Below are 110,558 nucleotides of genomic sequence, written 5' to 3'. Positions count from 1 at the left end.
TTGTAGTGTAGATAGAAAAGGGGTTTTGAGGAAGGAATTTCTATAAGAGTCAAGAAAAAGGCAAACTTTTATAAGAGAACAGTTTGGTCTAGTAGTTAAAGCACCAGGCTAGAAAATAAAAGAATGTGGGTTCAGTCCTGCCTTAGCCATGAAAGCCAGCTTGATGGCTTGGGGAGTCATTCTCTTTCAGCCCTAGAAAGGTGGTATTTTTGCTCTCCCAGCCACTATTGGCTAATCTGCTATGCTGCTTCCAAGGCAAACTTCCATTTCAGCCTTTAATAGTAATCTCATCACCTGCCTTGCACAGAAAATGCTAGCAATGTTGGCTCCAAGCAGGCCAGTTTAAAAAAAAACACCTAAAGGTAATATGACTTTTAACCTTTTACCTATGTTTTACCTTTACAAATAGGTCATGAGAGCACGGTTACATGTGGAATTACAGCAAAGGAGGCAAATATTTCAGATTCTGGTAAGCTATGGTACACATTTCCTCCCCATGAGATTTGCCTGCACCTTGTGGCAACAGGGCTGAGGCCCAAAGGAAATGACTTACCAGATTGTGAGGTTGCAAACAGCCCAAACCAGTTATAACACTGATCTTTTTTTTTAAATCTCTTCCACAGCCTATCTGATCATGGGTCGTTAAAGGAGTTGGAATCTCCATCACTTTGAAATCAAGCCAACCTCAACTCCAATCCATGATTTGTTGACCATCCCCCAATCTATGCCTAACAGAGAACCTTCCCCCAAGTGAAGCTTTGCATTCCTCATGTGTGGAAAGAATATACTTTCTTGTTTGTGAACGCAGCTGAGAGAGCTACAGGAACAGACCTGAAAAATGTCCAATACCAACATGGAACCTGAATGGCACTCAGTAACATTGGCAGTGCAATGTATAGAACACGGTGAGTGTTAATAGAGCCCTGGTTCCCCCAAAATAATGGCCAATGTTTGTTAAAGATACAGGGTGGCCTTCTCTGTGGGAGCGCCTTCCGTCTGGAATGAGCTGCCCCTGGAGGTTCGCATAATTCCCAACCTCCGTTCCTTCCAATGCGCCCAAAAAAGTTGGCTTTTCCAGCAACTGGCCTGAACAGAATAAAATAAATCATTAATTTAATTGTTAATTTTAATCTAATTTTTAAATTTTTATTTTTAAATTTTAATTGGGTTTGTTTTTGGATACTATATTGAATTTCCTTTTTAACTTTTGCAATATGTGGTTTTTTTTTTAATGTTGTACGCCACCCTGAGTCCTTTGGGAGAAGGGCGGCATATAAATCCAATAAACAAACAAACAAACAAACAACACATTTTTTCTTATCTCTTTCCCAAAGAAGTGGAAAAAGAGTTCTCTTTTGAAAATCTTATATGTTTTTACTCAAATGCATCTTCCTGTCTGTTATTTGTCAATGTTGCAAGGAAACTGGCAAAACAGGGAGAAGCCACTCCAGTAGGTAATTTAATCAATCCTTAACTTTAGCTAGCTGGGTTCAATTAATTCCAGGGTAATTACCTGTTGTTATTATCAGATGTGCTAGTCAAGAGGAAGAAACTGCAAGCTTACAGCCAGAGACTTTCTCTAGCTTTCCATTGTTTGAGGTCACCTAGGATTTAGAGACTCCCCATTTGCACCAAATCTACAAATGTTTATGTGCAATTTTTATAAATCTTTCCTGAGGTTTGGAAAAGTCTGAGGAAAAGCTGGAGCCCTCTTGCATAAGAAGACTCAAAAGAAGCAATTAAAAATAGCTGCTGCAAGGAATATTAAAGGTAATATTAACCAATTCTACTTTTATATTTGAAAACCTATTGTAAGCAATGAGTAGTGTACATAGATAGGAAAAGCTGCCATGCTTACAAATTGTTTTATAATGGTATAGGCTTTGCTTGTAAGAAAATTAATATTGTAGTGTAGATAGAAAAGGGGTTTTGAGGAAGGAATTTCTATAAGAGTCAAGAAAAAGGCAAACTTTTATAAGAGAACAGTTTGGTCTAGTAGTTAAAGCACCAGGCTAGAAAATAAAAGAATGTGGGTTCAGTCCTGCCTTAGCCATGAAAGCCAGCTTGATGGCTTGGGGAGTCATTCTCTTTCAGCCCTAGAAAGGTGGCATTTTTGCTCTCCCAGCCACTATTGGCTAATCTGCTATGCTGCTTCCAAGGCAAACTTCCATTTCAGCCTTTAATAGTAATCTCATCACCTGCCTTGCACAGAAAATTCCAACAATGTTGGCTCCATGCAGGCCAGTTTTAAAAAAAACACCTAAAGGTAATATGACTTTTAACCTTTTACCTATGTTTTACCTTTACAAATAGGTCATGAGGGCACGGTTACATGTGGAATTACAGCAAAGGAGGCAAATATTTCAGATTCTGGTAAGCTATGGTACACATTTCCTCCCCATGAGATTTGCCTGCACCTTGTGGCAACAGGGCTGTGGCCCAAAGCAGATGACTTACCAGATTGTGAGCTTGCAAAAAGCCCAAACCAGTTGTAACACTGATCTTTTTTTAAAAATCTCTTCCACAGCTAATCTGCCTCCTATCTGATCATGGGTCATTAAAGGAGTTGGAATCTCCATCACTTTGAAATCAAGCCAACCTCAACTCCAATCCATGATTTGTTGACCATCCCGCAATCTATGCCTAACAGAGAACCTTCCCCCAAGTGAAGCTTTGCATTCCTCATGTGTGGAAAGAATATACTTTCTTCTTTGTGAACGCAGCTGAGAGAGCTACAGGAACAGACCTGAAAAATGTCCAATATCAACATGGAACCTGAATGGCACTCAGTAACATTGGCAGTACAATGTATCGAACACAGTGAGTGTTAATAGAGGCCTGGTTCCCCCAAAATAATGGCCAATGTTTGTTTTTTGGTTCTGTAGATTTCAATAGAAATGTATCAGGAGACATTGCAGTTATTCCAGAAAGAGTTCTCTGAGCTAGAGAAAACTGGACGTGGTTAACCTCCACCAAACAAACGGCCTCCCTCATCTGATTACCACAGATGCTCAGACCATAACTGAACAACTGAATTCATACTGGGACTCACTCTATGTTAAGTTAAAGATACAGGGTGGTGGTGAAAAAGGGGGTATTCATCTGTATATTTCTAATTATTGGTATGTTTTAATATGTACATTTATTCTAGATGTACCATGTATCCACAATGCATATGGTCAAAACAAGATGTTAGTGAATTTCATCAGGTGAAATTCCAAGGAATACTTTGTGGAAATGTATGGGGAAGATTGTGAGGATTATAACTTGTTGGGATAACTGGGCTTGTATTTACCCTTTTTACCTTTTATGAGAAAAATATTTTTTTCCTACAATATTTACTACACAGAACAAAGATTGCATAGCTTGAATCATGCTACTAACCACTGCACAATGTTTTGCTTCTAACAATGTTAATCAATTATCCCCTCTTCCTAAGTATGTTTTCCTTATAATGTTACAAATAGAAGAAAGGTATGGTTATAAGTGACAACTGTAAATAGTATAGAAATATACATAGTTTCCAGTTGCAAAAGTTTCCTGGAAAAGCTGGTAAGTGATCATATCAAAATCATAAGAATTAAACATTTCAAATTGTATACACACACAAGCAAACACAAAAATACAAAGCACCAACACAAAACAATATGATCCATATTTGATCCCACACACAAGCAAACACAAACTCAATTTATACAACATAAACATAATTATAATGCCCACAATTCAAATGAAGAGATCCAAACTACATTGTTACTCCGAGTCAAAATGTATGCAAACTTACACCCCTCAAGTATCACACACTAGAATCAATATATACCTCAAACCCACACCAAGTACCAGTCTAACTATAAAACAAACCATCTATGCCCTATTTTCTCTGTAACTATCCCCACACAGGCAAACCTCTTTGCTTTGGAAAATAAATAAATATTTATTCATTTGGGAATAAATACATATTTAATCCAAATTATTCTTCTGATATTTTAAATCAAATCCAGACAAAATTTGTTCTATGATTTTGTAACAGATGCTTAAAGCATATAGACTTAAGCTTGTGATCTTATTTTAAACATATTACACCATGAAAACTCTTTTGCAATGTTACAAAATGAAGTATTTTTATTGAATCTTAAATTAAGCATGAGATGAAATATATTTAAATATTTTATGTAGGAGGTGGATGCAAAAATAGAAAGCAAGACTTACCAGATTCTAAACTAATGGCCAGTTAACAAATAACTTTCTTTTTTATTTCTTCTTGGTCCATACTTTCAAGAAATACAGATATTAAAATAAAAGAAGTTTGCTTATGTATTTATAAAATATTATTTACTTTTAAAAATACTTCTCATACTTGCAGTATGGTAATGACTGGTATAAAGTTAATAAATATTAAATTGATTCAGTGTAATTCTTATTTTTAATATTATATTACCGAAAGTTTACATATCCTTGTGCCAAATGCTATATTCTATGCTCCTTCTAAGTCCAACTTTCACATCCATAGTGAGAGTATGGTCTGCACATTTCTGATTGTTTCGATATACACATCTTTTCTCAGGACTTCATGGCGATTATAGCAAAAGCTAGTCTAAGGAGTATTTCTTGGCTGCTGGTTCCTTTAATGTTGTGAAACAATCCTAAAAGTGAGATGTTGTCACCCTTAATATTTTTCCTGCAATATGCAGTATGTTCCACAGATCAGTTCAATAAATAAGGAAAGGATACACAATTTTTATTCACTCCTTTGCCAACCTGGAGGCAGTGTGCTTCATCATGTTATCTCCAGACTGTGGGTTCCCAACCAGATTTGCTGCGGCTAGCAAGTACAGAAGATACTATTCACATTCTTATATTAAGCAAGATAGCCCAAATTTCTAAGAATAATCACCAACATTAAACATCTGCTTTGAGTCAGGTTCTGCATTCCAGCTCTCTTTGTTTATTACTCCCGGCTGGCTAAACTGAGCACTTTGTATCTTGACAGCTGTATTTGTAGGATGACTTCAAGAATTTTTTCGCCATCATCTTCCCAATGAAGTGATAGACCAAGAAGCTTCCTTTCTGACCATACAATTACATACTTCAGATTTTAAATGTACATCTAGAGCTTGAAAACTAACACTTGCATTTTGGAGGAGGTAAAGAGATACGAAAGACAAGCTTTAAAACAGTTATTGTTTCCAGTGAAAAGGAACAGTTGCTGATATCTGTTGAATGTCATTAATAAAGTTTCAATAACCAATGGGCATTGAGTCATTTCTATGAATATACAGTTTAAAAATGTTTAATGCCTTTAAAGGAGAGATGTTTGGAGTCACAACCTGTTGTGACATTAAAAGTGAATCAGAGTTAAATGTCTGGAGGAGAGGAATTTATCTGTCTGTCTATCTATCCTTTATAATACCACATACATAGAACAGAACAACCTGACAATAATGTATACAAACCGCTTAACCTTTTCTAAAACATTATAAAAAGAAATACTTTTCTGAAAGAGCACAGCCATATTTGCTGTACGTTTATTTTATATATTTTAGTTGGAGAAATTTGCTGAGTGTATTTATTTATTAATCACATTATTTATTACTGTATACTAGTATGTAGGTGCATGACAAACTTGCATGCTATTTACTTCTCATTTATAACCCAATCTTCCTTTCGCTACCCACTGAGGTACACACAATTAGCTCTCCCCAGTTACTATTTAAAATGACCAGGAACATTTGAGATAGCTGGAGATTTGATCTTAGACTAGGGTTCTGTGTCCCTGCAGGTTGGGAATGTATGCATCTGTCCTTTGGAGATAGTTTCATAGCTATTGCATGTATATTTCTCTGAATGTTAATGTTTTGGCTAGGGGGCGCTAAAACAAAGCAAAGAAAATTTAGAAGACAGCAGGAAATGGAAATCAGCAAGGGCAATTTCTTTGTAAAAAGCCAGGTCCCTGCTCTTTGTTTCCATTTTTTTCTAGCTTAACAAACTTGTCTCACAGTTGCTTCCTCTTCCCTTTGCATCTATCTGGGTCTACCGCCAAAGTTCTTCTAATTTCCCTCCATGAATTGGATGTTACTCCTTGTTTTGTGTAGCATTTATCCACTACATCATGCAAATGTTTGTATCTCCACATTTTGTCAGCAAGGCAACCTAACTCCTCCATTTAGTTGTATGAATGTGCCTTGCCTTCCACCTACCTTCCAATGCCGTGGAGCCTGGAGTGTCTCCAGGTTTTTATGGTCCGTCCATATCTCGAATGGCAGTTTACTGGCCTCCAGGATGTATGGTTTTAAGTTCTGAGGTAAATGACGAAACGGCTACTGCAACGGTTAACTGTTTATTAACATCAGTACAACAGAACGAGAACATACCGTACTGACAGCTATTTATACCCACAGCTGTCAGACCGGCAACCAATAGGAACACTAGGATCGTCCTGCCTTGGAGATTGCTCGGTTGAGCCAATCAGGGGTGAGCTACTGGTCGAGCTACCGAGCGCCACCTGCTGGTGGACGCTCTTGGTACATAACATATGGTCCAGTCCCGGTAGTCACAGAAGAGCTGTGCCACCCCTATCCCGTCCTTACTCCTGGCTCACGTCCATGGGCGGCTGTCCCTGCAGCAGCTGTGTGTTGCCTCACCCCTCACACTACTTTGGATGGACGTCTGGCAGTGCTGGCTCCCCACCTTGCTCCAGCATGAGGACCATCTCCCCTTCCTGCTCCTCTACCGCACCCACAGGAGGTGCTGGAACCGTCCCCTCTGCCATCCTCCCCCCACTCTCCTACCTTTTAGGAGAAAGCAGCAGGCAAATGAAATTAGGGAAGTGCTGACTTCCTCTCAAAAGTCTGAGCTCCAGATCTAAACCAGTATTAAGATGCCAGTCACTTGGAGGCTAACTGGCTTTATTTAGCCGGACTCTGGGACACAATGAATTCTAGCATAGATATAGGTTATCATAAGGATTTAAGAACAATCCCACCATCCTTGGTCAATACCTGGCTAAGGATCTGTATAAGCCAACATGGATCAAGGAATACTTGGTTTTGCAGTATGGGCATGATTTGTTTTCGGGTGCTGATATGAGAGACAAATGTATAGAGGGGACCATATTACTCTTGAACTGGCTGGCAACTTGTGGCTATAAGGTGTCTAAAACATAAGCCCAACTGGTACAACAGGAGGTTAAATATTTGGGGTATGGCATCTCTGAGGCATAGCAAAGTCTGTTAGTGCCAAGGAGAGAAGCTATCTGTCAATTAAAGCCCTCAGTCAACAGAAAACCCTAAGGAGGGTTTCTGGCAATGGCCAGCTTTGGCAGAATTTGGATTCCCAGTTTTGGACTAATTGTTAAATCCCTTTATCAAGCAGTCAAGGTAGGGGATAAGGAAATATTTGAACGTACTAGAGCAGCGATGGCGAACCTTTTTTGGCTCGTGTGTTATAAGTGGGGGGAGCACAGGGGGGTCGTGTGTGGGTGTGCTGCACCCATAATGCAATGTGCTCCCCCCAGTGTGCATGGGCATGCTACAGCCGTGACCCACCCCCATTTTACATGCTTTTTTCGCCCTCCCCAGGCTCCAGAGGCTTTATAGGAACCTGGGGAGGGCAAAGACAGCCTCACCTGCCCCCCCCCCCCGGAAACCCTCCAGAGGCTTCAGGGACCTTCAGGATGCTTCCCTGAAGCCTCCGGAGGAGGCAAAATAAACCTCCGAGCAAACCGGAAGTCCGTTCCTGAATTTCCGGTTTGCCCGTAGGACTGGTTTTTTGCACTCCGGAGGCTTCAGGGAAGCTCATGAAGCCTCCGGACGGCCTCAGGAGGAGCGGGGAGGCTTTTTTCGCCCTCCCCAGGCTTCTATAAAGCCTCTGGAGCCTGGGGAGGGCAAAAAATGGCTTTAAAAAAGGGTGAACTCAGCTGGCCAGCGTTCGCATGTATGCTGCCCAGCTGACAGGGCAGCACCTCACGTGCTCTGACAAACGGCTCTGCGTGCCACCTGTGGCACGCGTGCCATAGTTTCGCCATCACTGTACTAGAGAATGCCAACAGGCATTTACCAGGTTAAAAAGGAACATATTAAAGCACCAGGTTTGGGACTTTCAGACCCCACTAGACTCTTTACACTTTTCTTACATGAATGGAAAGGTATTGGAACAGGAGTTCTCACTCAAAAATGGCTCATGGCCGAGACCCATGGCATATTTTATGGGGGTAGAAAGACAATTTTGGATGACCAGGGGCTATCAAGCGAAATACCAAACTCTCCTGCTTGACTCCTCTGCTGTACAATTGGAAGTGTGCAATACACTTAATCTGACCACACTTTTACCCCAGATAGACATTGATGTCCACCATGATTGTGTATAGGTTGTAAATTCAGTCTATGCCAATAGACCAGAGGTGGTATTTAGCTGGTTCGGACAGGTTTGGGAGAACCGGTAGTGGAAATTGTAACTGGTTGTCTGAACCAGCAAATGCCACCTCTGGCTGGCCCTGCCCCTGCCCGCTTGCCTGGCACTCACCCCTCCCGCTGGCTCACCACTTGCCCTACCTGCTCACCACACCCACCTGCTTGCTCCACCTGCCCCCTCGCCATTTGCTCCACCCCGCCACCCCTTCTGCCCCATATATGTGTCCTTCACAATGCGGCCTCGCCTCCGTGCCTCGCCCACTTGCCTCGCTTCTGTGTCTCACCCACTCTGCTCACCAAAGGTAGATGTCAATGCCTAAAGCGTTTCCATGACTACTATCAACTTGGGAAGTGGGGGGGAGAATGCCATGCATACTTTTGGCCAGAGTAAAAGTCTCATATTTCTGTACTGGGATGTGAATGTGCATGTCCAGAACCCTGCCATAATGTCCTGTTGGAGAATGTGATTGATGACCTCAGCCAGAGGGGAGGGGAGACAGGGGTAAAGTTCAGATGCCATTAAGTGGGATTTAGTTTCAGCTACACAGAAGTCCGTGTCAAGATGTTAGTCCTAATAAATGAATGGGAGTTTTTTTAACCTTGTCTTGGGGCTCATAAATTAATTAGAGCAATTGTTGGAAACTTCACAGATAGCTGAAACTAACTTTTAAAATAATTTTTTTCCGGGTTTCCTGAAGCCCGGGCGCTGTGAGTACCCCTCTCCCCAATGTTTGGGTTGCTTGGAGGGAAAATCAGGCAGCAGGAGATTGATTGCAGCTGGAGGTATGCGGCAAAACTCAGAAGCAGAAGCAAGAGAAGATAAGTACTGTTGGAATTTCTCTTGCCCAAGTCCACAGTTACAGGGAAGGGTCTCAAGCCAGCTGGCAAGAGTGGACTGGAGGTGGGACTGGAAACAAGCCAGGCTCCCAAAACTGCAGATGGAATCCTGATGGAGAGCAAAAGGGCAACAGGGGAAGTAACTTTCTAGCTGACGCCCTCTCTCGCATGGGAAAGACCCCTTGAGGGTAGGGCTGAAGAATTTGTGCAGTATCTGCAGGATAAAATCATTCAGATCCGGACAGCCTTGGACTCTGACTGGGTAGATTCGGACAAGTCGATGGAGATGAATCTTGTGGAGACTATCTGGGATGAGTTTGAACCTGTAACCCCCGAGGGCGTGGACAGGATTATGGGGAGACTCAGTGCTGCCACCTCTGGTTAGTTTCGGCTTCCCGGGAGGTGACACGAGGCTGGCTCCAGGCGATTACCAATGCTTCATTGAGACAGGGGTTCTTTCCCAGTGCTTTGAAGGAGACGGTGGTGAGGCCCCTCTTTAAGAAGCCTTCTCTGGACCTAGCTTCTTTAGCCAACTATTGTCCAGTCTCCAACCTTCGCTTTGTAGGAAGAAGCTTTGTAGTGAAGGTTGTCGAGAGTGTGGTAACACATCAGCTTCCCCAGTACCTGGATGAAGCTGCCTACCTGGATCCATTTCAGTTGGGTTTCAAGCCCGGGTACAGCACAGAGACTGCATTGGTCGCATTGGTTGATGATCTCTGGCAGGCTCGGGACAGGGGCTGCTCCTCTGTCCTGGTCCTATTAGATCTCTCGATGGCTTTTGATACCATCGACCATGGTATCCTACTGTGACGATTCGGTGGGTTGGGAGTGGGGGCACAGTTTTATGGTGGTTCTACCTGTTGGATTAGTTGCAATTCATGTTGACTGGAGGACAGGGATCGACCCCGAGGTGCATCACTTGTGGGGTGCCCCAGGGGACGGTTCACCCACCCCTCCTGTTCAACATATATATGAAACCACTGGGCAAGATCATCCGTGGTTCTGGGATATGCTATCATCAATATGCTGATGATACCCAACTTTTCATCTCTACCCCAAACCACCCAAACGATGCCCTCGACCCGATGTCCCGATGCCTGGAGACTGTGCGGATCCTGGATGAGGAGGAATAGCCTCAAGCTCAATCCCTCCAAGACTGAGTGGCTGTGGTTTCCGTCATCCTGATTTGTGCATCTTGTCCCATCTTTGATGATAGGGGGAGACATTTTAGCCCCCTCAGAGAGAGCCCGCAATATGGGAGTCCTCCTGGATATGCGGCTTAGTTTAGAAGAACACCTGACAGCCGTGACTAGGGGGGCCTTTTACCAGGTTCACCTGGTTCGTCAGTTGCACCCCTTCCTGGATCTGGAAGTTCTGTGCACAGTCATTCATGCCCTCATCCTTTCTCTTCTGGACTACTGCAATGCTCTCTACATGGGGCTGCCCTTGAACAGCACCCGGAGGCTTCAGCTGGTCCAGAATGTAGCCTCATGGGTTATCATGGGGGTACCTAGGTGCTCCCATGTTACACCCCTTTTAGGGGGCCTGCACTGGTTGCCAGTTGTTTTCCGGATGTGATTCAAGGTACTAATTATGACCTTTAAAGCGCTCCATGGCTTAGGCCCAGGGTATCTGCGAGACCACCTACTGCCACCAGTAGCCTCCCACCGTCCAGTATGATCCCACAGACTTGGCCTCCTCAGGGTGCCGTTGGCCAGACAGTATTGGCTAGCGACCCCCAGGGGGAGCCTTCTCTGTGGGAGCACCTTCCGTCTGGAATGAGCTGCCCCTGGAGGTTCGCATAATTCCCGACCTCCGTGTCAGGGGAAGATTTCACCCTGAACTAATGAGGCTTAGACCGACAGCTTTTCCAAACAGGCATATTCTTCAAGAATCGAAAAAATAAATAAAACCCGATAACATGTTCTGATGAAAACAAACTTTAATACGAAAATAGCAAAATAGAAATAAAACAAATCTATCTAATTGTTACATTTTGGCAAGAACAAATGTTGTCCGTCTTCTTGAAGATGAACAAATATCAAAAGGAAAGAAGTCTCTGGAATGTGTGATGTATATAAACATGTTAAGCATGCGCAATAAATCATTGCTGATAAATCTTATTACCTGCGCAATAACTCTTTCAGTTCAGCTCGGCTAGCAAACTAATTAACGCAGTGACACTCCGTTCCTTCCAATGCGCCCTAAAAAGTTGGCTTTTCCAGCAAGCTGGCCTGAACAGAATAAAATAAATGATTAATTTAATTGTTAATTTTAATCTAATTTTTAAATTTTTATTTTTAATATTAATTGGGTTTGTTTTTGGATACTTTATTGAATTTCCTTTTTAACTTTTGTAATATGTGGGGTTTTTTTTAATGTTGTACGCCGCCCTGAGTCCTTTGGGAGAAGGGCGGCATATAAATCCAATAAACAAACAAACAAACAAACAAACAAACAAACAACACCTTTTTTCTTATCTCTTTCCCAAAGAAGTGGAACAAGAGTTCTCTTTTGAAAATCTTATATGTTTTTACTCAAATGCATCTTCCTGTCTGTTATTTGTCAATGTTGCAAGGAAACTGGCAAAACAGGGAGAAGCCACTCCAGTAGGTAATTTAATCAATCCTTAACTTTAGCTAGCTGGGTTCAATTAATTCCAGGGTAATTACCTGTTATTATTATCAGATGTGCTAGTCAAGAGGAAGAAACTGCAAGCTTACAGCCAGAGACTTTCTCTAGCTTTCCATTGTTTGAGGTCACCTAGGATTTAGAGACTCCCTATTTGCACCAAATCTACAAATGTTTATGTGCAATTTTTATAAATCTTTCCTGAGGTTTGGAAAAGTCTGAGGAAAAGCTGGAGCCCTCTTGCATAAGAAGACTCAAAAGAAGCAATTAAAAATAGCTGCTGCAAGGAATATTAAAGGTAATATTAACCAATTCTACTTTTATATTTGAAAACCTATTGTAAGCAATGAGTAATGTACATAGATAGGAAAAGCTGCCATGCTTACAAATTGTTTTATAATGGTATAGGCTTTGCTTGTAAGAAAATTAATATTGTAGTGTAGATAGAAAAGGGGTTTTGAGGAAGGAATTTCTATAAGAGTCAAGAAAAAGGCAAACTTTTATAAGAGAACAGTTTGGTCTAGTAGTTAAAGCACCAGGCTAGAAAATAAAAGAATGTGGGTTCAGTCCTGCCTTAGCCATGAAAGCCAGCTTGATGGCTTGGGGAGTCATTCTCTTTCAGCCCTAGAAAGGTGGCATTTTTGCTCTCCCAGCCACTATAAGCTAATCTACTATGCTGCTTCCAAGGCAAACTTCCATTTCAGCCTTTAATAGTAATCTCATCACCTGCCTTGCACAGAAAATGCTAGCAATGTTGGCTCCATGCAGGCCAGTTTTAAAAAAAACACCTAAAGGTAATATGACTTTTAACCTTTTACCTATGTTTTACCTTTACAAATAGGTCATGAGAGCACGGTTACATGTGGAATTACAGCAAAGGAGGCAAATATTTCAGATTCTGGTAAGCTATGGTACACATTTCCTCCCCATGAGATTTGCCTGCACCTTGTGGCAACAGGGCTGTGGCCCAAAGCAGATGACTTACCAGATTGTGAGGTTGCAAACAGCCCAAACCAGTTATAACACTGATCTTTTTTTTAAAATCTCTTCCACAGCCTATCTGATCATGGGTCATTAAAGGAGTTGGAATCTCCATCACTTTGAAATCAAGCCAACCTCAACTCCAATCCATGATTTGTTGACCATCCCCCAATCTATGCCTAACAGAGAACCTTCCCCCAAGTGAAGCTTTGCATTCCTCATGTGTGGAAAGAATATACTTTCTTGTTTGTGAACGCAGCTGAGAGAGCTACAGGAACAGACCTGAAAAATGTCCAATACCAACATGGAACCTGAATGGCACTCAGTAACATTGGCAGTGCAATGTATAGAACACGGTGAGTGTTAATAGAGCCCTGGTTCCCCCAAAATAATGGCCAATGTTTGTTTTTTGGTTCTGTAGATTTCAATAGAAATTTATCAGGAGACATTGCAGTTACTCGAGAAAGATTTCTCTGAGCTAGAGAAAACTGGACGTGGTTAACCTCCACCAAACAAACGGCCTCCCTCATCTGATTACCACAGATGCCCAGACCATAACTGAACAACTGAATTCATACTGGGACTCACTCTATGTTAAGTTAAAGATACAGGGTGGTGGTGAAAAAGGGGGTATTCATCTGTATATTTCTAATTATTGGTATTTTTTAATATGTACATTTATTCTAGATGTACCATGTATCCACAATGTGTATGGTCATCAGGTGAAATTCCAAGGAATACTTTGTGGAAATGTGGAAATGTATGGGGCAGATTGTGAGGATTATAACTTGTTGGGATAACTGGGCTTGTATTTACCCTTTTTACCTTTTATGAGAAAAATATTTTTTTCCTACAATATTTACTACACAGAACAAAGATTGCATAGCTTGAATCATGCTACTAACCACTGCACAATGTTTTGCTTCTAACAGTGTTAATCAATTATCCCCTCTTCCTAAGTATGTTTTCCTTATAATGTTACAAATAGAAGAAAGGTATGGTTATAAGTGACAACTGTAAATAGTATAGAAATATACATAGTTTCCAGTTGCAAAAGTTTCCTGGAAAAGCTGGTAAGTGATCATATCAAAATCATAAGAATTAAACATTTCGAATTGTAAACACACACAAGCAAACACAAAAATACAAAGCACCAACACAAAACAAGATGATCCATATTTGATCCCACACACAAGCAAACACAAACTCAATTTATACAATATAAACATAATTATAATGCCCACAATTCAAATGAAGAGATCCAAACTACATTGTTACTCCGAGTCAACATGTATGCAAACTTACACCCCTCAAGTATCACACACTAGAATCAATATATACCTCAAACCCACACCAAGTACCAGTCTAACTATAAAACAAACCCTCTATGCCCTATTTTCTCTGTAACTATCCCCACACAGGCAAAACTCTTTGCTTTGGAAAATAAATAAATATTTATTCATTTGGGAATAAATACATATTTATTCCAAATTATTCTTCTGATATTTTAAATCAAATCTAGACAAAATTTGTTCTATGATTTTGTAACAGATGCTTAAAGCATATAGACTTAAGCTTGTGAACTTTTTAAACATATTACACCATGAAAACACTTTTGCAATGTTACTAAATGAAATATTTTTATTGAATCTTAAATTATGCATGAGATGAAATATATTTAAATATTTTATGTAGGAGGTGGATGCAAAAATAGAAAGCAAGACTTACCAGATTCTAAACTAATGGCCAGTTAACAAATAACTTTCTTTTTTATTTCTTCTTGGTCCATACTTTCAAGAAATACAGATATTAAAATAAAAGAAGTTTGCTTATGTATTTATAAAATATTATTTACTTTTAAAAATACTTCTCCTACTTGCAGTATGGTAACGACTGGTATAATGTTAATAAATATTAAATTGATTCAGTGTAATTCTTATTTTTAATATATTACTGAAAGTTTAGATATCCTTGTGCCAAATGCTATATTCTATGCAGCTTTCTGATCATTCTGTTTGACAGATACAATGAAACACCACTAATCTTTATAATATATAAACAATGGGTGGTGGGGATATTGTAGGACAGAGGTTTAATAATACTGACTGTACTGAGCAATTGAAACACTCCAATGGTTCGAGTCCAGCTCCCATCTCTTTTCCCTAGCTCCTGCCCAACTATTCACCTAGCATTTAGAAAGTATTGCTTGCGAGTAGATAGATAGGAACCGCCATTACCAGAAAATGCTGGATGCATTCTGTGTGGGAAGCTTGAAACTGTGTTGGATTTCCTGGACATGATCGGCAGAAGATCAGTGGAAGAAAACCCCTGGATGAGCCAACTTCCTTTGAGAAAGCTGCAGGCCATCAGGTGTGAAACTAGTTAACTCCCTTGTGGTGCACAGGTGTAACAAACTTACATTGTAGCATCTGTCTTCCACTCTTGAAAGCAGCCATATGTTTACCCAGGATTAAGCAGCTATATTATCAGAAGATATATAAAATTTAATGAATGAATACCCCTGTAGCCTTTTTATACTATTAAATATTGTGCCCTAAATAATACCACTATACTTTTTAATGTAGTGTATCTGTCATGCTGTAAAGTTGTTTTTGGAGGTGTTTCTAGTGAACATTTTATGTCATCAAGATGATGTTAAGTGAGTATAAATTATATAGGTTATGGGTATCTAGTAATCCTATTAATGCTTCAACTTTGATTCTATGGTCAGTTTTTAATACATTTGTATAACAACTAATAATTGCAATGCTGCTGATATGAAGGGAGAGTGGTGAATATGTTGTGGAGTTTCAATGTTATAAGCCATCCAGAGTCCCCTGTTGGGCACCATATACATTTGTATAATAAATAAAATAAACTTGGGACCACTTATCCACAAATTGCCGTGGTTTTGTGCTGATGGATATGATTTGTTATTTAACTGGTGGATGCCAGTTGAAATTGTGATGCTCCAAGACCAAAGCCTCCTTGCTTTCCTAATTGTAATACTACTATAACATCCAAACCCACATGCTCTCTAGTAAGAACGATGCTTGCCTGTTCTGCAGAGATAGACTGCCTATCATCTGACAGAATTTAAAATTAAGAGGATTAGGCTTGTCAATTCCTGACTGAAACCACCTAGTCCTAAGAGAAATGTTTTTTCAACTTGGGCAACTACACGTAGTTTGGCAGATCGAATCTCACCAGGCTGAAGACTGGCTCAGTCTTCCACCCTTCCAAGGTGGGTAAAATGAGGACCCAGATTGCTGGGGGCAATATGCTGACTCTGTAAACCGCTTAGGGAGGGCTGTAAATCACAATGAAGTGGTATATAAGTCTAAGTGCTATTCCTATATGAACTTCAACTCCCAGAATCCCTCAGCAGCCTGCGTTATTTGCAGAATTCTGGGAGTTGGAGTCCTTCAATCTTAAAGTTAGGCAGGTTGAAAAACGTTCTCATGTGGACAAAATAAGGGTCGCAGTTAAACCCTAGCCCTCATTCAGGGCACTAAAACCGAGAGCACGGCATCCGTAACCTGTGGCTCTACATGGGCTGCGGAGAAACTTTGAAAGCCTTCTCCCCACCCCTCCGCCTTTTTGGTCTCGCCAAAGAGGGCTGGGCCGCCAGCAGGCGCTTCCTCCTCGCCTTCCTTTCGCGTTAGTTTAAATGTAGCGCAGAAGTGCAGAGAGGAGGAGAAGAAAGGGAGGAGTCGTTTGCTTCCTCTTTAGCCGAACTTGAAGAGACGCGCCGAAAGGCCTCGGAGAAGACTGACGGGAGCCGTGAGGGCAAGACATAAGGTGAGGGGAGCCTATTGAACAGCTCAGCGGGGTCTGACCTGAACCTGGGTGGGGGTGAGAAGCGCCAAACCGCGAGCGGGACTGCGAGTGGGGAAAGACTTCGGCGTAGTCCCCCCTGTCTTCGGCCCTAGTTCTCCAGGGCCCTTTGGCTGAAGGAGGGTCGTTATTACTCCGCTTTTCTTTCTGACCTCGCCTTAACTTTCGCACTCCACCCCACCAGTTTCTGAGGGACTGGACCTGGTAGAGCGTCTTCGGTTTGTTGGCAACAAAATACGCTTTGCACGAAGTCTCAGCACAGCACAGCAAAACGCTGAGCGTTGTTGAATATAAACAAATTAAATAAATAAAAACTTAACTCTCCCATTGGCAATATTTACCATGGAAGAACTAACTATAAAGGACTCGCGACTAGGAGTTCGGGCACAGCTTGCCTTAAAAATATGAATTCTTCCCCTATGGAGTAGAGTGGTAGTTTTTTTTTTTTAATGAATAAATAAATAATGCAAGGAATTTGAGTTCTCCCCCACCCCATCCCAAGAGCCTTTCCTGGGCTCCGCAATCAAAATTATTTCCCAGCCTGTGTTGAAAAATACAGTTGTATTAAAATCCCATTGAACTTTCAGAAGTGGCAGCAAATGTGGGCTCAGTTTTAATGTTTAAAATGGCAAATATCAGTGTATGCAAACCAAAGCTCTTTCGGAACTTTTCAGGATTTTTAACAGTAGGAAAGGGATCCTGAGAGAAAAAAACGTTTAAGAAACTTTGTTCTGAACTGAGATCAATTGGGATAATACTGAGATCGTGTTTTACAATATGAGGCAATACAAATGTGGTTCTTTCAATCCTAAACCAGGATTAGAATAACATAACAGAGTTTGGAAGGGAGTTTGGAGGTCATCTAGTCCAACCCCCTGCTCACGCTGGAGACATATACTGGGGATTCGAACCACCGACCTTTCTGATCAACAAGCTCAGCGTCTTAGTCACTGAACCACCTAGCCAGGATGGGCAATTAAAAGAATCTGTCTGGAAGGCACAAAGTGGAGGAGCTTTAAATGAGCCCAGTCTCAGCAGAGATTATAGGTTTTTTGTGTTTTTCACCACTTTACATTGTAATAATTTGGCAAAATAAATTTAGCTGTAACACCACAGGTACATTTCCTAATTCTCCTGGATAAGCACACCTGAACTCTCAATACACCATGATAAGCAGCAGTGAAACTGGGCAGGGCTATTGAGGGCATAACTGGTAAACAAAGGGCATAAAGAGAATTGGGACAAAGGTTTCTTCATGCTCAAATGCAATATATTGCGAAAACACTATGGCACATCCTTAATTTGAGCATGTAGCACATGACTTGGAGACAAAAGCCATAATGTGCACATTCTTACTCTACAGTAATTACAACTTACAGATTCATAAAATAGCAATACTTTGTGCCCCAGTTAAGGATATAATATATAAAAGCGATATGGTTATATTGATTATTTGATACAGATTTTTATGAATTGCAGCATTTTAATAGTTAAAGCTACTCTGAATAAAGGTAAATGCTTTAAGTTTAAAACATAATGTTTGTATTTGACCAAGATGCAGTATTCTTAGAAGAATGCTTTTTTTCCAGTAACTGCTCCTAGCATTTATAGATATTTTTTCTTAATTTCTGGGTTATAGAAAATTCTGAAATTTTGGATTACAAAAACAATATAAAATTTGACATATGCTCCAGGTTTGAAATTAGGAAGAAAATAAGAGAAAATGAATAGTGGGAATTTAGTAGTTTTAAACCAGCAAGACATAAAGCCTAACTTGGAGGATGCAGAGAATCTGAAATTGTATAATAGAGAAGAGCAGGAGCAGAGCAATAATGAAAAAAGCAATTATAGTAAGCCTTTTCCACATGAAAAAATTAGTATAAATACTTCAAAAGGAGTAATTTTATTATAGTTGCTAGCCAATTTTTTCTAGTAGTTTTTATAACTCAACATTTACATTAATAGTAAGAAAATATATATATATATATATGCAAAAAATAAATGGAAAAATGAACTTCAAAGACACATGAAAATGTATTATCAAAAAACTATGTTATTCTGTAATTAAATTGCATCTTTATGTAAGTTTATACAAAAATAGATAAAAAAATAATAATGGCACACACAGTTTAAATGGTTAAATATTTTCCAGTTAAGACCTGTAATGATAAAATGCTTGTTTAAATATTTTTTTGAACTATTGTTCCTATTAATCAAATATATATTTGCAGACCTGATGAAATGTGATCTATCATATGTCAGAATGTGTGACTTTGAACTTTTAACTATACCAGCAGAATTAATATTGATTTCTAGTTTTTGAAAAGAAAAGCTGTTTGATTTGCTAACTTGCAGAAGAGGAAACTTGTGGTCTTGTAAACTTTTAAAGAATTGCACCAAGTATTGTCTGCTTTCTTGAAGCTGCTAATTGTAGATGTAGAGGTCTGATCCCACACAGCACTCTTAAAGATGATGATTAATTATGATGATTATGTGTAATCAAGTAATTTTTTTACTCCTAGTGACTGCAGGTAGTCCTTGAGTTACGAATGTAATAGAGCCTGTCCATTCCATCTGTAACTTGAGAATTCATGGGAGTGAATCTTGTATCTTGAACGACTTTACTCCCTGTTTTCACCCATTGAATGTGTGGGCCAATGTGTGGCTCATTAAATGTACATGAGATATCTTGGAGTGGGGAAGACTTAGGGGGCCTAGTGAGGGAACAGGCCACTACTTCAAACAACCCAAGGCCTCCCTGACCTACAGATACCTCATTCTCCCTCCCTGGGGTCCCCACAATTGTTCCCCCCCATTTTGTCACGCCGGGTGACTTATGAAGATCTGTCTCCTCTCCAGCTTGTCTCTTTGCCTGCTCCCTCCTTTCTCATCAGCAAAGGGCTTGACGAGGCCTCTGGCGCTGAGAAAGCAGCCCTGTAAGGCCACATATGGACTTTTGGGGCTGCTTTCTTGGTGCCAGAGGCCTTGTCAAGCTGATTTCCAGCGAGAAAGCAGCCGCAGAATGCCGCAAGCAGCCTTTCAGGGCTGCTTCCTCATTGGCAAAGCATATGAGGATTGCATCCCTGTATGCTTCAGCGGTCCTTTGGGAAAAGCCTTTGCCGATAAGAACAGGGTGTTGTGGTCTGCTGGCAGCTTGCAGAGCTGCAGCAAAATCGGGACAGTGAGGAGGTTGAGGAGGATCATGGGCCTGTCCTGGAGTATGGGGAAGGCACGGACAAGGGCTTTGCGTCAGAGGCAGAGAGGGGATTAGAGCCATCTGGGAGTTATCTGCTACCTCCAGAGCTGGACATCAGCGAGGCAGAGGAACGGGTGGAACCTGTTCCTAGTACGTGCATGTGCAGAGCTGCCAGAAAGCAAGAACAGTTAAGACAAAAGGAGTGACTTGGGAATAAGGCTTGAAGATGATTGGCCCCTCCCATAAGACATCAAGGAGGAGCAAAGGCACGCGAGCCTTTGCAGGAAGCAACTTTGTTTGTTCTGTTCGGTTTAAAATCCGAAGCTCCATTTTGACTCTGTGCTGCATGTGGCTTGGCAATTAGCTCATTACGGGCTGTGAATGAACATAATTTACAGGCGTTGAAATTAAAAGAGGGTTTTTGGGACTAAATGTGTGCTTTTTACTGTCTCAGGAAGCCTAGGTCAGAACACAGGGCTTTGGAGGGCTCCTCCCAACCTCTACTGGTTCCAACAAAGGCTTTTTGCAAAGGGCTGCCAAAGCCTGCAGGAATACAATCTCCTGCAGGCTTTGACAAGAAAACGGCAAACAGAGAGAAGGCCTGAAGGACCGAAGCCTTACATCCATTTGCAAATGTTCTGGTCTCAATTGTCAGAGAATAGAGGCCTAAAGTGCGAGATTACACGAGATAAGTGTCATGAGATCTCATGGTATGTTAGGCCTCTGTTCTATGCCAATGCAGACAAAGAAACTGCGACAGAGAAGATCTTTGCAAGATAAGTGAGACTCTACAGGCGAAGTTCCTGTGAAAAGCCGGGGAATAGGTGGGATGAATGTTGCAGAGCCTTGTAAGGTGCTGCAATATTCATAATTTCGGGATTTGTTCGTAAATGCTAGGGGGCACTTATCAAGTAACTTGGAACATTACTAAGGGAATGCTCGTAACCCGAGGATTAAATGTTCATAATTAGATTTTCTCAAAGATGATCTATCCCTTACCTGTTTTTTCAAGTCTACCAACAAGGCATTCATTGTCACTGTAATTGAGTCCATATTAAATACTAGTAGAAATAAAGCAAAATGTAACTATTGTATAAAAAGCTGACCAGATGGAGTGAGTGAGTGAGTGTGTGTGTGTTACAGAATAATCAGAATTGTTTAAACTATGTTTCCCTGTGCATGGAAGCTATGTAAACATAAACTAATTTTTCTTCCTGTTTTCCTTTACATCATATACATGATGTAAAGATTAAAAGATAAGCAAATTGCAGTAATACAAATGTCAAAATGAAAAATATTATTACTTGCCATAGATCAACATAATGGAAAACCAGTTAACTGATTCTTCTGAAGAAAGTACATTTCAATATCAGAGTTCCTTGCCTTCACTGCCAGTTCCTCCTCTTGATGAATCCCTAACGAAATATCTTGATGCAGGTATGTACGTTATGCTTTCATTGACTTGAAAATTGCGTTTGATTCTATCTCTAGAATATGGCTGGGATGGAAACTAGCAATCATTTCTATAGATCTGTGCCTTCTGTGGCTGATAATAATATATGAGACCACTTTCATGTTTCTTAACTGTACCATCACAGGAAATCCCACTGCCTTATCCCTGTATTGAAGGATATACAGGAATGTATTTTTGCACAATTTTTATTTTTATATATACTCTGCAGTTAGAAATGCTATTGAAAAGTGAGTTTCACCTCACTTTTATTAATATTAATATTCATAATATTAGATAACAATCATCTCATTCTCTTTATAATGAGAAACTTTATTTATTTAGCTTTTTAAACAAATGTTTTACTATTTTTGTAAGTAACTCAATAAAGTGAACATTTCTAATAGTCTTTCCTCCTCCTATTTTCCCTACAACAGCAGCAGCCCTGTGAGGTGAGCGAGAGTGACTAGCCCAAAGTCACCCAGCTGGTTTTCAGGCTTAAAAAAGAGACTAGACCTCATAGTCTCCTGGTTTCTAGTCTGGGGCTTTAACTACTAGACCAAATTGGCCCTGAATGAAGTCATTTTGTCACAGTCTAAGTTTTGCAATGGCAAAGCCTGTGAATCCTTGCAACAGGTTGTTATGAAAAGCTGGACCTAAGATGTTTTTCATTTCTAACTGTTGTAGCAATTGTCGTAAATGGAAAATTGATGGACTAAAATTTTAATTTTACCAAACACAATTTTATTCCAGCTGTTGCTAAAAGCTGTTAATCTAAAAAGACATGAATGCTCTATAAGCAATCCTCTTCAAATTTCTAAGAACTGTTTTGTAATGCATGTCTGATACATTCTTTCCTTTGGAATTTGGCCTCGTGTCTGTAGAGTCCTGTATGGGAAATTGCCAATTGAATGCTGGATAAAATGCTGGATAAAATTTTCTGGGACATGTTTCTATTTCAGTTTTAGTAACATTCAGTTCTTAAGGAGATAACTGACATACATGTTCAGGTTGCAATGTTTATTTTACCAGTTAAAAAAGAAAAAGCTACAACAGGCAAATATGATGATTCAGCGGTTAAAGATGCTGAGCTTGTCAGTTGGAAACCTGGGTTCAAGACCTGAGCACCACACGATGGGTGAGCTCCAGAGGTGGGTTGCTTCCGGTTCGGCCCAGATCGGGCGAACCGGTAGTAGCGGTGGTGGGAGGCTCCACCCACCTACCTGGACACTTCTGCGCATGTACAGAAGTGTCTCACGCGTGTGCGGGAGTGCACCCAAACCAGTAGTAAAAAAATTGGCAACCCACCACTGGTTAGCTCCTATTACTTGCCCCAGTCTAGCAGTTCAAAAGCATTCAAATGCAAGTAGATAAATAAGTACCACTTCAATGGGATGGTAACGCTGTTCCGTGCACCTTTGGTGTACATTCATGCTGGCCACATGACCGTGGAAGCATCTTCGGACAATGCTGGCTGCCTTGGCTAAGAAATGGAGATAAGCACCATCCTCTAGAGCCATGATGGCGAACCTATGGCAGGCGTGCCAGAGGTGGTACACAAATCCCTCTCTGTGGGCACACATATCCTGCTCAGCTCGATTGCATTTCTCTGACATGTTTCTTGCCATCGTTTGCAGGGAAACTAAAGTTTGAGGGACTAAAAAAAAGTGTGAAGTAGTATTACACTCCGTTTGCGATACATTTACTGTTACTGCCTCCATGGCCTGCCCTATACTCTTACAGCGCTTGCGCAGCACAGTGAAATTTAGCGCAGGTTCGTTCTGGCCTCCTGGATGTCAGTTTCTTTTCCTGCCGAGCTGCTAGTGTTGGGATGCCCTACCTCCCCACCAGCCAGTTGAGCTTCAGCGCGCTGCTCCCAGGCTTGTCGGCCTCCAGACATCAGATTTCCACCACCCAGGACCAGTTCAGGGGTTCCTACCCACCCACTGGGAAAGGAGAGAGAAAAAGAGGAGGGGAAGAGAGAGAGAGGAAGGGAAAGGTGGGGGGAACGCACACAGAGAGAAACAGATTGAGAGAGGGAGGGAGAGAGAGAAACACAGAGAAAGAGGGGGGAAGAGAGGAAAGGAAAGAGAGAAGGGAGGAGAGAGCGAGGGAAAGAGAAATATTACAAAAGTTTTTCTTTTTTATTGTTGCTTAATGTAATATTTCAAAAGCAGAAAAAAAATGAAGGGGCATAAAAGTGCATTTATCACATCTTTCTTAGGACAATTAGCTGAACTCTGCCTTATTTATCATTATTTTAGATAGCAAAACCTCATTACTCAGGTTAAATTGCCATGTTGGCACTTTGCGATAAATAAGTGGGTTTTGGGTTGCAGTTTGGGCAGTCGGTCTCTAAAAGGTTTGCCATCATTGCCTTAGAGTCAGATATGATTGGACGGGGGAAAGCTTTACCTATATGACCTGTATCTATTTCTGTTTGAGAGCTAGAAATAAATTCCAAATGATATGCGATCTCTAGAAATTTTGTTTATTTGAAACTTGCTTTATAATAAAGATGAAGCCTTAATGCCGCTTGAAGTAGAGAAGTAAATGTGTTTAAAACATATTTTCAATCATTTATATTGTGCAGTGAAACCTTTCCTAGACCAAGAAGAGTATCAAAGAACTCGAGACATAGTCAGAAGATTTGAGAATGGCATTGGAAAGGAGCTGCATAAAAAATTACTTGAAAGGGCTACAGTGAAGAGAAATTGGGTATGCTTTTAAGAAAGCCATTTTTCCCAGTCACGATGTATAGAAATAAGAATATATTGACAGTTACACATTATATAATGTGGGCTTGTTGGTTTGACATAACATGTTTGTGAACTTGCAATTGACATGTGTAAGCCATGTTTTATTTATTATAATTCAGCCACTGTAGTTATTGTAATATTTCAGCAAGCCTTGTTTGAGTAGAATCCTGTCTCGGTTCTAGTTCTTATGATACTGAATGTCAGAGGGAAAAAAACCACATTAGCAGAATCTAATTCACTAGCAAACTTTGCTGTTCAAAAGAGCAAATCTCACTAGAAATATTTTTCTTTGAACAGATCTGAAATCAGGTTTTATCTGTTATGTAGTGTAGGATGAAGGGTTGCTGTTTGAACATCATATATGTAACATTTCTTTGTTATACCAAATCCTTGCGCTTTGCTTTTAATGTTAACCATGGGATAGAACCTGAACTTAACAAATAACCATATTAAGGATTCCTTTTGCTGTTAATTGCTTTTTCTTTTCAGTTGGAAGAATGGTGGCTGAATACGGCCTATCTTGAAACCCGTTTACCAACACAAATCTATCACAATTTTGGAGGACCAGGTTCTTACATTGAACATTATTGGCCAATTAAAGAAGGGACTCAGATAGAAAGAACATGCATAAGTGTTTGGCACACCTTAAAATTCTGGGAACAAATGAGAAAGTAAGAAATATAAAATCCCAATGTAATCATTGTAGTTATGTACGGTCACTTGTTATGTTATTATGACTTAGTATTGCTAATATTTATAAGTTTAGAGTGGAATTTTATATCTGGTTAATTGGTACAACTCTCCAAAAACTCACATTTATTTTTAACATGTATAAAATCAAACCATTGGAACTCTAATAAGGAAAAAAGCTAAGCACATTACGGTCTTCTTTCAAATTAAAGCTTCTGAAATAAGTGCCATTGTTTTTAATTAAGCATAAGCATAATAGCCTGAGAAAATAGTGGACATTTCTGTAGTGCTTTAAAAAGAATAAATAATTGTGACTTAGATGTCTATGGAGATTCTCAGACATCCAGGTCATGGTTGTCTCAAAAGTGCTTTTTCAAGAGGCAACTGAACTTTCTGGTTTTCCTTTGAAGATGTTTCGTTTCTCATCCAAGAGGTTTGTGATTTGAGTGCCTATGTCATATTATATGGAAAGATATCATAGGCCTTTCAGAATATATAGTATTGAAACATATTAAAGTATAGTATTTGCTTAGTTCCTGGTTATAAATTTATGCTTATCCATGCAGCTTCAATAACTTACATATTAATTTCCTTATAGGGAAAGGTTGGCTGTACATATGTCTGGCCTTAAGCCCCTGGACATGGATCAGTTTCGAATGCTTTTTTGCACTTGCAAGGTGCCAGGCATTGTTAAAGATTCCATTACTAATTATTTCAAAACAGGTAAATGATTTTTTTTTCTGAATGAAAGAAAGTGATTTCAATGTAGTATATATAATATTTATCCATACATATGGATGGTCAACTGGTATATTTAGTTTGCAGTCTAAACCACATACTTGGGAATAAAACCTAGTAGAGCAGGGATGTCAAACTCAAGGCCCGGCAATCGGATTCAGCCCATGGGGTGCTTAGCTCTGGCTTGCGGGGCCCTGGAAACAGCAAAGGACTGGCCCGCGGTACCTCTGCCAGTGAAAACGGAGCTCGGGAGGGCCATGTTTTCAGACTCCGTTTTCGGCTGCAACAGCCTCCTGCAGGTTGTAGCAGCCGAAAATGGAGCTTTTCAGGTGCTCTCATGACACAGGTGCTCCCATGACACAAATGATGTCAAACTGGCCACGCCCACCCTGGTCCCCTGGGGTCAAGCACAACTCTGATGTGGCTTTCAATGAAATTGAGTTTGACACCCCTGTAGTAGAGCTTAGAAACCTTACTAGCAATAGCATTTTGACTTATATACCACTTCATACAATAGGCATTGTAAACAAATATAAAATAGTTTATTGAAAGTAATTGCTGTCATTACAGTATAGACAGTATAGACAGTATAGTTTGAGCCAGGATTTAGTATGTAGTATGAATACCTGGAAACAAACAAATAGTCTGCTTCCTTAACTAGTTTGGTTGCAAAAAATACTAAAAGGGCTGAAGATTTTTTCACGCTTTCCTTCAATAAAAAAATGCACAGCAGGTCAATAATATTTGCGGGTCACTAGGCAAGTTGCTTTTACACATTTTACTCTAATCTGTAATGTGGTCCAAAAGTGTGTTGGCTTAATCTGTTCTGTTTCATTCAAGGTGCTATGGAGAGCATTTAAAATGATGATCTTGCTGGCAGTCTTTTTAACAATCTTGCCACTCCATTCCCACAATGACTACTGTTCAGTAGAGTAGTGAGTGCCTAGACCTTTTAACAAGTGGCAGTTGCTAATATCCATTCTTGATTTCATGTCATAGGTATTAGCTTCCAGAAGTGTTGTCGGACATGATTGCAACTGACCCTATGCATAATCACCAGCACCATGGCAACTAATGCCTCTAACACTGTGGTGAAGAGATTCAGGCAGTGAAGGAACAATGAGTCTGTAACAATAATAATGGGGTTCTCTAACAAATTAAAAATAATGTAAAAGCATGTCCCCTTGTTGGTAGAAGCAGTGGACAAAATATACTGCTAAAAATATTGTATTCCTGGTGAATTTAACCTGTGTAGAAAATTAGTCTTAATCTTATTTAATTTTTTAAGTCCTTAAAGGTATAATTGGAACCTCTCTGACTGAGGACTGAAAGAAACTCATCTAATCCAGAAAGTGTGCTAATCCAAAGGTTTAACTGAAAAGTAGTCCACAAGAGGTTTCAAAAAATGATTAGAAAAGGAAATATGCAAATCCAGTGTACTAAAGGTGCTGATCAGAGTTTGAGCATAATGGTTATTTTCTCATAGAGCTTTCAACCCACCAGAGACTTGTGCTGTCTTGTGATCTCACAAGGGAGCTGCTGTCTAGAGCACTTGTGGGTGATCTCAAGGCCTTTCTATATGTAATGGAGAATTACTTAGAGCCAGTCTGCATGCTGGCTCTTCACTCTGCTGTGGTTGTTGGTTCCACAAACAGTTTGCTATTTCTTCCCAGAAGCCTCTGATCATATGTTTTCAAAGAGGTCTGTAATTATGTATTAATATAAAACCTGACTTGCAGTTCAAAAAGTGCCAGTCAGTTGTTACACAAGCAGTTCTGTGAAGAATCCAGGTATCGTGTTAGTTCAACATCACAAAACAAAATAGCAATGGAGGACAATGCTGAGTGTATGAACGGCAAATGCAATGTATGCTGCAGCCAATAGGAGTTGGGTATAAATCTAACGTGTAGCAAAGTTTTTATTGGAATAAGATGGGAATACCACTTTATATCAGGATAACTAAGTACAAATTTAGGAAGCCTAAATTATTGGATATGGATAAAAGACATAATTAGATGGACAATTCCTAAAATTGTTAACAAAGCATCTGCCATTAGGAAGATGTGGATAATCACAGAGAAAGATATCTGACATTCCCCTCCCCCCCCGCCCCGGTTAAAATCTCAGCTGCACTGGCACAGAACTTCTTAGGCCTTTTCTTTGAGACCCATCCCTCTTTTTACATCTGAAATTTTTCACAGCATTAACTCTGAAAAATGTATATATGTATTTATATATGCCCACTATTTGCATAAATGGAGCTGCGAGCACCCACCACTTATGCAAGTGGAGCTGCACTCGTGCGTTTCTCAATTTATACAGAAGTGCACAAAATGTAAACCAAGCCATTAGCTACTGCATAAATTGTGATACATTCATCTATATAGGCTGCTATAATTCTAATAATTGTAAAACATTTGGGGAATGTGTACTAAAAAGTGGTATATAAATGTAATAAATAATGTTACTTATCCTTGCCCAGAAAAACCAAAACTTGAAGATGATTATCCTAACCATGCTATTTCTGTTTAATTGAATTTAATTTTTAAATTAATTTAAATTTTAAATTGGCATATAAAGCATTAAATTGTATAATGACGCTTTTTCTGTGTTTTGCTCAAAACAAGTGTTGAACTTTCAGTACTGCCTTCTAAGTATAAAAGTAATTTTATACCATCCTGAACTTTCAACTGCACTTTCATTTGACCCAGATTGTTGGAGGCAATATGCTGACTCTGTAAACCACCTAGAGAGGGCTGTAAAGCACTGTGAAGCAGTTTATAAATCTAAGTGCTATTGCTATTTGTACTTATATTCAATAATACCATGTTTCCCCGAAAATATGACAGGGTCTTATTTTCTTTTTACCTACAAAATATGGCTTGTGCTTTATTATGGGGGGAGGGTTTGTTGTTTTGGAGTTGCCAGGCAGCTGCTCTCTTGCGAGTGGGCTCCCAAAGAGCCAGGCACAGCTTCAGGAACGAACGGCTGTGTTGTGCTGTCGTAGCAGCGCAACACAACAGCTATGAGGTGACCACGCTCATGAGCAATCACCCGACAAATGCCCTTTGCAGCCAGGCACAGCGCCATTCACTGACCTATAGGTATCTCCAATCCGCATGAGCGCCTGTTCGCCGCTGCCTGGCTCCTGCGGCTTGGCGCCTTCCAAATGCCAGTGAATGGCGCTCTGCAAGGCTGGAGAGGGGGATTGCGCGAGCGGCTGTTCCGCTCTTGCTCACCCACCTCCCAATGCATGGCCCAGCTCTCATTATGGAGCCAGGGCACCTCCGCTGCTGCCATCCCAGCCTGGCTTTTTTCCGCGGCTTCCAACCTGAGTCTTTCGGCAGTGGCCGCTCTGGGTGCACGCTCTATGGTTGTGGGCCAGCTGCCTGCAAAGTGTACAACCATAGAGCGTGTGCTGCAGTCATAAGTGCGAACCCATTCTTCCAAATGACCATTTTTGCTGGGAACCTGAAAAAACGGCTGCAAATTGCAGCTATGTGACATTGGTACCCAGCAAACCCAGTTGTAAAGGTGAGCCAGTTGCCAAGCTCCTGAACTACAGTCGCATGACCATGGTTTGTCTCTGTGTGTCACATTTTACAACAATCAGAAATGCTTTATGGACTACAAAACATCTGTCCCATTACACAACTAGTCTTAAGTAGAGGACTACCTGTAAAACTATTTCATATGCTTGCAGATAATTACCATCCTGCTTTTAAACAATGAAGATGCAGTATAATTAAACTTTTTCTTCCAGAGACTGAAGGTGAATGCCCATCTCACTTGATAGTGTTGTGTGAAGGCAGAATTTTTGAATTTGATAGTTTACATGATGGTCAAATGCTGAGCCCACCAGAAATTTTTAGGTATGTTTAGAATACGTTCTAAAAGCAACCTGCTAGTCTATGGATTTTTCTATAGAAATTTTACATTAAATGTAATTATACTGATATTTCAAATATGCTCTATAGAAAGAAGTAGTCAATGAAGATTGATGGAATTTAAGGGCTTCTGTAAAAAACCAGAGATGGAGATGCTATATATTCAGTTTTGAATTAATATTTAAGATTACTTCCATTTATATTTAAATATAATTGGCTTAGTGGCTAAGACTCCTGCCTAAGATATATACAGCCCGGGTTCAAATCCCAGTAAGGGTATGGCTAGCTGATGAGAGCTAATTAGCTCGAAATAGATCTATAGTAGTCTCCCTTTATTTATTTATCAGTACAAATACAACACACACACACACACACACAAACACATTATATATATATATATATATATATATATATATATATATATATATATATATATATATATATATATATATATATATATATATATATATATATATATATATATATATATATATATATATATATATATATATATATATATATATTCATTTTGTGGTGAATACAGATTGCATTCTTGCTACATTACTATAATTCAATGTTTTCTTTTTAGGTCTAATTTACAGTGTTTTATAGCTTCATTTTATTAAATACAGTTAAATGTCAACTATCCTTTTTAAAATAGTTTTATGTGTCTTCAAAAGTTCATTTCTAGAGTGCCTTTTTCCTTTCATTGCCTCCCACTCAGTGTATGAGGGGGAAATGATAAAACTCAGCTGAGAATTTTGTTTCCCAACTTAAAAATGAAAGGAATATAATACTTATAATTCCCACCTTCCTAAAATAATTCTATGCTGTATTAAACAAGGATACATCTTAAAATCAAGATACTGCTTCGTGATTGTTAAACATATTTATTGAATTGAAATAATCTAAATATGAAAATGAATGGGAGAGGGAATGCTCCATTGTTTGCTGAAACATCATTTTAATTTCAATTCATTGGTGACTGGACTTGAACCTCCAACATGGCAAGTACTTGTTTCCCCTTCCTTTCAAATTCACCCTGTTAAGGAAAAATGAAGAAAAATAGTTGTCTAATGAAGAAAAATAGTTGTCTACTTGGAGAAATTGTATTGTAGTTAATAAGCTCTTTCATCTTTCTTTCATGTATAGTATATATGCACACCTCCAACTTTTTTTTTTATTTCTATAGTCTGAGTGTTCTCTGCATAAAATCTCTATCAAAGAAGATCACTATAGCTAATAAAGGACACTAATTTTATATGTAGTACTTCTAATATTTGATAAATAACTTACAGAAGAGGTGAATGTTTAATTTAATTAGGACATGGAAACTTGATTTATTTCCAGTCTTTATTACCTGAAATGCTAGGTTAAATCCCCCCCCCCTCCCAATATTTGTCTTACATGATAGTTTTCATTGGAAACGAGAAGTATTTTTGACTGGGTATTTATATTATTTGCAGACAACTTTCCTATATTAAGAATAAATGTGAGAATGAACCTGAAGGGCCAGGATTGGCTGCCTTAACATCTGAAGAAAGAACCTCATGGGCAAAGGTTTGGACTTTTAAAAAAAAGACATTTGGTGCAGATTGATATGTTTTATTTTAATAATTATTTTGTTTCCCTCTTAGACACGTGATCATCTTATCAGACTTCATCCAAAGAACCTATCTCTGTTGGAAAAAATACAGCGTAGCTTATTTATAATATGTCTAGATAATTCAAAGCCTGAAGCTACACCTGAAGATTATACAGAGGTACTTAAAGAATTGAAATCCATGCCATTCCTACTAGTCTGCTCATTTTTAAGAAAATGATTATATTTAACTGACCTTAATTAGCCTTGTTATATTATAAAGGAAAAGGAATTGGATTGATCAAACGGCATAGATTAATTACACCATGTATCTGGTTTATTCAAAATCTAAATTACAGTGTGTCACAGACAGAATGTGGGAATTATACAGCTCCAATGAAAGCATAGCAACATTCCTCCCCAGGCCGCTCTAAAACTTTAATGAACACTTATTTCTGATACATAAACAGGCAAGATAAACACGAGATAAGGTGGTTTAATCATACATTATTTAGTCAATAGTAAACACTATGTTTACAAATACCTCCCCCAATTACATATACATTGGATTGCAATTGAGTAGAAGTAATTTTGCTTTTTTTATTTTTGGTTTTTTGAGTCTATTTTTTTTTTACAATGATTATTAAGGTAGTGTAGATTTTAGAGATCAAATCTAAAGCACAACAAAGCCCTACTACCTATGTAGAATAAAGTTCCTATAAGTAGTTAAAAGTAGCAAGAGAAAGAAATCATTAATTCATTATTGGAGAATAAACTGTAATCTTTTAATTGTAATTTGCTGAGATCACGTTAGCGTTTTTTAGGTCCAATTTATAATTTTAAAGACAAAGTATACTACTTTATCCTATGCGTACATTAAGTATGATAGAAAACAAAAGCTTCCTTTGTATGGAGCTTGACTTCTTATGTATAGATATGGCTATGTCACTTCCTTGGCAACAGCATAAAGTAGTTGCAGGCAGTCCTTCCTTAACAACTGTTCATTTAGCAAATGTTCAAAATTACAGCACTGCAGAACAAAGGGACTTGAAGATTTATATCCATTGCAGGGTATATGGGCATTTCAGCATCACTGCAGTCACATGATGAAAATTCAGGCATGCACTTAAAAATTAGGCATGCACTCAGTCTGCCTGCACTTAAAACTGCAGGGGTGATTTAGTTCCCCTCCACCAATCTCAGCTGCTCCTCCCTCCAAGTCTACCCGCACATGCAAAATCCCCATGGCCTTGGAGACTTTGGCCTGTTCCTAGCCTGTCAGGCTTGCCTTCTGTCAAGAGGCTTAGGCCTGTTTCTATACCACCATATCTGGAAGCCCCAATCTTCTTCCTAACCCATTATATCCAAGAGGTCCAGGCTCTTTATGCCACCAGATTCAGGAAGCTTTGGCCACTAGTGCACCCAATTTGCCCCATTTATCTTTCCAGTTTTTTGCACCTGCTGACAGGCATGTCATTCTATGCAAGGCCTGGTCTTTCTGTTAATGCTGCCTCGTGCAACGAGGCTCCGTTTGTTTCCCAATTGTTTGGAAATCGTGGGTGGTTTGCTACAGGGCCCTTTGGGGTGTGGAAACCTGCTATAGCCTGAGCCTGAAGCTCAGCTGATTAGAGGCCAGACCTGCTTTTCACGCAACATGCCTCGGAGGCTTTGGCTAGTCATAGGACTCAACACTTACTTGGAGGAGCTTTCTGAACTATAATGAGAACGGTGCCTGCTTGCTGAATGCCTTGAGACAGTCTTGGTAGGAAGTTCATGCTTTCCAGAAACTGCAGAAAAACTGCAAAGTAAGTGGGTCAGTTTGCATGTGCTGGTCAGCCCTGTAACCAGCTGCAGCCTTCGGAGCCTGGTGGAGGAACAGGCCCCAGGCTTCTTCATTTCCAGCAGTTTCTACACACCAGTAGTCTTAAAATTGGCCAAGGCTTCCTGGACTGTGGTAGGTTTCTCCTATGCTGATAGGCTCGGTAACATGTGCCAAGCTACCTAGCACCTCCCTCCATCTGCATTGAACCCCCCAATCTTTACCTCAGACTCCATCTGCTTAATGACACACAAGATTGCTTAACAACCACAACTTGAGTGTAGTCATTGAAGAAAGTGTCATGTGATATCTCACTTAATGCTTGCTTTGCTCAACAACCAAGATTCTACTCTTTGTTGTAATCATAAGCCAAGGATTACAAGGAATCGCAGTCAGCGTCTGTAAGATTTTTGTTTTACTTCTCAGTCTTGCCTATAGCCTGGTATTCCCCAGTGGTCTCCCATCTAATTATCAATTCCAACCCTCCTTTGGCTTTTCACATTAGCCAAAGTAATTTGAATGCTATCTCCCTGATGGTTATATTGGAACAACATATTGGGAAAGCCCTGGGTGCACCAAGAAACTATTCCATGTAACTAAGTCCATCTGGACAATTATTTCGATGGGTTATGAATATTTGGTTATTAAATTAGCAATGCATATCATTCCAGAAATCCAAATAATTCTTGTTTTCTGAGTCTTCTAGATTGGACAGCTTGACATCTGTTTAAAATCTACTGAAATTTATTGACGCTTTCCCTTTTAAAGATATATAAGATTGCAGTTTTATATCAGTCTTGCATCCATAATTTACTAAGTGCAGCATAATAAATATGGGTGAAGCCTGAGCAGTCTGAAGGACACTAGATTCTTGAGGTTTTGAAAATTAAAATATGTGCCTTCAAAGTTTATTCATTTTCCTCTTAGAATTTTCTAAAGTGCTCCCCTCCCCTCTCAAAAAAAACCCAGCCTCGGTATTCTAAATGGCCACCTAGAGCATTAAGAGGGTACTGTTGGCTGCCAGGCTGCAATGTTGCATCCCTAGTTGGTATCTAGAGACAGCAATTTTAAAAGCAGCGATCAAATTGAGGATGCTGTAGGAAGTAGTATAGGAGGTGAACCCCAATGGTAGGTGGAGATCTTGCTCTCACACTTCGCCCTGCAGTGATGCCAGAAGACATTAGAAGTAGAGTATCCGAGTGAGCATTTTTCCGTCTTTGAAAGGCAATTTTTTTCTTTCAGAACTAATAATGCCAATTTTTTCTTTCAGAACTAATAATGTCAATTCTTGATTTAGGTCACCAGATTGTCACTCGCAGGGAACCCAACATTGCGGTGGGGAGACAAATCCTATAACTTCATTGCCTTCTCAAATGGTTGTTTTGCATCAAACTGTGATGTGAGTTTGTATCTTTCGCGTTTCTCTTGTGTGTGTGTGTGTGTGTGTGTGTTTATACAAAAACATTACAACCAGCAATCTTAAGAAATATCTGCTTGTTATAATACATTTATAAATAGCAACCTAAAAAGAACTTGTTCATTTTATTACTGTGCTGCACTTTTAATTACTAGATAAGAAATATCATTGACCTAACAAAATTATGAGCAACCCTTCTAGAAAAAGATAATTGAAAACAGATAGGCAACATGTGACATGCTGCTGGATTACAGCCCAACCCAGCTTGACTAGCAGTATTATAAATTATCTATGGTTGTAATAGAAAAATAAATAAAATATTGATTAAAATGTTTATTGCTCCATGGAGTAATGTTTATTTTATACATATCTTCCAGCATGCTCCTTTTGACGCCATGGTTTTGGTGTCCCTCTGTTCTTACATTGATTCCAAGGTTTTTGAAACAGAAGGGAAATGGAAGGTATGCTGTTAATTGTAGTTCCATCTTTTTCCAGTTGATAAAACTTCCCTCCTGTGTCATATAAATTAAATGTTTCTCTCTCTTTTTATTTCATACAAAACAGGGATCGGACAAAGTACGCAATATCCCTTTGCCAGGGGAGCTTATGTTTCATTTCGATCAGAAGGTGCTAAATGATATTGCTTCTGCAAAGGACAAATATTACAAGCAGGTATGCATGCAAATTTTTGAAAGTCATATATGTGTGCTTAGTGCATTCCTTTTGTTTCCATCATATGATGTGAATGAGGATGAAGCAAAAGAGAACTCTTTTTATGCACTTGTTAATTTGGTTTGCCGTCTGCTTGCACTGCAGCCCAGATCGATCCTGAGAGATTTTGTATCAGTTTTTCAAATGTTGGACACGGAGGCAGAACTATTCAAAACGTAAAATTTCCCTCCATTGGTTCTCTGAAATTTCATTTTTTTTTCTCTTCTCAGATATCTGACTTACAGCTTGTGAATTATGCTTTTACAACTTTTGGGAAAGCACTGATTAAGAAACACCATCTTCATCCTGATACATTTGTCCAGATTGCTCTCCAATTAACCTATTACAGATATCACGGATAGTAAGAATAGTTTTTAAACATTATTATATATTTTTAATTGTATTAAATACATATCGAGTATAATTTATGGAGCCTTTGCAAGTTTACAAATAGATGGAAATTATTTTCTCATCTGTAAGCACACTTTATATATTCCTTAGAATTATCAAATCAATGCTTTTTATGTTTCTTCCCTTCTCCTTTATACATTATTTTGTCAGTCAGACTTAATCCAAAAATCTAATTTGTTCATTTCCTATCTGTTTGCACGACTTAAACGTACTATTCTTCATGTTTGTATTTGTTTCATCAATTTTCTTTTTTAAAAAAAGCATTTTAATAATGTATCTTATGAAGGCCAGATGAAGTAAATCATCGTTTTTCTACGTAAGGCTCAAAAACTGGAGCAGAATGACTTTGTTTCACATACTTTTTGGTAAAAGTAATTTGCTATATTCAACAGACAGTAGGGCCTTTACATACCTAATCTTTGAGCAGTTAAAACATTTAAGAGATAAACCTACCATTTGTTTTCTAGCCCTGGTTGCTGTTATGAAACTGCAACAACCAGACAATTTTATCATGGCCGGACAGAAACTATGAGACCATGTACCACTGAAGTAGTTGAATGGTGTAAATCCATGGTAGACCCTACAGTCACTGTGAGTATTCTAGTCAGATTTTTAAAAATTGTGACCTTATTTTGTGTTCAGTACTAAGACCTATACAACCCCACAAATTCTTTATTCATAGGGTAAAGTAGGGTAATTACTCATAGGGTAAAAGTAGGAGCATTCATAAGCACACCAGCATGCCTAACGTCCCTGTCCTGCTGTCCCCCATTTATTTGTACCCATTTCCTGTGTTCTTATTCATGTTTACTCTTATTCTTGTTATCTTGTACATGAGTGACAAACTAAAAAAATAAAATAAAATAAATATAATAGGTGAAAATCTAATGAAGATAAGTTCCATCTTTCTTTGATAATAATACATTTCATAAACTGAATTCATAATTGTCAGCATGGGAGAAAGTTCAAATACTAGAGGGATCATGTTCTGTATGAGATGAAACTTGCAGGATGTTCCTTTTGAAATAAATAAATCCCATCCTCATGGATATTTTAATTCCTGTTTAAAAGCAGTTATATTTTACCATGTTACTTTTTGTTAAATTTTTTACTTGGGGGAAATAATGTATTTGCATTATTTCTTGATTCACATTGATTGTGCAAGTATAAATTAGGTACATTATATTTGGCAAAAAGTGGTTGCTTCCCTTTTCACGGTTTCTAGAAATGTACAACACAATTTTAGATGGATATTTGGGACATGATCACACTACATACTTCTGGATCATCCTTCACGTTTCAAGAGCAGCTTTCCCTAATCTGATGAGGGGTGTCAACTCCCAACAAGAAAGGCCTACCCACAGATGGGGTTATTCAGCTGACCCCAGCCACCCTCCTCATTTTCTTGGCAAACAGATGGGAGAGAGTCCGATAGATAATAATTGAAGCATAGAAGGAGCCAAATGGTAGCTGATTCATCTTGGCTCTTTTTCCTTTTTCTACTGTCTTTTGCTATTTTCTGAAGAAATGTTTAGATATAAGCAGTTTGGGTGGAATAATTATGTTTTTCTTATGTTCTGCAGCAAGGCCAAAGAAAACACCTAATGTTAAAGGCATTTGCAAGACATAATAAACTGATGAAAGAGTGTGAGAATGGAAGAGGTACTTTTCATTTAATATTGCAGAAGCCGAGAGATACATTCTACAGTCTCAAAATAGCAAAATAATCTTTCATGTAATAGGAGAGGAATTTTTAAATTTACCTGTTGAGAGTAATACTATTGTTTAGTTTTAATTATATTTAAATGACAAGTAAGTTTTTTTTCCAACCCAACCTCCTCCTTTAAAAGTTTGGACATGGGTAAACCTTGATCTAGGCCTAAGTAGTTGTGAATCCTGGCATTAATATCTGTTTTCTTCATAAGCTGTGATTTGTTTTCTTACCTCTCCAGCTCTTATTATAACAGTGCTGAGTAGAATCATAGATCTAATGTACACAATAAGCCCCCAACTGGCATAACCTTCCCTCCAGCACAATTCTCAAACCATCCTTTCCACTGTTCTCAGAAGTTCAACAGGCTGAATAGAATAAACTCTGTCCAAGTTATAAAACATTTTGTCACAATTTATATTTCTCAAAACAGGTTTTGATCGTCATCTCTTAGGGCTCCAAATCCTGGCCAGAGAGCACGGCCTTCCAGTGCCAGAACTCTTCTTAGATCCTGCTTTCACCAGAAGGTATTGAAAAATACTAAATTTAGATTTATCTTTGGAATTAAATCATTCTATACCAACCGTACATAAGGTTTTACAGATAGTCAACCTGTAAAATTAGCAACACAATTGGAACAAATAACTGTTATTAAATGAAGCACTCGCTAAACAGTGGCTGGATCTTACTTCAGCTTTCCTGTGCTTTATAGACAAAGTTGTAAAAGGTGGGATTGGTATAAAGCTGTTTTTTCATCATCATGTGAATAGTTGCTAAATGATGTAATCACTGAACAGGGATATTGGAGTTGAAAAGACAAGTAATTATTTAGTGATGGGACAAATGTTCATTGGTCCAGCAGCTTCCAGTAATTAGGAAGTTGCACTTCTTTTAAATTATTATTGTGGAATAAGTAATTCACTTTTTTCCATTAATAAGAGCATGCCAGAAGTCTTTATAATATAGTGTCAGTTTGAGCATTGAACCCCATTCATTTATTTCAGTGAAATTCCTTAATCATAGCAGGGAAAGCAATTATATTTGTTCACCCTGGTCCTGAGTTGTATCTACAGGTCTTATTTTTTTTTACATGCCTTCTTTTCTTTTAATTTGCAGTGGGGGAGGTGGAAATTTTGTTCTTTCAACTAGCCTGGTAGGGTACACAAGAATTGCAGGAGCTGTTGTTCCAATGGTAAAGCATGGTTATGGCTTATTCTACAGAATTAGAGATGACAGGTAAGAATGTCATTAATATTATTCCAAGTAAAAAAATTGAAACGTGTTTTCTTTGAGTTATGTGTCAGTGTTGGAGAGATCACTACTATATTATTTTAGTAATGAAAACTTGACTTCACTGTTGGCCTTGTAGGCACTCTTAACTTTCTTCTGTGTAGTTTTAAATATGATTGTTCTTTCTCCTGAAATATCTTATTAATTCTGTCAATTATGTGATCTACTCTATCTATGCCTTCACATAACTAATTTAAACTGGTAATTTTCTGTTGTACGAATGTAGCAGGGTGATCAGTTCACTGTTTCATTAGGATATTGTGAATTCAGACAGTAGGGTTAACTCCATAAACCATCATTCATATAAATTGACCCATATTTTAGTTTAAAAATTCAGCTTCCTAGCCAGGTTTATATATTCCATAGTGCTAATTTCTTGTCTTTTTCTTTATTTCTGGTGCTTATATTAGGAATAACATGCTGGGTAATGTTTTAGGAGTATAATATAACCAAACTTTCTGTGAAATACTGGTGGATAAGACAAAGTACTTCACCTTATGACATTTTAAGGCTTTTTTCTCCAATTTGAAGGTAGTTATTTTTTCATGTTGTTGAAGTTCAACATGAAACACATCTTGAAGAGATTATTCATTCCCATTTTATAGCATAAATCCATATGCCCATGATTAGCATATATAGTAATTGCATCTTGTAACGTTGTGATTACTTAAGTGCCCAGGACTTTGTGTACCCAACTGAAATTCTGTGCTGATTTTTTAAAAAATGGCATTTATCTAAACCGTTGTGTTTCATCTTTCCTCTGGTAGGATTGTTGTTGCCTGCAGTGCCTGGAAGTCCTGTCCAGACACAGATGCCGAAAACTTATCTAAGGAATTGTTCCAGTCTTTTCAAGACATAATACAAATGATGTCCACCGCCCAGATGTAGAAAAAGTATTGGAGCTCCAGTGCCTTTTTTTTTTTTTACAGTACTGTATCTATTGAAAATTTGAATATGAAAGTCTAACTTAAAAGGAATGATTTAAGTGGACATGGTATTTGACAGTTATATATATATATATGCTAGGCATAAATTATGCAAAATTGTACTGCAATAACAATGCAATTTTCTTTGAATAATCTGCAGCTGCAATGCAAAATATGATTAGAACTATGCAATGATAAACTAAACTTCTAAAATGCATGATTTATTGAATTTTTCTATAGAAAAAAGTTAATTATGTAATCTTACTAGCAATAAAGAATGCAAAATCATATTCAAATGAATTCAGTGTTTTCAGAAGTACACTGGGAGAAACTTGCTTTTGTTTACTACAATGGAAAGTTGTATTTTGAGCAACCATTGCAGCAATCATGTTTTCTTTCTACATGAAATTCATATCATTGCTTTTTCTTGCCTTCAAAAATAATCAAGGAAAAAGTATTATACTTTTGAATTTATTTCAGGTAACTTGGGGCTGTTTTTGTGTTTCATACAATGAGATTGAATTGATAATGAAAGATACTGTATTTTCTTGCCATTTCAAATGTATAACTCAGTATGATTCTCAGGACAATGTGCATTCTTTGTATCATAAATGAGAAACTCTATGAATAATGCAATTTATTCTTGAAATAAAGCCATTCCAAAGAGCAAAAAATGTGAATATTATTCATCTATGCTTACTTCCATTGTTTCATTATGATGGGAGGGCAGGTGTATTCTTAATTATTCTACAATGCAAGATAGTTAACAAGCATTCAAAAGTTTTTGAAAGAATAAACACTGAATTAAACTGAAGATAAGTGTAATATTACCTAAATTAATGTAACTGACAAGTTTGGCAATCCTTAATGTTACATATTAGCCTGCATACTGGATTCCAGGGTGCTGACCTTTTCAGCTAATGTGGAGCTCCCTTTTCTTCTTTCCTTGTGGAGGGATGAATTGTGATAGGAGAGGATAGCCTTTATTGTCACTGTATATCATGTATACAATGAAATTGGTTAAATGGTTATATTTATTTATTTATTTATTTATATTTGGTGCTTCTAGACCGCCCCCTCTCCCAGGTTGTATTTAAAAGGTACCGTATAATATGTATACTAGTACACATGGAAATTATAGCATAGTATATTATAGTATAATATGAAAACATTTTAGAAAAGGCAAATTGCTTATCATTCTCTGGTAGATTAAAGTCTATGGAGCAAAGTGCATGAGCCAGAAATGTTCTAATTTTAACCATTACACAATAGTGATAGGTAATGAGAAACAGCTATGAGAACTCTCCTTGCAATAGGTTGTGTGTGGCTGGATCATAATGTAGTGGAATACACAAGATTTATTTTCACATCTAATTTCTAACCCTTACTAAATTTTAGAAATTTTAAATCATCAGATTTGTACTCATGTCACTTGTACCTAACCACGTTTAAGAAGATATGACAAAAGACAGATACGGGGGCAGTTAATGGCACTTTTCTTTCACTGGCCATGATAATTATTACTGGGTTTAATTACAAATAGCTGTTAACCAGCAGAAACTGATATAATTATATAAAATGCAGAAACCAATTCTAGGCCTAGATTCACTGTGGCAGTGCGAGTTCAGTGTGATAATACACCATTTTATCTCTAATTTGGAGCATGTTGTTAAGGCAGCCCTCAACTTAAAACAATTTAGTGACTGTTCAAAGTTACAACGGCCCTGAAAAGTGACTAATGATTATTTTTCACATGACTATTGTAGCATCCCCACAGTCACATGATCAAAGTTCAGGTGCTTGGCATCGGACTCATATTTATGACAGTTGCAGTGTCTTGGGGTCATGTGATCTCAAGCAGAGTCAATGGGGAGGCGGCATTCACTTAACTGTGTTACTAACTTAACAACTGAGTGGATTAACCACTGAAGAAGTGTGGGGAAAGACGAGGCTTGACACAAAGAGGAACGTCCAACTCTGTTTATTAACAAGAAGCAATGTCAAGTAATACAGGAGAGAAGCGCGCGTTCTGTAGCCTGACAGCTATTTAAGGGAAAGCTGTCAGGCCGAAGAACCAATCAGCAGGCCAGATCAGCCCGCCTCAGCCATGCCGCGCCTGATTGGCTAAGGCGCAGCATGGCTGTTGCTGGCTGACAACAGGGGGAATTCCCCGGTCGTAGGTCGGGGAGGAAAGGATACAATACTCCTTCCCCCCCAGCGAGTACGCATGCGTAGCCGTGGAGCATGCGTAGTCGCGAAGATAGGCTGGGCGGCGACGGACACGCCCAGAACGCCTCAGAACTGGGCAGACCGTCGGAGAAGGAGGTGGTGTCCGTGGGAGCTCCTCCCTGGAGGGAGTGGAGCTCCGGGCGCCATCTTGAAGGCCTACCCCAGCCGGAGGAGGAGGAGGCGGAGACTCTGGAACAGGTAGGCAGGGCCGGGGTGGCGCGGCCGCTGACGGGCTTGAGTCAGGGAACTTTGAATTGTTGCGAGGGACAGGCTGGCCTGATTGAGGGAAGGCCAAAGTCGGTTGCAACGGCGGAGCTGGTAGCCCAACGGGGGCTGAAACGATGGAGGGCTGTGGAAGGCGGAAGGCGCCTGGAACAGTCTCTGGCGAAACTTCTTGCGGCCTGGGCAACTGCCACGGCTGGGGAAACGGGTGCGGCGCCAACCCCAGGGCCTCGGGTGGAATTGGCGAGGCCGACTCTGCGGGGTTGTTGTGTGGATCCAAAAGTTCGCGGCGCCTTAATTGATCCACGTGGCGGCGCCAGTCTGCACCGTCGGCGGTCCGGACCCTGTAAGAGCAGGGGCCGGTTACAAAAGTGACGGTGGCAGGCACCCACTTAAAATCCCCGGAGAAAGCCCTAGCCCATACTGGGTCGCCCTCACGGAAGGAACGGGGAGGGGGCCCCAGGTTGCTCGGCTGTGCCTCAGAATAGGTTGGGTGCAACCTATCTAAGGTGGTCCGCAGGCGCCGGCCCATCAGCAGCTCAGCTGGGGTTTTGCCGGACAAGGGACACGGGGTGGAATGCTGAACCAGGAGGTAAGCAGCCACCCTCGTGGGCCAGTCGCCCTTGTCCATTCGGCCAAGGGCGTCTTTGGCCGAGCGGACAGCGCGTTCCGCCCGGCCATTGCTGGCCGGATGATAGGGAGCGACGAGGGCATGCCTGATGCCTTGGGAGGCCAGGAAACCCTGGAACACGGTGGACGCAAACTGAGGACCATTGTCCGACACAACGACGTCTGGCAAGCCGTGGGTGGCAAACAGGCGCGTCAGTGCTCGGACAGTGGCCTCGGCTGTGGTGGAGGTCATGATGATGAGCTCCACCCAGCGCGAGTAAGCGTCCACCACAACCAGGAAAACCTGACCTCGGAAAGGCCCGGCGAAGTCTAGGTGGAGGCGTGACCATGGGCCGCGGGGAATCTCCCACTCCCGCGGCGGGGCCGCCGGAGGCGCTGGACGGGAGACCTGACAGGTCGAGCACCTGGCAACCCAGGTAGCTATCTCGTCGTCCAGGCGGGGCCACCAGACATAGCTGCGCGCCAATGCCTTCATGCGCGCTATGCCAGGGTGGCCCTCATGGAGGCGAGACAGCACCTGGTCACGCAGAGTGGGTGGAATGATCACCCTGTCCCCCCACAGGAGGCACCCACTGTGAAGGGACAGCTCTAATTGCCTGGCCTTGTAGGGGCGGTGGCCGTCGGGCACCGGCCCCCCAGGCCACCCCCGCAGAACCCAGGTCATCACCTGGGAGAGGGTGGGGTCGGCCAGAGACGCTGCTGCCACATCGCCCGCAGAGAGCGGCAAGGCGAGGTCTGCAATGGCCAAAACAGACATGCAAGGCACTGTCTGAGGGTTGGAGACGGGCAAGGGGCAGCGGCTGAGGGCATCAGCATGCCCTAGCTGCTTGCCAGGGCGGTAGACCAGGGCATAAGAGTATGCCGCTAGGAACTCCACCCAGCGTGTCATCCGGGGTGACAGAATGGGAGGGGTCGGACGGTCACCGGCCAGAAGCCCAAGGAGCGGCTTGTGGTCAGTGAAGAGCGTGAAATGCCGTCCGTAGAGGTATTCGTGGAACTTTTTAACCCCGGACACGGCAGCCAGAGCCTCCTTGTCGATCTGGCTGTAGTTCCTCTCCGCTGGAGAGAGTGTCCGGGAATAAAAAGCTATGGGGGCTTCTGAGCCGTTGGGAAGGACGTGGCTCAGGACAGCCCCCAAACCCACGGGGGAGGCGTCACACGCTAGAGTCAGGGGCATCCTGTCACTATATTGGACTAGGACTGCCTCTGACGTCAGCATGTCTTTGACAGCCGCGAACGCATGCGCTTCGCGGCTGCCCCAGCGCCAGGCTGCCGATCGGTCGAGCAACCGATGCAGCGGCTCGGCTAGTGACGCCTTGTGTGGCAAAAATGGCGCGTAGAAATTTAAAAGCCCCAAGAACGACTGCAGCTCCGCCTTAGTGGCGGGGGTGGGGGCGTTCTTGATGGCTGCGACTTTTGCAGGGGTGGGGTGGATTCCGTGGGCATCTATGGAGAAGCCGAGGAAATCCACTTTAGGCACAGCAAATGAACATTTGCTGCGCTTTAATTTGAGACCCGCGCCCCTAAAACGGTCGAGGACCTTCCCCAGTACTTCGAGGAGTCCTGAGCGGCTGGATGCAGCGATCAGGACGTCGTCGAAATAGGGTACAACGCCAGGGAGCCCATGGAGCAAACGCTCCATGAGGCTCTGGAAGATCCCCGGGGCCACGGAAACGCCGAATTGGAGGCGGCGGCAACGGAAAGCCCCTCGGTGGGTGACGATAGTCTGCGCGGCCGCCGCTTCGTCATCCACCGGGAGCTGCTGGTAGGCCTGCGCCATATCCAGTTTCGCGAAAATACAGCCCTGCCCCAGGGAGTGGAGCAGGTGCTGTACTACAGGGACTGGATAGGGGTTTGCCTGAAGGGCCAAATTGATGGTGGATTTAAAATCGGCGCAGAGGCGTATTGAGCCGTCGGCCTTCACTGGGACCACTATAGGGGTCTCCCAACGTGAGTAGTCTACAGGCTCCAGTACGCCCTGCGCCAGCAAGCGGTCAATCTCCTCATCAACTTTGGCCCTTAAGGCAAAAGGCACCCTGCGGGCCTTCAGCCTAATGGGAGCAACCTGGGGATCTAAGTTAAGAGAGATGGGGGTGCCCTTGTATAGTCCCAGCTGGCCGTCAAAGACGTCCGCGTAGGCGGAGATGACAGCCGCTACGTCAGGGGGCGTGTCTGAGATGGAGTGCACCCCCTGCACGGATAGACCAAGGGCGGGGAACCAATCTAGACCCAATAGAGCGGGGAGGGGCTTTTCCACCACTAGGATTGACAGGCACCCCGAAAACCCCCCGTATTCCACCCTGACTGTATGGCAGCCCAGGGTTGGGATAAGTGACCCCTGATAGTCCCTTAAGGCCACGGGGCTAGCAGACAGCTGGCGTTTAAGGACGCCGGGGCATAGTTTTTGAAAGTCTGCCCAGGCAATCAAGGAGCGGGACGAGCCGGAGTCCACCTCCATCACGCAAGGCGCGCCCTCAATGAGGACTGACGCCTTGATTCTGTCCGCACCTGCGGAGGCCTGGTAGATCGCCTCAGCAGGGGCAGCTGCTGGGCCTGGCTCCACTGTGTAACAATTGGCCTTCGAGCGCGGCTGGCGGCGGGGCTGCTGCTGCGGTCCGGCTGTCATCTGCTGGCCTGTGGCTCCCTGGGATGGTGATGGTGGTAGCACAGCACGGCAAACTTGGGCCAGGTGCCCTTTTTTCGAGCACCGGCGGCAGATGGATGCCCGGAATGGGCAGGCTGACCGGTCGTGGCTGCCACCGCAGCCAAGGCAGGCTGTCACAGTCTGGCGCGGAGGTCGCGGATTGCGGCGCCTTTGCAGTTCTGCCAGGCGAGCCACGAGTTCTTCCTCTTCCTCAGCCGGGCTCGGAATGGGCACCAGCTGATCGATGAGGCAGGTTTGCGCTGGGGAAGATTGGAACGGGTGGCGGTCCATCTCAGCAACAGATTGCTCCGACAACTCCGCCGCCCGTGCATCAGCGACCGCCTCTGACAGGGTGATTTCTGGTCGGGCCAGGAGACGCCTCCTCAGCCGTCGGTCCCTGATGCCGCTGACAAATTGTTCAACCAGATTGTCCTCCAAGTCAGGGAACTCGCAGGGAATGGCTGTGGTCCGCAAGGACTGGAGGAACTGGCTGACGTCTTCGTGCGGCTTCTGGACGCACTGACGGAAAGCGTATCGCCGGGTGATCTTCGATGGGGTCGGGGCGTAATGTCCCTTCAGCTTGGCCATCAGCGTGTCCCAGTCTAGGTCGTGGACTGGCACAGGGGCTGCCAACGCCCGGGCGGCGTTGAACATAGGGGTTCCGCAGCTACTGAGGAAGAAGCTGCACTTCTCCTCCATCGGAATACCCCGCTTCCCGTTGGCTCGCAGGAAGCATTCAAAACGCTCCAAAAACCCCGTCCATCCCTCTCCGTCGGTGCCGAAAGGAGCGAACGGGGGAAGCGAAGACATAGCGGCTTGGAGTTGTGCGGCTCGGGAAGCTAAACTCAAGCGGCTGAGTAACAGAGGTCGGGTTCCGTCAGGGTCGTCGCCTCAGCAGGATCCCACCTTCGTCGCCAGTGAAGAAGTGTGGGGAAAGACGAGGCTTGACACAAAGAGGAACGTCCAACTCTGTTTATTAACAAGAAGCAATGTCAAGTAATACAGGAGAGAAGCGCGCGTTCTGTAGCCTGACAGCTATTTAAGGGAAAGCAGTCAGGCCGAAGAACCAATCAGCAGGCCAGATCAGCCCGCCTCAGCCATGCCGCGCCTGATTGGCTAAGGCGCAGCATGGCTGTTGCTGGCTGACAACAGGGGGAATTCCCCGGTCGTAGGTCGGGGAGGAAAGGATACAATAACCACTGTGACAAGAAAGGTTGCAAAATTGAACAAAACTCACTTTACCAGCTTAATAATGGACATACCAACAAGGACTACCTGTACTTTTCTATAATTTATAATGACCAAATTGACTATTTAGAAACACAAGAAAAAAACACGACCCAATTCTGACCCCAAGGAGCAATGGTAATGCTCTCAAAATGGCTATCCTCTAGAAGTGGAATTATGAAGTCTATAAAATGGCACAGCTAGACTTCATTAAGCTTATCATTAGCAGATGTAACAATATTTCTTGCAAAATAAACTCAGACCAAGATTTCTTATACTGAATATAACCTCATAAATGCAAAATCGTGCTTTATCCAATTATTTTATTTTGTTAATAATGAATTAATCTGTCATTGTCACCATGTTTAACTTGTCGTTTAGTATCCCACTCTCATTTATTAAATATTGTTTTTGCCAGCAATAATCACTGTGTGTGTGTGTGTGTGTGTATTATAGTGCTATTCTGTCAGAATTACGTTCCACACATGTCTGATGGAGCAGACAGTGATCACAAAGGGTTATGCTATTATAAATGTTTTGAGACTTTAAAGTACCACAAGACTGTCATTGGAATGAGGAGTCTAAAATACAGGTGGAAACAGGTTATGTATTAAGATACAAAATGTATTGTAAACAAGTACAATCAATGTCATAATAATTAAAATGAAATTGTTACAGATTAAGTTTTAGGCCCAAATATTAACATTAATAACATAGTTTTGAAAATACCATGAACTACTTGAAGGTGAAGTGTTTAAGGAAATTCTACATTCCATATTTCTGGATCATTTCATTTGCTTTAGCAATATAGGCTTTCATAGCATCATCTTTTGATGTACCTGGAATGGAAAATTAGCAGTTACTACATGTCTTAATTTTTATCAGGGGGAAAAAACTATCCTAGTATTATTTACAGTGAAACTAACCTTTCTTCAGATTCCAAGCCTCCCATTTGGCTCTGCCTTTCAAATCCAACATCCCAGGGCACTCTGTTGAAGGAGAAAATATGATCATTAAACTCGTATTCTTGAAAAGGGCTCTTATACTCAATTTTTCCTAAATATATTTATTAAGTACCAGTATTGATGTCTCCTACAGTGGCCTGTTTGTAGAGTCCATACAGTTCCTTTAATTCATCATCAGTGGGCTTGGATTTTAATTTTTTAACATTTGTTGCAGCAGCCTCAAAGTCACTCTGATGAAAAAATAAAACAAGACAATCATTAAAAGAAATATACTATTGCTTCATGAATCAATGTGATGTGTTTATTCCTACAATTTTTTATTGAATGCTTCATTTCTGACGTATGGTAAATGTATGGTAAAATACTCCTGTTTTTCTAGTGCTATGCTAGCTCATACCCCTATACCATTTTTTTTTCTTTTTTTGCCAGTGTAAAAATTCTCTCCAGTGTTTGAGCTAGAGGCCATGCATACAAAACAGGTTTGTACGTGGGAAGAATTGCTGTTCCCGATAAAGAAACTTTCATTACTGAACAGCAACTGGGGAGGAGCAAACTCTAAGTTTGGGATAACAATCCAACATTCATTTATTAGTTGATTTTATAATCCAACTTCTTTTTGCCTTGACTTAATCAAGATTGAGAGTCAGTTTGGTTAAGGCACCAGGCTAGAACCCAGACTAAAAAGCAAGAGACTATCAATTCAAACTCCTGCCTTAATCATGAAAGGCAGCTGGGTGACTTGGCCAGTCATTCTCAGCCCAACTCACCCTATAGCCGTGATGACGAACCTATGGCACGCGTGCCACAAGTGGCACGCGGAGCCATTTGTCAGGGCACGCGAGGCGCTGCTCTGTTAGCTGGCCAGCGCGCATGCGCGCGCTGGCCACCTGAGTTCACCTTTTTAAAAGCTATTTTTCGCCTTCCCCAGGTGCCAGAGGCTTTATAGGAGCCTGGGGAGGGCGAAAAGAGCCTCCCCCTCCCCCCCGGAGGCTTCAGGGACCATCCCTGAAGCCTTCGGAACGCTTAAAACCACCCTCCGAGCAAACCGGAAGTGACTTCCAGGTTGCTCGGAGGGTCGTTTTAAGCGTTCCGAAGGCTTCAGGGACCATCCGAGGCTTCCCTGATGCCTTCAGAGCGCTTAAAACGACCCTCCGAACAACCCGGAACTTCCGGGTTGCTCGGAGGGTGGTTTTAAGTGCTCCGAAGGCTTCAGGGACCGTCCGAGGCTTCCCTGATGGCTTCGGAGCGCTTAAAACGACCTTCCAAGCAACCCAGAAGTCACTTCCGGTTTGGTCGGAGGGTGGTTTTAAGCGCTCCAAAGGCTTCAGGGAAGCCTCCGGACAGTCCCTGAAGCCTCCGGAGGGCCTCCAGGGTGTCGGGGGAGGCTCTTTTCGCCCTCCCCAGGCTCCTATAAAGCCTCTGGAGCCTGGGGAGGGCGAAAAAAACATGTAAAAATGGGGGGTGTCGCGCGTTGTGCACGCATGCGCACTGGGGGTGTCGTGCGTTGCATTATGGGTGCGGCACGCCCGCACTCGACCCCCATGCGCTCCCCCCACTTGTGGCACGCGAGCCAAAAAAGGTTCACCATCACTGCCCTATAGGGTTGTGGGGAAGAATGGGATGAAGGTGTGTTGAATATATTACTGCCTTGAGTTATTTGTAAAAATAATAAAGGCAGGATACAAGTAAATAAATAAAATTTAAGAAAATACTTTTAAATAATATTTAGGATTCTGCTAAAAACAACCTGGTTCTATTTCATACAACACAAATTTTAAATGATATTGCATATCACAACTCCATTATGCAAAAGGGCTTTAAAGCATGTCATCCTTCTCCACATATTCCACTGTTCCTTAAAACATATTACAATCACAGATACACTTCTATGAAAACAGAAGCATGTACTTTTATCCAATTCTGTAAAGCTTCACTCAGTTCTGTATGCTACTGATTTGCTTTTCTCTATCTTGTATTATATAAAAAAATAAATAAATGTATTTTCCCAACATACTTAGCATTCATTTAAATATTCTGTACTATTGTTTATTACTTGACAAAACCAAGTAAATTGAAAAGCGACCAACTGCAATAATTTTTGCTGGTTAAATTAAACCAACCTTTCTCAAGCTGGGCCCTCACCCAAAATTTCTACTAGATTCTTAAGCAGCAGGCTCAGGAAGACAATATGAGAAGGCCCCAAGACAACTTATGTTTGACATAAGCCAAAAAATGACTTTTCTCTAAATATGTGATTCTCTCCTACACACAGAAAATTCATTAAACCTCTAACAAGTATTCTTTAAATAATAAACAATATTGATGACAGACCTGCAAAGAAAGCAAAAAATAACAATTGAAATGAACACAAGAAAAACTCTTATATAATTGATTAAAGTAATTCATGCAATTAAAATGTAGAAATAAATCTGATACATTCATGTGCATACACAAGAATGAAAGCTGCATGCAATTAGCAACTTTCCAGATTAAATATATGCTTCCTCGGCAGTGTATCTCTCTTTTAGCCTTGAGAACATTTTATGATTTTTGACTAATTTTGCTCTACTCAAACCAAGATCATTAGTATGATATAATGATCTCATATGATGTACAGCTGGCTCTTGAAAGCACATTTTTAGTATTATGTCCAGCAGAATTTTATATCTACTTGCTCAGAACTGAATCCTACAATATTCTGAATTTTTTTGATACATTCTATAAATTAGTTCACCCTTGGTTCAAAAATTGTTGTCCTATGGTGTACTGTTTTGCCCAGTTAAACATGGAGAACAAGAGTTTTGGTAGTACCTATATATAAAAAATTCATTTATCCCAAAAGACAGGGTTTTTTTCTTTTTTTATATTGTAAAATTTTTATTGGTTTTTACAAATGTTTAAGGAAAAGGATAAATAGGTATAGAAAATTTTGACAGCTACATCATGCGGAAGGTAGAAATCCCCCCAAATCTCACAACTTTTACAAAAAAGAAAAAGGAAACATCAAAATTTGAATAAACATTGGCAGCTTTTTTTGTTTTTACATTCAATCATCAATATATTCAATCATTTTTTGTATCACTTCCAAGAATTACGTTATAACAACAATTGCAATAATGTTTCAACTCATTTTTGTGACCTGAGTCTTCTGAGTGTTGCATCCTCCCCCGTCTGCTGGCAGAGCCGCGGCCCCTCCCTCCTTCATATCTTGTGTACTGTCCCCCGTTTCATCTAGGAGGGCACTATGTTTCTTAATGAAGGCCTCCGCCTCCACAACTGTGTTGATTCTAATTCTACTGCCCTCCCAGAAAATCAGCATTCCTTCTGGCAATAACCATCTGAACCAGATTCCATTATTATATAATTTCTTTGCTAAAAAGGAATATTTCTTCCTCTTCTCTCTTACTTTCTTTGGAATCTGTTTAAGAATGGTTATTTCTTTGTCTTTATATTTTAGTGGTCCCACCCTTTGAGCTCCTAAGACCTCATCTCTTGTAGTCTTTCTAAGAAATTTAACATGTATTTCCCTTGGCACGTTGTGTGTTCTAGCGTATGCTGAATTAATCCTATAAATCAGATCAATATCCCACCATAGCTGTTGTTTATCTCTTTTAATATATTCTGCTAAGATTGTGGTCATGATCTCCTTGAGATCTTCATTCTCTGTTTCTGGCAAGTTTTGAAATCTAGGAAAAAAAGACATTCTCTCAAATTCCACCTTTATCATATGATTTTCAAATTCTACATTCCCCTTCTGGATTGTCTTAACCTCTTCCCTCAGCCCAGTCGCGCCCTCCTCCAGCACACCTATTCTCTGTTTATTTTGTGCTGTTTGTTGTTGCGTTTCTCTGAGCTGATCACTTAAATCTGCCAGTTGTTTTTTCAGTTCGTCCTGTCCCTTTATAATAGTTTGAAACATTTGATCAACAGATAGTTCCTTTGAGCTCTCTTCAGTCGCTTTAGGTTGTAAAAATGAAGCCAATGGTGTCCTTTGGGTGACCGGGCTGGACGTAGAAGATGTTGGGGCTGAAGACGGCTTACCAGGCGGTAATTTTTTAGGACCCATATTAAGTTCAGAGATAGCTATAAGTCTGCACAAAGAAATGGCGTCTGTGGAAAGACACAACCGGGAGAAGTCATAAGGCAAGCAAGTCCAGAGGAGAGCATTGGTCTCTATAAAAGCTCCAAGCCAGGTGATATCAATCAAGTGTTCCAAATCCAAGGGAGATACGTGCAAGGAGAGGCTCCTGGAGATCTCTAGGGTGTGATATAGTACAAAGCCAGAAATTCTTTCAAAAGGGAAACTTCATTCATAAGTGCAAGAAGAAGGAGGAAGTTGGCCATCTTGGCTCCGCCTTCACAGGAGTTCAGAAAGCAACGTCCAAAGTTTCCATAAGATGGTTTAAAAGAATCAACTCAGCAGTCCTCCTTTGCAATTGTAGCAAAAAATCACCCTCCCATTGCTTAAAGGAAGAGAAAATAACTTTTAACTCTCTCTCTTCCGAGAGAGAGGGATTTTCCAATTGCCGCTTTTCTGAGGGGGGGGGTGAAACCCCGCCTCCAGTCTTAACACTTCAAAAGATTGAAACCTCAGTTTAAGAAAGGCTGCTGTTCATCAATGAAGTAGTTAAAAAGGAGATTGAGGGAAGCTTCCCACCTCACCGCACTTCAGCTGTAACGTCCGATTAGTTGTTTTCTTCCAGGCTCCGCCTGGCGAAGGCGCGCTGCTGGGCACCCCCCACCCACGCTCCCCGGCTCCTGGGGCAAAGCTGGAGACCCCCCTGCGGCTGCCGCTGATCCAGGGGGTCCCAACAAGCCGCCCCATGGCAGGGAGCCCCTCCAAGGTTCCCTGTGCTCCCCCTAAGCTTAAAGGGAGCCCACCGGGAAGACGAGCAGCGGACGTGAACGTCCATCGCCTTCAGGGACCGGAAGTCATCTCCAGACGTTTTTTTTCTTTTTTTCATTACCACCAGGGCTCACTAATTTCTTGCAGTCCTAATTTCTTACTATTATTAAAATTTCAAAAATGTACCAGTTCAGCATCTTTTATATTCAATCAACATATAATCTTGGTTCATTTTTTCAGCTACCTGGGCTGTGTGGATAAATTCTCAAAATCTGTAGGTTTCCAGGTCCAGTAGTTTTAATAGGAATGCAATGCATAATGTTTTTGTGCATTAAAGGAAATAAAATACAAGTAATTTTAATATATAAATAATAAAAGACACTGGGTCGGATTCATATTTGAGTGCAATTGTCGTGATCTTTTCTTAGGCTAAAAAGAAAGTGAGGCTCCATGATTTAATCCCTCATCCAGCTGGGCTGCTCTACATCCTCTGCTAAAGCACATGCACCATACACACAAACACCCACACACACCAAAGAATGTCCTGACAATTCCAGTTCTGGCTGAGATGGATTGAAGTAAAATATAAATTGAGTTGCCCGGTAGTACTAATGTGAACCTGGTCTTGATAATCAAAAATTATGTACGAGACATCAAGCAAAAGATTTTCCAGATGAGTAGGCAAACAGTAGTAAAATCCAGATTCTAATCTAGTGTACCATGATAAAGAAATCTATTGTGATAATTTACAGAAATAATACATTTAAAAATGGAACTCTCTGATGAAGTAAAATGCTGTTAATATTAATTATTCATTTGCATAATTTATATCCATTATTTATATCTTCAATTTGTTTTGTCCCAGAGATGCAAAAAGCAAGAAAATCAACTAATCAGTTGTGGAGGAAATCATATTACAGAAATACTGCCTCCAAAAAGTCATAAAAAGCTGCTCTGGTTAAGTGATTCACAATCAAAGATTCTGTGCATCAGAACTAAAGGCTGGCTCCAACAACAGCTTCTGAGGTTATCTTATAAAGTTCCCAGGCCCAACCAGCTGAACTGGTATTCATGATATTTCCATTTTCCAGGGAGGTGCTTTTTTCTGGGGGAACCTCACCCTGCAATCCTCAGCCATTCAACCTTTCGTTCTCTACTAAGTAGCAGTAGCACTTTGAAGGGGATAAAAATCAGCAACTGGAGTTGCAGGATCAGTAGATGTTGCAAGGACCTGCTTAGAATCAGATGCCAAATTTAAATTGCTTTGACATGATTACATGTTTACAGGGTATTAGAATGAAATTATAATAAAACTGCCATTGGCTAAAGTCATATTATCTTCAATCCAGCCTTATCCTCGGGGTTACTAGTCAACAAAACCTTTGTACATTTCACAACAACTGTGATGAAATCTCATAGTCCAACAATTTGTGGAAGATGTTAAAGGTTATGTTCTATTGCTTTTGGAGGGGGGAGGCTTCAGGTCTGTGTTGATTCCTGGTGCCGGCCTGGACATGTCCTTGGAGATTTTTTGGGCAAGATTTTGGGAATGGTTTGTCATTGCCTTCTTTCTAGAGCTGAGAAAAAATGACTGGTTGAGGGTCATCCAACTGGCTTTGTGCCTAGTTGCAGGGCAAGAACATTGGTTTCTTGCTCAATGTCTTTAACCACTACACAAACTGCCTCTTCCATTGCCACAGTATTTAATAACCACTGGATGAAGGTGTTACAGCAGCCTTCCCACCATAAATAAAATCCTGGATTGAGTTTCACTCTTGGGGAATTGGGTATTACCCTGCAATTTATTTGATAACAATTACAAAAATGGTTTAATACTACCTTCTTCAGGGATTTTTTTTAAAAAAACTTTCCAGTCCACCTTATATTACTTTTACGTGGTCTCCCATCTTAGAATGCTTAGCTACAAATGTTGCCCCCTCCGAAGAACATTGCTCTGTGTCTAATTTTATTCCCCATACTACTTTTTTTTTAAAAACAAAGTTTTATTGGTTTTTTTAAAAATATCAAGGAAAAGGGGTGGTGGAACAAGTTACAAATTTTGGCAGTTACAATATGTAGGAAGTGTTCCCTCCCCCCGTACTCATAGTTTTCATTTGTACATAGATTAGTTTAATACTACATAATAATATTTTGTCAGCATATAAACTTTTGTCTTCAAGTATTTTCAATCAATTTATGTCAGGCAGATTTTCTTACTCATTTTTGTGATCTGAGTTTTCTTGGTATTGCCCCTTCTCCCCCTGCCAGCAGAGCTCCGGCCCCTCCCGTGTCCTGTAAATCTGGTATAGGATCATCAGGTTTATCTAGGAGTTCTTTATTTTTTTTCCATAAAGGCCTGGGCCTCTATGGTTGTGTTAATTCTAACTCTTGTGTCCTCCCAGAATATTAGCATGCCCTCAGGCATCAGCCATCGAAACCAGATCCCTTTCTGGTATAACTTCTTCGCTAATTGCGAGTAGTTTTTTCTTTTCTCTCTCTCTTTCTTAGGGATCTGTTTCAAGATGGTTATTTCTCTATCCTGGTATTTTAAAACGTGCCCCCTTTGTACACTCAGAATCTCATCTCTTGTAGTCTTTCTGAGAAATTTAATATGTACCTCCCTTGGAACATTGTGTGTTCTAGCGTATGCAGAATTTACTCTATAAACCAGATCCAAGTCCCACCCCACCTGTTGTTTTTCTTTTTCTTTTTTTTTGAACAAAATTTTATTGGTTTTTTTAAGACGAAAAAGGAAAGGGGTGGTGGAATGGGTTACAAATTTTGGCAGCTACAATATGTAGAAGGTGTCCCCTCCCCCCGTACTCATAGTATTCATTTAAACATAGACTTTAGTACTAAATAACAATATTTTGTCAGCATATAAATTCAAATAATAATTTTTATCAAGCAGATTTTCTTGTTCATTTTTGTGATCTGAGTTTTCTTGGTATTGCCCCTTCTCCCCCCGCCAGCAGAGCTCCGGCCCCTCCCGTGTCCTGTAGATCTGGTGTAGGATCGTCAGTTTTATCTAGGAGTGCTTTATTTTTTTCCATAAAGGCCTGTGCCTCTGTGGTTGTATTAATTCTAAATCTAGCATCCTCCCAGAAAATTAACATACCTTCAGGCATCAACCATCTGAACCACACACCCTTCTGGTAAAGCTTCTTCGCTAATTGCGAATAATTTTTTCTTTTCTCTCTCACTTTCTTAGGGATCTGTTTCAGAATGGTTATTTCTCTATCTTGATATTTCAAAACTTGCCCCCTTTGTGCACTCAGAATCTCATCTCTTGTAGTCTTTCTAAGAAATTTAATGTGTACCTCCCTAGGGACATTATGTGTTCTAGCATATGCTGAGTTTACTCTATAAACCAGATCCAGTTCCCACCCCATCTGTTGTTTTTCTTTTTGAATGTATTCAGCCAAAATGTTTGTCATGATGTCCCTTAAATCCTCATCATCTGCCTCAACCACATTTTGGAACCTAAGGAAAAAAGACATTCTTTCAAATTCTGTTTTCATCTGGTGGGTCTCAAGCTCTTGGTTCCCCTTCTGCACCCCTTTCATCTTTCCCCTCATCTCAGCCGTCCCCCCCTCCGAAAGATCCAGTCTCTGTGAGTTTTTACTCGTCTGGTCCTGGTTCTCTTTAAGCTCTTCTTTCATCTCCTTTAATTGACTTTTTATATCCTCCTGTCCCTTTAAAATTTGTTGAAACATCTGTTGAAAATCCGTCTCTGAAGGCTTAGGCTGCATCAGGGATGTTAGAGTCTGTTGTCCACTAGGACTGGATACTGTAGATGTCGGGGCGGAGACAGCAAAGCCCGGCTTCCCCGGGGGTGGTCTTTTAGGTGGCATTATATTGAGCAGAAAGAGTTCAAAGTCAATAAAGGGAGGAAGCAATTAGGGAGGGAAACCGCCAAGAGAGATCAGGAGGCAAGGAGTCCAAGTAGAAGGAAGTTTTTTCTAATTGCAGCTTCTGGCAATAGAGTAATACAATCCTTTGTTCCAAGGGAATCCAATACAAACAAGAGATTTATCTGAGTGTCATGGAGACAAAGACAGGAAGCCTGAAGTTCTATGGGTGGAGTCAAATTTCAATGTTTATAAAGACAACGGAAGCATGCCACCTTGCCCCGCCAGCTTCGGAGTTGAAGTGCATAACAAAAGATTTTCAAAGTTCCCAAAGTTTTCAGATCATCACCTCATTTGTAGAATTACAATCCAAAATCCGCCTTCGTTATGAGCGTGAAATCATTGCTGGCTCTCTCCTTTCCTCCTCCTCTAGAGCCGAGAGCAGAATCGTTTATAGCCGCTGTTAGATTTGGGCAACGAGAGAACAGACTCCGGACACGTAGTGACTCAACAGCTCTTTATTAGTAGTAGTAGTGATCCAGCTTGCTCTGTGGTATGAGGGTTCCCCGTTTATAGGGATCGGGTACGCCTCTCGACCAATCAGAATGATACCTGGTTCCCGCCCCAGCGGCGGACCTGAGTGGAGACTTTCTGCGATATATGTTAATATCTAACACCCCTCCCTTCTTAGATGGAGTGTTCCTGTTAGTAACAAAGTCTTTTAAGTATGTTGGTTTTTGTCTTACACGGGTGGATCGTCGTAGTTCGGGTTGAACTGGAGTGGTTTCGGAATCGGCTTGTTCTGCTCTCCCTGTTTCGCAGTCGGGGGTCTGAAGGCTTTCCTTGTTCGGGCGCTGTTCCAATTCGCCATCAGCCGCTGGTTCTACCCTGGGTTCCAAGGTGTTGTGCCCTTCTGTGTTTGGGCTCTCGGGTTGCTGACTTTGCGCTGGCAAATAGTCCTCGTTTTCGGATCGTAGTTCTGAGTGTGCAAGGCGACCCCGGAGTTGATCTATGTGCCTTTTCCAGTTCCTTCCATCTTCTAGCTCCAGCAAATATGATCGTGGACCCGTGATACCAATTACCGTTGCCGGCATCCACAATGTTCCCCCTGCATAGTTGTGGGCGTATACTGAATCCCCTATGCTAAAACTCCGAATTTTGCTTGTAGAGTCTGGGGGCGATGTGGCAGAGTAATTTGGGTGAAGACGGTCCAGGTGAGACCGTAGACGGCTGCCCATGAGAAATTCAGCGGGGCTCCTACCCGTCGTTGCGCTGGGGGTAATGTGCTGAATTAAGAGATAATGATTAATGCGTGTTTGCCAATCACCTGGACCCATCCTAGCGAGGGCCTCTTTTGCAGATCGCACCATTCTCTCTGCCTGTCCGTTCGATGCTGGATGGAATGGCGCGATGAGGGCATGCCGAATTCCCTGACTTGCTAAATATGTTTCAAATTGCATGGCCGTGAACTGAGGCCCGTTATCGGAAACCAGGAGGTCGGGCAGGCCATGAGTGGCGAAAATTCACTGTAGTACCTTAATGACTGCCTCTGCCGTGATTGAAGTCATTAGGACTACTTCTAGCCATTTGGAGTATGCATCCACAACTATAAGAAATGTTTGTCCCTGGACTGGCCCTGCGAAATCAATGTGTATTCGCGACCAGGGTGCTTTTGGCTTCTCCCATTCTGTGGCGGGTGCTTCAGGGGGTGCTGGCCTAGACTCTTGGCACGGATCACAAGTGGCCACCCATTCCTCTATCTCTTTGTCCATATTTGGCCACCAAACATAACTCCTTGCTAACGCCTTCATCCTAACGATTCCCGGATGCCCAACATGTAATGCTTCTAACACATTTCTTCTCAAAGCATATGGAATAACAACTCGATCTCCCCACAATAAACAACCTTGTAACACTGATAGCTCATCATGTTTCGCCCAAAACAGTTTAAATTCCGGCCCCACGTTTCCCTTGGGCCACCCCCTCCAAACCCAAGTTTGAACTTGTTTTATTACATTGTCCCTAGAAGAGAATCTGGCAACATCGCAGGAAGAAACAGGTCCTGAGTCTAAACAGTCAATTAATAAAACCGGTACCTCGGGAGTGGGGTCTGGCAAAAGTTCTGGAAGTGGGCAACGGCTGAGTGCGTCTGCATGCCCTAGAGTGGAGCCCGGTCGATGTATCAGTTTGTAGGAATACGCAGCCAGGAAAACAGTCCACCTGGTCATGCGTGGAGAGAGTGAGACTGGTGTGGGGCGGTTTCCCGCCAAAAGTCCCAACAGCGGTTTATGGTCTGTGATGAGTTCGAAATCGCGGCCGTAGAGGTACTCGTGGAAACGTTTGACTCCAGCCACAGCGGCTAACGCTTCTCTGTCCATCTGGCTGTAGTTTCTCTCGGCCGATGAAAGGGTCCTTGAATAGAAGGAGATGGGTGCTTCATTCCCGTTTGGCATGCGGTGGCTGAGAACTGCGCCGACACCGAATGGTGATGCATCGCAGGTCAATACCAGTGGTAGCGTCTGGCTGTATTGTACTAGTAGCGAGTCGGTGGTGAGCAGGCGCTTGACTGTGGCAAAAGCGGCAGCCTCGGAACGTCCCCATCTCCATGTTGCGTTCTTGGCGAGGAGTCGATGTAGTGGTTCAGCAACGGTCGCTTTCTGTCTCAGAAAAACGCTGTAGAAGTTAAGTAGTCCGAGGAAGGCCTGCAACTCGGTCTGATTTCGTGGTGTGGGGGCGTCCTGGATCGCCTTAATTTTCTTCGATGTGGGGTGTATGCCCAGACTATCGATTCTATATCCCAGGAATTCTACGCTAGGCACGTTAATTTGGCATTTCTTTTTTGAGGCGGAGACCCTTTTCTCCGATTCTGGCCAAAACAGTTCTGACTCTTTTTAATAGTTGCTCCTCGTTTGCAGCGGACACCAAAATGTCGTCAAAATATGGGACGACTCCTGGTATCCCTTGCAATAACCGTTCCATGACGCTCTGGAACAGACCGGGGGCAATACTCACACCGAATTGTAACCAGTTACATTTGAATGCGTCTCTGTGCGTCACTATAGTCTGGGCTTCCGCTGTGGCGCTATCCACAGGCAGCTGCTGATACGCTTGTGCCATGTCTAATTTTGCAAATATCTTTCCTGGCCCCAACGAGTGCAATAAGTGTTGGACTACTGGCACAGGATATGCGCTTTGTTGTAGCGCGACATTAATTGTGCATTTATAGTCCGCACAGATGCGGACTGACCCGTCTGGTTTAACTGGGGTCACGATGGGGGTTTCCCAGCGCGCGTGATCCACCGGTTCAAGGATCCCTTGTTCTACTAGTTTGTCGATTTCTTTGTCTATTTTGGGGCGGAGCGCAAAAGGCACTCTTCTTGGTTTAAGTCGGATTGGCGCCACGTTTGGGTCTAGATTGAATGAGATAGGTTTACCCACATACTTACCAAGACCGGGGCTGAACACATCCTCAAACTCCTTAAAAATCTGTTCAGCGCTGCTGTTCTCCACGGCGTTGATTCCGGTGACTTCCAACCCCAGGGCTCCAAACCAATCCAATCCCAGAAGGTTCTGTAGTGGCGCGCTTGCGACGGTTACTGGCAGCTGGGCTACGATGTCCTTGAACTGTACCCGGAACGTGCCTTGGCCCACGATGGGGACCCTGTTCCCCTGGTAGTCTCGTAGCAGGATGTCTGGTGTGCGTAGTTGGCTCTTTTTGAGGCTAGGGATAGCCTTTTTTATGGCTGACCATGAAATGATCGTTAGGGACGATCCTGTGTCAACTTCCAGCTCGCAAGGAGAGTCCTCCAGGAGGACTGTGACTTTCAGCTTTTTAGGCCGCTTGGTGCGGACCTGACCTATCGTGGTGAGATAGGTTCGCAATTGCTCTCTCTGGGTCAACTCTATATCAGCATCGGTATCCTGGGAATACTCTCGCTCAGCGTTCTGATAATACGCTTGCTCAGCTCTTTGTGTGTAATCTCTCTGGGAATATCCCCCTTCAGCTCTCTTTGAATAATCTCTCTGGGTAAACTCTCTTGGGTTCCTCTCTGGGCGCCCTTTTTGCCTTTGCCAAGCCCCTGGGTTGGGCTTCTGTTGGCGGTACATGGGAGGCTGCCGTTGCGAGGCAGGGACTTTGCTCCGGCACACTCTTGCGATGTGCCCCAGTTTGTCGCAGTGCGAGCAAACAACGTTCCTGATTTGCTCGTCCAGATCCCTGAACTCGCAGTGAGTCGCTGCTTTCCGTAATGCTGCAACATATTGGTTGATTGACTCTCCCGCCTTCTGGTTCCTCGTGTTGAACTCTTGTCGGCAAACATGGCGGGAAGGTTTTGGCGCGTAGTGTGTTTGCAAAGTCTGTTGTAGCGCCGCCCATGATACCGCTTGAATCGGTGTTGGCTCAGAAAGGTCTCTGGCCGTCTCGGAGACCTCTCGCCCACAGTAGCTAAGAAAGATGTTTTTCTTACGGGAGTCTGGTATTCCCGTGTATTCGTTCGCTTCGAGAAAACACTCGAACCGGATCATGTAGGACTCCCAAAGGTCGCTCATTGGGTCGAATGGAGCAGGAGTGTGCATCGCCATCTTCTCTGCGTTGAATTTCCCGTGCTGCGATGGTGTGAGATGGCTGCCGGAATTTCTGCCGAATTCCTGGGCTGGATCGAATCCTGGGATTCTGGAGGTAGCTTCGTCCTATCTGTCTCTCGATCCCATCCTCGTCGCCAATGTTAGATTTGGGCAACGAGAGAACAGACTCCGGACACGTAGTGACTCAACAGCTCTTTATTAGTAGTAGTAGTGATCCAGCTCTCTCTGTGGTATGAGGGTTCCCCGTTTATAGGGATCGGGTACGCCTCTCGACCAATCAGAATGATACCTGGTTCCCGCCCCAGCGGCGGACCTGAGTGGAGACTTTCTGCGATATATGTTAATATCTAACAGCCGCCTGTCCGGGGGGGGGGGGGAAATCCACCTCCTTCCAGTCACGCTTCTCCGAGCCGGGTTGAAAACAGCTCTAAAAACAGCTGGCAATTTCTCTTTTTTTTTTAAACAAGCAAGGGAACGGAGGGAAGTTTCCACCTCACCACACAGCAGCCGCGTCCTTCAGATAGTATGTTCTTCCAGCTGCCTCCTCACGAAGACGCCGCAGCGCCTCCCCATCATGCCTCCCGGTGCCTAGGGTGATGCGGGGGGCCCCCCGGCCGCCGCCGGCTCAGGGGATCCCCCGCTATGCCGCCCCTTCGGCAGGAACCTCTACAGGGCATCCTGTGCCCTCCAAGCGGTGGGGGGCCCACCAGAAGAACGCGGGGCGAGCAGAGCCTGCCCATCACGATCAGCAGCCGGAACCAGAACCCTGTTGTTTTTCTTTTTGAATGTATTCAGCCAGTATGTTTGTCATGATGTCCCTTAAATCTTCATCATCAGCCTCTACCACATTTTGAAACCTAAGGAAAAAGACATTCTTTCAAATTTTGTTTTCATCTGGTGGGTCTCAAGCTCTTGGTTCCCCTTCCGCACCCCCCTATCTCCCCCCTCATCTCAGCCGTCCCCTCCTCCAAAAGATCCAGTCTCTGTGAGTTTTTATTCGTCTTGTCTTGGTTCTCTTTAAGCTGCTGATTCATCTCCTTAAATTGAATTTTTAAGTCCTCCTGTCCCTTTAAAATCTGTTGAAACATCTGCTGGAAGTCCACCTCAGAAGGTTTGGGCTGAAGTAGGGAGGTTAAAGTCTGTTGTCCGCTGGGGCTGGACGCTGATGAGGTCGGGGCGGAGACAGCGAAGCCCAGCTTCCCCGGGGGTGGTCTTTTAGGTGACATTATGGTGAGCAGAAAGAGGACAAAGTCAATACAGAACGGAAACAATTAGAGAGAAAAACAGCTAAGAGAGGTTGGGAGGCAAGGAGTCCAAGCAGAGGGGGACTTTTTCTGGTTTGAACTTCTGGCAATAAAGTAATAAAGTCCTTTGTTCCAAGAGGAGTCCAAACAACAAGAGATTTATCTGAGTGTCACCGAGACAAAGAAAGTATGCCCGAGGCTCTTATGGGTGGAGTCAGATTTCAATGTTTATAAAGACAACGGAAGTATGCCATCTTGCCCTGCCAGCTTCGGAATCAGAAGGCATAACGAAAAGTTTTCAAAAGTTTCAAAGTTTTCAGATCACCTCATTAGCAACGTTACACTCCAACATCCGTCCTTATTATGAGCGTAATCTCATTAATTCGCTCTCTCCCTCCCACCTCCTCTAGGGCAGAGAGCAAAATCTTTTGAAGCCGCCTGTCTGAGGGGGGGAATCCCCCTCCCTCCAGTCACGCTTCTCCAGCCAGGTTGAAAGGCTCTAGAAACAGCTGGCAAGTTTTTTTTTTATCGAGCAAGGGAACGGGAGGAAGTTTCACCTCACCACACAGCAGCTGCGTCCTTCAAATCCTGCGTTCTTCCAGATGCCTCCTCACGAAGACGCCGCAGCGCCTCCCCATCATGCCTCCCGGTGCCTAGGGCGATGCAGGGAGCCCCCCCGGCCGCCACCGACTCAGGAGGTCCCCCGCTACACCGCCCCTTCAGCAGGAGCCCCTCCGAGGCATCCTGTGCCCCCCCAGATAGTGGGGAGCCCACCAGAAGAGCGAGGGGCGAGCAGAGCCTGCCCGTCGCGATCAGCAGCCAGAACCGGAAGTCATTCCCCATACTACTTAAGTAGTCTACCAGGGAAAGTCAATTTGCAAAGTAAGAGCAAGTATCATATGCAGTTAGATCAAAAGCAAGACCTGGTGGAAAGAAGTGCAATTGGGAACCACCTCTGATTTTCTAGAAGCAAGTGAAATACTGTTTATCTACAACTTTGCCAGGTTCAATTAAGGGAAAAATCCATGCCAGCAATGCAGAAGCTTGCACTAAGAAACCAGCATAAGTTAGGCGGTTTGAAAATGGAACCACAGCAAACAAGATGCTATATGGGAAAGTGACAATGCTGGTGGCTATTTAGCTAAGAAAAAAATGAATATATAAAATCTGCATACAAATACACATGATGTGGAGCAGAGGAATGGAACTTTTCTTCCTTTAGACAATACACAATACTAGATGCTGTGTGAATCAGGAAACAATACTGTTTCACAGAGCATTTAATTAAACAATGCAACTGATGTTCACAAGAGGCAGTGATGGCCATCACCCTCAATAATTGGGGAAAAATTACATCAACATAAAGACAGCACAGTTATTAGTAGCTATTAATCACAAAAGAGATGTGTGGCCCTTGCAATAACAAACACACTGCCTCTCTTGTAAGGAGTAGGAATAGAAGAGTGTTATTGTCCAATTTCCAATTTTCCCATTAGCAGCTGCCTGGTTGGATTTAAAAGCTTTTGGTTTGATACTTAACATGGAGTTTTCTTATATTCCTTTATACATGAACCTAAAAGTGAATTGCAATGATCTTAGGATCACCCACATTCCTAATTTCATTTAAAACTAGACCTCTAATCCAGCTAGAAGGTAAACCCTTGCTTTTTGTAGCAAATTCAAACTCTTCACAGCAATCATGCTTAAATAAACACTTTTTACTATCAAACTTTGTGGCCTATTCTCCACGAGACTCATTACAGCACACATATTATTCTCAATGGATAGCACAGCCTCCTGGAGAACATCAACCAGATTCTCTGCAGTCAAGCTGCCTGAAGAAATTATAAGGTCACAAGTACTTAAACCTTTCCAAAGACCGTATCTATGCTGTGCACAGAAAAAGTATGAAGTCCCATTTCTGTGCTCAGTAGGAGATGGAAAGGAAAAAGGGGGTGGGGAGTGAAAGAGCAATCAAGCCTTTTCCTTCTCAACCAAGAAAGAAAAGACACTCCTACACCCAGAAACAAAGCCCTGCATTGTTTCCGCTCCAGTAATGGGTTCGCAGCCTAATTAAACAAGCGGAGAGTTCAGCAGTCTTTGCCGAGTGCCAAGAGACTTTCCCCCAATACAGAATTGGAGTATCAACTTTTCTCAAAGTAGACATCTAACTTTTATCCACACGAATCTCTTCTACGGTTAATTAGAATCCCCGCTTCACTAACTCAACTAAATTAACCCGGTTCGCACATCCACACGGGAACTAGTAACTGTCCACTTTGCAACACAGGTCAGCTCTGTGCATCAACGTCCCGAGCCAAGGCGGCGACGCAGATAAAAGGAAAAGTGGAATTTTACAGGACTAACCGAAGCTAAGCCGATTTCCAGCAAGTCAGCAATCCTCCCCGCACCCGCTCATGATCTAGTTTTTCGTGTGCAATTAAGCCCAGAAGTCACAAATGTAAAACCAGTTATTCTCCTTCTTTCTCCTCATCCCCTTTTTGCATTTCATTACCTGGAGTGTCATGTTGCTCCGTGCACCGAACACCTGCGCTCTTGCCAACGGGTAGCAGATCCGGCACTAGGCGCGCGCTTTCCCCGCAGTCTTTTTTTTTTATGAGCCCGGGCTGGCCACAGCCTTGTGGCTAGAGCGGGGCTTTGTGACGTCACTACTCCAAGGGCTGTCCTACTCAGTGCGAAAGCAAACTAGGGATGATGAGGTGGGCTCCGTCTTCCTCAAACCCGGGAAATGCAAAGCAAGCCTCAGGGGCAGAGGAGGAGCGGTTGCAAAGGCGGAGCAGCAGTGGAACCTCGCCTTCGGTCAGAGGTATTGTTTTGCAACCGCAAGCTTTCTCTCCAAGCTAGAGAAAGAGGGTCAGATTTCAGCGCATTGGGATTGCTGCAAGATAGAGGCACAACCTCCTTGCAGTGCGCAGCGTCGCGGGAGCCGCGGTTGGCTCTTTTGGGCTGCCCTCCGTCGGATAGCCGTCGTCAGCACAATAAGATTTGATTGTCACAGTAGATAACTTCGTATATTCCGTGGCACCGAAAGGACGGACATCTAGTAAAGTGCTTGGGACTAAATCTGTCAAGGGAAGAGAAAAGACCCTTTCCAGTCTAGTGTCTACTAAATTGTGTCAATTCAGCTGGTGTCGTTAGTTGAGGGTTGCTTTACTTTATTTATTGGTATCCCGCCTTTATTATTTTTTAAATAATTTACGGAAGCGAACATGTCCAGCACATCTTTTTTCTCCTATTTTTCCCACGACATCCCTCTTAAGTGAGTTAGGCTGAGAGAAAAAGCTGCCTTATGCAACTTTATCCACAAATGCCGAAATCAGAAAAGTATGTAAGTGCAGCCTTGGAACCAGGGAGCAATACTTGCGGGGAAGGGGGTGTCCAGCAACCGTCAGTTTTTGTTGCTTGACAGCTAGAAAAATTGCGCCTAGAAACAAAAAAATGCTTTCCCCTGAATTTTTTCTAACCCAGAATTAAAATGAAGTAGAATAGATTATACTATAGTGGGGCATTTCAGTCCTCCCCTTTTCCAGTTTTTCTTTTCCATGTTATTAATCTGAAAACAATAAATATTAATCTGAAAAGAAAACAACTTAAGAATAGTTGAAAATATAACCATTCTTTTTCAAAAGACTATGAGAAAAATTCATTAACATAAGGCAACATTCATTTTAAAAGTAAATTATTTTCAGAAATTGTATTTCAGGTAAATGCATTAATCAATATTCTATTGATCAACCTCTGCTGGACTATTTTTTATTGGTTTGGGAGATTTAGCTGCTGGTCATTTTCTGAACGATTATTTTATACTCAGAACTAATAAGGACATCCCTTGTTTTTAAGCAGCCTTGCCTACAGTTCTCTATTGATTATATAAACTAGATGAATTAGAATGAAGCACTTCAATTTCTGTATCCTATTGATTTCAATTGTAGAAAGTCAACTCTGAAAATGTATTTGTGTGCATGTGGCATGGTTATAGAATTCTTATAAAATTTAAATAATTAAACAACGTACAATAAAACAGTATACTAACAATCATTTGCTTATTTCTTTTGCTCAGCAAATTTTAAGAGACTGCTTATTGCATCCTAATCCAGTTCTCTATTTAATAAGACCACATGTGCATATATAATCTCATCCTCAATACTCTTAAGGGATTTTCCACACTGCTGTTTAAATTGCTTGTCTCCAGCGCATAAACTAGAAATGAAGCTGGATTAAGAGTGACTTTCATTGGATTCAACTCGTCTTTTGACCTTGATAATGACTTGATGTTCATTACAACCTTTGATTAGTAGATGCCTCTGTTTACTGCAGTTTGACAAAAAAAGATCACTTGGGTTAAAAGTGACAGAACTCTTCTCAATGTCACCTGATGAAAAGAAAAAATAAAATAAAATAAAATGCAGCTTTTAGTGACGAGGAGAGCGGTCATTCTCCAGACTAGGAGTAATTGATCCTACTGGAATGAAGTTGCCTATATTAAAACAGCAGGACGCAAAGCTACACTGCTTAAGCCAGTGCAAGTCAGAAAACACTATAGGTTCTCTCATTTAGAATCTGCCTTGTTTACAGCAACTATTCACATTTATGATAGTGATAAGAAAATAATTTGCAACCAATTGATTATAGGAAGAGCTATATACAGGAGAGGAAGCCACAGGATTAAAAAAACAGATTAGATCCAGGTTGGTAAAGCAGTGTGACAATATTATTCGCCCTATAAGACGCTCCGGAATATAAGACACACCCAATTTTAAAGGAGGAAAATCTAGAAAAAAAACATGAACCAAATACTATAGTAAAATATTTTATATCAACTGTATAAAGTTAACAGCAGTTTAAGAACAATTTTATGTCAACCATGTAACATATTAAGAACTATCTTTACTCTCATTAACAGTCAGAGCAAGAAACAGCAAGAAATCCAGAAATGAAAGAACTCAATATTACCAATATGTTCTTCATTTCCCCTCCCCCCTTATATTTCATCTGGTGCTCTCTTATCCAGCCATATTTCATCCAGTGGTCTCATAACCCCTCATATCTCATCTGGTGCTCTCTAACCCCCATATTTCATCTGGTGGTCTCGTAACCCCCTCATATGCATCTGGTTTGAGTGAATGCTGCTGGAAAGGAGATTGTAAAAACTCATGAATGAAACTCATTTAACAATGCTCTTGCATAGCAACCAAAACTTTGGGCTCAATTGTGATCATAAGTTCTCTTCCTTTTTCTTTCTTTCTTTCTTTCTTTTTCTTTCTTTCTTCCTTCCTTCCTTCTTCCTTTCTTTCTTGTGTCTCTCTCTCCCTCTTTCTTTCCTTCCTTCCTTCCTTTCTTTCCTTCCTTCCTTTCTTGTCTCTCTCTCTCTCCAACGTTCTTTCTTTCTATCTTTGTCTCCCTTCCTTCCTTTCTCTCTTACTCTTTCTTTCTCACTCCCCCCCCCCACACACACATACGTACCTTCCAGTTGGCAAAAATTTCTGTTTTGCCAGCTGGGAGGCTGGCAAAGAAGCCTCGTTTTCCCTGCCGCCCATGGCACTTCACTTGCTGCAACTCGGACAATGGGGAGGTGGGAGTAGCGCTGTCCGGGTTGCAGCAAGAAGAAGGATCGGCTGCGGGAGTCCGGCAGAGCAGCGTGCGGAGCCGTGCGGAGCCGCGCAGAGCCGCGCAGAGCCCCGGGGAGACGGGCTCCGCACGCTGCTCTGCCGGACTCCCGCAGCCGATCCTTCTTCTTTAGGGGTCAGCGGAGGATCGGCAGCCCGGCAGAGCAGCGCGCAGAGCCCGTCTCCTCGGGGCTCCGCGCGGCTCCGCACGCTGCTCTGCCGGACTCCCGCAGCCGATCCTTCTTGCTGGAAGGTACGTATGTGTGTGTGAGGGGGGGGAGTGAGAAAGAAAGAGTAAGAGAGAAAGGAAGGAAGGGAGAGAGAGACAAAGATAGAAAGAGAAAGAAAGAACGTTGGAGAGAGAGAGACACAAGAAGGATGGAGGGAAGGAAGGGAGGGAGGGAGGAAATAAGTGGGGGAGAGAGACAAGAAAGAAAAGGAAGGAAGGAAGGAAGAAAGAGGAAGAGAAAGGAAGGAAAGAAAGGGAGAGAGAGGCACAAGAGGGATTGAAGAAAGAAAGTGTGGGAGAGAGACACAAGAAAGAAAGAAGGAAGGAAGAAAGGAAGAGAAAGGAAGGAAAGAAAGAAAGAGGGAGAGAGAGAGCCCTGACCGCCAGTTCCTCCATACACAGCCCGTTCCCCCCCAAAAAAAGACCGTTTTCTTTTTAAAAAACGCCTCTGCAGACGATCTTGAAAACCCGCGAGGTTGCTTTCGGAGGGGAAAGACGGGCAGCTGTGCAAAGGCTTGTTTTAAAGCTGCAGGCTCCAAGGCTGCAGGTGCCCAGGGAGGGCGGCAGGGGCAAATGCTGCCGCCTGCCCCCTCCCAAAGCAACATTGCAGGTTTTCAAGATAGTTCGGACAGGTGTTTTTTAAAAAGAAAACCCTGAAAAAGCCGCAAGATCTGGAGAGAGATCCGGCCAGCCCGAGAAGACATTTCTGAGAAGAGATCTCGCCATTTTTTGCATCGGGGCATGCTGCAAGGGGGGGGGGAGTGAAGACCTTTTCCAGCTGGCGCAAAGGACTTCCCCGGACTTGCTTTAGTGAATACTGGCTGCACCTCCACCACCACCAATCCGGAAAAGGTCTTTGCTCCCTCTCTCTTGCAGCAAACCCGGATGCAAAAAAACACCAAGGACTTGCGAGTGAGTGACAGGGGCGGAGCTTCCGGGTTCATTGACCAACCGGCAGAAACCCACCACTGCCCAGGTGGCTACATTTGGCCTATAAGACGCACCCAGATTTTCCCCTCTTTTTTGGAGTAAAAAAGTGCATCTTATAGGGCGAAAAATACGGTAAATACTCTCCCAATATTTATTCAGCCTATATGAGATTATATAGTGAAAGTTGGATTGGAAGAAGATGAGTGTAGATTTAAAACTGGAAAAAGAAAAAATACATTATGCTTATGACACTATACAAATTATCTCAAACTCTAGTATTGAAAATCAAGGACTAACAAAACAAATGGGATTATTAAATAAAAAAACCAAACTAAAGGTAGTGGATACAGTCACCAATTCTGAACTCATAATGAAGATATTAAAGGGGTGGATACTGTACATCTGCCTTTTAGGGTTGACATCAATGTTAAAGGGACCAGCAATCAAGAAATAGACTGCAGATGTAACACATGACCGTGTAGCAATAAAATACTTGGAAATGATATTCAGATGTTGGAGTATGTTTGTTCTTAGAATCATTCAAGCAACAGTTTTCTCTGTGATATGTGAATATGTAGTATGTGAATGTTGAACTTTGAAGAACCAAGATATTGATGCTTTTGCGGTCTATCTAGAGATTTTCATCCGAGATGCAATTGGGCAGGTCCAAATTGTATTTTGGAGTCATTTTGAAAAGATACAACTCTCTATAATACTAAGAAAGGTGGAAAAAAAGAGAAAAGGGATTGATTAGTAGCAAAGTGGATGGACTTGCTTGTAGTATTGATGGGTCCACTATTGAGATACCGGAAGAGCTAGGTTGGAAACAAATCCTGGAAAAGATCAGTCACTAAGAGACAACATTAAATTGATGACACATAAGGAGCAAAAAAAGAACCAGTTAAGGCCAAGCTAACCAACCAATGGGTAATGCAATTTAGAAGCCCTTGGCAAGTTCTGCTATTTATTTCTTTCCTTATTGGGGAAAAGTGCTTGGAATGCCAATTTCTTGGTCAGCAAAATTTATCAAATATTCTATTATAGAAAACTGAAAAGGATTGATGCTTAAAGATCTAAATAATTTTTCGACCAAAATATTTTGAATTGCTGCATAGAATGCAGAATTTCCACTCAACCCAATCTTTTGCTAGTCATAGATGCAAAAATAGAATACTATCAACTTCTAGCCTAAATCACCATTTCACAGCTCTTAAGAGGAATGACAGATTAAAACGTTCATTTCCATTTCAAAATGTTGACTAGATTTGTGAATTGTTATTGAAAATCAATGTGGGACATGTTTTTGTGTTTATATTAAACTAATCTGGAATTTTAAAAATATTTTTATTTGTTCAATTTGTTTAACCACTCATCAAAGCAACTCTAGACAGTTCACAACAGATAAAAATAATCCAATAAAAACAAAGGAAAAATCAATGAACAAAAATATAAAAACTATTCATAATTTTTTTTAAAAAATCACGATCAGCAGTAAAATTCATCCTCCAAAATCTCAAGATGCCAGTTGTAAGAACTCCCACCGTTGCCAGACCCTCAGGCATGGTGGTAGAGCCAGGTCTTCAGGGCCTTCCTAAAGGTTAGCAGGGCCAATCCAAGGTCTGGGGATGATGTTCCACAGAGCGAGTATTATAGCAGAAAAGACTCTCTTCCTGGTCCCGCCAGATGATAGCTGGTAAACTGGTAAGTTTGGGTTCTTAACAGCAGTTTAATCTTAAATGCATCACTAGCCCTGCTTGGTGAATGTCACTATTTGGACTGGCAAGGTGCTGATGTTATAGCTCAGGATAAATTCGGAAGTGTTAAAATCTAATCCAGTGGTTCCCAACCCTTTTTTGGCCGTGCCCCACCTATGCATCTCTAAAATCCTAAAAAAAAAACCACATGTAATTCTTACTTTACTCAAAAAGTGAACTCTACTCATGCGGAGGAAGCTTAAAAAGCCATTAACTTAGTTTAAACAAGATTCAAAATGCCCCCATTAAAAATCAAATTGCCCCGATTTGTATTTAAAAGATCCCTTTCCGGGAACTCTGATTTTCTATTGTTGAAGTTCAGGCAATTCTGCGGGTTATGGCCATTGGGTGGCGCTCAAGAGAGGCGTGAATGCAGAAAGGTAGGGGCTGTTCACAGCAATCTGGCGTTGATCGTTTGCGCGCCCTTCCTTCCCGCCCAGAGTCCGCCCACTCGCGAAGGGGCGCTGGCGAGGCGGGTGTGAGTCTAAGCTTGACGCGCAACTAGCCGCTTCCGCTTCCTGCTCTGCTGAACACGGCGTGGGGAAGGTGCCTTCGCCACTCAGCGTGGCTTCTGCGTGAGCGCCGCTGCGCTTCCATCGGTGGAGGGAGAAATCGATCGCGCCGCTGGAGTTTGGAGGGGAAGCGGGTGGCGTGCACCTCCCGGTGGGTTCCAGACACGTGAAGCTGCTGGCGAGCCTGGTGAGTGAAGGCGCAAGTGTATGTATTACCTGCTTCATTGGTAGCGAACCCATAATTCCCTTTAAATTGGATGGAAGAGATTCATGCAATAAGCTCCCCTTTAAGAAAGGGGGTGAAAACTTTACCGGGCGGTTATCTTTTCCTCCTCTATTAAGTTACGTCTACTATTTCAGCTTTAAGGAGCGTTTCTTTCATTTAATTTGTATCAATGCCTGGTTTCGAAAGTTGCGTTTCTGTGCACAACCTGAAGTTGCCGAGTCTATTTGCTTTATTGTACTGGGGTTCTACGTCATTGTCTTATTGCCTCTCAGCGGTTTGCAGCGTTTAGCAGAGAAAGGTATCCGAATGTTCTGAAAATAGAACAGGGCTTTTATTGGGGGCTGGTCCTGATGGTGAAATCTGGGAATGGTATAAAAGCATCAAAGAAGTTGTTTCCATATTTTTGCCGAGGAAGTCCATGTAGTCTCCATATGTTGATTTCAATGCTCTTTATCACAAAAAGCTAAACATTAGCTATTTTGCATGACATACAGGATAAGAAACTTGATGGATCTTCTAATTGGTATCAGCCCCTGGAACCACATAGATAAACCTTCTCCAGGATGATCAGTTTTCAACTTGGTTCTTTAGGTTGCTGATGCTTAACAGCAGCTCTGCCAGTACCAGTCCATTTCTCTGTTCTGCTAGCCTCTGAACAACTGATTGGCATGCTGGGCATTGTGTTTCAGCTCTGCTGACAACTGGCCGAGCAGTTTCTACAAAATTTAAAATTGATTTTCATGAGCCAGCTCCAACACATCTCTGCCTTTACATCTTCCAGGTCACCCTTCATTTCTCTAACTCACTTCATGTTCCTTCCACCTTTTCCAACCTTGTATGTTTTTCAAGGAAGGATAACAACCTAGCCAAGCCTATTTTAGCTTAGTGTGTTGTATAAATCTAGGCCGTTTGGATAGTTAATATTGTGAGAATCTAAACCATGCATGTATTATGCCAGGCATGTCCAAAGTGCGGCCCGGGGGCCAAATGTGGCCCTTTTTCAAATTTCAAGCGGCCCCCAGCCTCTTCTCCCCACTGGAGTTATTTGTTTAGTCTTTCATAAAATACTGTATTTTTCGAAGTATAAAGATGCATCTTTTTCCCCTCAAAAGAGGCTAAAAATCTGGGTGCATTTTATACACTGAACACAGCATTTTTTGCCTCCCAAAACTCTGCCCCCTTCACCAAAATGGCTGTGCATAGCCTTTAGGAGGCTTTCAGAGTGCTCCTGGGGGCTGTGGAGGGCATAAATGAGCAAAAAACGGGCCATTTTTTGCTCAACTTTGCCCCCCCCAGCCCCCAGGAGCACTCTAGAAGCCTCTTAAAGGCTATTCATGCCCTTTTTAAAAAAGGCCCATTTTCGTGGGAGAGTGCAAAATCTTTTTTTTTAATTTGCCTCTTCAAAATCTTGGTGCGTCTTATACTCCGAAAAATACGGTAGTTAATTCGCATTTAATGTTAAGGGTTCAAAGAATGTCAGGCTGAATGATCGGCCCCACACATTTTCACCTCACCAAATCTGGCCCTCCTCGCAAAAAGTTTGGACACCCCTGTATTATGTGAACAAGGAGGGATGGGTGTTCAGGAATACTTCATAGCTGTTTTTTTCCTATTATTTATCATTCTTTTATGTGTATATACAGTGCATGTGGTTGGAACACATACATACTCTGGTTGCTAGCAAGTAATAGCATGAATTGTCTTGCAACAGGGGAAGGATATGACAATATTTGTCAGACAAGTTGGCACTTCTTAAACCCTGTTGGTTTGTACAAGCCTAGTAGATCAACGTTTCCATTTCTGAGATAGTCTAGTTTTTTCTCCATATTGTAAGCACAAAAAAGTTTGGGAATCTATTGGTTCAAAGCTTTCTTGATGTTCCAGCTCTTCCAGTCCTGCTGGGAGTTTCTTTTGATTGATTGATGTGTCATCAAGTTTGTATCATTTTAGTTAGACATCAGCATGATCTATTTCCAGCCTGGTCCTGCAGATCTTCCAACAGTTTTCCCATTGCCGGTATAACAAAAGACACCCATTTTGCTTTTGTCTCGCCTCATCTTTTCCCTCCCATCTTTCAGACTTTTCAGGGGAGATAGGTTTTTGCATAATGCATTCAGAATATGGTAATTTTAGTTATTTGTACCCCAAGTGAAAATATTACATTGATTGATTGACCTCTTGATTTTTTTTTATTGTAGGCAAATTATTAACAGTACTGTAGCTACTTGGGTGTAACTTTTTCCCCCAATACCATGGGGGATAAATATTTTTCAGCTGTAAAATTACAGCTTCAGATTCTTTCAACAGCATAGAATGAAGTTAATATAAGAAAAGCAAATGGGACATTTTATTATTTTTAATTAATGCTACATGTTAAGCAAAATACTTAAAACCTTTTTTTCTTCTATTCATTTCAGACTGAGTTCCAAAGTGTAAGAACACCGAAATGTCTGTTTTGCGTGGGAAAGGATCAGCCCGTAAATCCAAACAAATTGTGAAAACATCTTTGAACAACCCGTATATTCCACAATGGTGTACACTGACAGGAGAGGATATGCATTTTGTGTTGCAGGCCTTGGAAGAAGTCATTAAACAGACTGGATTTAAAAAGATAGAAGATCGGAAGAGAATGAAACCCACTTCCAGAAAAAGGCAAAAGAAGGAAGAAAGTTGCAATCTTCCAAGCAAAGTTAATGAGGACAAAGGGGCTGATGACCCAAAAACACATGGGTGGTCTGATGTGCAAATCAGGAACCAACTTGCTATTGGAATCAATGAAGTAACTAGAGCTTTAGAAAAAAACGAATTGTGTCTTGTACTGGTATGCAAATCTGCTAAACCTGCCTTGCTAACATCTCATCTGATTCCACTCAGCGTAAGTCGAGCTATCCCAGCTGGGCAAGTTCCACGTCTCAGCGAAACATTAGCCCCAATGCTTGGATTAACCTCTGTGCTGGCTTTGGGGTTTAAAAGAACTGCTGAAGTGTTTGCAAAGGTCCTTGAAGTAATTACTCCACGAATTCCTAGTTTAGATCTGCCATGGATGCAGCATGGAATTGAACCACTTTTAATAAATGATACTGATGTCGTGACTGCTTCAGCTACTGAATTCACTGAGTCTACCCCAGTAGGGAGCTCACTCAGTCACAAGTGGAAACTGGCAGACGACAGCCTATTCACTTCGCCTACCGTAACTCTTCAGACGCTTAAAGTTAAAAATGTAGTTCCCAATCCAAAAAAATGCCGCAAGCTTCCCAAAACCAGAAAACGTATTTCAAAGTAACATGATTTCTAGTTTGCATTTACATTTGCCCAAAACTATGATATATATAATAATGTCGTATCACCGAAAACAAGTTTTCCAAATTAGTTTTGAATTGGAACTGAAACTAGACATCTGAGGTTGTTTTAAAAGGTATATCAATCTAGAAGGGGCTGCTTAATATATATAATTTTCTTTTTTTTCCATTCTGTTACTTCTTCCCCTTATTTCTTTCTTCAGTTTTTATTTTATACTTTTCTTCTGCCTTCTCTCAACTAATTTCCAGCCAGTGAATTTCTTCTGCTATTAGAAGAAGCAAGGGGAATGTGTTCATGTATGCCAACAGAAAAAATAGTTCATTGTATAAATAGCCTTTGTACCAGGTGATTTTTATTAGGAATTATTAATTCAATAAATATAACTTATTTATCCTGGCTATAACCTTTTTGGGATGTGGCTTCTGCAAGTAGATACAGCATATAAATATGTATGTATTCTACAAGTGTGTACATGTATATGTAAATTTTGTTTCTAGTGATGGTGACCTTAAATAGGCAAGATGGAAAAGCTGGCCATTTGTACATGATGCTGTGGTAGGAATCGTACTCCGTTCATGGCGCCTTCTACAGTTAATTTCCGAATCTGGTGCTTTCCAGATATTTTGGGTTACAACTTCCATCTTCCCCAGTCTGTAGGGGTTATATCATTTTAAACAGAATACCTTGGTTTTTGAAGTAACAGATGTTTTAGGTTAAACATAATTATTCAAAACAAAATAGTATGAAAGTGATACATTTATTGAAACATTCATTGGTGCCAATAAAATTCAAGAACTGTTAAGAGACTGTAACTGAAAACAGCTGCACATTTGAGAACAGCCTTTTTCTATTTAATATTTTTTCTTAAACAGTTGTGATTCTCATCGAGTAGGACATGCAGAACTGAGCATAGATGCATTTTGCTTTTGATAATACAAATTACTTTCTTTAGCATATCAGATCAGTTCCCTACACTAAGATAGAGAGGCATTTGAGACTTCAGGCTTTTGGATTAATAGCTTGTGAGGTGCATTGGTCCAGAAAAGCAGATTTCTAAGAGGAGGACACCGTATTGTCATATTCAGATAAATGTTATTAAATCCAAGCACTAAAATTGGTCCTGGTTGTATAATTAAAACAATTGTTCAGAATACACTTCATTAAATTGCTATAGAACAGGTTGTAGAAACAGGAAAATTGGAGGAAGAAACAGAATAGGAAGTATAGAACTGTGTCCGTTAACAAGGTGTAAGTTACTTTTAAGCACAGCTTTTGCAACTAATGCAAAATCCAGGATTAGTGCTATTAGGAGTTTCTGGCAACATTTCAAATTATAATTCCTGGTTTGTATGCAACATCAGCTTTTGGAAAAACGTGTACAAGACTCCCTTTCCCCATTAGCTATCTAATAATAGGAAAAGACTAAAAGCTTGAGATTTAGCAACCGAATTAGCAATTTTTGATTTAGGAGCGACGAAAACACATGATCTCATGGTCACTCTAAGCTAGGCTATTGGAATCTCTGAAAATTTCCACATTTGGAAATGTATAAATATGTTTCAGTATTTGGTTAAACTGCTTGTTATACTATCTACCAAGGCTACTAACAAATTAGGATCAAATCTCGATAACACTTTTTCTCCAGCAACTTTGTACTTGATGAATCTACTTTGAAAAGATGTTCAGGTCACTGTTAACCATCTACAATTCCCCCACCCGCCTCTCAAAAATGTGATGGGATCAAGATACTATTTTGAAATGTGGAAAAACAATTATTCAAAAATATTAAAATTTAGATAGCCAGTTCCCACAGCATGTCAAGCCATCCTATGGGGGTTGACATATCACAAGCAGCCAAAACCAAACAAATGACACTATGGCTTGGCACTAACTTCAAATGAGGCTATTGTTATTGATGGAAGATTCTAGAAGTTAGTCCGATGCATTGGGAAAATGCCAGTTGGAGAAGGGCAAATAACTAAGTTAAAATAAACAAAGGAAACAAACATGCCTCAAAAATTGGCCAAAATAATATTTTGTTGTCTACAAACTAACTATAGTTTCCCAACAAACATGGTTGCATGTGATGTGTGAAAAGAGTTTGACAAATCTATATATAAACAGTTGTTGAAAATGAGGTGGCATATGCAGTGGTTTACCATATTCTAAACTGAACTCTATTAATCTAAAGGGAAACAGATATCTTGACCTGGTTCATGCATTTTGCTAAATGATCATTTGTTAAAGAAATTATGGTAGGTTGTATTCGCGTGACACACTAAGCCAAACAAAACCATATTAAGATTTACCATAAGATATGAACCAAGACGTTTTGGCACATATTTCTGCCAACAAAAATCATTTGCAAGGACATATACAAATGTATACTATGAAACCACCTCTTCCCCAAAACCAGAATTATATTGCTACTACTAGCAACAAATTTACTTATTTACACAAACATATTTTTCAGTTTAAAATGTTTTCTTAAAAAAACAAGTAGACAAAAGGAATATGTGCAATTCTGCAAAAGCCTTAAAACACATTCATCTTAACACATCTTCATAACAGTACCAATATATTCTCAGTTTCATGTACAGGCTGCTGTTACTGTACCATCAAAAACGGTAAAAATTTCTTTTTTGGAACTGTAAGATGAAAAGAATACCATATCTCAGGGAGGATATCAACATGTGCATTCAGCAGTGCTGTACTATAATCAAGTCACTGATCTGTTGAAGATCAAATTACAAATTTGTATTTTTATTGATTTGGCAGCATCGTTTATGGAGCAATACTTACTACTCCAAACAGCATATGTCTGTTCCACTCCACATTACAAAAGATTTCCCAAATCTGCATGTTTTCCTACCAGTCATATTCCCAAAGCTCTTGACGATGACATCCACGTCATGAAAATAAGCAGAAATACTCAAAATTGGCTCCTTCATTTTGTTACATTGATAAACATACACTACCACTTAATAAATAGAAATGCAGCAGTTCAGTCACATTACAGTAAAGTATTTATACTCTATTCCACCACTGCAACTTCATTGTTGTACAAAAAGTCTTTTTTATTTTTATGCAGGGAAACAGAAAAGTACCCTTTGCATCAAGATGCGAGCTAAGCATTTAAAATTAAACAAATGTGCTTTATTTCTTTTTCATTGACAAACAGTAAAAGGTTCATAAGCATTTTTGTTCCTATTTAGAGTTGAAGGGCTAGTTGAGCTCAGAAATCTTCACTTCTTGTAGCCCTCCCTCCCCCAAGGTTTGACTGATTGATTTAAGTTAATCAGGCATTGTGCTTTGGCTCCTCTTGAACTGTACGGATCCAAGAGCATCCAAGAGCCCAGATGATCACTTCCAAGAATTATAAATATAAGTGTCCTTTCACCTTATTGTAATACAAGACCAACCTAGAAAAATGATAACAAGGATGTTACTGCAGATAAAACCAAAGTCCTTTATGCTTATAGTGTAGCACTTGGGCACACTATAAGGATTCTCACAAGGAAGTATTGCCACAGGGAGAAGAAACCTGTCAGCCAAATGGTGGCTATTATGAGAAATTATAAAATAATACACCACATTTTCTGTCTACCTTCCAATTCTCACTTCCAACTCCAAGTGGGGAATTTTGGGGGAGATATGTGCAGTGCGTCTATGCCTAATGGGGGTGGGGGAACAGGACAACTTGTTGCAGCCAATTTCTGTGGCCAACTTGCTACTGATAACCCGCTGCAAGACAATTCAATGCTGTATTGATAGGTTCATTCAGTTACTTTTATTCTTAATGACCACTTTTTTGTCAAAATTATTATAACTCTCATATTTCTGGATTGATTTATTTTTATCAGCCGTGGTTCCATTAAAATTAATTTACTTTCGCATTTGCTGAATTGGCAAGTTGTTCCATTCCATGCCTAGGACGCCAGAAGCATTTTTGAAAATGAAGGTAGTGTTTTGCAGGGTGCTAATTTTCCAATGATGCAAAGTCTATCAAGAGAAGACTTTACTAATACCCGTGGTTTCCCATTTTGACCCCTAAAATAAGCACTTAGCCTTATTTTTGGAGAGGTCTTATTATTTTTGAGGTGCAGGAGGCGGTGAGCATGGTTACCTCATGGCTCCTGCTGTGTTGCAATATTTTGGGGGGTGGGTGTATTTTATTGCATGCACTTAAAAGCCCGACTGAGCTTATCATCTGGGGAGGTTTTATTTTCAGGGAAACAGGGTACATTATCCACAGGCACTGTGTGGGAAACCCCAAATATAGAAGGAAGGAAGGCAGGCACATGCAAACACTGCTATTGGAGGAGCTACTCAGTATATTTCATATCATTACATAAATGAAGATATAGAGAATCTGGACATTACTTTATGTCAGCTTTTTTGACCACTATATCTTCTGGAAGTATCGATTACTATTGTTATCTCCAGAAGCATAGGAAGGACAATCAAATATCTGGTGTAAATAGGTTACCTTTTCAGAATCCATGCCAGGACATCTCCAGTTATACAAATAATACTGCAGATTTCCATCACCAACACCAAATTTCAGTTTTTCCAGGAATGTTTTGTTTTCCATCAAGTCCAGTGCGTTAAACACATCGAATCCTTTCTGGCAACATAAATATGTTACACATTGATTTTCTAATTGGGTTTACATAAGGGTTGGTAAAATATTTTATTTAGAAAGGAAACTCTGCAATCTATCAAGCATTCTGTATGACAGGCATGCATTTCTACAATTAATTACCCTACAAATTGCTTTGAACACACCATAGCTGCATCTTTCCTCCTAGAATTCTAGTTATAATAAGATACTACCTTAATATGGTTAAAACGATAAACTGGAAGGGACATTATACGCAATTTTACTTTGAACTGTATGCATATGGAACAAAAGATTTTGAATAGTCTAGTAGGTGGGTGTTTTTAATCACAAATTACAGTGTTAAAATACAGGATTGTAGATTAACTCTGCCCATAGCCAGAGGTTCAATCCTGACCAGCTCAAAGTTGACTCAGCCATTCTTCCAAGGTCGATAAAATGATGAATCAGATTGTTGGGGGCAATATCCTAACTTTTGTAAACCATTTATGTAAAGCACTACAGAGCAGTATATGTAAATCTAGGAGCTATCGGAGCTGTGATGGCACAGTGGTTAGAGTGCAGTACTGCAGGCTACTTCTGCTGACTGCCAGCTGCCTGCAATTTGGCAGTTCAAATCTCACCAGGTTCAAGGTTGACTCAGCCTCCCATGCTTCCGAGATTGGTAAAATGACCCAGATTGTTGGGGGCAATATGCTACTCTAAACCACTTGTGGAAGGGCTGTAAAGCACTGTGAAGTAGTATATAAGTCTAAATGCTATTGCTATTTCTGTTAAGTGTGGCGCTGATACTTTTAACCTACGAAAAATGAAACGAGGATGCCTTTTTGAAAAAAAGAAGAGATATTCCCCTCACACCCTATAGCAGTGATGGCGAACCTATGGCACACGTGCCACAGGTGGCACACGGAGCCATTTGTCAGGGCACGCAAGGTTCACCCTTTTTAAAAGTCATTTTTCGCCCTCCCCAGGCTTCAGAGGCTTTATAGGAGCCTGGGGAGGGCAAAAAGAGCCTCTCCGCCCCCCCCCCCCCGGAGGCCCTACGGAGGCTTCATGAGCTTCCCTGAAGCCTCCGGAGCGCAAAAAAACGGCCCTATGGGCAAACCAGAAGTTCGGGAACAGACTTCCTGTTTGCTCGGAGGGTCGTTTTGAGCGCTCCGAAGGCTTCAGGGTTTGCCGGTTCAGTGACTTCAGTGACTTCCGGTTTGCTCGGAGGGTCGTTTTGACTGCTTTGGAGGCTTCAGGGAAGCCTCCTGAAGGTCCCTGAAATTTCTGGAGGGTTTTCAGGGGGGCGGAGGAGGCTGTTTTCGCCCTCCCCAAGCTCGTATAAAGCCTCTGGAGCCTGGGGTGGGCAAAAAAAGCATGCAAAAATGTGGGGATCGCACCTGTAGTGTGTGCATGCGCACTCGGGGGGGTCGCGCATTGTATTATGGGTGAGGCATGCCTGCACACTACCCCCCTGCGCTGTCCCCACTTATGGCATGCGAGCCAAAAAAGGTTCGCCATTGCTGCCCTATAGCAAGGAATGAAATCAGCCAATTGAACATGCTTTTCTTTGGCTGGAGATTTGTGCTGTTTGTAGAAGGTGTAATTTTCAAAGGAAAATAAGCTGAAGCAGCTGTATGAGTAATGTTAACTACAATCAAAAACCAAGAACATTACATACGCTACACTAATACTACTGTATCTTCCAAACAACAAACTCAATAAATCAGCAATCTTTTATTTTTTTTAGCAATGAGTTTACTCAACACACTGAACATCAACACAATCCAGGAACATATAGATTGCAACGGCATACACACTAAAGCTCAGAAACGCCAACCAAACCAACACAGGACTCTGCATGTTTACAACTTAGAACCTGAAAATCTTAACAGCATTAGTAACCTTGTGTAATGATCACAATACATACACAACACAGAGAAAACCTTTTTCCTCTGCTACGTTCCTACAGTAGGTCATAGAAGTCATATCTGACTAAGACTTTTCATTTCTTGTAACCGAAGTAGCCCAGATATAAAGCTTTGATTTGGAAAAGCCACGTGCAACCCCAAAGTCATCTGGGGTTTTGAATAAGCACAGAGGCTGTGCCGCTTAACATTTTCCTATCGAGAACTAGGCTGAAACAAAAAGTTCCAAGGGCAGAGAAAACATTATCACAACCTGCTTAGAGGTTGTACTGCTCTTACTGAAGCAAGTAAATTAGTGAGGCTTTAAGCCAACTTCACTCTTCTATTAAAAAAAAAAAACCAAATGAAAATAAAGGAACTATTGCATTACCTACCATCTTTGCTATAATGAGTGCATCATTCATTAGATCCAAGAGAGGGGTTTCCGTGTGAACATTATAGAAGGAATAGGCTGCCTTGAGGCTTTTATGAGCAGGGTGGTGCATGACTGTTGAAGGTAATGTATAGAAACTCAGAAAGTCAGTTAAAACACCATTTGAATTCTGGAAAAGAAAAAAAAAACATGAAGGAATTCAAACAAAGGACTCTACAATATTATAACTCTCAGTTCACCCAGTTGGTCTGCAAAATTACAGGCTGTGATAAATTCAATGTAAAATGGTGAGGCAGAGCAAGAAACCTGAGTCCATGCAGTTTTAGTTGAACACTTTAACTCAGATCTTTCTGAACCTGGGGTATCCCTCTGATGTTCCAACCAATGCTCTATTTCTTCAGTGACAAATATTTGTTTTATGCACTCTCCCCATTCCAGTGTGAAGGGATTATGGGCATCAGAATGAAAAGAAAAGAAGGTGTGTAACTAGAAACAACAGTCTCCAACAAGAAATTGGAAGTCTCCAATTTCCATTCTCTCCCCCCACCCAAATAAAAATACCCTCAGGAACATTTGCAAGAGGGAGGAAAAGATTAAGCCTCTGGTTATGGGGAAAGAACCCTTTTGAGAAATTACAAAACAGATTTTGGCCCAAATTAGTTTATATGTGCCCTCACCCTCAATTCAAGCACAGAAAGCTCATTAGAAAGAAAACAGCTGAGGAAAGGTTTCTAGATGGAAGGAGTTTCATTAGGAAAAGGAAGCTGGGAGGGGCCTCTCTCTCACCTCTACCACAAAGGTGTCAATAATATGATCCTGAGGCAGGAACCAGTGAGCCACTTCTTCTTCGTCCATAACAGGAGCAAGATTGAATTGCTTCAAGTAATTGTTAACCAACTCCTGAACTGCTTTGATATCTTTTCGTTCCATAGGTCTCAAGCCTGAAGTTTTTGTGGCCTTATTATAATGAAAGAAGACAGAAATTCAAAGAGCTAATACCCTGTATAGGCTGTCATCAACAGGAAAGTATTCAGCCAGAGGCAACAATCAAGAGGCATTGGGACTACAATTCCAAACTTTTCACACTCTGCATTTCTGGAAGCTTAGAATACATATTCAACTGGTCAAAAGCAATGTTTTGCACACACCATTCTTCTCAATAGTTATTAAATATAGCTGATAACCCGGCGTTGCCCAGGTATTTATTTATAGGGGGAAAATGTCCAGACCAAACATAATTTCTAATTTTGGGGTTTCCCCCTTACCGGAGGGAGCCCCCTTGTGGAGAACAGTGAAGCCATTACCAGGGCAACTCCACTGCATTGTTACAGTATAAGCCATTTTATGACAGTATAGTAGAAGCCATTTGAAGGCACAACAGGATGTACCGAGGGGTGTTAGGGGTGTCTTACCCCCACAGTATTTGTTTCCAAAGAGTAAGTCATCTGTGTACCAAGTTTGGTTGAAATTGTTGAGGTGTTCCAGAGTTATGCTGGAACACCCACACACAGCCATTTGTGTGTGTGTGTGTGTATGTGTGTGTGTTAAAGAACACAATCTCTCTCTCTCTCCCTCCCTCCCTGCATGTTTATCAAAGGAATTCCTCTGAACTAAAAGAATTCAACTATATCATGTTTTGTTGCCTTCGAATTCACCATTAGTACTAAGTGCTTTCCATTGGTATCAGAGAGATTTTTATAATGTGACTTCTCAAGATCTTCTTCTTATAATGTGCCTTCTCCTCAAGAGCTCAAAAATAATTAGTATATTCAAATAAGGACATAAAGTATTGTATATTCAATAAAATAGTACTTTTTCTCTAACCATCCACACCTTTATAAAAATGTATTCTGATGCCAGGTGCAATTCCTCTTTCTAGGACAGTCTATTCTTTGGAGGTTCTGCCTAACAGCCATTGTATCCCTTTCCCGTTTACACAGTACCGCCTCCCCCAAATGAAAAGCTTGCCTTGGCAGGGACAGAAGGCTATTTTGATGTGAGAATGAGGGTCCTCTGGGTGGACGCATTGCTTACATCAGGAAGTCTGTAGAGCTTCATTGTTCTCTGTAATGTCATATTTCTGCTCAAGTGAGAAAATTTCACTTCTACCAATTTTCTGGGGTTCAGCGATCGATGCCAGTATCTGGAAAAATTAGTGCATTTGCATTCTTTTCAACAAATTAATTTTATCCATTTCTATAGCCAATGTAGGAGACAATATTAGTCTGGGAAATAACTGAGGTTTTAGATTTGAAATTAAGAATGTTTTTCATGAAGTCTTTATTGTTGTTGCATCAAATAATAATAAAATGTTCCATACTAATCAGATGCCCAATCCACCAAAAACACCCGACAGTAGCTTAGATTATTTCCTATAGTTTATATGTTTCCAATTTAGATCTTCCAGGGTACTCAGTTCAACATATTATTTCAGAATGTGATTTTATCTATGTTTACTCAGAAATAAGAATTTTTTAAGATTAATGCTTAGTACGTAGCTGCATATCTGCTTCATCTAATTTGATATTTTCCAACAACGGATATCATCTCTCAAAGTCATTACTGTTCCTATCCCCAAACAAATGGAGGGCCGCTGAATGGGTAAAGCTGTACAATTATCATTGCATTTCAGTTCTGTCTTTACAAATATAAAATACTTACAGGTACTCCTCAACTTATGACTGCAATTGAGCCAGAAATTTCAATTGCAAGTCATAATGTCATAACTGGATCTGATTCACTCCAGTTAAACAAATCACATGGTCATAAGTGCAAATGTGATCTCCTAAATGGGTAGGTTTTTTTTTTGCCAAAAACTGGAAACAAGTCTGAGAAATTGACAAAAAATGTTGCAAATCATGTGTCAGCTAATTGTAAGAAGCTACAACCAGTTGTAAACGTGGGTTGATAGTCAAGTGCCTGAAATACAGTCATGTGACCACAAGGATGAGAGAGGCACAACACATTGCAATGGTCAAAAGTACTCTTCACAAGGCTATTGAAAATCCACATGGCCATTAAACAACTGATCAGAAATTGAGGACTATCATTATGGGACATTTTCTTAGCTATATTCAAAAGACCCATCAGGATGTAGACTTACACACTGTAAAGGTTTATTCTCGGAATAGAGTAATTATAATCAATCATTTGTACCACTGCTGTTGAAATAAATATCAGAAGTTCTTTTATATGCAATCAAACCATTCAAAAATCTCATTTGTTATTGCCAAATAATTTAGAATATGAAGTGGGTGGGTGGAGTTTCCCCAAACTTTCTTGGAAATGCAAGAAATGCAACCTGGGCCCTTTCATAACAGAATAATAAAATTGGAAAGGACCTTGGAGGTCTTCTACTTCCCGATCAAGCTGGAGACCCTATATCATTTCAGACAAATGGCAGTGATATCTTCCAGCGATTCATGGATTTTTTGGGTGATAAAAGGCAAGATTCCTTGATTCATATGGTAGTACAGTCTCTCTCCATATATTTATTTAGGAGCGCCAAAAACACAAAACAAAATTTATTTAAATGTATTTTTCAGATGTGTGCTAGTTCACTGATATGTCTCTTAATTTTTTGGAAGATTTTTGCTAAGATCCTACTGTTAAATATATGCTGCAAATGTTTATCACATTCCACCGAAACTTAAAGAAAACAACAAAAACAAAATCAATTAAAAATCCTCATTACTACCGTGTTTCCCCGAAAATACAACATGTCCTGAAACTAAACCCTTGCGACATTTTTCGCGTGCGCAAAAATATAAGCCCACCCTCGAAAATAAACCCTCTGGACAATCCCTCCCCTCCGACCAGGCAGAGCACCGCTCGCCGACCTAGCGGTATCCCGAAGGCACCAAGCCACGGGAATAAGGTGGGGGCAAAGGCGCTTGCGTTGCTTGGTACTTTCGGGGTACCGCTAGGTCAATCAGCGGCGCTGTGTCCAGCTGAAGAGGGGGGGGTTGCTGGGCAGCTGCTCTCTTGCAAGCGGGCTTCCGAAGAGCCGGGCACAGCCTCAGGGTCGAATGGCTGTGTTGCGCTGTCGCAGCAGCAACGCAGCAGCCATGAGGTGACCAAGCTTATGAGCAGCTGCCCGGCAACCTCCCTTTCCAGCCGTGCATAGTGCCGCTGACCGACCTAGCAGTACCCGGAAGGCACCAAGCAACGCGAGCGCCTGTTCGCCGCCCTCCGCCTCCCGCGGCTCGGTGCCTTCGGAATGCCCCTAGGTGAGTGAATGGGGCTCTTCATGGCTGGAGGGGAGTTTCGCAGCGGCTTTTCCGCTCCCCGCTCGCGTGAAGGGCATCTGCGCTGCTGGCGCCGTCCGCCGCTTGGGTTTTTTTTTTCAAAGCACGGAGGATGGATGCCGCTCTGGAAGTACGCTCTATGTTTGTGGGCTGCAGATTGTACAACCATAGAGCGTACTTCCAGAGCGGCATCCATCCTCCGTGCTTTGAAAAAAAAAACCCAAGCGGCGGACGGCGCCAGCAGCGCAGATGCCCTTCGCGCGAGCGGGGAGCGGAAAAGCCGCTGCGAAACTCCCCTCCAGCCATGCAGAGCCCCATTCACTCACCTAGGGGCATTCTGAAGGCACCGAGCCGCGGGAGGCGGAGGGCGGCGAACAGGCGCTCGCGTTGCTTGGTGCCTTCCGGGTACTGCTAGGTCGGTCAGTGGCACTATGCACGGCTGGAAAGGGGGGTTGCCGGGCGGCTGCTCATAAGCTTGGTCACCTCATGGCTGCTGCGTTGCTGCTGCGACAGCGCAACACAGCCATTCGACCCTGAGGCTGTGCCCGGCTCTTCGGGAACCCAGTCACAGGGGAGCAGCCGCCCGGCAACCCAAAAATAATAAGCCCTCCCCTTTAATAAGCCCAAGGCCATATTTCGTGGGTCAAAAAAATATAAGCCCCTGGCGTATTTTCGGGGAAACACGGTATATGCTTTTATATCTTCTTGGTGCCTTTTTTGTAATTTGTATCTTTGACTAGAAGAAATGAAATATGCAAAAAATAAATCTATTTTTGCCAAGTATGACTTTGAAGGCAACTATTCAAAAATATTTATATCTTTTGCTACAGTAACTGGCATGTTGCAATTTTAATAAAGCCATAAGTACAACATACAAAATATTGCCAAATGAACTTGCCCCTAAATATATTACTCTAAAGTAGGTGAAGGCTTAGTTGGAATAGAATAACCTGAATGCACACTTCATCCTGCACTCCTGTAGAATAACTTTTTAAAAGAAAGACAGTCAATAAAATCAAGGTATAGCAAAGAATTCAATTATTTCTATACATGATAAGATCAATATTTCACAATATTTCAGCTATGCATTCTGGCTGAGGAATTCTGGGAGTTGAAGTCCATATATCAAAAAGTTGCTGAACCTGAGGAACACTGCTTCAGACCAATCCAGTCTTCACCAATACTGTGGACTTCAGAACTACGACTATCAGAATTCATAATCAATGGGGACTTTTAATTCCTGTGCATTTGAAGGAAACCATGCAGAATAAAAATTGACATTATGTTAGCATGTTAGACTGCCTCAGTAATTTCTCTGCATAGTCTATGCTGCCTCCCTATAATGATTAACCCTTGAAAGAACACTTTTTAGAAAAAAATATAGAAGAAAATGCATGTGTCATTAGTTTGTTACTGAAAGTTTGGCTACGAAGAAGATGATTTCACTGTCCTGAAGTATTCCTAGGTTTTAACCCTTTGATGCTTAATTTCAAAATGTTTACATCTGATATCCAATTTGCATCTTTTTTTTATTTTTAACGTCAACGTCTTCCTGGCAAATTGACTCCAGGCAATGAGGAGTAGTCATGTTCCCAACATGTTGATAATCTACTATCACGTGGCCTGTCTGAGATGGATTATAAAGGCCATACAGATAGTCCTTGACTTATAACCATTTGGTGACTATTCAGTTATAACAGCACTGAAAAGTGATCTGTGTCTGATTTTCAGACTTATTACTGTTGCAGCCATGCCCGCGATCATGTGATCAAAATTTGGACACTTGGCAACTGACTCATATTTAAAACCATGTCTCGGGGTCATGCAAACACTTCTGACAAGCCAAGTCAATGGGGAATCCAGATTCACTTAACAACACTGTTACTAACTTAACCAACTGCAGCCATTCACTTAACAACTGTGGCAAGAAATATTCTAAAATGGGGCAAAACTCATTTAACAATTGTCTCACTTAGAATCAGAAAAATTGAATTCAATTTTGGTTGTAAATTGAGGATAACTGTACATTCAAGAGAGCTTGAGACTATTATTTTTGTGAGTTGGTAAGCCAAAGGGAGACAGAAAGAAAAAAAAAAAGCATTCTGCTTAGAAAATGGAATAGATGCAAAAATTGTAACCTACATGGATACGTGCATTATATTCATTACAATAAAATAAAGGAAAAAAATAAATTTCATTAGGCTTCTTAAATTGAAACACATTAGGAATCTCAAAGTAATTTATATTTACAGACTGTGCTTTTATTGACTGGAAAGTATTTTCACACCTATTCACTGTGCTTTTGGTTTTGTTTACTTCAAGTGGATTAAATCCTTACAATGCAAGTAAGGCAATCAGAATCTAGCTATGAAAGATCAACCAACCACAAGTTTTGTAATATTCAAAGGAAATGAGGTGAGGAGATAAGTAACCATACCTCAACTTCCACTTTTTTGTATTTCCATCTTGTGATACTGACATGCAAAATGGAAACTGTAGATGTACACAATAGCCATGAGTTTCACAACTGGAGCTCATACATTTTCTAGAAAGGCAGAAAGGCTAACTCTCATTTCATCACTGCCAGTATTGTAATGTGAAATACCTCCTTAATGCATAAGATCCTTCCACCCTGACCATTCAATTTATAAGGTGAGTTTTGGCTACTCTTTTATAACAAAAATTATGTAAATTCTCAAAAAACAGCATCTTTGCTTACCTGCAAGTTGCTACAGGCTTGGGAAGGACGACTCCTGCAGTGTAAACAGCCTGAAAAATTCCCTCCAAGTTTACTCTTCTAGTTATTTCACGGATCAGGACCGGTGCTACTCGCTTTGATCGTAGTTTTTTATGGACACACAGAAAGTTAATTTCTACCATTTTCTTCTCACTGTTAAAGAAAATACATAAGCAATTGCTTAAATTTTTGAGGGAGTACAAATTGCCCAACTAATATTACCTACCCTACTGACCAACTCTTCCCAATTTTACAGAAAACATATTTCTTACAGAAGAAGTGGGGAAATTTTTGAATCAATAAGTGTTATTTTAAAGAAAAAAAACTACATCTATGTCATTGTCATCCATCATTATCATAGAGGGGACAGAACCTTAAATTTTATCCCCCCCCCCTTTTTTTTTTGCAAAGTTTGGAGGAAATTGCTGTTTGTTTTTCAAAACGCAATAGCTAAATTAAATTAATTACAGGTTTAATATCTGGAATATCCCACCTTTGAAAATGGAGGAATTCACTCCCTTTTCAAATACCCCATAGATGCCTATGAGGCCTTTGAAAACAGAGCAAATCCCTCTGTTTTGAAACGCTCCATAGGCACATATGAGGCCTTTGAAAACAGGGGATTCATTCTGTTTTGAAAGGCCTCATAAGTGTATATGGGGCATTTCAAAATAAAGCAAATCCCTCCATTTTCAAAAGACTCATAGACATCTATGGGGCATTTCCAAACGAAGAAAATCCCTCTGTTTTCAAAGGCCTCATAGGTATCTATAGGGTATTTCAAAATGGAGCGAAGCCCTCCGTGAAGCTTCCAATCTCCATCAGATCTGCATCTCAGCTAGAAGTGTGACGGTGGTGGAGGAAAGGAATGGGGGGGGGGAACAGGACAGGAACGGCAAACACTTTTCATGCTGAGAATAAAAGTTTCTGGGGTCCGTGATCTCGTGAGACTTCAGGCACCGAGTCTCTGCAAATGAGGATGGGTGCCTGAAGTTGTGTGATATTATGGCACCCAGGAGCTTCCATCAACTCTCCTCTCCCTCAAAACAAAGTAACTGCGGCAGAGATGAGACAAATCTTGTAAAGTAAATGAGTCGGGCCAGATAGAAGGGGGAAGCAGTTGTGGAGAACGTGAGTGGGGACGGGGGGAATAGGGTGAATGTTGCAGACCTCAGTAGTCATTCATAAGGGCGAACAACTGCCATGGTACTGCAACATTCGTAATTTTGGGACTTGCTCGTAAACCCTAGGGGACGCTTATCTCGTAACTGCAAACGGGTGTTGAATGAACGTTCGTAACCCAGGGATTAGGTATATAAACAAAAAGTATTTTGAATCCATATCAGGAACCCTCATTTTTAGTATTCTCTTTCCCAAGGAGGTGCATGTACACAACACTTTGTAAAAAATAGCAAAGCAAGGTAAACTATTTATAGGGAAGTGAAGGATTCTGGGTAGTACATTTTTGAATTGCCTATGCACACTGCATGTTATGATTTTTAATGAAATATTTCAGTCCGTGCTGCTGAATTGGTATACATTTATGTTTTGGGTCAGAGATAATCTTGAGTAAATTTTACAGTTTTTTCTGCAACCCCCTGTAGGATTCCCTGTGGGTGTTATGTACTTAAGATAAATAAATAAAGTAAAACTGTCTACCATATCCCTTACATATAGAAGATTCTGATTTGACCTTTCTCATATTTAAGAAGTCACAAATGGTTGTACTTAAGTAAATCAAGGAGGGAAAAGTTGTTCTGATAATTATTTTCTTTGAGGTATTTTCTGCTTGGAACTAAATATAGCCACTAATTTAGATCTTTAAATATTCAATACTAATATCAATTCTACTTGCTCAGGGCTTGAATATCTTACAGAAATTATGAGCACAGGTTGAATTGCTGATTCTGACAGATGCAATATTTATCTGTGACTTCTGCAAAGGCACGTCTTCCTCTTTCTGCTACTTGAACATCATTTACTGCTTTGAACATATTAACCTTTTCTTCTCTGAATTAATGGTCAGCATCCAAATTTCACAAATATGTTAAAAATTAGTTAAGGGAAAGAAGATGTTTTGGATTTTATGTTGGGGCATAAGTAGAAGGCAAAGGAGAAGAAAGTGGGGGAGTGTGTGCTTTAGTTGTACACATGTGTAAACATATGCAGGGCATTGTAGGAGAAAACATAAGGTTGAATCTAATTAGCATTCTTCAATGCGCTCCAGCATATAATTAGATAAGAGCTTTCTGTCTTTTAAGTATTGCTGCAGTACTTTGATGATGATCTTCATTCTAATTCCAACTCTGTAATAATGGCAGAAATCACCAATAGTTTTGAATTTTTTTTTAAAGGCTGAAATAGCAATATTAATTCTGAATATTCTCAATAAACATCAACAGTAGGGTAAAGCAAGAGATGTAAGTGTGGTTGTACCACAGTGCTTAAGGTACAGATGCTGTAGATAACAAGTGATGGTCTCCAAAATTAAAAGATGAGGAGAAAGAGAAAGAAGAGGAAGACAACATTTTAAAATGGCAATAAATTCAACAGATGTTGCATGTCATAGAAAAAGTTGCTAATTGTTGGAATAAATGGACAAGGACTTGAGCTTGAGATATTTAAAACATTTTCAATACTTCACCAAGGTTTCCCCTTAAAGTTTATTCCATATCTAACCTTTCTGATAAAGGAAAATCCATGCAAATGATTTTAAGAAAACCTTAGAGGCCCAGCTAACTTCCTAATCAATTAGAGCTTACCTGTCATAAATCCGAATGTGTGCCGGAATGGCACTGATGAACCCCACTAGTTTCCTATTGGACGATACCCTGACGCCACAATGCCACTGCGGAAGCCAACCTGGCGGTCTAAGGGCCCTAAAAGAGAAAAAAAGCATAAAAGTAATAATTATGTCTTACCTTTTATAGAATACTGGGTGTCCTCGGCTTACAACCATCCATTTATCAACCATTCAAAGTTTTAATAACATTGAAATAAGTGATTTGAGATCGATTCTCAACCAATTTCATTGTATTTAAATACAATGACAATAAAGATTATACTTATACTTATGACTGTCACAGCATTCTCAGAGATCAATCTACCGTGTTTTTGGAGTATAAGACGCACCTTTTTTCCTCAAAAAAGAGGGTGAAAATCTGGGTGCGTCTTATATATCGAATACAGCATTTTTTGCCTCCCGAAGCCCCACCCCCTTCACCAAAATGGCTGTGCATACCCTTATGGAGGCTTTCAGAGAGTCCTGACGGCTGGGGAGGGCCGAAATGAGCAAAAAATGGGCCGTTTTTTGCCCACCCACCCCCCAGCAGCACTCTATAAGCCTCCATAAGGCTATAATTGCAATTTTTTTTTACAAAAATGGGCCCGTTTTCGCAAAAACAGGCAGTTTTGTGCACGTTCCTGCCCCCCCCACCTCCCCAAGAGCACTCTGCGAGCCCCCCAAGGCTATTCATGCCTTTTTAAAATAAAAAACAGGTCCATTTTCGCGAAAAACGGGCCGTTTTGGGGAGGTTTGCAGAGTGCAAAAACTTTTTTTTTCCGTTTTGGAAAGCTCTTTAACTGATTGATGAGAATTATATTGATCAAGTGCTGTGCCAGCAGAAACAAAGTCTTAGGTGCTGCAGATTGTCAGCGATTTCCTTCTCCAGCACATGGATAAATACACCTGGAAACATCTACCTACCTACCTACTCTCTCTCCCTACCAATCTACTGTATTTCTCTCTCTCTCTCCCCCCCCCTCTATCTACCTACCTACCTACATATACTCTCTCTCTCCCTACCTACCTACTGTATTTCTCTCTCTTTCTCTCTCTCCCTTTACCTACCTACCTACCTACCTACTTTCCTACCTACCTACCTACCTACCTACCTACCTATTCTCTCTCTCTCCCTACCTACCTACTATATTTCTCTCTTTCTCTCTCCCTCTACCTACCTACTTTTTTTAAAAAAATGCCTCTTCAAAACCTTGGTCTGTCTTATACTCCGAAAAATACGGTATGTGATTTGATCAAAACTGAGAAGCTTGGCAAGGTCCTGGGGTTGCCCCTAGATGTATATGGAAACTAGGACTCACCACAAAAGGAATTCCGGTGAATAGTCAAATCTAAACATGTTATCATCATCTTCAACATAATTTTCATTTAGCAGCATGTACAACTCCTTTAACTGGAAAAAAGGAGTGGAAGGAAACCATCAATTTATTGAATCCAACAGCTTTTACTTTGCTCTGAATTTGAGCACCTGACTTATCTTAAGAGAAACAGTTGAGCTAGCCAAATCAAACTCATCAATGAACATCAATAAGAGGCCTGTTTCATACAAAGATGTATACCTAGCTTCACTCAAGACATAAGGCAGAATATCTATATCATTCCACCCTCTTGGTTTCAACGTAGCTGAGGTTTAGTTATTTTTCCACAGCCCGTTGTTGGCTGTGCTACTTAGAGGGAATTACTAACTTGAAGTCACCCTTGGTTTCATGACTGAGAATAGAATCCAGATCTTCCAGTCCTAGCCCAAGAGTTTCACCATTATGCCTGTCTGGCTCTCATTCTCTCATAGGTTGGTACGGTCTGGTCAGATCCTGTGACTAAAGGTATTCCTTAGCTACTCGTAGAGTGGGCAAAGTCAGTATATTAGTTTTCAGTGTAAATCCAGAGGATTAAATGTTCTCACTTCTGTTCTGCATCTCAGCTGTTCTGTTCTCACTTCAATTCTGTAGCTCAGCATTTCCCCCTAGGAATTAAAAATTGAGGGGGGGGGGAGAACTGTTTTTTGCTATTTTCTTCCCCAGAAAAACAAATGGTATCGTGACAAACTGGTCCAAAATAAGACAGAGAACTATGTGGTCAAAAGGGGACTTCTGTGTCTGTCCAGTTCATGGCCATTGGCAATTTCATGACACTAGCAAAATGCACAACTATACACACACAAATACACAAACACGAAACCGGGTTTGTATTTGAAAGACTGCAAGGTCCACTTACAATTTCAGCATTGCTCAGATCCAACGTGTCCCAAGTAAAACCCTGCGGTAATGAATACGGCTCTATGCGTATGTTATCCTTATCTGGTTCAATAGCACCATGCGATGTTATAACTTCACCTTAGAGAAAAAGAAGGTAAGCTTGTAAGTTTTTAAATCATTTTTCTGTTTTCAGGGAAGATGAGAGAAGGTATAGTAAACAAAAATTAAGTCAAGCTGTTAGAAGTCCATGGCCAACTTCATTTTATGTCAACTAAATTATCAATAATGTCACTATATTTTTTCCTAGAGATTTAATTGTATTATAATTATTAATTTTGTCAAGGGAATAGCAATCTCTACAGAATTTCAATGCATGTTATGGAACTGCTTACTACCTGCTGCTTCTTTTCTTTGACTGCAATAAACAACTTCTCAAGATGAATCATTTTAGATTGAATTCAGACTCAAACAGCAGATCTAACTTTTCCAATTAAAAAAGGAATTATTTTTAGTAACATACTGGAGGTCTGCTAATTTAAAAATCTCTTCTTTCATATATCATGCACAACTGTTTACCAGAGGGATTTATAATGAAATATATGGCAGGCTTTCAAAAAACCAACTTTAATTGACTGGATAGTTTTACTATATGCAATTAGAAACTAATTTTAATGATATATAATTAATCAATGCCCATATTCTCAGAGCAGCTATTACAGTTTAAAGATACATTTTTTCTTTCCATTGCTATTTCAAAACTGATCTTATTTTCTTAGATCAGAAGAACAACACAAAGCATAGAAATCAAACCTTGCAAAACTTATTAATGATAACATTTTAAAAAGCAATTCAAAATATAGTAACACAAATATAAGCCTTGCAGACATTTGGGGAACATTTCCAAACCAACCACTGTATAATTGCATTATCTTTCTTATATATAACTGGAACAATTCGGTACACAGATGTCATTTCCTAATCCACAATATGTTCCTGAGTGTTTCTGCTTTTACAAAGAGAAGCAATTGAAATGCAATATAGTCTCCTGGACTATAGATGCCACATGAAAAGCAATTACTATTTATATTAGAGAACAGTTCTGCAGTAAAGCATTTGGAACTCACAAAGTGATGGGCTAGCAAAGGAGAGCCTACAAACAGCAATAATACAGATCTTAATATATAATATAACTATAATAACTTTAATAATAAAATTAAAGCTGTTTCATATTCTTGAAAAATAAAATTTAAAATGCTTATTGTCACTTGAAAACAAATTCTTTTGTATTTTACCAGGAATATTTTTCTAAAGAATTTTTATTGAGGTTTAAGACATAAATTGTCAAGGAATTATAGGTATTATACACTGAAATGAATAAAAAAAAATTCTTAGAAAATTTGGCATGAAAGTATTCAACTCTTTACTGCTTAAAATCTTATAGTAGTTTAATGTTAAATTTACATAGTAGTTTTTCAAATGGCAATCTTCCCGTTAATTATTTGGTGGTAAAGCTTGTTTTCAACTTAATCCTAAAACTGTTTTGCATTTGAGGTGAGTTTTTGTGAGCTGTAAATTGTTAAAATACAAGCGTCCCTCAATAAACAAAGAACCAATGCTTTTTATATCTGGTCACCAACAATAAACTTACTAAGCTTGGGTACAGGCTGTGTGTCCCAAAACTGGTATTTGCGTTTCGTCGCTTCATCAATATTCTTGGCTGGCCCCTGGCAGACTGAGAGCAACTCCATAGCTCTTTGAATGTCTTGCAGTTTCTGCATTGGAATGGCTGGATTCTGCAGGCATACAATCACAGGTAAAAGGAGAATGCAACTTCCTTTAATTCTCTCACACCCTGCTGGGTTTACCAAGCTGTTGTGCATTTTTGATATATTACATCCTGTCATCAAGGTTATCCTTTAAAAAAATCTCACATGAAATAATCTCTGAATGAAAAATAGAGCTGTATTCATTCAAGATACCAATAAAGTTTTCACAGAGTATGTAGAGTAAGCATAAGGTCCTCTTGGTGCTGCTAATAAGAAGATGAGGAGCTCTTATATCTTTTCAGCATTTTTATATATTACATCCTGTCATCAAGGTTATCCTTTAAAAAAATCTCACATGAAATAATCTCTGAATGAAAAATATATTTAAAGCAAACAAATATTAATTCCAAGATACATCAATAACGTTTGTATAGAGTATGCAGAGTAAGCATATGGGTCTCTCTTGGTGCTGCCAATAAGAAGATGAGGAGCTCTTACTTTTATCTTTTCAGCATTTTGATTGTTCCACTTTTTTCTCTTTGATGCTCTAATCATACAAAAGTCTGAGATATTTCACCCAATGAAACTGAATCCTGGCAAAATCAGGGCTATAAAAAGGTGATTTTTACTCCCTCTTCTAAATAAACTTTAAAAGTCATTATTGTGAGATGTAGTGCTGGCTATCAGCTTGGTTGCCCATGAGGAACATCATCTGGAAGGTTAGAGTGCTTCCTGGTGGAGTGGGTTGAACACCTTGCTGGTCTAGGTGTGCTTGGGATCTAATCCAGCAGGGCACAACCTATGTTCTTATCTTTCCAGTAAGTAACTTTAGAACACCTCAGGAAATTCTATCTGAGACTTCGTATCACCATCATTTATGTCATGTTTATCCGTGTGAGAGTTCTTGAGGTAGGCCTAAATCAGCGGTTCTCAAATAGTGGGGCGCGCCCCCCTGGGGGGGCGCGAGGCTCCGTAAAGGGGGGCGCGAAGGCTCCCTTTCCATCTGGGTGCAACGGCGTGGGCGGCGTGGGCGAGGCATAATATATCCCGCCTGGAAGTGGCAGCACTTCGGACTGTGGATTTTCATTGGCGCCGCGGGCTGGAGCTGTGCACGAAGCCTGCTCGGGCGGGGGTGGGAGGGAGGGAAGCATGGCTGTCCCAGGCTTCCCTCCCTTCCCCCCCCCAGCCCAAGCAGACTTTTTGCACAGCTCCAGCCCGTGGCTCTGATGAGTCTCTGAGCAGTCCCCAGCGCTGCCACTTCAAGCCGGGATATATTCTGCCATGCCCTCGGCGGCGTCTTTATGCAGATAGCTCGCCTCCCCGCCAGCATTCCGTCTGGAAGCGGAAGCGCAACAGCCGCTGTTGGGGAAGGGACAAAGGGGCGGCGGTCGCCCGATCTTGCCACCGCCACCCCTTCGCCCCTGGTAACGGCGACTGTTGTGCTGCTGCTTCCAGCTGGGATGCTGGAGGAGCTGCTGGCAGGGAGGGAGGGAAGAAGGGGAAGAGGGAGTAAGGATAGACAAGCAAGAGGGAAAGAGGAAAGAAGGCAAGCAGGCAGGAAGGAGGCAGAAGGAAGGAGGGAAGAATGGAACTGGAAGGGAGGCAGGGAAGGAGGGAGGGAGAAAGGAAGGATAGGAGGATAGGGAAAGAGGAAAGAAGGCAGGCAGGCAGAAGGGAGGGAGGTGCAAGGAAGGAAGGAAGCATAGATAAGCAGGAGGGAAAGAAGGCAGGCAGGCAGGGGGAAAGAGGAAGGAGGGAACTGGAAGGGAGGCAGGAAGGAAGGGAAGGAGGAAGGGAGGGTGGAAGGAAGGATAGACAAGTAAGAGGGAAAGAGGAAAGAAAGCATGTGACTACGGTGGGAGACGAGGAAAGACCGGTGTGCTATGTTATGCAGAGGTCTACTTATAACAATTTTATAGACAAATTATACTATTTACAGTCGCGCGGGGGGGCGGGGGGCGCGAAATGTTTTCTTCTTCCTAGGGGGGGCATGACAGAAAATAATTGAGAAGCACTGGCCTAAATGGACCTCCCTTCTTCCTTTAGCCCATCTCCTCTCCCTCCTATCAGCTGGGTTTTAATTGGGGAAGGAAGTATTAAGGCACAAGACTTTTTCAAAGACCTGGAGAAGCAGCAAAGGCGTCTCATAAAAATAATATTTGAGGCACCTTTTTTCCTTTTGTGTACGCCAATCTTTTTTCTTTGTTGTTGTTGTTAGGGCTGGATGTATGTTTTTGTCTGTTTGTTTTTCTGATTTGTACTTTATCTTTTATGATGAAACAAAATAAATATACCGTGCTTAAAATAAGCAAAAGGCAAACTCATTTCCTGCTCATTTTTTATATAAGTTGCATCTACCTTTGTTTTGTTGTCAGTGCAACACAAAATCCACAGCAGGAAGATACTGAACTTCTTAACACACATGAAAACTAATGGGCAGAGAGCTAAAAGTGTATTTAGAGAAGGCTACATTTCAAATGAGTAGTTGGTTCTGCTTTGTTGCTATTAATGTGCTTAGACCAGGGGCCGGATCTGGCCTGTACGCTACTTAGATCTGGCCCATGAAAGACCAGCCCAGCTTACTTCTGCCAGCAAAAATGGAGCTCAGGAGGGCGGCATGCAGCCCTCCCAAGCTATGTTTTCACTGGCAGAGAGTTGCAGGAGGCTATGGCAGCTGAAAATGGAGCTTGGGAGCCCGTTTCACTCGCAGAGCACTCGGCCATCCAAGGGGCCCCTGACGCAAGTGACATTAAGCTGGCCACCCCCATCCTGGCCATGCCCAGTCTGGACCTTGGAGGTTAAGCACAACCCTGATGCGACCCTCAATGAAATCAAGTTTGACACCCCAGCTTAGACTGAAGTCTAAGGAGAAAAGTTGCGCCAAATTGGAAAAAAGAGAAGAAATATGTAACTATGGAATTTAAAAGTTGTTTTCTAGTTTTGTAAAGTGTTAACAATGATACTAGAGCAAATTTTTGTAGTTAGAAACTGGAAAATAGTGAGTTCTAGTCCCGCCTTCAGCACAGAACCAGCTGGGTCTCTTAGCCTTAGGAAGAAGTAAATGGCAACCCACTTCTAAAAAAAACCTTGCCATGAAAACTGCAGGGACTTGTCCAGACAGTCTCTTGAGAATCAAACATGATTTAATGGAAGAATAAAAAACAATTACTACCACTGCCAATATTTTAATAACAGCACAGAGATTTATTATGACCGCCTTCCAAGATGTATTTTTAAATTTCCCAGCCTATTTATAGGCCCAATATTCCCTCGTAATCTTCATTCAAGCACTAACCAAGCTTGACCCTACTTAGTTGCTAAGTCTGAAGAAGATCAGTTATGTTCTGCTACCATAACGTAGTATGGTACCATAACATAGTAACGTGATGAAGATTTTATAATTTCTCTACATCATGCATACTAAGAATATTGTAAAATATATCAATCTAGAAATTCTGTGATGTGATAGCATCACAGATTTCTACCCCAAACTTTTCAAAATTAAATGCAGAATATCCAAAACACAAATGTTGACATATCTAAATCTAAAAGAATTTGTACGCAACTCTTAGAATCAATGCTGCGGAAAAAGAAAACCTGATAGAACATTATGAATAAGATGCCTGTCTGTTAATGCTATTTTTAATTTTATTGTTTTTGTTATAGATTTAATCTTCAATTTGATCGTCTGGGACTGGTAAAAATGTAACAGTTCAAGCTCTAACCAAGGATCTAAGACAGGGGTGTCCAAACTTGGGAACTTTAAGACTTGTGGACTTCAACTCCCAGAATTCCCCAGCCAGCCATGCTGGCTGGGGAATTCTGGGAGTTGAAGTCCACAAGTCTTAAAGTTCCCAAGTTTGGACACCCCTGATCTAAGAGCTGTTAAGGTAGTGTCTGAGTATATAGGCAGTTCCAAGTAGAGTGGTATTACAACAACAACAACAACAACAACAACAGGAAAGCTTCAATGACTATTGAAATGATGGTGTGACATTTACATATCTTCACTTGGTGCTTAATAAATAAATATATGTAAGAACATATATAATCAGCCATAGAATTATCTTGAAAGTTTCCTCTTTGAAGTTTCATCTTCTTCTAAAAGTTGCCTCTTCCTCTAAGAGCAAGGATTATTTATCCCAAATATTGAAAAGAAAAAGGAGCACTGACAATTGAAGAGTGGATTTTGAAACTGATAGTGTTGTCAGAAATGGTGAAACTAAATGCATTGCTTAGAGATAATGCTTTGAACAAGTTTGTAAGAAATTGAAAGCCGTTAGTGGAGTTTCTGTGAGTTAAATACATTTTTTTACTTTTTACAATCCTGTAATCCCTTTTATCCAGGAGAAATTGGGACAACTGAATGGAGTTGAGCATTTACTGGCCAGATGCCCTTCCTGAAGCCTAAGCATAAGTTAGCAGTAGATATTTTCTCTTTGCGCACTGATAGAGAGACATCTGTTGTTGCCTAGGATTGAACTCTTAACTTTCTGAGTCAGAGGTAAGTGTCTTTACCTCTAGGCCACCACACCTTAATGGGCTATTAATGGAGGGCTTTGAAGATTAGCTTATTTGGGGGGGGGGGGGGGGAATACCAATTAAGAGAGTTTTTTTTATAGCTAACAGGTATTGGGTTGATTTAATTGATATCAGATTCTCTTTCCTTCCTTTCTCCCTTCTTCCTTCTCATCTCCTTCCTTCCCTCCCTCCCTTCATTCCTCTCTCCACACCCAGGAAGGGATGAAGAGAGGGCGAAAGGGTGGTAGCACTGCTGGTGGCCATGGCTTTCCCATGCGAGGGCAGGGAGAAAGGGCCATTCAAGCAAAAGGCAGCCCCCCAGGATGGAACACAGTCAGCAAGTACTTCCCTTTCACTTGCCGCCTCATGTGCCTATGCTCAGAGGGAGTGCCTGACGGTCTGGGCCGGGGCTGAGGCAGCGGGGGCTGGACCCTCGCCATCTCCAGGGTAGCCCCGCAGACCAGATCTAACCATGCTGTGAGCCAGATCTGGCCTGTGGGCCTTGAATTTGACATGTCTCAACTAGGATGAATGATGTATGTTTAATGTTGACTCTATATATACTATGTGCATATTTTTATTATTTCTTTTTTGTCTGCAATTTTCTTCAATTTTTATTGTCCTTGTAGTTGCTTATTTTATATGTAGCATCTTATCTTTGAAATAAATGCAAAAAAATTAAATAAAAAATTCTAAAACAATTATTTTTTTTATCAAATTTAGTAAGAATCAGTAAGAGAAAAAAGTTATAAAACTGCAACTTTTATGTGAATAGTCTGTTCTGATTTGTTAAAAATATTGGATTGCACCAATACAAATAATTGATGCAATTTGAATTTCCAAGGTGATTTGATTTCAGTCATTAATTTGAATATATAAATTGGGTTAGTTCACAAATCTAATTTCATTTAAAAACATATTTCTGTGGTCACTAATTGCTAGAGTAAAACAGGAATAAGAAAACAAAGGCCAATCTCTCACTTTTGAAGGTTGCTGATTTTTAATCTCCTGGGAGTCCGAAGCAGAGTCTGATTTGGTACCTCCAGAATTTGTTTTCTCCTTTTTTCGTTTCTGCTTCTTTTTCTTCTTTTTAGCTCCCAATTCTCCTCCTGGACTTCTGCAAAAAAGAACAAGACAACAATTTGCCGTAAGCCTTGAAAAGAGGAAGTAACCCATGAACAACCTGCAAATGATGTATAGCCCCATTTTTGCAGTGCTGGTATTCTGCAAGACTAGGGAGCCAAAATCTGATGCAATATTATTGATGTAGGGCTGTTTACTTTGTGTATATACAGAGGTAAAGGTGTGTGTATTTAAAGGAAGGGGTAAAAATTATGCATCCATTTTGCTGTAAAACACATCACCTTCCAATTTCAAAAAAAGAAATTAAAAAGGCAAAACTCTTCAACTTCCCATGCCCTGTTCCCTTCCCTGCCCCCTTCCATATCAACAAGTCACTTTTGCAACAGACAAATGATTAAAGAAGTAAAAGTGCAGAGCAGACTGGAGGAAAGAGGTCATTTATGAATTAAAAGATAACAGCAGAAATTCACTACTGTGCAATCATCGTTTTACATAATGTTTGCTTTTTATTGTTTTGAATTGTACACTGGCCAAACTGTTTGGCAAATGGGCAGCTTAGAAATCAAAGGAAGAGATTAATTAATTAATCAATTCAGGCCAACATGTGCTCCCAAGCCTATTTTCCTGAGAATATACATGTATCAAAATGTCCAAAGAAGAAAGAGGTATTCATGTTAAAACTATAAACATTCTGAAATTCCTTTCCCAGAAACACCTCAAAAGCATATCCTTTACTCATTTGGACTTGCATTTCATCACAGAGATTTGGCTGAGAGATCATATGTAAATAAAAATTTAATGGGATCTCAAGTTAAAAGAGAACACAAATAGGAGAGGGAATACTATCTGTTTCTAATTCATTCTTTCCTATTGGTACCCTATTCCTGTACACACCTCAGAAACTTTGCACTCTCTTTGCACCTTCATTTTAAATTTGAGAAGAAAAGTACCTAGTATGGCATAAAAATAGTAGAAAAAATGGTAAGGTCCAACTTTTCTCGACATACAGGTATTCCTCGACTTCAACCACTGAATAAAGTGACTTGAAACCATTTTTCACACTTATGGCAGCACCATCCCCACAGTCCCATGATAGAATTCGGACAGTTGGCAACAGGCTCATATTTATGAGAGTTGCATGTTCTGGTATCATGTGATAATCTTTTGTGACCTTCTGACAAACAATGTCAATGGGGAAGTTAGATTTATGTTACTAACTTAAGAACTGCAGTGATTCACTTAACTGTGGTAAGAAAGGTCGTAAAATGGAGCAAACCTCACTTAACAACTATGTTGCTTAGCAACAGAAATTTTAGGCTCCATTGTGGTCATAAATCAAAGACTATCTCCATTTAGAGTATGGAAAGGGTCCAGATAATCAGTTTCCTCCAGGACCCTTGGAAGCTACAAATATCAATAATATTGATCATCTTATCAATAATCTTACATAAAAAGGGAAAGTTTGAGAATGGATGGAAATTGTCCAGATCTGTCGATCCAGTGTTGGCTTCCTGAGTTTCTTTCAAAGCTGATGGAATCATCTCATCTCTGTCACATAGTGGAATCCATTTCAAGATCAAATCATGTGTTAAGAGTTGGCTCTAAATCTTAGTTGACCACAATAACAGCTCAAGGGTTTCTATCCCTATGACTCTACCTAAAACCCCACCAAAATCTCCCTCAGATTTGTCAAGTTAAGAATGTCACAATTAGTAACAATTAGTCCTTGCCCACATGGAGCCATACAATCACAATTTTTCTTCAGCTGATATGCAATTCAGTGTAATACACTATAGCCACCAAAATAACACTCCAGGCATTGCTGAAAATGTACTTTCAAGATACATTTGAAATACTACAGTGAGGGATCACAATACTGATCCCTTATGATATTAGTAAGAGAAAGGGATGTGACAGCTGGTAGGAAAGGAGCTACTCAGAATAGCCTTGAGTTGATATTTGGGCGGAAAATAAATTTGATAAATAAACGAATGAATAAAATAAAAATAGGATGCTGACTTAACATAATATTTTATCCATATTGTTTTCAATGAGAAATGTTGTTGATCATGTTCTTGTGTTATAGTTTTGGTTTAAGTCAGTTGTTCTCAACCTGTGGGTCGGGACCCCTTTGGGGGTCGAACCACCCTTTCACAGGGGTTACCTAAGACCATCGGAAAACACATATTTTCCAAAAAATATGGAAAACATAAAATAATTTTATGGTTGGGGGTCACCACAACATGAGGAACTATATTAAAGGGTCGCAGCATTAGAAAGGTTGAGACCCACTGGTTTAAGTGATAGATATTAATCTTGCTGTAGGCAATGTAAAGGCACACAAAGCAAATGATTAAAAGCACTTAAAAGAAATGGAAATGTTTGGGATGTTCTGTCTTCCTTGCTATTATTATTTTTCTTATGAATTTCTTTTTTATGACTGTTAATCTGCCAAGTTATTTATTATCATAAAAAAGTAAAGATTAGTTAATCATGTGGCCATCTCACTGTTGATAAATTTGCTGACAGTAACTGACATACTTAACGTATTATTTTGACAGTTTGTCAGTGTGGCTGATCTATTTCCTTAGCTGGGTCTCCTCCATGTATTTATGTTGCTCAAGAAATGTGGACAAATGCCTTAACACATGGCCCTGTGCATTCACACACAAGAATCCTATATAATCATCTTTTGCCTATCTTGGGCAATGTGGCTTTTCACCCACATTTTACTGTTGCTTGGGGGGAAAAAAGAAAAAGGGGAAAAAAGAAATCAATTTAACATTTATTTTAATATTGAACTTTCTGTTTTCATTTGCTTATCCTTTCTGGATTTATTTTTTAATTTTTTATGGCTTGTTAGTGTAGAGGAGAGCATCCAAGGAAAAAGTTTACTTTTAATTAAATGATGATTCCCCGTCTCCCTCACTATACCAAATAGCAAGGATTGGTGAACAGGAAGTGCTACAGCAGCCATTTTACCAAATTTGCTGGTGGTCAAAAAAAAATTTAAACTAATAACTTGTAATATACTATTAAAAGAGTCAGTTTGGTCTAATGTTTAAGGCATAGTGCTAGAAATCAGGGGACTGTGAGTTCTAGTCAGGCCTTAGGCATGAAAGCCGTCTGGGTGACTTTGAACCATTCACTTTCTCTCAGCCTATGATGTCACATTCAGGCTGTAAGCCAGTCAATCAATTCCTGTCACAATCAATGAATCAACACTGTGCTGATCTAAAAAAAAGCCTATCTTGCAATTGTAGGAAAATGGAGGGGAAAAACAGTTAGAATTAAACAAATCAGAACAGTATAAGCTGTGAACAGAATAAAATTGTAATAAGTACTGCACATGAAATTTCATTTAGGACAGGGCAATATGCTTGAAGATATATTAACACATCTGTATTTATAAATCTTTCATTTATGGTATAGATATTACTGTATTTTTTATTTGTGTTAAATTTTCATTTTGTCTTCCTGATGGGAAGTAAATATAACTATGCAATATACTGTTGCACTAAATGAACATGCATTAACATAAAACACTGCATTTAAAAAGAGCAACGCCCCACCCAGTCTGTTTCAAATCAAGACCAAAACCACAGTTCTAAACTTCAGAATTTTACATACTAATTACTTTAAATAACTCAGGGAAAAACAAACAGCAGCAATTAAATTCCAAATTAGCACTGACCACAAAGCAGACCAAAAGAAAGGTGGAAAGAATGGCTGGAAGCAATGTCACTAGTCAAATTCATAAAGTCAGTCTTTCTATATGAGTTGTAAAGAACAAGTAAACATATTTTAACACACCTGATGTTCTACCAAATATCTTTGTAACACACTTATATTCTCCTGGAAAAAGTATGCAAGTATATTTTATAATTTTATAAATTGATGACTGTCCTGATGTTCAAGTCAATTATTATTTACTACTTAAGACTAAGGTTTGTCTCAATTCTGAATATGACTTTCTTCTTTGAAAGATAGAAGAAATTTTATAATTGCATATTTTTCTACTCAGAAAAAAGAATTGCACTATAGGAAAAGTTATGCTAAATATTTAGGTTATGAGTCCAATATCAATTTAAGGAGACAATATAAAAAGATGATGTAATTCCAGTTATTCAATTCAGTTTTTGTACTTGAATTTTGCAAATCACTTCAGAAAAAATCTTGAATTATTTGTGCCTGTCAAACTATGCCCATGTCATCCAAATGGATTGGACAAGAATTTAGTAAGTATAAATGAGCATGGCTTCAGAGAAGGCAGAAAATTTAGGGAGGACTTCTTAAACTAGTGAGATTTAAATTTATAGACAGAAATTCCAAAAATAACAGTTCACATTGCCCTTTTTACAACTTCTGAATGCAAAAGGAACTAAAAACCATGGAGGGCATGTACCGTCAAATTATTTTTTTTGAAACCCCTCAAGTTCTCTAAGAAAAACAGCTTGGAATATGACTATATCTGTGGAAAATATAAACAATTGTCCTTCAGCTCAAAATGTTGCAAAGATCTAAGACAGATTCCAATGCAGATTAGAGTTATGTCTTATGATGGCATTGAGATCTTCTCTGATTCCCGCAGTGAGCGCTTCATAATACTTTCTCCAATCAGTTTAGAAGACGGATGCATATCATAAGGCAGCAGCTGTCTTAAGGGAAAATGAATATCTAAAGGGTTGCCTTTACATAGACAAGGGGGGTTTATTGACTCTCTCTCAGGGCAGACTAAGATATAAGAAAAATCTTCACAATTATATTAAAACTCATTCAGCAGAACAGGACATCATATGCACCGTAATTTCTCCTGCTCTGGAATTCTTTAATCAGAGGTTGTTGATCATCTGCCAGAGATGCTGTAGTAGACCATACACTGAGCAGGTAGATGAACTTCTAAAGATTAAGGTCATTGCTAACTACATGAGGAATTGGCTACAAGAATCCAAAGAGCACCATTATTATTATCCAATACAATACAAAGCAATTAAATCTTATTTCAAAGCCAATGTAGATAAGAAAAACATTCACCACATATCAAAGGTGTGGTCGGATTTAAAAAAGAAAAACAAACTATAAATAATTATCTGTTTTGTAAATTATACATTGAGATATTTTTAATTAATAGCAATTTTCTAAAATACCTCATATCATTCATACTGAACACAATTTGCTTATAATACAGAGTGTATGCAGTGCTGCCTTGTTTATTTCTTATTTGTCTACTACATTGGTATGTTGCCTATTCCCAAAGGGTCTAAGCAGGTAACAGATGTGCCATTCTACAATTCCTAGATTTCTTAGTATTACCAAGTGTTGGATCCCAACATACCTGGAATATACAGGATTGGTGCAAATTAGGTCAGTGATAGATCATATGCTTCACATACAAAAGGTCTCTATTCCAGAATGGTCTTGGGGCCATTTTTGATAGCACTTAGCCTAAATGAGTGGTAATATTTCAACAATGTGTTTGTCCATAGTTGAATTAATTACAATTTACTCACGTATTTCCATGTTCTGAGTTTTTATGACCTGAATCAAGGACGTCAAGGACTAAATCTTTACAATAAATTATGATAGGATATGTCTGACATTTATATTTCAGTCTGGTGTCTGCATATAGAAATATATGGTTTTGCTTGTCAAGGTTTCTATATTCATGCTAAAAGTTAAATAGCAACATTTAAAGCTACAATTATTTTCCACATGATTGTAGCGCTTACAATCAATGAAACCACAATGGCTGAATTTGCAAAACCTCCTAGTCAAAATGAAACACTGCCTTTTCCTTCAGTTTCCTAATCCAGTTCCCCCATTTTAAGATTTTGGATTAGCTTCAACAGAATCTGAATTCAATCCTCACAGTGTAAATTCTCTAAAGAGGAACTTTATCAGAGGAAAGATCCTAGTCTAAACAGTCAAACTTGGCATTTTGCCTAATTGTTTCTCCGGGTAAGAAAGACCAACATATTGGGAAAACATGGGAAATTTACAAACATCAATATAATAACATCTGGTCTCTCCATTAAAATCCCTGAATGAGGCCAAAAAAAAAAAATCTCTTTTAATGGAAGCAGTGCACATAGTCTCTCTATTCTAAGAGACTTTTCTACTTGAAAAATTCTTATTAATGGCTTACACTTATATAGGCATATACTGAGCCATAGCTTGATCAAAAGAATATATTTTGCCATCAACCATGCTACCAAACAACATCTAGTTCATAAATGTGCATGTTTGGTATGGCCTCAGATTAATCTGAAGCCAGCTGTTGATCACGCTTTGGTTTGTGCACCCTTCTAAACATTTGTTTTCTTAACCATGGCTTGTTAAATAATTGTTTCATTTTACATAACATGCCTATAAATAATTTGCAAGTTACAATAGTACACAAGATCCTAAACAGCAATCAAACTCAATTTTAACCTTGTCTTCCATCTGGAACAGATCATTCAGATCAAACAGATCCTGAATGTTTATGTATGTACTAGTTTAACCCAAAACTTGGGGAAAAAGTTCTTTGCAAATTTTGTCCTCTAAATTTTTCCACTATGGGATGGCTGTCTGCCTAAAATGAACTCCTCCTATCTGCTTGACCCTCACTGGGTTTAAAGTTGGATCCCACAGTGAAATCATGCCCATAACACCCATTCCCAAAGATGTCATTGTTTATTTAGGCTTTTATTCTGCTCTCTATTTTGTCGGGGAAGGGGTCCTAAAAGGTACAGAGTGTGAGATGGCAGGCATAAAAGAAAGACATAAAAATGACCGCCGTCGGAAATGAAAATATCCATTGCAGGTCAGACGAAGAAGATCATTTACCAAAAATGGTCGGAGGCTTCATCGGAGCGGATGTCACGAAGAGCGGGGCACCCGGAGGACACCTGCATGTCCAAAACCCCGGACCAGATTCATGTGCAGAAGGCGCACCCCGCCGCCGCCTCCTGCCCCGCACATTCCTCTCATGCGCACCGGGCGATCTAAGAAGCTGATCGAGTCTCCCGCCCACCCCGGGATCTCCAGAGTTAGGCGCCCACCCCGGGATCCCCAGGCGGGGGCCCTTCTGTTCCAACCCGGCTCTCTCCACCACCACCACCCTCCCCAAAAGGATGACGAGGCGGGCGCTTCTTGCCCGCCTTGCTGGAGGCTGCGAAGGATGGGAGGTGGGCACAAAGGGAAAGGGGAGGACGGCAGAGCGGGCGAAGGGGAAGCCAGGCTCGGCACGGAAACCGTAGCAGACAGCCATCGGGGGAAGCCCACAGGCCGAAGCCTCGGTCTCGGCAACAAGGGAAGGGCGCTGCGCTAGCCCTGCGGGTGTCGACCACACGCGCCAACCAGAAAGCCTCTCCCATTGAGGAAACACAGCCTGCCGGCCTGGCCTTCCTCCTCCTCCTCCTCCTCTCCCACCTAGCGCCCCAGCCCCAGCCTGGAAGGCTGCTCCGTGCCTCGCGTGGCCTCCGCCTCCCTGATCGCCCTTCCTGGGTTGCCGCGGCCGCCTCCGTCCCTGCCGCAGGAGATTGGCTCAGGTTGACGGCTTGGCTGCTTCCCCCAATCTAGTTCACCACCCGGCCGGGCCGACCGCGCGCTTGTGCAAGGCGCTGCAGCTCCTGGGCAAGCCCGGGGCGGGCATGCTGGCAGGAGCATCGGAAGGACGGCGGCGGCGGCCCCTGCGAGGACCCTACCCTTTGGAGTGCTCCGTCTCCTCCTCATTGTCGCCGTCGATGCCGCAGGTATCCTGATCGTCCAGCTCGAGGCTTTGCTGACTGGCGGCAGACTCGCTGTCCTCCGCCATCACGGGGAGAAGGTGGGTGGGAGGGGAGGAGGGACTCCCCGACAGGAGCCTATGAAACGCAGCCGGTCCGGCGCGCAGGCAGATGGGCCGCAGCCGCCGGAGCAGCGCCTCCTAGCGGCCGGCTCCCTCGGATGCTGCCAGGCGGAGGTTCCTCATCCCCCGCAGGTAGAGAGATCCCCCCCACCCGATACCCTCCTGCTCGTCCGAGGAGCTGGATCTTGGAGGGCGGCTCTTCAATGAATGCCATCGCTCTTCCGACAGGCTCCCCGTGGGCGCTGCTCCGCCCCTGCAGTTACATCCACCGAACAGTCCGTTGAGGTTGGTTTGAGCAGAGGGAGCGGGGATGCCTCGCCCCGCAAAAGCAGCCTCGCATGAAGCCGGGCTGCCCAATGAAACACCCTGGGCCAAATATTGAAATTCAAATATTTTTACTACCTTTTCTATGGGCGTGGCTTGGTGGGCGTGGCAGGGAATGGATACTGCAAAATCCCCATTCCCTCCCCACTCTGGGGCCAGCCAGAGGTGGCATTTGCCCGTTCTCAGAACTACTCAAAATTTCCACTACTGGTTCTTCAAGAACCTGCTGAATTTCACCCCTGTATGTCCTCATTTATTCATATCCATTTCATGTATTCATAATCATGTTTATGCTTATATCTGTTTTATTATACATATTTGACAAATAAAATAAATCAATAAATAATAAATTCCCACCAAGCCCGAGTCGGGGAACCACCTCAGGGTTGAGCAGCCTGTCATGCCAAGTGAAAGTGGTCAAAACGCACTTTGGAACCGTGTAACGGTGGCAAACTGGTAGAGCCCTCACTTTTCCTCTGCCCTGGCGGCATGTTTGCAATGCATGTTTTGTGGGACTCAGCGGAGTAAACCCCAAAAAACAGATGGCAACCCACAGAAGCAACTCTTCCAAGAGAGATGAGGGGATGACTCTCTTGTCAAGGGGGCGAGGGAGTCATTTTGTTCCGAAATGTTGTCCAGCATCTTTAAGTTATTCAAATTAATGGAATAAATTAAAGGAATAAATGAGATCTTGATCAATTGTCAGCATAGCAAAACTGATCTTATTTCCAACAAATATGGGTAATAGAAGAAATGTTTGCATCAGATTTTGTTTAAAATTTAGTTAATTTGAAAGATGCTATCATCATTTTTTTAGAAAATAGTTTCCCCCCTCCAAAAATGCATCTGATACTTTTTATGCATTCTCAAAGGGAATTCTCTTTAAAAAAAAAGAATGTAAACTGCAAGTTTGCTGATCATAAAAGTGCTTTCTTCTATAACATGAGAAATATTTTTCATCTAATGCTAAAGGGTACTGGAACGCTTCGCCCTTTCCTTGGCCTTTGACTATTGACTTCTGATGGGTTCATAGCTCTTGCTCTGCCTGGTTAGCTGAGAACTAGGGTTTTACGCTGCTTCATGGATTCCACCATTGTCAGCTAACATCCTGCCATACTGTTGACTGGCTGTCAAACATCAGATGTCTAAAATTCTGCCAATCTTAAGTGGTGGGCTGCAGTGGCATACCGACTGTTTAGGTCAAGAAAGATAGAGAATGGAAAGTCACCATCATGATAACATTAAAGAAGACTAGAGTAAGAATGGCATGCAAGTTTTTTTTAAATATTAGTTCCAATGGCATTATGTGTTACTTTCCAATTTTTAGTAAATAAGACTTATTTTTCAGAATAAGATAAAGATCCTTTGAAAAAACAGCCTAAACTTGACTATCCATTAAAAAAGTAGTTTACCAAGTTCTCAGATAAAATTTCTATATAGTTAGTTCAGCCAGTTCTTATGAGTAGGTACACATTTTCATTTTTTGGCATAGGCCCTTAAAAATACTGCAATATTTAAAGTTCAGAAGAGGCTCTCTAGGCAGGCAGCCTTAGCAAAGCAAAGAGCTCATATGCTGTAGCTGACAAAAGATTGTGTACTGAATCAGGGTGATGATTTGTGAAGGCCAATGGTGGGAAACACAGGGTCTGGAAGTTGTTCCTCTCCAAAGTTTTGGTTGTTTCAGATTGCCATCTTTAAAATTCTGAATAGAGTATTTGTAGATATACTCAGTCATCCAGTTGCCTCTTGAAAAAGCACCTTTGGGATATTCTGAATAGAGAATAATTACCACAATTGTGGGAAATATTGCTTATATTTCACCACAAATGACATATCCCTTGTCCTA

At 41.1% G+C, this 110,558-nt stretch overlaps 4 protein-coding genes and 1 long non-coding RNA gene across 7 annotated transcripts; 3 read left to right on the top strand and 2 right to left on the bottom strand.

Moving 5' to 3' along the window:
- Nucleotides 1-659: 659 nt before the first annotated feature.
- On the top strand, nt 660-3,518 carry LOC309400979. The gene is made up of 4 exons (XR_014176741.1): nt 660-905; nt 1,679-1,770; nt 2,314-2,373; nt 2,528-3,518. It is a non-coding gene; the product is annotated as an uncharacterized lncRNA (long non-coding RNA).
- Nucleotides 3,519-16,503: 12,985 nt separating this feature from the next.
- CROT (carnitine O-octanoyltransferase) lies at nt 16,504-39,972 on the top strand. The gene is made up of 17 exons (XM_081971091.1): nt 16,504-16,658; nt 21,204-21,327; nt 23,934-24,058; nt 24,589-24,770; nt 25,388-25,512; nt 29,291-29,399; nt 30,881-30,974; nt 31,052-31,177; nt 34,113-34,214; nt 34,610-34,693; nt 34,797-34,904; nt 35,174-35,304; nt 35,822-35,945; nt 36,938-37,016; nt 37,499-37,592; nt 38,182-38,301; nt 39,123-39,972. The coding sequence occupies exons 2-17, from the start codon at nt 21,213-21,215 to the stop codon at nt 39,241-39,243; spliced, it is 1,839 nt and encodes a 612-aa protein (XP_081827217.1). The 5' UTR covers nt 16,504-16,658; nt 21,204-21,212; the 3' UTR covers nt 39,244-39,972.
- Nucleotides 39,973-45,963: 5,991 nt separating this feature from the next.
- On the bottom strand, nt 45,964-64,592 carry ACBD7 (acyl-CoA binding domain containing 7). Its single transcript, XM_081970000.1, has 4 exons — nt 64,239-64,592; nt 47,311-47,428; nt 47,160-47,222; nt 45,964-47,072 (listed from the first exon to the last, which is right to left on the bottom strand). Exons 1-4 carry the CDS (start codon nt 64,248-64,250, stop codon nt 46,999-47,001), a joined length of 267 nt encoding a protein of 88 aa, XP_081826126.1. The 5' UTR covers nt 64,251-64,592; the 3' UTR covers nt 45,964-46,998.
- Nucleotides 64,593-70,671: 6,079 nt separating this feature from the next.
- On the top strand, nt 70,672-74,906 carry RPP38 (ribonuclease P/MRP subunit p38). Of its 3 annotated transcripts, none has more exons than XM_081933752.1 (2): nt 70,672-70,980; nt 73,419-74,906. In XM_081933752.1, the coding sequence occupies exon 2, from the start codon at nt 73,448-73,450 to the stop codon at nt 74,282-74,284; it is 837 nt and encodes a 278-aa protein (XP_081789878.1). In that variant the 5' UTR covers nt 70,672-70,980; nt 73,419-73,447; the 3' UTR covers nt 74,285-74,906. The 3 variants fall into 3 exon arrangements, with proteins under 3 accessions (XP_081789878.1, XP_081789877.1, XP_081789879.1); XM_081933751.1 differs by having other exon boundaries at nt 70,674-70,962; XM_081933753.1 differs by lacking the exon at nt 70,672-70,980 and adding an exon at nt 71,033-71,299.
- A 2,529-nt stretch (nt 74,907-77,435) lies between these two features.
- Nucleotides 77,436-108,397, bottom strand: NMT2 (N-myristoyltransferase 2). The gene is made up of 12 exons (XM_081933750.1): nt 108,246-108,397; nt 100,456-100,591; nt 94,836-94,980; nt 93,207-93,325; nt 92,294-92,385; nt 90,955-91,071; nt 88,175-88,345; nt 83,243-83,351; nt 81,995-82,165; nt 81,210-81,377; nt 78,791-78,928; nt 77,436-77,723 (listed from the first exon to the last, which is right to left on the bottom strand). The coding sequence occupies exons 1-12, from the start codon at nt 108,353-108,355 to the stop codon at nt 77,703-77,705; spliced, it is 1,497 nt and encodes a 498-aa protein (XP_081789876.1). The 5' UTR covers nt 108,356-108,397; the 3' UTR covers nt 77,436-77,702.
- Between the last annotated feature and the right edge of the window lie 2,161 nt (nt 108,398-110,558).

The sequence above is a fragment of the Natrix helvetica genome, assembly GCF_964273705.1.
Source record: "Natrix helvetica genome assembly, chromosome: Z".
NCBI lineage: Eukaryota > Metazoa > Chordata > Lepidosauria > Squamata > Natricidae > Natrix > Natrix helvetica.
The sequence above is the reverse complement of the archived record's forward strand: the minus strand, read 5'-3'. Positions and strand labels throughout refer to the sequence as shown.

Bases quoted from the DNA above. Each gene is read 5' to 3' on its own strand.
- ACBD7 (XM_081970000.1), bottom strand. The intron at 47,223-47,310 runs GTACTTAATAAA...CTCCTTCAACAG, and splicing joins TGTAGGAGACATCAATACTG to AGTGCCCTGGGATGTTGGAT. The intron at 47,073-47,159 runs GTTAGTTTCACT...TTTCCATTCCAG, and splicing joins GGCTTGGAATCTGAAGAAAG to GTACATCAAAAGATGATGCT.
- CROT (XM_081971091.1), top strand. From the start codon at position 21,213: ATGGAAAACCAGTTAACTGATTCTTCTGAAGAAAGTACATTTCAATAT. The intron at 29,400-30,880 runs GTATGTTTAGAA...TATTATTTGCAG, and splicing joins AGCCCACCAGAAATTTTTAG to ACAACTTTCCTATATTAAGA. The intron at 35,946-36,937 runs GTGAGTATTCTA...TATGTTCTGCAG, and splicing joins TGGTAGACCCTACAGTCACT to CAAGGCCAAAGAAAACACCT.
- RPP38 (XM_081933752.1), top strand. From the start codon at position 73,448: ATGTCTGTTTTGCGTGGGAAAGGATCAGCCCGTAAATCCAAACAAATT.
- NMT2 (XM_081933750.1), bottom strand. From the start codon at position 108,355: ATGGCGGAGGACAGCGAGTCTGCCGCCAGTCAGCAAAGCCTCGAGCTG. The intron at 100,592-108,245 runs GTAGGGTCCTCG...TCTTTTTTGCAG, and splicing joins GAGACGGAGCACTCCAAAGG to AAGTCCAGGAGGAGAATTGG. The intron at 88,346-90,954 runs GTAAGCTCTAAT...TTTCTTTAACAG, and splicing joins CACATTCGGATTTATGACAG to TGAGAAGAAAATGGTAGAAA.